Source organism: Apostichopus japonicus, chromosome 19 (genome assembly GCF_037975245.1).
Source record: "Apostichopus japonicus isolate 1M-3 chromosome 19, ASM3797524v1, whole genome shotgun sequence".
Lineage (NCBI taxonomy): Eukaryota > Metazoa > Echinodermata > Holothuroidea > Aspidochirotida > Stichopodidae > Apostichopus > Apostichopus japonicus.
In genome coordinates, this window is record NC_092579.1 from 7,809,104 (window position 1) to 7,934,235 (window position 125,132).

General features: G+C 37.6%; 9 protein-coding genes and 2 non-coding genes across 17 annotated transcripts in view; 6 read left to right on the forward strand and 5 right to left on the reverse strand.

The window, feature by feature from the left end:
* The window catches only part of LOC139960134 (sushi domain-containing protein 2-like), a 14,621-nt gene extending 7,854 nt beyond the window's left edge, over positions 1–6,767 (forward strand). For all 3 annotated transcript variants that reach the window (XM_071958257.1, XM_071958258.1, XM_071958256.1), the window contains one exon: positions 1,088–6,767. In XM_071958257.1, coding sequence (XP_071814358.1) covers positions 1,090–4,695 — 3,606 coding nt within the window. In that variant the 5' untranslated portion in view covers positions 1,088–1,089 and the 3' untranslated portion in view covers positions 4,696–6,767. The remainder of the gene's footprint in view (positions 1–1,087) is intronic.
* A 12,290-nt stretch (positions 6,768–19,057) lies between these two features.
* Positions 19,058–19,129, forward strand: Trnag-ucc (transfer RNA glycine (anticodon UCC)). Its single transcript has one exon. It is a non-coding gene; the product is annotated as a tRNA-Gly (tRNA).
* A 12,121-nt stretch (positions 19,130–31,250) lies between these two features.
* On the forward strand, positions 31,251–33,340 carry LOC139959760 (beta-1,3-galactosyltransferase 1-like). The gene has a single exon (XM_071957602.1). It carries the CDS (start codon positions 31,251–31,253, stop codon positions 32,760–32,762), a length of 1,512 nt encoding a protein of 503 aa, XP_071813703.1. The 3' UTR covers positions 32,763–33,340.
* Positions 33,341–37,531: 4,191 nt separating this feature from the next.
* Positions 37,532–46,876, reverse strand: LOC139959698 (sushi domain-containing protein 2-like). The gene is made up of 2 exons (XM_071957504.1): positions 45,227–46,876; positions 37,532–43,598 (listed from the first exon to the last, which is right to left on the reverse strand). The coding sequence occupies exon 2, from the start codon at positions 43,591–43,593 to the stop codon at positions 39,916–39,918; it is 3,678 nt and encodes a 1,225-aa protein (XP_071813605.1). The 5' UTR covers positions 43,594–43,598; positions 45,227–46,876; the 3' UTR covers positions 37,532–39,915.
* A 2-nt stretch (positions 46,877–46,878) lies between these two features.
* LOC139959761 (sushi domain-containing protein 2-like) lies at positions 46,879–48,009 on the reverse strand. The gene is made up of 2 exons (XM_071957603.1): positions 47,913–48,009; positions 46,879–47,786 (listed from the first exon to the last, which is right to left on the reverse strand). The coding sequence occupies exons 1-2, from the start codon at positions 48,007–48,009 to the stop codon at positions 46,879–46,881; spliced, it is 1,005 nt and encodes a 334-aa protein (XP_071813704.1).
* LOC139959762 (IgGFc-binding protein-like) lies at positions 47,366–49,382 on the reverse strand (the record flags this gene model as incomplete). Its single annotated transcript, XM_071957604.1, has 1 exon — positions 47,366–49,382. A coding segment is annotated over one exon (1,143 nt), but the record flags the coding sequence as incomplete, so codon positions are not given.
* Positions 49,383–55,022: 5,640 nt separating this feature from the next.
* LOC139959763 (uncharacterized) lies at positions 55,023–55,478 on the forward strand. The gene has a single exon (XM_071957605.1). It carries the CDS (start codon positions 55,023–55,025, stop codon positions 55,476–55,478), a length of 456 nt encoding a protein of 151 aa, XP_071813706.1.
* A 5,364-nt stretch (positions 55,479–60,842) lies between these two features.
* Trnag-ucc (transfer RNA glycine (anticodon UCC)) lies at positions 60,843–60,914 on the forward strand. Its single transcript has one exon. It is a non-coding gene; the product is annotated as a tRNA-Gly (tRNA).
* Positions 60,915–65,502: 4,588 nt separating this feature from the next.
* LOC139959700 (beta-1,3-galactosyltransferase 1-like) lies at positions 65,503–98,321 on the forward strand. 2 transcript variants are annotated; one of them, XR_011790210.1, is made up of 4 exons: positions 65,503–65,648; positions 73,136–74,705; positions 91,859–96,560; positions 96,649–98,321. XR_011790210.1 is itself a non-coding variant. In XM_071957507.1 (3 exons), the coding sequence occupies exons 2-3, from the start codon at positions 73,268–73,270 to the stop codon at positions 91,909–91,911; spliced, it is 1,491 nt and encodes a 496-aa protein (XP_071813608.1). In that variant the 5' UTR covers positions 65,503–65,648; positions 73,136–73,267; the 3' UTR covers positions 91,912–98,321. The 2 variants fall into 2 exon arrangements, 1 of the variants encoding a protein (XP_071813608.1); XM_071957507.1 differs by having other exon boundaries at positions 91,859–98,321.
* Positions 94,530–110,921, reverse strand: LOC139959705 (Golgi to ER traffic protein 4 homolog). Of its 2 annotated transcripts, XM_071957516.1 has the most exons (9): positions 110,680–110,921; positions 108,308–108,386; positions 107,655–107,736; positions 106,512–106,664; positions 105,303–105,441; positions 104,309–104,449; positions 99,180–99,331; positions 98,542–98,626; positions 94,530–94,972 (listed from the first exon to the last, which is right to left on the reverse strand). In XM_071957516.1, exons 1-8 carry the CDS (start codon positions 110,823–110,825, stop codon positions 98,544–98,546), a joined length of 975 nt encoding a protein of 324 aa, XP_071813617.1. In that variant the 5' UTR covers positions 110,826–110,921; the 3' UTR covers positions 94,530–94,972; positions 98,542–98,543. The 2 variants fall into 2 exon arrangements, with proteins under 2 accessions (XP_071813617.1, XP_071813616.1); XM_071957515.1 differs by having other exon boundaries at positions 94,530–98,626; positions 110,680–110,920.
* Positions 110,922–111,914: 993 nt separating this feature from the next.
* LOC139960237 (uncharacterized protein C16orf52 homolog A-like) lies at positions 111,915–121,064 on the reverse strand. 3 transcript variants are annotated; one of them, XM_071958433.1, is made up of 4 exons: positions 120,883–121,064; positions 119,132–119,293; positions 118,100–118,312; positions 111,915–117,504 (listed from the first exon to the last, which is right to left on the reverse strand). In XM_071958433.1, exons 2-4 carry the CDS (start codon positions 119,241–119,243, stop codon positions 117,317–117,319), a joined length of 513 nt encoding a protein of 170 aa, XP_071814534.1. In that variant the 5' UTR covers positions 119,244–119,293; positions 120,883–121,064; the 3' UTR covers positions 111,915–117,316. The 3 variants fall into 3 exon arrangements, with proteins under 3 accessions (XP_071814534.1, XP_071814536.1, XP_071814537.1); XM_071958435.1 differs by having other exon boundaries at positions 120,857–121,064; XM_071958436.1 differs by lacking the exon at positions 120,883–121,064 and adding an exon at positions 120,570–120,800.
* Between the last annotated feature and the right edge of the window lie 4,068 nt (positions 121,065–125,132).

The following is a 125,132-nucleotide window of genomic DNA, read 5'->3' on the forward strand; positions in this document are numbered from 1 at the left end:
CGACAAGTAGGTTCATAATATGAGATTTTTTTTTCAATAAAGTACAAAGCACACCAATTCTCGGTTCAAATTGTAGCAATCTTTGCAACAGCCGAACATTAGATAACCAGATAAAAATAGAGATTAAAGAAAGTATTTTGCTATATTATAATATTTGATAAATTTGAGGTAAAGTATAAATATATGTTCTTTCTATCTTCCGAAATGAGAACAGTACACTATGAATTAGATTTTGACTCAACTTTAATAATCATACTAAGACATTAGAATGCCTACGCAATGATAAAAATTCTAAACAGTGTCATTTGATGTATTTCTATTATAAAAATGTTGCAGAATGTGCTATTCATTTAAGAGACAGCCGAACATTATGTTGTTATTTTGGTGGGGCTATCCGAAACATTAAACTAGTGGACAATCAAAGGAGTAGCAGATTTTATCGCAAAATGTGGGCATGTGACCGCTGTGAAGTCATCACTATGGTAGCATAAAACATTGAACTCACGTACCTCATGACAAAACCAAAAAAGAAACGTTTCGTCACCTGACCAAAAATATAAATAAACTTCTACCACTTATTGACCATGATTGACCTCCTGTTACCCGTAAATATTACACACCATGTTTTCATATAACACACCATGTATTTCATTTTAAACACCATGTATTTCTGTAACAACTGTTGCAATGACAACCAAAATAGCTCTAAAAGGCTGCAACAGTCAACTGACCTGTATATTACAAGTATAGGGAGGAACTGCTGTTCCTCATATCAACTTTTCCTCTGAAGTAGAATGAAACATATCATACCGTACTCTTCATTCATCTTTAACATGGAAAACTGCCACTCTATTGAAAAAGGTTAACCATCCACTAAATTGTGACATGATTATAACAGATATTTGCAACATTAAAGGAACTGGGCAGTGAACATTGCAATAAAGCTACATTTGTTATTCAAGTGGCTTAGATTATATCCCTCTATATACTTTGGAAGCAATTGATAAAAAGAGTTAACAAAAAATACCATAATGTCAATACACGTATACACAGAACTAGATTTTGTGTTTCCTTTATATCCCAATAGGAATGGCGAGCAGGCAGGTCTTCATCGTCGTCATCCTAGTCATCCTGGTGTTTCAAGTTGACGGGAGTGCAGACACTTGTGCTGGTATCACCAGAGGACGCCATTTTGTGGTAGCATTTACAGGCAACTATGATAATAACCCCACGACGACTGAACTCTCTCTGATCGTTGTTGCATTCAGCGATCAACCAACATCAGTCACGATAAGCAGCAAGTATTCTGGCATTGATGGGCCGTACCTAACAACTTTTGTGCTCGATGCGAGAAACTCGAAGCGAGTCACTATTCCGACCGAATTAATACTTGATACGACCTCAGAACATAGTGACAAAGTCATTGAAGTGATTGCAAACAGCGATGTATCTGTTTACGGTCTTAATTACGCACCTTATACGACCGATGCTTTCTTGGCTATTCCAGTGAACAATCTTGGAGTATCCAATGTAGCAATGAGCTATGATAGTAACGATTTCCGGCCCAGTCTCTTTGCCATTGTAGGCGTGGAGGATGAAACTGCCGTAAGGATCGTCCTAACCGCAGGAGTCACTATCGATGGCACCTCTTACTCGAGTGGCGATACGATGCAACTGACGATCCACGAACATGAAGTAATACAACTAGTGAGCGATTCCGACGCCGAATATATTGGGGGCAGTGTAGTTGAAAGCGATAAGCCAGTTGCACTCTTTACGGGTCACTTATGTGCATCTACGCCAGGATCAGCTTGCGATACGCTTTCGGAACAAGCGGTACCGGTGGAAAGCTGGAGTAGTACCTATATTTATACGGCCACCGGAACATTTCTTGACCGATCAGTGTATGTAATTCACACCTATTACGAGAATTCAGAGATAACCATTCCAGGTATCGAACCGGTGACATTGCAAGTCGGAGAATTTTGGCAAGGCGAGCTTCAAGGAAGTGGGGTCATCACCTCAAATCAACCAATTTCCGTCTTGCAGCTTTTAAGAACAATAAATCAATATACCGTTGACCCATCTATCATTCAAGTTCCCTCTGAAGAACAATTCAGCTACATCTTTGGATTTTCTACTCCTCCAAAATCTGGTAGAGACAGTGAAGGATTCTTTAATTATCTCAATATTATAGTCAAATCAAATGAGTCGGATACCATTCTTGTGAACGGTGAACCTATTTTACAAGATAGCAGTCACAGCCATCATAGCATAGCCGGTACACCATATGATGTATATACGGTAAAAGTTCCAAAAGGAGAAGGGGTCTTCTACGTAGAACAGAGCTCATTCGTCGATGCTTCCCCATTTTCTGTTATTGTTTATGGATTTGAAAGTTCCGAGAGTTATGGTTATTCAGCTGGACTCTTACTTCAAAGTGACGAACGTCTTCTTAACATTGAACCCTTCTTTGTGCGGGAAATTGGCGGAGAACAACTCACTGTCACCCTCCCGTGTCTTGAAAACATTGAAGGGCATACTGAAAATGTGTTTTGTCGATTTAATGAAGATAACAGAGTAATTGACGTCCCCGGACATGTTCTTGATGTCTACACCATTATTTGCACTACTCCGAGGTTTCAACAACTATCGTATGTAACTGTGGACGTAACCGTTAACGACAAAGAATCTTTTCCTTTCAGAGGGAATGTTTACATTCTTCCCCAAGATGTTCTTCCTGCTACACTCAATGTGTTGCAATCAGATGAAATTGAAGGTAACATTGATTTTACAGTAGAAAAAGAAATTATCCTTAAGTGGGATCCAACCAAACTGTTTGCAGTGGAATACATCGATATTTCAATTCAAGTCGCCATTGAAGGAATCGGTCAAGACCAAGGACTTATTTGGTCAAATGATATCAAAATTGCAAGCAGTGTTGAGAACTTAGGTACATTTAGTTTCATACCATCGGATGTACCAACGGAAAGTTTGAATGCACTTAGTTCGTTTGGTTTATCGTCGGCAGTGATTACCTTGCAAGCAAATGACAAGCGCCTATTTCACGTTCTATCTAGCGTACATTTGAAATTGATTGACAGCACAATCTGTTCCTCCTGGCTGCAATCTGCTAACGTTGGCGATCTACCGCCATGTCCGTGCACCGATCAGCAGGCAGAAGCTGATGGAAGCTTTGAACCTGACGAAAATCCATCTCTTGAATATTATCACCCGGGAGCTTCGTCATGTTATCGATCAGGATTAGGAGGAAGTGGACAACAGTGCTGTTATGGATCCGATGGTAATATACTCGTTGGACCTCCCGGAGGCGGGACGGCTGATGCCTATGCTCCTGGGGGTATTGGGGGCACCTTAAAACATTTTTGGTTCGATGTCCTTCCATTTATAGCCTGCTGCAAGTTGACAAGTCAATGTGAAACTTACTATGAATTTCGTCCATCAGATGACTGTTCAGATTATCAGCCACCACGACCAACTATTGGCACAGGAGATCCTCATTTCATCAGTCTGGACGGGAGAGAGTTCACCTTTAATGGTGCCGGTGAATTTGTTTTGGTCAAATCTTCTCTGCATAACTTCACATTCCAAACCAGAATGGAGGTTTTAGCTGGTACTGATGCAAGCGTCTACACATCCTTTGTACTTTCTTCCGACATATCTGATACAATTCAAGTTCAAAGGTCACCTTTAAATGGAACACTCATTCTCTTGAACGGTGAACCAATTGATCTCTATTTCGATGGATATCTGATCCGAAAGCAAGACTTCCGTGGACTGAGGTTAACAGTTAACCCTGATGTGTCTGAAATCACGGTACGCCTACATATTGGAGCAACAGCATTAATAAGGATCACAACAGAAATGATGTCTTTCAGCTTACAATTACCGGATGCGTTAAAGGGAAAGACGGAGGGACTATTGGGCAATTTTAATGACAACGCCGATGATGATTTTATTTTACGAAATGGGTCTTCTTTGCTACATAATTCAACATTGGAAGCAATCCATTTTGACTTTGGACTTGGATGGATCCTTGAAACAAATACTTCCAAATTCACTTATTTACCACCATCTGACTTTTCGACATTTTTCCACCCAGACTTTATTCCTAATTTAGTGTACCCGGATGTTAATTCCGTCAGCGAGGAAGTCAAGCTCATTTGTGGCGACTCTATAACGTGCTTATATGATGCCGTCACAACAAACAGCACGACTTTTGCTAATGACTCTCTTCAAGACATTAAAACGTACGAAACAGTTAATGAGAATTTAGTCAAAATTGTCAGCTGTGGTCAACCAGGTAAAATTGAAAATGGGACAATTAATGGTAGTGTTTTTCTAGTGGGCTACACTGTAGTTGCCTCCTGCAATGAAGGTTTCTATCTGGACGGTAATAGTGAGTTACTTTGTTATTCAAATGGCACATGGTCGGGAAACTTACCAATTTGTATAGAAATTCCGATTGCAAACAACACACCGCCGTCGGTTTTGGGTAGCCTTATTATAATTGTAATTACATCAGTCATTGGTAGTTTAGTGTTAATTGCCATTATTGTGGTTATTATAAAGAAGTTCTGCTTATATTCAAGTAAGATAAGAAAAGGTCATGGCCCAACTAATGAGAACATTCCGTCTGAAAACAAGGCATTCGAACATGACGAGTATCAATGATAGCTACACAAGATTGAAGAGAAATTGTATTTTATTTAACAACCAAAGAAGAGTGATATATAACCAGAAAAATATTGTAACATCCCCATCACCTGTTCTTTCCCCTTGCGTTTACAATCCCACTTTAGTTTCATTTAAGGACAATAATTACAGCTAGTTTCATCTCCTGATTGTGTTCACGAATATCAACTAGAAAATATGTTGGAGAGTGCATAGGATAAGGGATAAACGGCAAGTCAATAATTTGGAACAAAATGAATTTGAAGGTGAAGGAGATATATTCCATACCTTCCAAATTTTCATAAATCCAAAGTAACTCGTTTTTTTTACGTTTGCCTCAAATTAGCTACTAGAAAAAGGGAACTATCCGTAAACCTGTAATGGACCCAATTATGGAGTTCCAGGGCGTATCACACTTCGTTTTATTTCCTCGTTGTTTACTTTTAGCATTATATTTTATGATAATATCGATCACGCTATCGCAGTTTGAAACTTGTTAGTTATGTTGTTTTCTTATATTTTCGGTAAATTATGTTGTTAAATTTTCCAGTGGGGTCTATTTCTTATCGTATCTTCTGCAATCCTTCTGTGGAACGAAATTACTAAATTGATCGAATCGACTAAAGTTCAAACGGCTTGCGGTAGGTGGTCAATTTCTGGTTATTTTAGCAAACCTTGCCCATCCGATTTTCTCGAGAATGAGATGAAAGTCGACCAAACTAACATAGCCTTTTAGATGTATTGCCCTACTAAACGAGGTTAAACAAACCAGTACTGAAAGTTATGATATTCAATTCTAAAAAATATATATATTCAAGTATTAAATCTCATAAAAATGAAAAAAAAACGGAAAGTTAAAAACTGTATCGAATATTCTTCCATTGTTTTAAACACAAATGATTACTGAAGGAAATACAATTTTAGTATTAGATCCAGTCGCCTGTTTTTGGTACTGGAAAATAACATTTTTTCCATTGGTGTAATTAAAAGTGTCTTTTTGGTTTCTAGAAAGTGCCATGCATGTCGTTGAACAAAATTACATTAAAGATACTGGCATTTCTGTTACGAAATCAACAGAGGGTCCTTTTTGAGCAGAAATTGGGAAGAAATTTTGTAGGTTCCCGTCAAATCACAGATGTATATGTCCAACTGTCCCTCGAAGTGTATCTCCCTGCCCCAATATTGAACCATCTTCCACCGCCATTAGTAATAGTTTCAAAACGAGAGATGTTTACATTTACGTCTTGTTTGCTTGTTCGCAGTCATCTGGTCATTATGTATTCTAGTCCGTATAAGTAAAATACGATATAGGTATTTGAAACGAAGGCAGCGGCACTCTCTACCGCCTGTGTACACAATAGAATGTGGTATTACATCCAACCATCTAGCACACCCGGGTTTGTATTAGGCAAGCGAATAAGCCATAACATTTTATGTCAAGGCTACTAAACCCTGATGATTGTAAGTAGTTTGTCGTTAAATGTATTTCTTTGTGTGGTTTTGAATTCCTTCTTGTATGTTTCCAGAGAACTTACATATGGTTAGCTCCATGGCACTAAATGCATGAGAATACTGACAAATATCATCAAGCGATTACATTTTGAAGGTATAGTCCGTCTGTATTTTTATTATCAGAACACTTTCATAGAAGGTTGCAAAATATAACAACCGTCCGAAAATAGAGAAAGGATAAGGTATGCTGACTTCTTAGTCACGCTCAGTCACAGAAGACGAGAAGGGAATTATAGGAAGGGGAGGGGGAGGAGGGAGGGACGAAATGAGGGAGAGGGGCCGGGTGGGTTTTTGGTGGTGATTACTTCCCGTGCTAATCACAAGAATGATAGTACTGGAAATGGCTAAACAGCTGAACTGAACACATTTACATTTAAAATATGACAGAATATACGCAATTGTGTTACGAATAACCCTTCCCACAAAAGTCAGTTTGCTTGTCTTTGTATAAGCCTATTAATATATGGAAAAAATAAATTTCTTTATTCTTGTCTATGTAACGTTGCAACGTACTGGGTGGTACGACAAGAAATAAACTAATATTCTTGGACTTAATTGGACTTTGGTCTTGTAGTATTCTTTGAGTAGGCTTAGTGTGACGTGAACGATTATGGTTGACGGAACAGGTGTGGATATTTATCGATATCGTTTACTACACGTTCGTTCAATAAAGAATTACCAGGAAAGATTACAAGGCAAATGAAACTGTTTAACATTCACTGTTTACGTACACCTGAGGACCAAACTTGTCTACATCACTTTAATAAGTATTAGCTATCATGAAAATAGCTTCAACTCCCATCAAAATCCATCAAAAATTCACCATTTTACAAGTCATTTCTTACTTCTAGTTTTATATAAGAAGGAACATTGAGCTAATTATGTACATTGACGATGTACCTAATTTTCTGTTATGTTATTCCTTGTGTTTACAACCTTCGTTCCAAGGTCACTGAATACATGCAGGTTTGTGGCTTAAGGCGTTTTAAAATTTTTTTTTTTATTGTCTTCTTTGAAAAGAGGAGCGACACATGATTCAAATTATATATGTGGGCGTGTTATTAGGGCTTTAACTTATTGAGGGCTAAAATAAGACATTTTGATGAGCACTCTACGTCATAGTTTGGACATATTTAATGAGTTTCCCAGATTTATCAAAACTTCAAATGTGTATATCTTGGAAACGAAAAAGAGCTTTTCGAAACATTTCAACAGATTTTAAATGTGATTATGACACACACAACACATGTATCGAACATGGGGCAAATTGGCTAGGTGTCAGTAGTACATTAAATACCACCACCATTGTATAACTGCATGGGAAAAGTATTCTCCTTGATACACTGTACACTCTATAACTATCATAATCTTATCGATTGACGAACATCATTGTCTTTGTACCACTGGCGTTACAAGCGACCGAAAGCTTGTAGGGAAATCCTCCAGAAGAATCCCATTGTGCAGTTATTAGGTCCCTGTAATCTATATTCTGCGCTGAATACCTCAAACCCCTCAGTTGCAATCCATGGTACGTGCAGCTTGTTGAACCCAGTTGGACCGTTTTTTGAACCCAATTTTTTACATACTGAAGGTTGTTACAAGTTGGATGATCATTTTTTTATTGCAAATTCTGCCCCTCACCAGTGCCAACGAGTAGGAGGTCAGGCGGGGATACAGCTCCTGTGGACGGGCAAAGTTGGGTTACAGAATATATTATCAAACACCCAGGAACGTACAATGAATATATGATGAGTTTAAAAAATAAGGGGGACCAAGTGACATAATTGTCCGAGTATAATCATGTAAGTACCTACAAAGTGATGGCGCCTGTGAGCGCCGCGAGAGGCTCAGAATAAGTTGGCTACGCAGCTAGCCTCTGAAACTGCAAATGTACAGACTCTGAGACTATATGAAACTTTAACTTTCAACGTCCAGTCATATAGGTATCGTTCACTTGGCCAGCAATGCCAATGTTGTAACGCGCACGCGCATTACAATAAATATAACAATGTTACGTCAAGAGAAATATCACGAGTCGTTTCGATAGGAAACATAGGCCTATGTACTGCTAATGATCGATCTATATACAAACTCTGCACTGCAGTCTATATGTACAGTACACATATTCTACTCATGGCAGATTTAGCCAATGATGCCCAGAAGCAGAAGGTTGTAGCTAACTTTTTGTTAAAATTGGTGAATTCACTGTCAAGTTCCGCTATTAAAGGTAGTTGGCATGAATCTTAATTGGAACGTGCATTGACTATTCCGTGTATTTCTGATCAAACAACTTGATCCACCCTCAGCCCAGTCCCCTTACATCGAGACTATCAGCGTATTAATCATGGTAAGTTCAATGAGTATTACGAGTCCCTTAAAACGGAAAAAGATACTGTATATGATCAGGTTAAAGGTTGGTGAGCCATCTCCTTAATTACTACTATTTTATCAAGTGCTGTAGTAAACACGCAGGGCTGAGAAGATCTGCAAATATTTAAACGAATTATATGCTGAATACAACCAATAAACTTATCTAGTAGACAATCTTATTTCAGGGATACGGAATTCCCCCAAAAGTTTGCTCTATTTACTTGTCCAAATAATTGATCAGAAACTATTTAGAACAACTACGTAATAGGGGAGGAGTGTGCAAGTTTTTCCAATCCAATGGCCATAACTTATAAGTGCACATTCTCAAAATGGGCGCTTTTTGGGGTGGGGGGAGGGGGTAGGGACAATGAGAACTGTAAGTGTGTTCTGTTGCGTTTGGTTGATTATCTGTTGTGCCGTATGCATATGTAATTCAATATTTACCTATGTTTAATATACGTTATGCTCGACATTTAAAAAAATGTTGAACTGTGAAGTTGATAATGATTTTTGGTTTCGATGATAATCTTAACCTTTGTAGTCATGCAAGCGGATCAGTGTGTATGTGTGTATGTATGTGACGCCTTGCTTGTGAACACGATAACTCAAAAGGGGAAGCTTGGACCAATCTCATATTTGGTGTGGCATGCAGGAGTACCACATTGAGCAGAAGAAGCCTATTGTTTTTGGGAGGTTAAAAAACATTTGGGGTCACCAGGGGTCAAATTGTGGAAACCTTGTTTCATAATGTACTAATCACCCACAGACCACCCTATTAGATAACATGTGCGATTCGCCTCATATGAATAGGAGAGGATGTTGGCAATTGCGCATCCGTAGATAAGAATCAGAAGTCTCCACCAAATCTCCTTTGACTTAAGTATGTCGGTAACTTTTGGAGTTGCCATGTACGTCGCTGCATACAACCATGTGCACAAAGGTGTTTAACGAACGTTGTGTACTGTTGTCTGTGATAGAGATCAATATGTATGCTGAATACAAGAAAGTTTCCATGTTGGTCATCAGTTAGCAATGTCAATGTTGTTTGTCATATCTCAATTTATGGGCTATACTACTTAGTATGAAGTATGTAGTTCATCCTGGTTATACCCTACAGCCTATAGTGTGTCACATTCACATACGATTATTCACGTAGCATCATCGAAATCATCGAAACACTGCAGTTTGCTGTCTGGTTATTGTTGTACAGCTGACTTCCGGTTCAAAGTTGACTGATTCCCTTGAACCTTCTCAGACTCAGTGTTGACTCAATCAGTTACAAGTGATTTACTCTGCCGCTTGCGTGATGTCGAATTGGAGCCATGTACGTCAACAATTGAGCTGGTTATATCAAATTTACAATAGGCATTGTCGTGGCTATATGGTGTAATGAGTCGCTAAAACGAAACAAGGAAACAATGAATCGACAGCATGCACCGGAAGAGAAGGACTCCTCTCAATGTGTTGGATATTAAATGACATTGATATACAAACTAAACCATTATGTATTCAGGGACGTAGCCAGGGGAGGGGGGTCAGTGGGAGCAACTGCTCCCCCCTTTCAGTGACGAAGAAATTTTTAAAACTGTTAATTTTTTTTGCATGACATTTTGTCAGTGCTCTTTTGATCTTGAATACTGGTCAGCTCCGTTAACTCGATTATAATCGTAGTAACATTCAGGCCTACTAATTCAAGTACTTAATTTGGCAGATAAAATCAGCTAAATTTAGCCTACAGCCTATTACAAGCCTACAGTTGGCCACTGCGTAATATTTTTAAACTTTGATTCAAAGCTCAAAATACGATATTTTGATCATCGATTTAATAATTGTTATAAGCTAATTTGAAAGGTAGTGTATTACATCCACCGGGGCGGAATATTTGAACGAGAATCATTCATTTGGACCGGGGTGTCACACAAGCTCACATACTAAGCCTAACCATATACATTCTGGCTCTGCATTGTTTTAAACATAACCAAATATATTTGAAATTGCAACATTCTATGAGTGCCACTCACTTTTAATATATGCCCGGTAAACCTACATGAAGGGCACTAGGTCTATGTCAGCAATGCAGGACGCAAAATTATTCTTAATGAATTGATACATTTTTACTTCTCTCTAAACATTAGAAACCGTATAATCTGATAATAATGATGTGTAATTCTGCTACAAAATATGAAAGTTTATATTTTCCATCAGTTAAGTTCGTCAAATGTATTCAAGTCCAGACATTGGACAATAAACAAGAATCATCCTACTGGAAAAATTGTAAAAGAGCACAATGTTTGTCTTTCTGATATAATATGTTAAAACAACATGTAAAAGAATTCAAACAGGAAACAAAATCTGCTGATAATATGATATCATATAATGATGAAACTGGCAAAACATTGCACCAGATCGCATCTAAGGACCTTCAATTGTTAATAAACACCCCCTCCCCTTAAACCCATTCCCCCATATCAATCGCAAAATGTGCTGCCCCCCCCCCCCCTTTGCGAATTCCTGGCTACGTCGTTGAATGTAATTACTTACAATGACCATCAAACATATTGTGCTTTTATGTAAACTTAGATCAACTAAGTTCGAGTCACTCCCAGATTAATGTATGTCGTCCAGTTACAGAGTTGTTGACAATTAACAATTCATGGACGTTAAATATGAATGTGAGAGACTAAATTCTATTCGGTCAGCTTGCGGCTCTGATAAGCCAATTGGGCTTCTTCGCGAGTTCCTGCTTGCAGGAGGATCTAATATACATACAAACATACATACTAAACAGTACCTACGATTTTGCTGTCCGGGAATTCCCGATGATGCTATTTGAGTATCGAATTTCGTGGCAGCAAAGAACAAATATTAACCATTTTATCACTCCACCATTCAAACGCAATTGAGCTCTAGAATGAGCCTAGCGCCATCCGATACGTTAGTTACACACACTCACCGGAAGGCTGTCAAAGGAAGACTGCCATCAGTCAATAATGCCTTTCTATACCACTTATCTGTGTCTTGTTTTGTTTTTGAGAATCGACCACTATTTAATTAAAGATATAAGGCTCAAGTCAACTACATACCAGTTACGGACAACGAAGAAAAATTCCCAACAAACTGACCTAGCTTCCTCGATAATATCAGAGTTCTTAAATGGTGAGGAATTCAAATCAATTATTCAAACATGTATTGAGAAGGCAATAGAAGCAAAGTTTGACAAATTTATGAGACAAAATGATATGATTGAGGCATGATATGATTGAGGTCAGCTGCATGATGTACAGTGCAGGTTGGATGAAGTTGTATCGCAAAATAATCACTTGAATCCAAAAGTAACCGATCTAGAGGAGAAATGTAAAAAGATGGAGAATGCTTTGAATGAAATGGAACGATATTCCCGACGTAATTGTTTGAGATTCATGGGAGTAGCAGAGACAAAGGATGAGGACACCAACGCCGTAATTAAACCTCTTGCAGCTACAAAACTTGGAGTAACCATTCGGGACGAGGATCTTGACCGTTCCCACCGCATTGGAAAACTTAATCAAGATGGTAAACCAAGGATCATTATTGCCAAATTTACTCGCCACGATGAGAGGGGACCAAGTGGTACGCTCCCAGAGAAAATTAAAAGGGATGAAATGGCCATCCAGGAAGACCTAACGGCCGGTAATTTGGACTTACTTAAGAAAGATGAAAAACATCAGAAAGTGAAGGCAGTTTGGACGGTGGATGGAAGAATCATGGCTATTGTTAACAATGGACAATCTGAATCTAAAATGAGGATAAGATCACTTGGTGATCTTCGAAAAATTTGATCTTTTGGAACTTTCTCGTGAACCATCACTGTATAACTTTAAAATTTATGGACACTCATTTCAAGCGATCAAGTGTAAAGCTGTGCATTTTTGTTTATATGTATTGTTAAAGGATCCAAGCTGCCACTTCAGCTCTTGCGTTCCGATAATCCTGTGAGATTTTCGTTTTTCATTGTACGTTATCTTTAAGCCTCTTTACTTTACCTTTATTTTTTTCCTTCCCTTTTTCTTTTTTGTAAATTTCTATTCATGCCCGGTAAAGAAGAACTTAACTATCCCGCCTTTAGTGAACCTGATAGTAATTACCATACAAATGAGGTTAACCCTACTCATGAGAATATTGATCACGATGCCAACTTTTATGATTCTTTAACTGCCCAAAACACGTGTAGCTATTATGACGTCAATGAACTTAACTCAAAGTCCGGCAACAATTTCTTTTCGCTTCTCCACATTAGTTCAAGAAGCTTAGGAATTTTTTTGGACAATTTGTTTACCTTAGTTCAATCACTCCATAACACTTTCACTTGTATCGGTGTGTCTGAAACGTGGATAAAAGAAGATACCCCCATTCATCTCCTTCAACTCCCTGGTTATTCATTTTTATCAAGGTCACGTTCAAATATGAAAGGTGGGGGTGTGGGCTTTTATGTTAATGATTCATGCGTTTATAAAGTCAGGGATGACTTAACTGTTTTTAAAGAGGGTTGTTGCGAGTCACTTTTTATTGAAGTTGAAAACCCGTGTGATACCAGTAGAACCTTGATAGGAATTATTTATCGTCCTCCTCATGACAGTAATTTTATTGATTTTATGGATAATTTTGAAAATACTACTATTAATATATGCAATGAGGGTAAACCATGTTACATTCTTGTGGACTTTAATTTAAACTTACTTGAGTCACGTAATTATAATGTTGCGCAGTTTGTTAATACTGCTGCAGCTTCATTCTTCAGACCTTTAATTAACTGTCCGACAAGAACTTCAAAAAATTCAAACTCTTCATTGCTTGACAATATATTTACAAATGTTACTGATAAGATTTCTATTAGTGGTGTTATATTGCAGGGGCGTATCCAGGGGGCGCAACAGGTGCGCGCCCCCCCTATTGGCCGTCACCAAAAAAAAAAAAAAAGTTTAGCAAAAAAAAATAAAATTGATGACGACCTTTATGTGAGATGTCGGTGATCGCTCAACCCCACTCCCCCCTCCCGTATGCTTTATTTTTTGTTTGCCAAAAAAAAAGGTTCTGGCGAAGTTCGGCGGCATAATAGCTTTAGAAACATAGATGGTAATTGTGTTTGTATTATCACTATAAACACTAAGTGACATGCCAGCCATACTAAATTGTGCATTTTGTGTCCATATTTACTGGAAATGTTGCTTATTATTAAGGTCGAAAAATGGATCACATATGGCCATGGGCGGCGATCCTGGGGGGAAGGGAGGATATATCCCCCCATGAAAATGGGTGGACGGGATGTTATACACCATATCCCCTCCCCCCCCACCAAATGCCAGGTATAAGAATATTTTCATGCCTACATTAATGCATCATCGTGAATGTACGGCTCTTTTTTAGCTTCATTTCTCGCCTACCATAAACGCAGTGCGATCTTTTCAAATAAAGCGTCTTTATAAAGCAAGAATAGTTGACTGTAGGCTTCATTGGCCCTATAACAACAAAATGTATTATTGCGCCCACGGTATTGATATAGTACATATATGCACCCTCATAGTATTCATATAGGCCCTATAGTAGGCCTACACACGTACATGTTCCCTCGAACAGCTGAGAATCTCATGTTACCAGGGTAATGCTTAATACACGTTTCACCTGGATGCCCTAGCAATCGGTACCTAGGAATGTAACTATGTGTAATTGTGTATTGCATGTGTATAGGCCTATAATAGCCTGCATGAGGCCATTTTCTTCATCGAATAATATAAAAGAGCTCTCGAACATTCTAACGTTGCGCCTGAAACAAGATTGACAGGGGCAATTTTCCCAAAATAACACCCGAAATTAAAAAAAAAGTATTTTGGATCATGATTATGAGATATTTCGGACATGACATCCCTCTTTTAAAGTTGGGTATATGCCGCTTGGAAACCTCGGGAAGTGCCGTTTCCGGCCATCTAGAGGGTTTGTTAATCCCAAAATTTTCTTGTACGCTTCGCGCCAACTCATGGTGGCGCTACGCTTAGATAGTCAACAAGGTCATATCCCCCCCCTCCTTACTCGGAAGTACCGATCGCCGCCCATGCATATGGCACCATTTTGCATTTCAGCCCTTCTTCGAAAGCAAAAATTGTCCACCCCTCCCCTTAGACCCATCCCCCAGGACGGCGATCATTCATGCCTGACGCCCCCCCCCCTATTGGAAAATCTTGGATACGCCCCTGTATTGCATGATATTTCCGATCATTTTCCTGTGTTTTGCTTAACGTCATAAAAAATTACTCCACAAAATGATAGAACCAACAAATTTAAGCGTAATATGTCCCCGATTAATTTAGATAAGTTTGTACACAATCTTTCTATGGAACCTTGGAGAGGTGTTTTTGATAGTAACGATCCTGACACTGCATATCGTACTTTTATTTCTATTTATTCTAAGCATTATAACAATAGTTTTCCTTTAGTAAAAGTTAATAAACGCACTCCTAGAAAAGACTGGTGTACTTCTGGCATTGTAAATTCATGTCATACTAAAGACAAACTTTATAAAAAAGTATATCAAAAAGCCTAGTGAAGAAAATCGTGAGAATTACATTAGATTTAGGAATAAGCTAAGCAGTGTTATTAAAATTGCTAAGAAACATTTTTATTTCGATACATTTACATCATCTAATCACAAAAGAACGTGGGACTGCATTAATTCTCTCATCAAGAACAAAACCTCCACTTCTTCTGTCACTTCGTTGAAATTGGATGAAAATTGTGTTTCTAATCCTGTGATATTTCTAATGCATTTAACGATTACTTTACCGTATATTGGTCCAAATTTAGCCCGTGATATTCCGGTTGGTATACAGAACCCCCTAGACTATATGTGCCAAGCTAATCCCATGAATTCTTTCTTTTGAATCCTACAGACGAAGTGGGAGGTTTTAGATTGTATTTCAAATTTAAAAAATTCAAGCTGCGGTTATGACGACATTAGTCCTAAAGTTGTTAAATTATCTAGTTCTGCTATTTGCACACCTCTCGTGCATATCATTAATTGTTTTTTTTTCCAAGGTATTGTTCCGTCTGATTTGAAAATAGCTCGTGTAGTTCCGGTATTCAAAAGTGGCATGCGAGAGAGCGTCAATAATTCTAGGCCTATATCTGTCTTACCTTCGTTTTCAAAGATCTTTGAAGAACTTGTATTTAATCGTTTATATTCCTTTTTAATGAAACATGATCTATTATATGATTATCAGTTTGGCTTTATGCCTCACCGTAACACGTCCCAGGCTATTTTAAGTCTTGTTGATTATATTATTGAATCTTTTGAAAGTAAATGTCTAGTTGGGGGGATTTTTTTAGATCTCTCCAAGGCTTTTGATACGCTTGACCATTCAATTCTGTTAAAAAAGCTTGATTAATATGGCACAAGGGGGGCTGCATTATCTTGGTTTAATAGCTACATTCATAATAGATTCCAATATGTTTCTTTATCTGTCGCTAATTCTTCGAAGCAGGCAATTCATTGTGGTGTTCCCCAGGGCTCTATTCCTGGACCCTTATTGTTCCTCATCTATATAAACGACCTTCCTAATGTCACTCCAAAATTTCACTTTATTTTGTATACAGATGATACTAATTTACTATATAAAGGTCGTGATATAAATACTCTTGTTAACGATATCAATGCTGAAATCCCCAAAATTACTGCCTGGTTCAGATCCAATAAACTTCACTTAAATGCTATAAAAACTACCACCATTATTTTCATCCAAATTAGTGACAAATAGTTTCTTCCAACCTTGCGATTATAATTGATAGAACGCCAGTACCTTTCTCCCATTCCACAAATTTTCTTGGCATTACCCTAGATGAAAATCTCAGTTTGATCCAACATATTCAGAACTTAAAAAGAAAAGTGTCCAAAGCCATTGGCATTATCAATCGTTATAAACAATTGTCCACTTTAAAACTCTGTTAACTTTATACAATATTCTTATCTTGCCTTTTTTATCGTATTGTTGTATTGTGTGGGGTTACACTTATCCTAGTCATATTAATAAGCTCTATATTCTACAAAAGAAAGTGTTGCGTGCAATTTATGATGTTCCTTACAATAGTCACTCGTACAGCCTCTTCTGTGACAGTAAACTCTTAACCATATTTGAATTAGTCAAGTACTACACCTTAATCTTTGTATATAACTTTTTTTCACGACAATCTACCAAGAAGCTTCTCCTATTTTTTTTGTATCAAATAATTGTTTTCATACTTACAATACCCGCAATGCAAATTTACTTTCCGTTCACCATTATTCTCTTGCAAGTAGTCAACATTTTGTCAAATACTCTGCTATTTCTTATTGGAATTCCGTACCAACTGCATTGCATTCAATTAATAATGTATCCTCATTCAAACGTAATAGCGTTACCTTCTTTCGAATAGAATTTTATGTTTTAGTTTAAAATTCGGGCCACGTCTTTGTTAAAGTTTTTTTTCTTCTCCCCCCACACTTTTTCTTATTATTATTATTCATTTTCTTGTAACATTTTGTTGTTGTCATACTTTGTACCTTTGTTATACTTTGTCAGTTTGTATTTTGGGGATACCTCACTTACAAGTTCTTATGAACTTTTCGAGGATCCCCACAACCATATACTTTGCATACGTATATACTTGAATTATGTAAAATGTTGATAACGTTGATGGTTGAAATATAGTTGAACAAACAAACAAACAATAAAAGTGGCTGGACCATCAATTCTAATACAGACACCAGTAGGTCAGTTTCTCAGATTCATCACACAACTCATTGACACTAAACTTTCAAAACTTTCCGATAACATGTTTGAAAATGCATTGCACATTATTTTGTCTAGAACAAATTGTGTTACCTGGCATCCGTTAAGGACGCTCTGTTATTTATATCAAGTTAAAAGAAGTTAACAATAACATATAGACCTGCTTTGAGGAACCGACGTCATTATCAATTTAATCTTATAAGCGAGCATTCCAGCGAGTTTGCATACTTACGTTAATTTAAGTTGAAATATCTTAAAACCAGGAATAGCTATTTAGACACATTAATTTGTGCCTCTCAAAATGTTCTTTCTTATTGAACAATGACATATCAAGACTCTAGATCATCCTTTAATTGATCCTCATATGTTATCGCTGTAGTGATAAGAAGATTTACCGACATAGGAGTAAAATAGATGAAACAACAACAATATACGAAAAAGAGTAAGGATGCGTTGTGTACTTCAGTTGTGTTCAACAGTCTGTGACACTATCCCCCCCCCCCCACAAAAAAAAGAACGAAAAGAAAAAGACGTTAAAATGCATTTTTCACATCTTTGTGTAGTTTTGTTCAAGACCCGTTCCCGTTCAAGAGCTTGTTCTTGGTGAGAAACCTTGAGGAACTTGGAAACTCCTTTAAACTTTTCCCCCCTCCATTATTCCAACCCATGTACCTTAACCTTAAAGGGTGTGAAGACTCGCGCACAAAGAAACGTCTCATGCCGGTAATCTGACCTAGTTTCGAATGACGTGTAACAGAAGTGTTAGACACCACCATCGATCCCAGAAAATGCACACACTGCTTGCTACCATCGGTAATTAGACACTAGTTTACAGTCAGTACATACAGCTGCGGTCAATACCCACAACACAGTGTACAAACTATACAGCGATGGACATCTCAGGTCCAGCTTCATTACTGTACTGTCTGCATCTTGTAGCGACACGAACAAAACGTCACTTGCAAGCAACGGAAAGTTAACTTTTTTTCAGATGGCCGCACGCGGTTTGGGGCGAGTCTTCAATGCCTTTAAGGAGTAACGAGTTTAGTTTCATACGTAATATTGTTTGACAATAAAGTTATTGTATGATTTGATTACTATATTTTACATGAGAAAGTGAATGATACCGTCTAGTAAGTGCTCATTATTTTAATTTTTATTAATTTCCTTTGTTCTTGTTCTCTTAACCATTCATTCTACATATCTGTAAATACTGGTATATGGTGAAGCAGTGCCTTTACTATCAAATAAAAGAGAGAGAGATAGATAGATGGTTCAATTACAGGTCAATGTATTTTAAACTATAAAGAATTTGTTCTTAAAAGTGATTAAAACTACTATGTAAAGGTATTAATATTATTTACTTAGGTCTACTTAATTGCTCCTTTACCTTCACTGGGTAACCAAATCTATGAGCCTGGGGTGACGAATAGCACCCTTATTTTCTCAATTTGACTATGTTTTGGGGGAAAAAACTCCACTACAGCTGGTGAAAGTGTTAATTCATACGTTGTAATGGGAAGTCATACAACAGGGAAAGCGAACTGAATAACAACACCTGTTATAGCTAATATGGTGACCTCACTACATACGTGAAAGTGATAAGGACTTTGGATCTTGAGTTACACAGAAGTAAGCGTGATCCTTACGATTTAAATTGTATATTCATATCGTAAATGTATACTGCGTTGGTGGTGTAGTGGTTAGCATTGATGCCTTCCAAGCATTAGGCCTGGGTTCAATTCCCGGCCAACGCAGATTATTTTCTTGTTTTTCCGCGCCCGTTGTTTTTAAGATTAAGTTCGTTTGGTACACATTTTTTTATTTTATTTTGATAACAATTTTACGACCTCATGCAATGTTGCAAGTACAGAAGAAAGATTACCGAATTGATAGATTTTAAGTTTTACAGAGAACTTGGTTTAATTATATTCCGAGATGACCAATCACTAGATGATCAATCACATGATTTAACAATCGTGTATACAATCCCGTCTTGAAAAGAGTCCCGCCGCACAGAACCGTATATATATATTATAACCGCGTCACGCATCGACGGAACAGGTACCATTAGTTCGATCGATCAATGCAACTATATAGTAGGCTATAAAACATGAGGATTAAATTATAATAAACTGTCAGTTTTAAGTGATTTAATGTGATAGTCCAACAAACCTGATAAGTCATTGCCTATTGTGCTGGAGGGGTGGGGGGTATTTTTTTACTTTACCAATGCACAATGGCCGGCATTTCTGTTACTAACATTGACGATCAAATGTTCTGACAGGTCTCGCAGAAATGTTTTCCATGTTATTTGTATACATGACGAAATATCCTTTAACAATATAATTCTTCTGCAGACGGGGTGATTCTCTTCGACTGATGTCTGAGGACTTGGAATTCCTTTGCTCAAGCCTTCAGTCAGCATATATACAAAACAACGCACGCACACCCAAGCTTACCACATCTGCATTGGAAGCCCAACGCTACACATTGGCACCAGACTGGTTCCGGAGGCACCCAAAAAACTATCCCCTTTTCACCTATCTCCTTAAAACCATAATCAAAAATGTTTTAATCTCAGAATCCAGTAATTATCCAAACGATACTCTGCGCTTACCATGTGGGCGGTCAAAAAAGCAAAAAAAAAATATATATAAAAATAAATTCATTAAATTACACCAAATATAAATTTAATTGTTCAGTCGTCCAGGCTGTTCAGTCTTTAATATAAAAGAAATTAAAAACATTATAAAAAGAACTGTCGAGGAAGTTAATATCGTAGCTGAGAATTGAGGTTGGTAGGAACGAAAGTGGGCTAGTTTGGTGACATGGTAGTATGGGCGGCCATTACCGCAGAAACAAAACATAAAGATTTATTCAATAAATTACACCAAAAATAAATTTAACATGAGAAAAATTAAATTTTCTCCATCAAAAATTGAATTACTCCATCGGGTCTTTGGGCTGCGAATTTGCATATCTTTATCGGCAACATGGATGGATCACATTCACAACAGACTGTACAAGATTTTTACCAGCAGGCAGTGTCCCATTTACAGTCTGCTGTTGACATCGTGCAGAGGGCCCTTGGTACCAACCTGGATTTGCCTCGACCAGTAGTCGCGCATTGGCCAACCAGCAGTTCCATCGTTAGGCCTACGGTTTAGCATCTATACATCTAGAACCAGTGAATATGCCAAGTACTATATAGTACTGGGCCTGGATACCATAGTACCAGTGACAGACCTGTTACTTGACTACTGTACTGTACATGTTTTCGAGCGGTCTGCTCCTATTCCTGCTTCTCCTTTGACTTTTACTGCATAACGTTCGCTTATAGTACCAGGGGTGGGCAACCTTTTTTGCATAAATGGGCCAGATATAAGGAGTGAAAAATTGACTGGGCTGCACCTAACCAACGACCTGCTGTTGATTTCAAACCTTTGATTCCGAGGACTTTCAAGCAATAGCTGTGTGTACTTAATCTGTATTCACAAAAACATAATGTCAATACTTAACAGTTGATAATTAATGGGGATAATAGGCCTCCCTGACAGCATCATTAGTGCCCATTAATTCTGAGCAGCTAGCTGGGTTTTTTTTTGTGATGATGTAAAATATATTGATTTTTATCTTTCTCTTGAGACATCTCACGGGCCGCCAAAAAAAATATCACTGGCGGGCCGCATGGGCCCGCGGGCCGTAGGTTGCCCACCCCAGGCTTATATTAACCAACAAACTTTGCCGAAGACGAGAGACGAGATGCTGCCATTTTGTATGTACTCACAGGACGTGTGAGTACATACAAACATTACGTGTTGCTGACACTAGCCACAAAAAAAAAAAAAAATGGCGTGCTAGACATCGCTGGGAAATAACCAAGTTTGTGGTTTACTCCACTGGAGCATTTATTTTTGACGGGATTTGTTTCCGCGGGTATTTTGTTTGGTTAGAACCTGATGTGGGATGATATCGGAAGGGGCAGATTTAATATGTGCGGGTGAACTTACTTCGACCATGCTTTGACAGAGTAATCTTAATTTCGATGAATAAAATCAATATTTGATGTGATTTAGTAAATTATTTTTGATGGATTAAATTTATTTTTGATGAAGAAAATTTGTCTTTGATGGAGTAAAAATCTGTTGATATAAAGCATTCCTTGGATGATTCGCTCGCTTTGTGAAACCTTTCCTTTATGATTTTTTATTTTTTATTTATTATAATTATTATTGTTATTATTAACCTTTAAAAGGGTGACTCGGCTCGACCACAGCTAATCTTCCCCGAGGCCCTAACATACAATCAATATAAAAAGAATAATATTATAAAATAATAAACAAAGAGTAAGACTATAAACATACAAATATACAACAGTAAATCACAAAACTGTAAAAATGAGTATAGAACATAAAAGCGTAATGAGATGATTAAGACTTGAAAAATTCATTGACTAAACGTTTAAAAATAGGTAAAGATTTGGCATGCTTGCATTCAGCTGGCAAACTATTCCATTCTTTGGCAGCTATGAAGGAAAATCTACGCTTGTGATATTCCGTTTTACCATCTTTCAGGTATAAGTTACTTTGAGTCGTGGATCTCAAATTGTGATAATGAATTTCGTGTGTAAAGTTGAATAACTGGGTTAGATAATTTAATAATACCACAGGAACGGAGACACTCTAGTAAAACAACAAAGTGAAACCGCGCCATCTTATACGATTGCAGGGCAGCAACGATAGTTTTGATTTACACTGCCCAGTGACACGAAAGTCTTGACGTGTACTAGGGAGTTGTTCCATAACAACTCCCAGCGTGTACTAAAAGAGAGATTAGTAGCCTGAATAATACTACGGTAGCCTCAACGCAACTTTCCAGACCTACCTGTTCTGATCATATATCAATTATTCCTGCTTAAATGAACGACCTCAACAAATGTTGGTACAGAATTAATTTAAACAAAAGTTTAAATTACGTAACGTTTTGACCCTTTATACCATCCAAACTGTAAGAACAACTGTGGTATGGAGTGGGGAGAGGGGGGGGGGTAGAGTTCTTTAAGACATATATACACATTTTTTCCTTCCTGTTTCTGTTTTTTTTTTTAAGGTAATCCCTTTTATTTTTAGCTCAACATTATGGTATATCCACGGACGTATGCAGAGGGGAGCAGGCACAGCTCGATTTTTCATTAACCGGTTCAAAGAATTTACCAGCCTTTACAAAAAAAAAAAGAATTAATCAGTTAACCATTAAACTTGAACGGCTTTTGTTTTATATCTTGGACTGGAGGAGCTGGTGGCGTAGCAAGGAGCGGAGCAGCACTGTTAATGTCATCCTCTCGATACTTGCCACGCTGCTGCTTGGGGGTCTTTCTCCATATTTTAGATCAGTGCCGTAACCATATTTTGTCTTTTTATATATTTTTTTATTGATGCCCCGATTTCGCCAATTTTCCCTCAAATATGGAAGATGAAGCCATTTAATTGCAACCTAGCAACTTGGGCAGATCATCTCTCAGAGGGGGTGGGGGGGGGGGGCAGTAGATCTAGTTGTGAGACCAACAAGCTTTTAAGACCGATTGCGGTAACTTTAGCGCACGCCCGAAGATACATGTCAGAGTGGGCAGTTCTGTTTCTCCGGAATGTCTATTCTAAGCCCTGTTGGGAGTCCTGCATGTGAGCTTCTGGCTGTGAAATTTTCACTTTTCAGATTTTTCAACTGTAAGCACAAAGATACATTTGTGAGAAGACTTCAATCATTCATTAGAATGTATTCAAAAGCACCAGTGGTATATTATTACTAAATTATTTTTTTTGTAGGGGGGGTGGGCAAGTTCCCCATCATCGTAACTTCCACTAATATCCTCGTAATAACGTCTTTTTCATATCGATCTCTCCTCCCCCCCCCCCCCTCCCGAAATTACGACTTTGTATCACAGTTCAAATATTTATAATTACTCTCCAAACATCTTTTTGTGACATCATTAAGGATGAAAGTGACACTAAGTAAGATCGGATGGTACTACAAATTTCGAAGCCATTATCACTTCCATCAACCTTGGTGGTGAAATCAGGAATTTATCGAAATTTTTAGCAAAAGGACGGTACATTCGACGGATTAAAGCGCATATAGCAAAGATCAAGCTGCACGCCTGTAATTTTAAACAAGTTTTGGAAAATATAGTATTTAATATATGTCCACCGACATTGGTGGGGCAAATCATACTTTCTTTGGAAAATAAACCTAATAAACTTGTGACGTATCACGTGTAAGAGAGGTTTCCTTTTTCGAAGTGATTATTCGCAGGGCAGCCCGGCGAATAACGTACACAGACACCTTATTCGCAGGGCTGTGACGATTTTGAAAATAGGTTTATTATTAGGTTTTGCTATTGATACCAGTCAGTTTAGGGGCCTTGAAAAAGCCAACCTTTTGGGCCCAAATAGTCTTAGCCACTTCATAAGCTAATTTTTGGAACCCCAGCAATTCAATTTTAAAAGCTTATTTTAAGGGAGCTTATCTTGGGATTCCCCAAAAGCCGATATTGCCTGAAAGCCAATATGGTCAAGGGTGTGACACCCCCCCCCCTCCCACACCTTTACATGCAAATGAGCAGTCACTCTGCAAAACCAAAGGTGAAAATGAGGGATGACATTTTTTATGTTGGCGGTACTAATGCTAGACTGGTTCAATCTTAAGGCCCTAGGCTCCCAAAACCAATCCTAACAGCATTAAGATATATGAATCCCAAAGGCCAATAAATTCCTCAAAATATAGAGGCTCCCAATTAAGACTCTCAAAAAGATAGCTGGTGCCCAAAAGCAAACTCGAATAACCCCAAAAGTTATTGAGCCCGTTAACCCAATCTAAGTCTGCCCTGTGAATAAGGTGTATGTGTCTGGCTATTCGCAGGGCTGCCCTGCGAATAAGCCCCACCTTCCTTTTTTGATTGTTAGCATGCAATGATATATATGTTTAATTTGTAAATTTCATGTCGTGTATAGGGTACCGTATATTCTTGTCACTACTTTTGCTTTCTTATTCACTAAGTTAATTATGACTGAACGAGACGCAGCCTGGAGTACAGTCAATGAAGGTGAAATACCTTCGGTATAACAGTACAGGCTCGACGGAGAACATGGTGAACTAAGTTTTCTGCATTCCTTTGAACTTATCTGTTACTTCGTAAGGAGAAGTTGAACCATTCCTGATGTGAGTTGCATTTTTAATTTGTGTAGATTTAATATAAAAAGAAGAATAAGACAAATCGCTCTGAATTACTCGGAAGGATTAATTAAGAATATTGTGAGGACCTAACTTGGTTATCCATAGGCCTAGACTAAGTAAGGCCAAGGGATGGATTTCCGGGCCATATCTAACGAAACTAACGGTAGGCTCGATAACTTAGGCCAAATGTAGGCTTTACTTGGCCAAACTATGCATTTCTTAACAGTTTTTCTTAAACCAATGACATGTGTTGTAAATAATCTCTGCACGCACACAACAGGCCCATTGCCTTTCCCATATGATGCACCAATCGTTCTCATAATCCATTACTGTCAGTCTGTATGCAAGGTGACCACGATGCCAGTAATATTTTTAAAAGGTGTCTCCCAAGTTGCGGTGTATTCAGCAGTTAAAATAATTCTCAAATCGGTCACCAATGTATCGCAGAGTGTCATCAATTATTTTACTGAAATCTAACGCCACTTACCATGCATTGACTACTGAAGGGTGAAGTCGTTGCGCTTTATTGGTGTCCATAACTTCCATAAGCATCACAACTCTGTATGTCTTGCACTCTCTAGGCCCACTATCAACACACTTTCAACCCCCTCCCCTCTATAACCCCCCAAAAAATCAAGACCCCTTGACACTTGTGCTGGGTATCAGTGATGTCTTCACTTCTATTATTATAGCAATATTTGATTGATACTTCAGTTGTTATCGTTGAGTATGAATCAAGATCATAGGCGCTGGGGGCAGCAGCCCCCCAACCAAACCTTTTTGGTGAAAATTAGGGCAATATGCTGAGAATTTTTTGGGCACCTACTGAAAGAAGAATAATTTGTAGACATGTTTTTCCATTTTTTTGGTGAAAATTTGGGCAATATGTAGAGAATATTTCGGGCACCTACTGAAAGAAGAATAATTTGCAATGTGTTTTTCAATGGTTAAACTTATAATATTAGATCATTATTGTTGTAACGACTTCCCCAATAATTCTAACCAATATGGAAGGGTAATAACACGGAAAAAGATTGTATGTTATTGGCATGTGATGTAATAACCGATGAATGCCATATTATATGCACATTAACATGTTGAACGCGTGCGGAGAGCGAAAAAAGTTGGTTATATTTTTCGGGCAAGTCGTTACAACCTCCCCAAAACAAATTAGGCTCCTATGCCTATGATCAAGATTACGATGACTTTGCCAAAGTAATCAAATTGCATTACAATTAGTTTGCATTTTGATTAGGATTATTTCAAAAATGTGATCGTCTGATCATTTACAGTACGATTACTGAATACAATTACACCAAACCTGTTTGAAAATATCTCCCAAATTATCTAAACCTTGATGTAGCATTGGCCACCATGGCAGATGAGTTAATAAGATATTTAAATTTCAACCAAAGTCTTATAGTGTCTGCCTCATCAGTTTTGCAAGTCGACAATCAAAATACCTTTATAATGTGAGTTCTTTAATGTCGTTTTCACTGACTCTATGAGCTTTTTGATTTTCGGAGGTAAGAGGCTGCTGTCGTAAGTCAAACACTCCTGAAATTGAATGGCGAAGTTACCCTGGCAGACAGATTCTCCAATCGGTCACCAATGTATTGCAGAGTGTCATCAAACAAAGGTGACTCTGCCATGTCCTCTACAAGTTTGAGGTGACTACTCTACCATGTCCTCTACATCTTCGAGGTGACTCCTTACCATGTCCTCTACATCTTTGAGGTGACTATTCTACCATGTCCTCTACATCTTTGAGGTGACTACTCTACCATGTCCTGCACATCTTTAAGGTGACCACTCTACCATGTCCTATACATCTTTGAGGTGACTATTCTACCATGTCCTCTACATCTTTGAGTTAACTCCTCTACCATGTCCTATACATCTTTGAGGTGACTACTCTACCATATCCTCTACATCTTTGAGGTGACTATTCTACCATGTCCTCTACATCTTTGAGGTGACTACTCTACCATGTCCTCAACATCTTTGAGGTAACTTCTCTACCATGTTCGTATACGTCTTTAAGGTGACCACTCTACCATGGACTCTACATTTTTGAGGTGACTACTCTACCATGTCCTCTACATCTTTGAGGTGACTCCTCTACCATGTCCTCTATATCTTTGAGGTTACTACTCTACCATATCCTCTACATCTTTGAGGTGACTACTCTACCACGTCCTCTACATCTTTGAAGTGACTACTATACCATGTCCTCTACATCTTTGAGGTGACTATTCTACCGTGTCCTCTACATCTTTGCTTTGAGGTGACTACTCTACCATGTCCTCTACATCTTTGAGGTGACTTCTCTAACATGTCCTCTACATACATATTTGAGGTGACTCCTCTACCATGTCCTATACATCTTTGAGGTGATTACTCTAACATGTCCTCTACATCTTTGAGGTAACTCCTCTACCATGTCCTCTACGTCTTTGTGGTGACTACTCTACCATGTCCTCTACATCTTTGAGGTAACTCCTCTACCATGTCCTATAAATCTTTGAGGTGACTACTCTATAATATCTTTTACATTTTTGGGTTATCTCCTCTACCATGTCCTGTACATCTTTGAGGTGACTATTCTACCATGTCCTCGACATCTTGAGGTAACTCTCTACCATGTCCTTGACATCTTTGGGTAATTCCTCTACCATTTTGAGGTAACTTCTCTCTTTCACAACATCCAGTGCTGTTAGTTCCAACCTATCAGCTACACAGTGTATTTCTACAAGACATGAAACATTCTTTTTGCAAGGGCTGCTACACCGTTCTTTGCACCCATAATCACTGAAGAGCCATTGAAACAAACTGAAACTGCTCTAATATCTATAGTTTCCAGACGAACTACCGACAGACCAATGTGACCATCTCTCTGTATTCCAGTGGCAGATTTTTGTGTCATCTTTAGCTCAACCAAAGGCACCAACTTAGTATAACATCACTCAGCATCTTCATCATGTAACCTGATCTAAACAAGTACTTGTTCCTTGTGCGAGACATCGGTAGACCCATCTGAGAAAAGTGCTGAGTTGCTTGTTTCCTCTTTGAGCTCACCATTCATTTGATGTGCAGTTGCCATAATAAAAGAAGCAGCCCCCATTGTCATTGATATACATGCTCCCAAGTCAAGGTCATTACACACTCCTAAAGTACAAAGTTCTGTAAACTTAGAGAATGGAAACCTTTTGCCACAAAGTATGCAGTTTCTTGAGACAAATGATATGATATACTTATATACATATATGGTAACCTATAGCCTAGGTTCTCAACCTTTTTCTATCAAGGGACCCCTTGAGATAAACTGAAATATTTGGAGGACCCCCGGACAGTGACCGTCGGCCTGGGGGAGGGGTATAAGGGAAGGGGGTGTCCCCCTCCCCTGTTTGATTTTTTTCAATATTTGAGGGTTAGATGCGAAATGATGCATTATTTTGTGACTTTTGAAGTAAATTTATGTTCAAGAATTTATGTTTAGAAATGCATTTTTCTGGGCCTGTAATGCAGTTTTCCTAGACCTGCAATTATTGCTAGGCATAGGCCTACTTGGAAATTCTTACTTTCAAATTACATATTTCCCAATTAAATTTTAATTTGGAAGCGATGAGTTGTCAGATACAAACTGGTTGATTCTGCGTGAGGTCAGGAGAATTATGGGTTTTCTTTGTCAGAGATAGCTGCAAATGGCACCATTTTTTGTGTCAAATCCAAGTTAGTTATAACTTTTCCTCCACCAAAGCCTTATAACTACCGCGCTTCGCTGTGTCAACAGTGAGCAACGCATCATAGTTATTGCTCTGCATATTAGGATGTATAGTGTGCAGTTAAGTTGTACACAACACTCGGGTGGCATGTTATCCATACCTCACCGAATGTATACCAATGAGAAACTATATTACTTGTTTTCATTGGGGGAACGCACGATTCAACATTTATCGACTACTGACGATACGGTCTGATCATCAGGGTCCGACGTATTAACGGCTAGCCTAGATTTCTAGAGGCATACATACTTATTCCTTCGACTATATCTCTCATTCCATTTTTCACGAACCTCTTCGGCTTTCGCGGACCCTTATCTTTTTCACTGACCCCTATATTTTCACGGACCCCCTGCGGACCCCTTTGCCCTCACGGACCCCCAAATAAATTTCACGGACCCCCTAGGGGTCCGCGGACCCCAGGTTGAGTAACCTGGACCTATAGCATGTTGTGACTCAAGTTTCACCCCTGTGCGGTGATCATCAGCAGGAAGTATTGAATTGAATTGAATTTGAATTTATTGTCCACAATCGGAAATTCGGCTTACATAGGTCGTAAACGAAAGAAAACAAAATAGCAATAGTTTAAGTCAATAAACTGCGATACACATACAGCAAGTCCTACAAATAAGAAACTTATCTTCTCACAGTTTGTGAATTAATTATGAATAGAGTTAGGCACAAATGAGTATCTGAAGCGGCCCCTAAGTGTACGTGGTGGGCATAAACGGAGTCCAGAGCGGTTGTAAATATAGTGCTGAAACAAAGGGTGTGTCGAGTCTTGCATGATATGTTTCAAAACATATATATATATACATATGTATACATACATATGTATATATATATGTTTTGAAACATATATGTATACATCTGTATGTATATATGTATATATGTATATATGCATAAACATGCTATTCCATTGCGCTGCAACTCAGAGTTTCACACACACATTGAGTTCTTTGCACTGTGGCGATCATCAGGATTTATATGGCAGATACATGTTAAATTAATAAAGATGAACTTTTGCTTTTGAATCTGACAATTTTCATAGAATTACCACTTTATATATAGGCAAGCCAAGCCATAAATAAGATATAAATGTGGAGCAAGTGGTATGACAGGTATATAATAAATTATTAAAGATCAACACACCAGAAAAATTCACTTCATGACTGGTTTCGTCCTTTTTGAACTCATCAGGCGTATGGCGGGCCATCAGTCTCAAATCGTGGGGAATCTACATATATACCGATTTAAATCAACATGTACCACTTTCCTTCGACTTATACCAGTTTCTAGCAGCTTAAATTGACTCCTACCGATTTAAATTGACATATATACCAGTTTAATTCGACATATCGTCGATTTAAATCAACATATTTACCAATTTAAATTAATGATAAGTAAAATAAATCGGTATATGTCATTTTAAATTGACATATACCAGTTTAAATCGATGATATGTCAAATTAAATCGGTATATGTCATTTTAAATTGACGTATACCAATTTAATTCGACATATACCAGTTTAAATCGACATATACCGATTTAAATCGACATATATATATATACCAATTTAAATCGATAATATGTAAGCAGTGCTCACACTTTGTTGCCTTGGGCTTCGGGCAAAAAATCGAGCGTAGGGTTCATGCGGCCCCCTCCTTCATCATAATCATTCCATGTGGCCCTCCTCTGCAAAAGGTTGGACAACCCTGATTTAAATAGATATACCAGTTTAAATGGATGATATGTTGAAATATATCGGTAGTTCAAGTCAATTTCCTTGGACTTATACCAGTTGCTAGCAACTTAAATACATGTGATGTATCTCCACATGTCAATCATCACCGAAATCGGGATTTGGAATATATGTTAATGAGCTAAAGCTATGATATGTCGATTTAAATAGGTATATGTCAATTACAACTAGTGGAACACTAGACTTTCTTACTGAGTTGTCTGATGATCGCTCAATGCATGAAACTCTAAGACTTAACAACTACTAGTGTTCCACTAGTCTCAACTTATTCTCATCTATATACTTCGCTCCGTCCAACGGGCATCTAGAGCATTCTGCGCCAAGATAGAGGCCAATCAACCGAAAAATATATATTTATATGTTTATATATCTAGATACATTCAATTGAATTTAACACTGCATAAAGGAAGAGGGAATATATCTTTTATCAGTTGTGACAAAGAGGTTACTAGTATGCCTTAATTTACATCCTATTGAATTGTACACTTTATGATAGAGGAGCCAGGACAGAGGACAGCAATCCGTTAGGCGGTCAGGCTGCAGTAAGGATTGTACTCTGACATTTGAAATTCAAACCTATCACCCTGGCTGTGTATGAAGTCACCACACTGTATATAATACAGTAACTGCCAGCTTTAATTAGTTCCAGTCATATGCACTACCTAGTCATTTGGAGAAGTTAGAATATTACCACTGTCTTCAGGAGCTGATTAAATGTGCAAACTTTTTTGCTTGCCTCGTAATTCCCCCGACTCTTGTCGAATAGCACAGTGTGCTTCCACATTCATCGCATGGCTAGGGTTTCAACCGAGCATCAGCTCGTTTCCTAACTCCTTTAGACTCTGGGATGCAATAAAAATAACCTATTAAATGAATGGCTCACAGTCCAAAGAAACCAAAATCGTTGGTTGGCAAGACCCATTTCAGATGTCTTCTTTAGCTTGCATTTTTGCTTTTCGTATTTTTCAGATTCAGTCTGCTACAGAAGGAGAACGACACAAGCCTCAGATTGAGAGTTGCACAGTTCATCACCCATCCAGCAGAAGAACGACGACGACGTATGAAATTGGGACGTGACACCTTTATCGAGAAGGAACAAGATGAGGGTGGTAATCCGTCTGCCTTTAGTCGGTTTGTTTCTCTTCTGTACGGTTCAGCTGCTTGCTCTTTACGTATGGTTTATACCGCATACTTTCATAAAGAGTTCTATCCCTAGCAGATGTTGTACAGCTCAGAATGAAACGAACTTGGACAACTTAGGTAACCTGGAAAGCTGTATTATCCGGTTAGTGTATTTTGCTAGGAGGAGAGGACTCTCGGACAGGGATCTGATGGTTTTGCTGTTGCAAGCTCTGGGTTCTACGAGTCAAGAAGATGCCAAACCAAATGTCAGAGAGAAGTTACCTTCTTCTATAGTTCAAGTTTACAATATTAGCAATGAAAGTCGTCATAAAGATTCTGTGGCGGAGGAGACCTTTGCTGGGAAGCTCTCGATTGCAGTCGAACCTGGACAAATATTTCAAGTTTTGACAGATAACGATGATATACAAAAGAAAAATGAAAAGGTAGAAACAAAACAGATTGCTCATGCCGTTAAAGAAAAACAAGCCGGTCAAGCAGGATTAAAAAAAGAAGAAGCCAAAGTCGATGACACAAAGCTGGAAATTCATACAGAACCCAAGAATGTAGCCAATAAATCCAATGATATTAACAAAAAAGATCCTCACAGACAACTTTCAGATCAACAGACAGATTCTTCCACGAAACACCAGTGGAATAACGTTTCAAATCCAGTGAATCCCCACAACTATAATCTAGTGATCAACCAGCCTTATTTCTGCCAGCCCAGTGGATCTCAACTAGAAGTATTCCTTTTGATTGTGATGATTTCATCTCCTAAAGCGTTCAAACAACGTGACATCCAGAGGAATTCCTCGCTGAGTGTCTCACAGGTGTCTGGCAAAATAATCAGAAGCATATTCCTGCTCGGAGACTCGGGCGACCAAACAGTGACTTCCAAGGTCCGCAACGAAGCTGACAAGTACGGCGAAATTTTGATGGAAGATTTCCACGACTCTTACCGTAATCTGACGTTGAAAACTCTGATGGGGCTGAAGTGGGCCAGTCTCTATTGTCCTAAGGCTAAGTACGTCTTGAAGACAGACGACGATGTCTTTCTTGAATTGACAAATTTGATCCATCTGTTGGAAGGTGCCCCACGCCAGTCCTTCATGACTGGCTTCGTCTACAAGGGGACGAAGCCAATACGTGACAAACGTTCAAAGTGGTACATTTTAGAGGAGGCTTACCCCAGAGACATTTATCCGCCATATTGCTTCGGTATAGGTTATGTCATTTCCGGGGATCTGCCTGGAAAGATCCTAGAGATGTCTTTCAAGATTCCTTACATATTTTTAGAAGATGCCTATGTTGGCCTTTGTATAGAAAAGTTAAATGTCGTCCCAACAGTAAATCCCGGGTTCTTCACGTACAGAGAGGAGTACAGTTACTGTAAATTTAAAGGTGCCTATGTCGTCCATTTGAAGACACCTCCAAAAATCGGTGAGTATTGGATAAAACAACAAACAAAGCCAGCCAATGTAACTTGCTAAGTCTGTTCACATCTAGATATTTGAAAGTAAGAGGGCTTGATGTTTCATCCACCCAAGAGGCTTACTGCTACTGTACCGTCGGATACAAAAACGTCAGGCCATCTAACTTTTACTATGGACCTATGCATACGTTTCGCGATAGATAAGAAACTTTTGAACAGCTCCATATTTTTTCTTTCTTACTTTTTAACAGAAATGTTCACCAAAACCTGATATAATTTGATAAACTATTAGAAAGGCTGTATTCCATTAATTATCAAAATGTTGATTTTTTATGGTTACATCTGGTCAATGGAAACCATTTTGGCAAGCTCCCAAACTTCAGCTAAACTTTTGAGCTAAAGTATTAGCAATATTTAAGTAAAACATTTTATGATTACCACCGATGGTTTTGAACAATAGCAATGACGCTGTTCAGACATTTAGCAATGTGTGATTTACCTTGATTAATTTCCTGCTGTGATTTTTCCATTAGAAACCGACTTCCTTGAAGTATATAGTGTAACAATTTTAAATGTAAAAATGAGCGATCATGAAGTCTAGTGCGGTTTTGTAGTGGCAGGCTCGTAACAGCGCTCCTTATCTCTGGAAAATATGTGATAGTACTTATGAAGGACCCGTTATATGTCAGACCCTGCCCATCCCACCACCCCCTCCCTCAGACCCTGCCCATCCCACCACCCCCTCCCTCAAGCACGGTGTTGGACAGCACTTTGAGGATCTGATTTGTAGCATAAACACGGATCAGAATCCACGATTTGAGCCCCGCCATAGATCAGAATCACGGAGAATCAGAACTTCCCGGTCGCTGTTAAATCTGTAATTATGTTAACAAAGAGCTCCGTCCGGGTTGACACCTGATCAGTGTTGACCTTAAACTTTTGTCTGTTGTCCATTACGAGCGTAATTTGAAATGTAGGCATTGATAGCAGTGACTAGTACTGTACTGTACATCATATGACCTTAGTACGGTAATGGTTTAACCAACCTTTCCTCCTAGTACACAACACGTACTCGACCTCCTGTCCATTAATGGCGAGCATGAAGTGTAAACTGTGTTGATGTAAATGCAGAGGCTCACAATCAATATATCTTTATTTTAATGCTGAACACTGAGTGCAGGGCCTGAGTGTCAAAACGGAGAAGACTTACCGTAGTAAACTGAGAGTAGAAAGCCAGGGAAAGATAGTATCTCTGTCTCTATATATATGAGAGGGAAGTACTGTAAATAGAACAGATATATATATATATCAAGTGCCTTTTAGCATCGTTCTTTCAACTTGCATCCAGGCTGTGTTATTTTTCAATGAAGTGGAGAATTCATAATTTTATCTATACTTTGCTAATTACTTACTGTTTCACCGGTGTTGAATTCATTCAGCCGAACTTTGTGATATTATCAAGCAGCTCGCTGGAGTACACCTCTGCCTCAAACAGTAAAACTTTACAATGAAAGGTGTTTGTTGTAGGTTCTTTTGAAGCCTATTCATGTCCTTAAAATCTCTCTTCCTTAATAGGCACGTTATTAGTTGTAGGCAGATCAGAAGCAGGAATAGACCAGTTTGAATAGGTGTGTTGATTTGGTGTAGTGATAAGGTAGTATTGCCCTCAATGATTAATAAACCCAGTCAGCTCTTTGCTACATTTTCTAATTTCTATCACCAATTTGTTGTCATCCTTGTGAAATCCTTCAGTTACTTCAGCACATCTCTGTCCTCTTTCATCATAAATTTTATAGTTCTGCTGCATCTAACTTTCAAGGTTAATTTATTACAAAATTTTGAGACCCAAACTTTCATGCTTTAAATACTCAGAGGCCAGGTTTTTGTAACCATTTTACACCGAAACGTTAAATTATGATAACATTATAGCTTGTTACAACTTTAACAAAAAAGCAGTTTCAATTCTAATTTCTAAACTTATTTTCTATCATGCCAGAGAAAAATTTTCAGACCGTAACAGTTTATGCAGTTCAAATTGTTTTGAATAGAGAAAGATGAATTGCCTTTTTAAAAATGTCATCCTTGTGAAATCCTTCAGTTACTTCAGCACATCTCTGTCCTCTTTCATCATAAATTTTATAGTTCTGCTGCATCTAACTTTCAAGGTTAATTTATTACAAAATTTTGAGACCCAAACTTTCATGCTTTAAATACTCAGAGGCCAGGTTTTTGTAACCATTTTACACCGAAACGTTAAATTATGATAACATTATAGCTTGTTACAACTTTAACAAAAAAGCAGTTTCAATTCTAATTTCTAAACTTATTTTCTATCATGCCAGAGAAAAATTTTCAGACCGTAACAGTTTATGCAGTTCAAATTGTTTTGAATAGAGAAAGATGAATTGCCTTTTTAAAAATGTTTGGGCCCTGATACCATGTGACAACTTCAACGAAAAATACAGTTTCAATGTTTGATTTCTAATTTTTTCCCTCTCGTGCTAGAGTTAATTTCTGGCATATGGCGGTACCAGTTTATATACAGTAGCTATTTCACTACGAAAAGATGAATTGGTATTTTTATAACCAGTTTTGGCCACTGTTTCGGTGCAGTCTGCTCATATTTATTTCATGCTGTATTTAGCTTGCACCTAAATATAGAAGTTGTCAAGTGCAGCACGTTATGAAGGCTTTAGTAATGAACGGAAGAATCAAGTACAACAAAATGGTGTCTTAGATTGCACCTTTGTCACTCTTCCAGCTGGGACTATGATGAATTTCAGTTCTTAATCTCATCAGGGAAATCAGAAGAGAAACCTTCTATCTAATAGAAACGTATGTACATTATCACAAAGTCAGATACTGGTTGTAGTTTGTTCTTAAGGTTTTGTTCTCGGAGAGGGAAAGGAATCGGCAGACCGGAAAGTATATACATTTTTATATACATTTTTTATATAAAATGAAATGAAATGAACATTTGCTACAGAGATAACAATTTTTTGTCATCATTACTCTTTTGGCTTTTGTAATAGCAACTTATATACTTAAAGCTATAATTTAATATCATCAGCTAAATCCCTTCCTTTGCTAAAAATAATTTAAAGAATTGCTATTGCAATATCTTGCGAGAAGTTCAACCACAAAATTTCACATACGCGGTAATATAATCCTGAAGATTTATCAGTCAGAGGATGATGAATGTCAAACATCAGAAGAAGTTGATATAATGTATACTAAACTAATTTTTCGATTGCAATCTCACCTGAAATGTGAACTCTACGGAATTGGTAGACAGTTGTTCACCTTTGTTGTATCTTCGACAAACTGATGTGCGTGATAGCTTGAGTCAGTTCAAATATAAATTCAATGGACAGTTGGGCGCCATAAAGAAACGACTGAAATTTACACAGTACTCCTGAGGGTAGAACAATCAGTTCATTTTTTACAGTCGAACTATTTCAACACCACACTTTATATGTTTGTCTCGCTGTTGAGAAAGACTAGTAGGTTTTCCCCCTAGTTCTTCCCAATGATGTCAGTTGTTGGACGGGAACCAACAATTCAAGCAGGGCCACAATGCTCTTGTGCGGTAACGTGTATCCCAATTGAGATACACAAAACCCTGAGTATGTAAAAAGATATTCGCGCAGGGATCCACTCTCATTCTTAGCCTCTTATGAATTGGAACTGATTATATGATCATGACGATGGTGCATAGACATACATGGGACATAATATATGTAATATGCTTGCTGGCATAGGTGTATAAAGTTCAAAGTTCGAGGTGAATGCGCCGAACCGACTACATGTGACGAGAACTGCAAATAACAAGGACAACAAAGTGGCAGATAATTGAAAATTTCGCTGTGACGAAAGCAATTTTGCTGGACCTTATTACTCGCACTTAGATTCATGCTATTCTCAACTTCAATTTTGCGAACGTCGTCGTGTGCATGCTAAGTGTGCAAGATTACCTCTAAGACTTGGACAAGCCCAAACGAGCACTGATGATTGTAAGAGGCAAACACAACCAGTTGAGAAATTTGTTTATGAACGTACTGCGGAGTATATTATTTGAGTTGATTAATCGTCAGTAGAGTATTAAAGTTTAATCCTTTCATCCTTTTTCTTTGTATTAAAAACTGCCCCTTGTTAGATCAAATTTAATTTGATGTACCATAATCATGCAAAGAGAACGAAGAACGAATGAATTAAGTGGTAAATTAGTATTACTTGTGTTTATTTTTTTTTGCCTTTTCTAGCAGTGCAAATTTTGTTTCAATTATGATATCGTTCGAACCTTCTGCAGTGAGTTTATGCCATTCTTTCTCATTCGCGACCATGCAGTTGCCAGATCACATTGAAAGGTACTAGACTGCATGAACAGTGTGAAGGCTCGAAAATATTCTTTATTTATGTCCAGTACGATTGTTATGATTATCGACCTGAAAGATATTTGATAATAGCATTCCAAATTGGCTAGGATATTGATGTAAATAAACACATTTTCTTTTGCGTGTTACTGAACAACTCAAATAGTGATAGTGAAAAAGTTACCCCTACATTGAAACATGCTAATGGGAATTGAAGTCTGTTGTGGCGAAGTACGAGAATATGAAATATCACAGGCGCATGTTCTCTAACGTAGGGTGATTTCAAGTCTAGAACTGCTTGTTGACCGTTTTCAAGTGATCTCGATATTCTCACTTGAAGTCAAACATTAACTCGTTTTCGTCAGTGTTTACCGTGTGGCACATATATAAAAAGGAGACTTAGTGACAGGATTTAGTCTTGTTATGCCATAAGACAAAATGAAGACTCTGAGCGTCAGTGATGTGTCTATAATTATTTCGGTTCTTTAAGGTATAACTTAGCTTTAAAATATGCTTGATGTATGGAAATCTCTCTTTTTCTTAAGAACGACAGTCCTAAATGTTGATGTTAATCCATTGTTTTAAAAACCTCTTATAAAGGACCTCTTTTGTTTTCATAGAGTACCCTTGTAGGAAAATTGAATTTGTCTATGAAAGTGTTATATATTATACACATGGTCTTTGAGAACATAAAAGTCGTACGTTTTCTTGAGAGTTTAGGAATGAAATTCAAACGAAATAGATCGTCGCTGTTGTTATAAGAAATGTACTGGATCTTGAGTAAGTTTAATGCCGCACTCATTAATGAGCACTGGAATACGATGAATAAACGGACCCAACGGAAACAGGTAAGACTTGCTAAAGTTCACCGCAAGACCAGCTAGACGAGATCTTGACGTTTTTAAAAACACGAACAGTTTCCTCAAGATGCTCTGTTATGACCACTAAAAAAGACAGTATCATACGCGTATTGAGGCAACCTTGTTTCATTTCCGGCAATATTAATACCCCTTAGAATGTTATTCCTATTAATTGTCAAAGCTTAAATTTCTGCATAGAATGAAAATGTAAGGGCTTAAATGGCAGCCCTGCCTAACACCTCTATTAATTGAAAAGAAAATTGTAGTACAACTATTGTTGCAAATTAAAACATTACTGTTGTTATAGAGAACATGAATCAACTTTTCGAAGCTATTTCCTAAGCAGACCCTCACAGTCTGGCTCTTTGTCATTAACCATCCAGAAAAAAGGCTTCTTTGCGATCATTTAGAACAATTTTGTGAAGCAAGGTAGCAGTAATAATGTATCCACCGCCCTGATGGCTTTCTTTCTTGATAACAGTAAAAAGTCTGGCTTGAATAAAATAGTCACCCCAACCCCCGAATACAAGTAAAAAGATGAAAGATATGATTCCGCCCCATCCATTGCACCAATACCTTTCATCACCCAAACAGCTGTGGGTCTCTTGAATGAAAGATGTATCACACTTACGTCTATGTATTCATTAAAGAAAACAAAGCTGCCTTCGTTTCCTTACTTGTCCCATACCTCTGGAATTTTTTATAAAAAACAATTGTTAAATCAGCCGCCATTTGTAGACCTTTAAAGGTACTAAAGGGTTTGAAAAAAGACAGCATACATTAACAGTAAATAGAATTGTGAGAAATTTTTAAAGTGGCATGGAGGAGTAAGTAATAAAAAACACAGAAAAAGACGATCAAATCTAACGGATGCAAAAATAGTGTCCGTCAGACAAAACGTCTTCATATTGGGTAACAAAGCAGAAAGAGAAACTTCCATATTATAACTACGAAGCCGAAGAGAAGAAGTTAATGTTAGAAGTATCCAGGATCTGCCTTGTAATGGTATGGCTTTTTCTTAAAGTCTCCAATCCTTCCATCACTGCCCCTCCATGCCCCGCTAACGAAACAAAGTGTGATACCTCCCTTAAACAACTCTTGAACTATCCACGAAATTATAATCTTTGTCGTTTTTTCCCAAATCTGTTGTAACTTTTATGGAAGATTTGGATATTTAAAAGGATGTTAAAAACGATAAATAATTTTCAAAACATGTTTTCAAAGTATGAGAACGCTAATGCTGCGTTTGACAGTTAGATATGTTTTCAAAGACCCCTTAAGCCTCCATATATGCAGTAGATCAGTGGTTTCGTGGTCTTTGTGTAACACAAGATAAGCTTTAACAGCAGAGTCTTCGTTGTTTATACATCGCGCTGTCCAGCTCCAACGCGAAGAATGTTCGCATGTAGGCTACTTCAGCGATTTCGAAGACAGTTAATGAACTGTGGTTTGAGTGTGTATGAGGTGCAACGCTATGTACGTATACAACTGGGCATGGTAGGCTGCATAAGTTCGCGATATGTACGTTATATATAATAGGCAATCACCTCTGCGTCTACACACGAGAGTGTATTTGCTGCGGAAAAAAAGTGTTCCAACTTCCAAGTTGCTCGGTTTGCCTATGCGCCTGCACTTTATTAATGAACAAACGGTGCTACTACTACTACTACTACTACTACTACTACTACTACTTCTACTACTACTACTGCTACTTCTACTACTACAACTACTATTACTACTTCTACTACTTCTACTTATACTACTACCACTACTACAACAATATTACTACTAGACTACTACTACTTCTACTACTACTACTGCTTATAATAAAACTGATGATGATGATGATGATGATGATGATGATGATGATGATGATGATGATGATGATGATGATGATGATGATGATGATGATGATGATGATGATGATGATGATGATGATGATGATGATGATGATGATGATGATATACGCATCTGTCTGTTAAACAACTTGTTGTTTCTTCTTGAAAAAACCAACAACGGCAATGACAACTAAGCCACAGATAACTAAGACCGTGGCTATTAATGCAACAATCATACCACTGCCAGAGTTTTCGACACATGTTGGTAGGGTTTCCGACCAAGATGTACTAGCAAGGCATGTAAGACTAGCTTGCCCCATCAGAGTAAACCCCTTATTACAAGTTATGCTGATACTAAAACCAACGTCATACACATTTCCTTCGATAACACCGTTCTCAACTGAACCAGGGGAACCACAACCTATGGCTACACACTCTGGTAGTTGTTGAGACCAAGAGCCATTAGAGTGACAAGTTACCTCACTATTTCCCTCTATATAGAAGCCCCCACTGCAAGAGGCAACTAAAGTGTAGCCCACAAGAAAAACACTACCATTAATTCCCCCATTCTCAATCTTCCCTGGATGACCACAACTGACAATTTTGACCAACTTCTCTTTAGCTTCTTTGAATGTTTTGATATCTCGAAGCGATGCATTCGCAAACGCGATGCTGTTTGTTGTGACTGCATCATATAAACACGTTACCGAGTCACCACAAATGAGTCTGACCTCCTCGCTGACGGAGTCTACATCCGGAAATACCAGACTAGGAAGAAATTCTGGATTAAAGAAGGTCGAGAAGCCAGATGGAGGTAAATAAGTGAATTTAGAAGTGTTTGTGTCAAGGATCCATTCAAGTCCAAAATCAAAATGAATTGCTTTCAATGATGAGTTAGGTAACAGTGAAGACCCGTTTGGTAAAATAAAGTCATCATCGGCGATATCATTAAAGTTTCCCAGTAGTCCCTCTGTCTGTCCCTTAAAACCATCCGGTAATTGTAAAACAAAAGACATCATTTCTGATGTGATCCTAATTAATGCTGTTGCTCCAATATGTAGGCGTAGCGTGATTTCAGACACGTCAGGGTTAACGGTTAACCTCAGTCCACGGAAGTCTTGCTTTCGGATCAGATATCCATCGAAGTATATATCAATTGGTTCACCGTTCAAGAGAATGAGCGTTCCATTTAAAGATGACCTTTGAACTTGAATTGTATCAGACATGTCGGAAGAAAGTACAAAGGCTGTGTAGACGCTTGCATCAGTATCAGCTAAAACCTCCATTCTGGTTTGGAATGTGAAGTTATGCAGAGAAGATTTGACCAAAACAAATTCACCGGCACCGTTAAAAGTGAACTCTTTCCCGTCCAGACTGATGAAATGAGGATCTCCTGTGCCAATAGTTGGTCGTGGTGGCTGATAATCCGAACAATCATCCGATGGACGGAATTTATAGTAAGTTTCACATTGACTTGTCAACTTGCAGCAGGCTATAAATGGAAGGACATCGATCCAAAAATGTTTTAAGGTGCCACCAAAGCCCCCAGGAGCATAGGCATCAACCGTCCCGCCTCCGGGAGGTCCAACGAGTATATTACCATCGGATCCATAACAACACTGTTGTCCACTACCTCCTGATCCTGATCGATAACACGACGAAGCTCCCGGGTGATAATATTCAAGAGATGGGTTTTTGTCACTTTCAAAGCTTTCATCAGCTGCTGCCTGCTGATCGGTGCACGGACATGGCGGTAGATCGCCAACGCTAGTAGATTGCAACCAGGACGAGCAGATTGATCTACCAGATTGATCTGTCATTTTCAAAATGCCGCTGGATAGCACTTGAAACAAAGACTTTCCATTTGCTTTCAAGGTGATCACTGACAACGATAAACCAAACGAACTTAGTCCAATCAAACTTTCCGTTGGTATTTCCGATGGCATGAAACGAAATGTACCTACGTTTTCAACACTGCTTGCAATTATAATATCATTTGACCAAACAAATCCCTCATCTTGATCAAGTTCTCTACTGGCGACTTGAATTGAAATATCGATGTATTCCACTGCAAACAGTTTGGCTGGGTCCCACTCAAGGATAATTTCTTTTTCTTTTGTAAAATCAATGTTACCTTCAATTTCATCTGATTGCATCACATTGAGTGTAGCAGGAAGGACATCTTGGGGAAGAATGTAAACATTTCCCCTGAAAGGAAAAGTTTCTTTGCCGTCAACGGTTACGTCCACGGTAACGTATGATAGCTGTTGAAACCTCGGAGTAGTGCAAATAATAGTGTAAACATCAAAAACATAACCACGTACTTCAACCTCTCTGTTATCTTCATTGAATCGACAAAATACATTTTTAGTATGTACTTCATTACTTTCAAGACATGGAAGTGTGATAGTGAGTTGTTCTCCGCCAACCTCTCGCAAAAAGAAGGGTTCAATGTTTAGGAGGCGTTCGTCATTTGGAAGGAAGAGTCCAGCTGAATAGCCATACGTCTCGTCGCGTTCATATCCATAAACAATTACAGAAAACGGGGACGCATCGACGTACGAACTTTGTTCTACGAAGAAGACCCCTTCTCCCTTTGGAACCTCTACCGTATATACATCATATGGTGTACCGGCTATGCTATGATGGCTGTGACTGCTATTTTGTAAAATAGGTTCACCGTTCACTAGAATGGTCTCCGACTCATTTGATTTGACTATAATGTTGAGAAAATTAAAGAATCCTTCACTGTCTCCGCCAGATTTTGGAGGAGTAGAAAATCCAAAAATGAAGCTGAATTGTTCTTCAGAGGGAACCTGAATTATAGATGGGTCAACGATATTTTGATTTATTGTTCTTAAAAGCTGCAGGACAGAAATTGGTTGATTTGAGGTTATGACCCCACTTCCTTGAAGCTCGCCTTGCCAAAATTCTCCGACTTGCAATGTCACCGGTTCGATACCTGGAATGGTTACCTCTGAATTCTCGTAATAGGTGTGAATTACATACACTGATCGGTCCAAAACGGATCCTGTGGCCGTATAAATATAGGTGCTACTCCAGCTTTCTACAGGTACCAACTGCTCCGAAAGCGTATCGCAAAAAGAACTCGGCGTAGATGCACATACGTGACCCGTAAAGAGGGCAACTGGCTTATCGGTTTCAATTACACTGCCTCCAATGTATTCTGAATCGCTTACTAGTTGTATTACTTCATTTTCGTGGATCGTCAGTTGCATCGTATCGCCACTCGAGTAAGAGGTGTCACCGATAGTGACTCCTGCGGTTAGGACGATCCTTATGTCAGTTTCATCCTCCACGCCTACAATAGCAAAGAGACTCGGCCGGCCATCGCTACTTTCATAGCTCATTGCTACGTAAGATAGTCCAAGATTATTCACAGGAATAGCCAAGAAAGCATCAGTTGTAAAAGGTGCGTAATTAAGGCCGTAAACAGATACATCACTGGTTGCGGTCACTTGAATGACTTTGTCACTATGTTCTGAGGTAGTACCAAGTAATAAGTTGGTTGGAATTTTAATTCGCTTCGAGTTTCTCGCATCCAGATCAAATGTTATTACATACGGCCCATCATTACTAGAACTCTTGCTGCTTATCCTGACTGTTGTTGATTGATCGCTGAATGCAACAACGATCAGAGAGAGTTCAGCCGTGGTGGGGTCACTATCGTGGTTGCCTGTAAATGCTATCACAAAATGGCGTCCTCGGGTAATACCAGCACAAATGTCTGCATTCCCATCAACTTGGAAGACTAGATTAACAAGAAGGAAGATGATAATAGCAAGTCTGTTCGCCATTGTTTCTGGAAACGAGAAAGGATAAACATTGTTTAGTATGGCGTGTCCTGATACATTAAAACAATTCCCATAATAAACAGTACGATGTGCTTTGCAAAAATATCCGAACGATGTGTGGCCCTTTCAATGTTAAGGTGATGTATTGCGGGCCTAAAATTTCTACAATTTAGTGGCAGAATTATTCTTGCAATAGCAGTTCTTTACTTTACACGAACAATGTTATTTTTCTTTTAATTTTATAAGGTAGAATACCGGCAGCAAGGACGCCTGCGTTATAACGTAATTTTACGATGTACCTTGAAGCCATTTATTCACGTCGTTATATTCTATTAATTGACAGCAGTTCTAATGCAAAATGTGCATCTTTGATTGGGATGTTTTTCTACCTTTGTACTTATATGTTATTGATTGTAAGCCCACCATTGCCCGTAAAGGCTAAGGGATACCGCAAGTGGTAATTCTGAAACCTTAATTGAATCCTAAATCACAACTTTTCCTCGTTTGAAGTTCGATAGAAGATAGATAGCAAAACCCCAAAGCAGCACAGCAAATATAGTGTCTGGCATCATCGTTTTTAGCAATATATATATATATACATGTCTATATATATATATATAAAAGTCGATGAATGCACAATGCTAAATAACATTTCTTATTTTGTAGCCTTAATACACTATTACATTGTACAAGCGGCGTACCACAGTAATATTCGGTCAACATTTCACCTCTAATTTACGGTTTTATAACAGCCTTAAGGGGTCACCACAAACCTGCACGCCGTTGCTGTTAAGAGAGAGAGAGTGCATGAACCTGCTTAGCGTTTCCTTTATGAATCATTTAAAGTTCACGAGAAAGCAAAATCGATAGAAATTAGCTACTGTCATGTTGTAATAGACTGAGCCTACTTGGTTTTCCTTCCGCAGTGGACGGGGGTGTAAGTGAGTCTACACGACAGTCAATGCTTAGCAAAGAACAACTGAAATCGCTTGGTTACAGTGTACTGATACTGTGTCACAACTTAATTGCTAACGATATGCACATACTAGTCATAAACATAACCCTTGTCACATGTGTATGTGAAAATATAACATTTTGAAGCCCTATCATACATTTCATTACAGACACGACGTAGTCGATCTCTCGATGGCTCGTTTTTGTTACTATTGTATAGGGATTGATCACACAACCATTACGATTTAGTTTTCATCCAAACTTAAATTCGCATTCGCTGAGGTCGAGCGAATGAAAAACTACAAAAAATAACACAAAACAAACATCCAAACAAGCAAACCATAAAACAAATGATAAACTCATAAAGAAATCTAGGAAAGAAACAAGTAAGAATCCGATTAATGTTTGAAATCAATACAATAACAAAGATGGGGACAATTTTGTTTACTGGAAAAGATTGTTAAGTCCATCGAGATTGAACGCATAGGCTTAATGGGTTTTTACTTCATTTGTTTACTGTAGCATATAACCTTCTCCTTCGTTACAATCTGTAACAACATTAATTTAATATAAATAGTTTTGCCTCTCATTTGTTTACGTTTATGACTGCATTCAGATACTGATGAATGTGAAACATCAGAAGTTTATATAATGGATACTATACACTAATTTTCGAGCTTACCTGAGATGTGAACACGATAGGATTGGTAGACAGTTTCCTTTTCACCGATGTTGTATCTTAGACAAACTGATGTGCGTGATAGTTTTCGTCAACTCAATATAAAGTAAAAAGACAGTTGAGCGTAATAAAGAAAGGACTGGTATTTGCACAGTACTCCTAGATGCATCAGCTTATGTTTCACAGTCGAACTATTCTAATGTCACACTTGGTTTGCTTGTCTCGCTGTTGCGAAAGACTCGAAGAGTATGCCCCTGGTCCTTTGACAATGATGGCACCAGGCCAAGATAACCAACAATTTAAGCATACCCAGGGTATAAAAAAATATATTCAGGAAGTGATTTACTCTCAGTATTAGCCTCTTGCGAATTGGAACTGATCATATGATCATGACGAGGGAACATAGACAAGCATGGGACAGATGTATCTATCTTATAGTTGCTGATATAGGTGTTTCAATGTTTGTATTTACAGTGTGCATATTTGAGACGTATGTTGTTTCATGTGAGAAACATTAACATGATCAATTTTTGGAATTGATTGAGCTGAGACATTTAACATCATATATCTAAAAATTCACTCATCCCCTTTTAAATCCACGAGATCTATTATATCAAAGTCCGAGTTGAATGCACCGAGCCTTCTACATGTGACGAGAACTGCAAATAACAAGGATAAAAAAGTGGCAGTTATTTGAAAATTTCGCTGTGACGGAATCAGTTTTGCTGGACATTATTACGCACTTAGATGCATGCTATATTCACTTCAATTTTGCGAACTTCGTCATGTGCATTACTTTGTGTGCTAAGTGAGCAAGATGAATGATAAGACTTGGATAAGCCCAAACGAGCACTGATGATAATAAGAGGCAAACGCAACCTCTCAAACGTAATTGGTTTATGGACGTACTGCGGAGAATATCATTGGAGTTTATTACTCGTCAGCATTAAAGTTCACCCCGTTCATTCACTTATCTTGCATTGGAATATGCCCCTTGTTAGATAAACTTCCCGATTTAATTTTATGTACCATAATTATGTAAAGAGAATGAAGAACGAATGATATCTTCGCTTACGTCATCTGTATTGGGAATTCCAAAGTCGGAACAAAGTTAACATCGCTGAACGAAAAAAAATCAGTAGGTGGCAGATAAGTAAAAATCGAAGTATTTACATCTAACATCCATGAAAGTCCAAAGTCGTAATGGATGATATCAATCGTCGAGTGTGGTGATAAGGTTGATCCATCTGGTAGCATCAAGTCATCTTCGGGATGGTCGTTGAAGTTACCTAACAAACCCTCTGTCTTTTCTTTAAACTCGTCTGGTAATTGTAAAATGACAGACATCATATCTGGTGTTATACGAATCAATAATGTCGCCCCTGTGCTAAGAGAAATCCTGACCTTTGACAAGTCTTGGTTGATCGCTATCCTCACTCCAGGAAACGTTTGTTCTCGGATAAGATGCCCTTCGAAGGACATATCAATCTGAACCATATCCATCAAAATCATTAAGGAATCATCCAATGGTGACCTCTGAACTTGAATAAATGGAGATAGATTAGACGAAAAGACAAATGCCGTGTAGACACTTGCATCAGTACCAGAAAGTGCTTCCATTCTTGCTTGAAAAGTCAGATTATGTAAAGTAGATTTTAGAAGAAGAATTCTCCTGCACCGTTAAATGTAAATTCTTTTCCGTCGAGACTCAAAAAGTGAGGATCTCCAGTGCTGCGAGTTGGGCGTGGTGGTTGATACTGTGAACAATCATCTGAGGGGCGAAATTCGTAGTAAAAGCTACACAAGTGACTTTCTTGCTTACAGCAAGACAACCAAGGTAAGATGTCATACCAAAAATGCCAGATGGTACCAATGTGTAAAGCATAAGCATCAGCAGTTCCGCCCGCCGGAGGTCCAACTAGGATATTTCCGTCACTCCCGTAACAACACTGCTGTCCAGAGCTACCTGATGTAACACTAGAGCGAAAGCAGGAAACGGCACCCTCGTGGACGAAATTAAGATCCGACGAGTCATCTTCCTGGAAATTACCGTCAACGAAAGCTTGATCATCGGTACAGGGACAAGATGGAACGTTGCTAAGACCATCAGGCATAAAGTTAGCTAGCCGATTGTCAGACCATTCGTTACAAGATGTCGAACCAAGCACCTTCAAAAATCCACTAGAGAGATGATACAATATTGACTCTGATCGTGGTTTAACAATAAATACCGCTACAGACGTACCAAACGGGGCTATGTTTAAAGGGAAATTTTCAAGCATTAAATTGAAACTGCCAGTATTTTCAACCTGTTTGATGTCGATGTCCAATGACCAGCCAAATCCTGGACTCCCAAAGTTCGGAAAACTTATCCTAACAGAAATATCTACCCATTCTACAGCGATGAAGTCATCGGATATCCAATTAATAAAAATTGTTCCATTTTCGTTGAAATTGATGTAGCCAAATGTTTGCCCTGACTGTTCTACAACAACTTTTGGAGGGAGAACGTGCTGAGGGAGAACATGGATATTTCCTCTGAACAGGAATGTCCTTCCATCATCTACAGAAACATCAACTGTGACATAAGATGTCAAATGAAATACCGGCGTGATGCAGACAATATTCTAGAGGTCAATAGGCGTCCCTGTTACTTCTTCTGTAGCTTCTGTGCTAGTGATACACCTACATTTTATGCTGTGAGTTTCAGCAACATTTTCTTCAGGACAAGGTAACGTCAGAGCCAGTTGTTCTCCTCCAACCTCTCTCACAAAATAAGGTTCCATGTTAAGGAGACGTTCATCAGTAGGAAGAAATAGTCCAGCCGAGGATCCATACGTCTCATCATCTTCGTAGCCATACACAATGACCGTAAACGCTGACGTGTTGTTTAAAGAACTCTGTTCTACGTAATACGTTCCTTCTCCTTTCGGGATCTCTAATGTATATACGACATAGTCTGTTTGTGGAATGTTGTGGTGGGTGACAGTGTCATCTATTCGAATGATCTCTCCGTTCATTTTTTTTTCATTAGTATTGTCGAAGATTCGCTGGCTTTGACAACAATATTCAGGAAATTGAAGAAGCCGTCATCATCTCCACCGGATGAATAAGGTGTAGAAAATCCGAAAATGAAACTATATTGGTCTTCGGCAGGAACCTGAATAATAGATGGATCCACTATTACCTGGTTTATTGTTCTCAGCAGTTGAAGAACAGAGACAGGTTTATTTGATTTAATTATTCCACTTCCAACTAGTTCGCCCTGCCAGAATTGCCCAGTTTGTAAAGTAATTTCTCCCACAGTCGGGACGCTTACCACTCTATCGCTATAATGGACGTAAATGGTGTAAACTGACCTATCGCTGGGCGTCCCTGTTGCTGTGTAAATGTATTGTGTACCCCAACTCTCTACTGGAACAAGTTGCTCCGAAAGGGCGTCACAGTAAGATCCTGGTGTTGATGCACACAAATGACCTGTGAATACGGCTATTGGGTTGTCACTTTCAATCGTACTACCTCCAATATATTCAGCGTTTGAATTTGCAACGAGCTGCACTACTTCATACTTGTTGATATTAATCTCTAAAGAATCTCCTCCTTGATAAGAAACACCATCAAGGGTTACTCCAGCAGTGAGAACGATACTTACCGAAGTATCATCCTCTACACCAACAATAGCAAAAAGGGAAGAATCATCGTTGTCACCGTCATTTTGATAACTCATTGCCACGTGCGAAACGCCAAGGTTATCCACTGGAATGCCCAAAAATGCATCAGTTGTAAATGGAGCATAATTAAGGCCATAGGTAGATACATCTCTGTCAGCATCAACAGCGATAACTCTGTTGGTGCGTTCTGATGACGTACCAAGCAATAATTCGGAGGGAAGAGTTGCTCGAAGAGATCCCCTTGCTTCAATCTCAAACGTTTTCTCATACGGAAGTTGTTTGATAAGGTATCGGCTGCTTATAGTAACAGTCGTTAATTGGTCACTAAATGCTACCACGATCAGCGACAGTTTTGTTACATCATAATTTGATACATGGTTAAATGCCAATACAAAATGGCGTCCCCGTGTAATACCTGAACACGATCCATCTCCTGTTGCAACTTGCAATTGAGCCACTATGAAAGCAGCTGCTAAATGCGACCCACGTCACTGTTTCCTGGCAGAGAAAGAAACGGAAATTGTGTATTTTATGTGTGTTGTCAATGAAATCGTGCTTTTAGTGCTAATGTGGTACATGTCGGCAAAATGTGGTGCAACCCAACATTAATCAAAACCAATCCAAAACTTGCAATATCGACCGCTCAGACTTCGTATACCAACAAGCCTAGTATATATTTGACATGCTTTCTAATAATTGGAATTTCTTTGAAAATCTTCAGTCATTTTGGTTCAATAGTACTAGATTAAATCAAATAGTAATATCTTTATCAAAATAACCTGGAGAATCTGCTACAAATTTCAAAAAACGATCTTTCTCCACACAATATATAGCAAATACACATGAAAATGATTACTTAACGACTACTGCTATATGATGTTTGGTAAAATGCCCTAAAGTAGTAGAATTAGCTCAGCTACTAATCGCAGAAGCTTTCAGAATATTCTGAAATTCATTTTGTAAATATTTATAGGCTCTGAGATTTAACCAGAATTGTTGCACGTCTCTTTATGTTTTCTTCTTGCTATTCTCTTCCGGTTTGCTTGTCTAGTTTGGACTGTATAACTTCGTAAACAACCTAAATGTATGCTGTTTGTATCCATAATATACTGCACTGAGTATAGTAGAAATATATTACATAACCGGTTTGTAGTTACAAAAGTCATTGTAAAGAACTGCTGTAATATCACCAATCTTTGTCATCGAGAACTCATCATGAAAAACGCCAAAACTAAAATAATATTTAGACAAACAGCATCGATGACGTCATCTAATATTAATAACGAAAGTGCCCCTGAGCAGAAGTGGTATCAATGGAAAGGTTGACTTTTTACTTTACCGATGTTCTACAATGCTAAAATACGGTCTTTCCTATGCTCAAGAGCTGGACGTTGTTTGATTATAGATCGAATCTCATTTGAACGAGAATGTAAAATTAGCGACGAGACGCAGAGAGTCAATTTATTGCCGTAAGCAACATCTACTTACATCTAAGAAGCCCAGTGTTGACTTTATTTTGGGAAAACTAACCAGCAGATTTACTTTCTCGAGGACATCTGTCCTGTTGAAATCAACTTTGTTTTGTACGAAACATCATATACTTGGGTACATCTCATATATGTCTCTGTCAGAAGATGCTTACAGTCGCAAGAAAGTCGGTTGTTTTCAAAACAGAAACCAACCAAGAATTTGCCTACATAAAATGTGTATCGTAGTTTATGACCGTTCTTCCAATTACGAATCTGCTGATACTAACTCTTTATGTTTGGAAGAAAGTGAAGCCTCCTACACTTTGCTTGGAGATTTTGTATGAATCTGGCCGGTCGTGGAATATTGTTTATAAAAGCACCTTGACCATGACCACCCATTCTACTGTCTGTCGGGGCAAAAAATATTTTAGATTCATTCGGGAAATTTTAGACCACTCCTTGCGTTTACATCTAATAATAAACCTACTTATAGTCCAATAATTTGACTTATAAACAGTTTTTAGCTGTTCTTTCCCCTGGGGGATGACTGTTGCACCCCCTTTCATTGAATTCGACCGCAAATACGACAGGGCTACATCGCCTCCTTTATCAAAGTCTGCATTTGCATCAGTCTCTGTCTCTTCCATATAAAGGTTCCTGCACACACCGTACTCAACCAGTCGAGGCATTTAAGAACCCCCCTCCCACCTTTGAAATCCTGTGCACGGCACTTGAGTACATAGTAGTATCATTCTAATATTTCCATTTCGGAAAACGATCCTTCACTCTAATCATGTCTTTGCAACAAAATTGCATATATATTGAAGCTGTACCCCGCTTTCTACTAGAGTCTAGTAAATAAAATATAGAATTGCAAAGGATGGGAAAAGAAAAAAAAAAGATTTGAAAGCTTGGTATAAGTTACTTACGTGCTTTCTATGTGCATGAAACTTAATCTTACTTCCTCGTCGTTTCCAAAGATCATGCAAACATATGTCCAGTAGAGATGAATAATGATGACCTTCAGCTACTGCAGTCTATATTCATACGATATCTTATCTCAGAGTAAAAGATATAAATATTTATCTCACTATAAAATCATTAAACAAGTAACCTTTACACATGTATCAGTTCTAAAGTCCAGTTTGTCGAGTTCGTTTTTTTTTACATTACCCCTAATGGGTTCGAGTTACATTATGTGGATGGAGATTTTTTAGTAGCACTTTGCACCTTTACTGAAGTAAGTTTCAACTCTCCCCTAACAATCACATAAAGTAATACATATCAAGAACAACTGGATGGTTGAAAATTTTCAATTAAATGACATTAATATATCATATTCACTCGGGCCCATGGCTAATCACTAACACGCTTTTTTTTTGGCACATCAATCTGCCAATCACAAAATATGATCGTTTCCAATTGGTTGTCTATTGTTTACTTGAACAATTTATAACTGGATAGACAAACTTGGAAGATTGCCAAAGTTACGAAATCTAACCGCTTGTCAAGTGCAATTTGAACAGCTAGACTAAATATTAACTGCGGTAAAATAGATATGGGACTAGGGGGTAGGTTGCCACTTGTACATACGCATCTTCAGGACGGTGTTCAATATAAAAAGTCGATATCTTTAGTAAAAGTGTTACCCACTTCATACGTACAGGGCCTGATCATAATACCCCTAGTGAAGTCGGTATATGTTTGTTGAAAACTATAGAATTTATTGATATCTATGTCAACACGACCTTAGATCTATGTATAGTACTTCAACTTATAGATGGCCATGATATTGAAAAAAGTAAATTAGAAAGGTCACCCAAGAGTCTGCTAATGATCGATGTATATACAAAACTCTGCACTGCAGTCTATATGTAAAGTACATATTCTACTCATGGCAGTTCTAGCCAAAGAGGCCCAGAAGCAGAAGGTTGTAGCTAACTTTTTGTTTAAATTGGTGAATTCGCTGTCAAGTTCCGCTATCAAAGGTAATTGATGAACCTTGGAACGTGCATTGACCATTCTGTGTATTTCTGATCAAACTTTTTTTTTTTTGGGGGGGGGGGGTAGGGGCAATGAGAACTGTGGGTGTGTACTGTTGCGTTTGGTTGATTATCTGTTGTGCCGAAAGCATATGTAATTCAATATTTACCTATGTTTAATATACGTTATGCTTGACATGTTACAAAAAATGTTGAACAGTGAAGTTGATAATGATTTTTGGTTCCGATGATAATCTTAACCTTTGTAGTCATGCAAGCGGATCAGTGTGTGTATGTGTATATGTATGTGACGCCTTGCTTGTGAAAACAATATCTCAAAAAGGGAAGCTTGGACCATTTTCATATTTGGTGTGGCATGCAGGAGTACCACATTGAGCAGAAGAAGCCTATTGTTTTTGGGAGGTCAAAAATCATTTGTGGTCACCAGGGGTCAAATTGTGGACACCTTGTTTCATAATGTACTAATCACCTACAGACCACCCTATTAGATAACATGTGCGTTTCGCCTCATATGAATAGGAGAGGATGTTGGCAATTGCGCATCCGTAGATAAGAATCAGAAGTCTCGACCAAATCTCCATTGACTTAAGTGTGTCGGTAACTTTTGGAGTTGCCATGTACGTCGCTGCATACAACCATTTGCACAAAGGTGTGTAATGAACGTTGTTTACTGTTGTCTGTTGTAGAGATCAATATGTATGCTGAATACAAGAAAAGTTTCCATCTTGGTCATCAGCAATGTCAATGTTATTTGTCATATCTCAATTTATGGGCTATACTACTTAGTATGAAGTATGTTGTTCATCCTGGTTATACCCTACAGCCTATAGTGTGTCACATTCACATACGATTATTCACGTAGCATCATCGAAATCATCGAAGCACTGCAGTTTGCTGTCTGGTTATTGTTGTACAGCTGACTTCCGGTTCAAAGTTGACAGATTCCCTTGCACCATCTCAGACTCAGTGTTGACTCAATCAGTTACAAGTGATTTACCCTGCCGCTTGCGTGATGTGTAAATGGAGCCATGTACGTCAACAATTGAGCTGGTTATTTTAAATTTATAATAGGCATTGTCGTGGCTATATGGTGTAATGAGTCGCTAAAACGAAACAAGGAAACAATGAATCGACAGCATGCACCGGAAGAGAAGGACTTCTCATAATGTGTTGGATATTAAATGACATTGATATACAAACTAAATCATAATGTATTCAGGGACGTATCCAGGGGTGGGGGGGTGCAGTGGGAGCAACTCCTCCCCCTTTCAGTGACGAAAAAATGTTTAAAACTGCTATTTTGTAGGCATGATATTTTGACATTGCTCTGTTGATCTTAAATACGCGTCAGCTCCGTTAACTCGATTATAATCGTAGTAATATTCAGGCCTACTGATTCACCTACTTAATTTGGCAGTTGCAATTAGATAAATTTAGCCTATATCCTATTACAAGCTACAGTTGGCCACTGCGTAATATTTGTGAACTTTGATTCAAAGCTCAAAATACAATATTTTGATCATCGATTTAATAATTATTATAAACTCATTTGAAAGGTAGTGTATTACATCCAGTGGGGCGGAATATTTGAACGAGAATCATTCATTTGGAACGGGATGTCACACACAAGCTCACATACTAAGCCTAACCATATACATTCTGGCTCTGCATTGTTTTAAACATAACCAAATATATTTGAAATTGCAACATTCTATGAGTGCCACTCACTTTTAATATATGCCCGGTAAACCTACATGAAGGGCACTAGGTCTATGTCAGCAATGCAGGACGCAAAATTATTCTTAATGAATTGATACATTTTTACTTCTCTCTAAACATTAGAAATGGTATAATTCCTAATTATGTAAACTTAGATCAACTAAGTTCGAGTCACTCCCAGATTAATGTATGTCGTCCAGTTACAGAGTTGTTGACAATTAACAATTCATGGACGTTAAATATGAATGTGAGAGACTAAATTCTATTCGGTCAGCTTGCGGCTCTGATAAGCCAATTAGGCTTCTTCGCGAGTTCCTGTTTGCAGGAGGATCTAATATACATACAAACATACATACTAAACAGTACCTACGATTTTGCTGTCCGGGAATTCCCGATGATGCTATTTGAGTATCGAATTTCGTGGCAGCAAAGAACAAATATTAACCATTTTATCACTCCACCATTCAAACGCAATTGAGCTCTAGAATGAGCCTAGCGCCATCCGATACGTTAGTTACACACACTCACCGGAAGGCTGTCAAAGGAAGACTGCCATCAGTCAATAATGCCTTTCTATACCACTTATCTGTGTCTTGTTTTGTTTTTGAGAATCGACCACTATTTAATTAAAGATATAAGGCTCAAGTCAACTACATACCAGTTACGGACAACGAAGAAAAATTCCCAACAAACTGACCTAGCTTCCTCGATAATATCAGAGTTCTTAAATGGTGAGGAATTCAAATCAATTATTCAAACATGTATTGAGAAGGCAATAGAAGCAAAGTTTGACAAATTTATGAGACAGAATGATATGATTGAGGCATGATATGATTGAGGTCAGCTGCATGATGTACAGTGCAGGTTGGATGAAGTTGTATCGCAAAATAATCACTTGAATCCAAAAGTAACCGATCTAGAGGAGAAATGTAAAAAGATGGAGAATGCTTTGAATGAAATGGAACAATATTCCCGACGTAATTGTTTGAGATTCATGGGAGTAGCAGAGACAAAGGATGAGGACACCAACGCCGTAATTAAACCTCTTGCAGCTACAAAACTTGGAGTAACCATTCGGGACGAGGATCTTGACCGTTCCCACCGCATTGGAAAACTTAATCAAGATGGTAAACCAAGGATCATTATTGCCAAATTTACTCGCCACGATGTGAGGGACCAAGTGATACGCTCCCGGAGAAAATTAAAAGGGATGAAAATGGCCATCCAGGAAGACCTAACGGCCGGTAATTTGGACTTACTTAAGAAAGTTGAAAAACATCAGAGAGTGGAGGCAGTTTGGACGGTGGATGGAAGAATCATGGCTATTGTTAACAATGGACAATCTGAATCTAAAATGAGGATAAGATCACTTGGTGATCTTCGAAAAATTTGATCTTTTGGAACTTTCTCGTGAACCATCACTGTATAACTTGAAATTTATGGACACTCATTTCAAGCGATCAAGTGTAAAGCTGTGCATTTTTGTCTATATGTATTGTTAAAGGATCCGAGCTGCCACTTCAGCTCTTGCGTTCCGATAATCCTGTGAGATTTTCGTTTTTCATTGTAAGTTATCTTTAAGCCTCTTTACTTTACCTTTATTTTTTTCCTTCCCTTTTTCTTTTCTTGTAAATTTCTATTCATGCCCGGTAAAGAAGAACTTAACTATCCCGCCTTTAGTGAACCTGATAGTAATTACCATACTAAGGTTAACCCTACTCATGAGAATATTGATCACGATGCCAACTTTTATGATTCTTTAACTGCCCAAAACACGTGTAGCTATTGTAACGTCAATGAACTTAACAAAGTCCGGCAACAATTTCTTTTCGCTTCTCCACATTAATTCAAGAAGCTTAGGAATTTTTTTGGACAATTTGTTTACCTTAGTTCAATCACTCCATAACACTTTCACTTGTATCGGTGTGTCTGAAACGTGGATAAAAGAAGATACCCCCATTCATCTCCTTCAACTCTCTGGTTATTCATTTTTATCAAGGTCACGTTCAAATATGAGAGGTGGGGGTGTGGGCTTTTACAGTATGTTCATGATTCATGCGTTTATAAAGTCATGGATGACTTAACTGTTTTTAAATAGGGTTGTTGCGAGTCTCTTTTTATTGAAGTTGAAAACCCATGTGATACCAGTAGAACCTTGATAGGAATTATTTATCGTCCTCCTCATGACAGTAATTTTATTGATTTTATGGATAATTTTGAAAATACTACTATTAATTTATGCAATGAGGGTAAACCATGTTACATTCTTGGGGACTTGAATTTAAACTTACTTGAGTCACGTAATTATAATGTTGCGCAGTTTGTTAATACTGCTGCAGCTTCATTCTTCAGACCTTTAATTAACTGTCCGACAAGAACTTCAAAAAATTCAAACTCTTCATTGCTTGACAATATATTTACAAATGTTACTGATAAGATTTCTATTAGTGGTGTTATATTGCATGATATTTCCGATCATTTTCCTGTGTTTTGCTTAACGTCACAAAAAATTACTCCAAAATGATAGAACCAACAAATTTAAGCTTAATATGTCCCCGATTAATTTAGATAAGTTTGTACACAATCTTTCTTTGGAACCTTGGAGTGGTGTTTTTGATAGTAACGATCCTGACACTGCATATCGTACTTTTATTTCTATTTATTCTAAGCATTATAACAATAGTTTTCCTTTAGTAAAAGTTAATAAACGCACTCCTAGAAAAGACTGGTGTACTTCTGGCATTGTAAATTCATGTCATACTAAAGACAAACTTTATGAAAAGTATATCAAAAAGCCTAGTGAAGAAAATCGTGAGAATTACATTAGATTTAGGAATAAGCTAACCAGTGTTATTAAAATTGTTAAGAAACATTTTATTTCGATACAGTTATATCATCTAATCACAAAAGAACGCGGGACTGCATTAATTCTCTCATCAAGAACAAAACCTCCACTTCTTCTGTCACTTCGTTGAAATTGGATGAAAATTGTGTTTCTAATCCCTGTGATATTTCTAATGCATTTAACGATTACTTTACTAATATTGGTCCAAATTTAGCCCGTGATATTCCGGTTGGTATACAGAACCCCCTAGACTATATGTGCCAAGGTAATCCCATGAATTCTTTCTATTGAAATTCTACAGACGAAGTGGAGGTTTTAGATTGTATTTCATATTTAAAAAATTCAAGCTGCGGTTATGACGACATTAGTCCTAAAGTTGTTAAATTATCTAGTTCTGCACACCTCTCGTGCATATCATTAATTGTTCTTTTTTTCAAGGTATTGTTCCGTCTGACTTGAAAATAGCTCTTGTAGTTCCGGTATTCAAAAGTGTCATGCGAGAGAGCGTCAGTAATTATAGGCCTATATCTGTCTTACCTTCGTTTTCAAAGATTTTTGAAAAACTTGTATTTAATCGTTTCTATTCCTCTTTAATGAAACATGATCTATTATATGATTATTAGTTTGGCTTTATGCCTCAACGTAACACGTCCCAGGCTATTTTAAGTCTTGTAGATTATATTATTGAATCTTTTGAAAGTAAATGTCTAGTTGGGGGGATTTTTTTAGATCTCTCCAAGGCTTTTGATATACGCTTGACCATTCAATTCCGTTAAAAAAGCTTGATAAATATGGCACAAGGGGGGCTGCATTATCTTGGTTTAATAGCTACATTCATAATAGATTCCAATATGTTTCTTTATCTGTCGCTAATTCTTCGAAGCAGGCAATTCATTGTGGTGTTCCCCAGGGCTCTATTCTTGGACCCTTATTGTTCCTCATCTATATAAACGACCTTCCTAATGTCACTCCAAAATTTCACTTTATTTTGTATACAGATGATACTAATTTACTATATAAAGGTCGTGATATAAATACTCATGTTAACGATATCAATACTGAAATCCCCAAAATTACTGCCTGGTTCAGATCCAATAAACTTCACTTAAATACTAAAAAAAATACCACCATTATTTTTCATCCCAATCAACGACAAATAGTTTCTTCCAACCTTGCGATTATAATCGATAGAACGCCAGTATTCCTTTTCTCCCATTCCACAAATTTTCTTGGCATTACCCTAGATGAAAATCTCAGTTTGATCCAACATATTCAGAACTTAAAAAGAAAAGTGTCCAAAGCCATTGGCATTATCAATCGTTTAAAAAAATTGTCCCCATTAAAACTCTGTTAACTTTATACAATATTCTTATCTTGCCTTTTTTATCGTATTATTGTATTGTGTGGGGTTACACTTATCCTACTCATATTAATAAGCTCTATATTCTACAAAAGAAAGTGTTGCGTGCAATTTATGATGTTCCTTACAATAGTCACTCGTACAGCCTCTTCTGTGACAGTAAACTCTTAACCATATTTGAATTAGTCAAGTACTACACCTTAATCTTTGTATATAATTTTTTTTCACGACAATCTACCAAGTAGCTTCTCCTATTTTTTTTTGTATCAAATAATTGTTTTCATGCTTACAATACCCGCAATGCAAATTTTCTTTCCGTTCACCATTATTCTCTTGCAAGTAGTCAACATTTTGTCAAATACTCTGCTATTTCTTATTGGAATTCCGTACCAACTGCATTGCATTCAATTAATAATGTATCCTCATTCAAACGTAATTTAAAGCGTTACCTTCTTTCGAATAGAATTTTATGTTTTAGTTTAAAATTCGGGCCACGTCTTTGTTAAAGTTTTTTTTCTTCTCCCCCCACACTTTTTCTTATTATTATTATTCATTTTTCTTGTAACATTTTGTTGTTGTCATACTTTGTACCTTTGTTATACTTTGTCAGTTTGTATTTTGGGGATACCTCACTTACAAGTTCTATATGAACTTTTCGAGGATCCCCACAACCATATACAGTACTATGTATGTATATACTTGAATTATGTAAAATGTTGATAACGTTGATGGTTGAAATATAGTTGAACAAACAAACAAACAAACAATAAAAGTGGCTGGACCATCAATTCTAATACAGACACCAGTAGGTCAGTTTCTCAGATTCATCACACAACTCATTGACACTAAACTTTCAAAACTTTCCGATAACATGTTTGAAAATGCATTGCACATTATTTTGTCTAGAACAAATTGTGTTACCTGGCATCCGTCAAGTTATCGAGTTAACAGAAGTTAACAATAACATTTAGACCTGCTTTGAGGAACCGACGTCATCATCAATTTAATCTTATAAGCGAGCATTCCAGCGAGTTTGCATACTTACGTTAATTAAAGTTGAAATATCTTAAAACCAGGAATAGCTATTTAGACACATTAATTTGTGCCTTTCAAAATGTTATTTCTTATCGAACAATGACATATCAAGACTCTAGATCATCCTTTAATTGATCCTCAAATGTTATCGCTGTAGTGATAAGAAGATTTACCGACATTGGAGAAAAATATATGAAACAACAACAATATACGAAAAAGAGTAAGGATGCGTTGTGTACTTCAGTTGTGTTCAACAGTCTGTGACACTATCCCCCCCCCCCCCACAAAAAAAAAAGAACGAAAAGAAAAAGACGTTAAGATGCATTTTTCACATCTTTGTATAGTTTTGTTCAAGACCCGTTCCCGTTCAAGAGCTTGTTCTTGGCGAGAAACCTTGAGGAACTTGGAAACTCCTTTAAACTTTTCCCCCCTCCATTATTCCAACCCATGTACCTTAACCTTAAAGGGTGTGAAGACTCGCGCACAAAGAAACGTCTCATGCCGGTAATCTGACCTAGTTTCGAATGACGTGTAACAGAAGTGTTAGACACCACCATCGATCCCAGAAAATGAACACACTGCTTGCTACCATCGGTAATTAGACACTAGTTACAGTCAGTACATACAGCTGCGGTCAATACCCACAACACAGTGTACAAACTATACAGCGATGGACATCTCAGGTCCAGCTTCATTACTGTACTGTCTGCATTTTGTAGCGACACGAACAAAACGTCACTTGCAAGCAACGGAAAGTTAACTTTTTCTTCAGATGGCCGCACGCGGTTTGGGGCGAGTCTTCAATGCCTTTAAGGAGTAACGAGTTTAGTTTCATACGTAATGTTGTTTGACAATAAAGTTATTGTATGATTTGATTACTATATTTTACATGAGAAAGTGAATGATACCGTCTAGTAAGTGCTCATTATTTTAATTTTTATTAATTTCCTTTGTTCTTGTCCTCTTAACCATTCATTCTACATATCTGTAAATACTGATATATGGTGAAGCAGTGCTTTTACTATCAAATAAAAGAGAGAGAGATAGATAGATAGATGGTTCAATTACAGGTCAATGTATTTTAAACTATAAAGAATTTGTTCTTAAAAGGGATTAAAACTACTATGTAAAGGTATTAATATTATTTACTTAGGTCTACTTAATTGCTCCTTTACCTTCACTGGGTAACCAAATCTATGAGCCTGGGGTGACGAATAGCACCCTTATTTTCTTACTTTGAGCATGGAAGTGTTTTACCTCCATGCTTTGAGTTATACTCAGTGTGTTTGGGGCAAACAATTCCACTACAGCTGTAAAAATGTTAATTCATACGTTGTAATGGGAAGTCATATAGCCTATACAACAGTTAAAGCGAACTGAATAACAACACCTGTTATAGCTTATATGGTGACCTCTCTACATACGTGAAAGTGATAAGGACTTTGGATCTTGAGTTACATAGAAGTAAGCGTGGTCCTTGCAATTAAATTTGTATAATCATAATGTACATACAGCATGCGTTGGTGGTGTAGTGGTTAGCATTGATGCCTTCCAAGCATTAGGCCTGGGTTCAATTCCCGGCCAACGCAGATTATTTTTGTTTTCCTTCGCCCGTTGTTTTTAATATTCAGTTTGTTTGATACAAAATGTGGATTAAGTTATAATAAACTGTTAGTTTTAAGTGATTTAATGTGATAGTCCAACAAACCTGATAAGTCATTGCCTATTGTGCTGGAGGTGGTGGGGGGGGGGGGTATTTTATAAATTTACCGATGCATTTCTGTTACTAAAACTGACGATCAAATGTTCTGACCGGTCTCGCAGAAATGTTTTCAATGTTATTTGTATACATGACGTAATATCCATTAACAATAGAATTCTTCTGCGGGCGTAGTGATTCTCTTCGACAGATGTCTGAGGTCTTGGAATTCCTTTGCTCAAGCCCTCAGTCAGCATATATACAAAACAACGCACGCACACCCAAGCTTTCCACATCTGCATTGGAAGCCCAACGCTACACATTGGCACCAGACTGGTTCCAGAGGACCCCCCCCCCCAAAAAAAAAAAAAAAAAAACACCATCCCCTTTTCACCTATCTCCTCAAAAACCATAATCAACAATGTTTTAATCAAAGAATCCTGTTATTAAACGATACTCTGCGCTACCATGTGAGCGGCCATTACTGCAACAACAAACTATAAAAATAAATTCATTAAATTACAAGCAAATATAAATTTAACTGTTCAGTCGTCCAGGCTGTTCATTCTTAAATAAAGGAAACTGAACATTTAAATGAAAAGAACTATTGAGGAGGTTAATACCGTAGCTGAGAATTTAGGTTGGTTGGAACGAAAGTGGGCTACTTTGGTGACATGGTAGTATGGGCGGCCATTACCGAAACAAAACATAAAGATTTATTCAATAAATTACACCAAAAATAATTTTAACTTGAGAAAAAATACATTTTCTCCATCAAAAATTGAATAACTCCATCGGGTCTTTAAGCTGCGACTTTGCCTTTCTTTATCGGCAACATGGATGGATCACATTCACAACAGACTGTGCAAGATTTTTACCAGCAGGCAGTGTCCCATTTACAGTCTGCTGTTGACATCGTGCAGAGGGTCCTTGTTAGCAATTAACCTGGATTTGCCTCGACCAGTAGCCGCGCATAGGCCAATTAGTATATAGTTACATCGTTAGGCCTTCTTACATCTAGAAGCAGTGAACATGCCAAGTGCTATAGTACTGGGCTTGGATACCATAGTACCAGCGACAGACCTGTTACTTGACTACTGTTACTGTACATGTTTTCGAGCGGTCTGCTCCTTTTCCTGCTTCTCCTTTGACTTTTACTGCATAACGTTCGCTTATAGTACCAGGGGTGGGCAACCTTTTTGAATAAATGGGCCAGATATAAGGAGTGAACTTAAATTGACTAGGCCGAACCTAACCAACGACCTGCTGTTGATTTCAAACCTTTGATTCCGAGGACTTTCAAGCAATAGTTGTGTGTACTTAATCTGTATTCACAAAAACATAATGTCAATACTTAACAGTTGATAATTAATGGGGATAATAGGCCTCCCTGACAGCATCATTAGTGCCGATTAATTCTGAGCAGCTAGATCGTTTTATTTTTGTGATGATTTAAAATATATTGATTTTTATATTTCTCTTGAGACATCTCACAGGCCGCAAAAAAATATCACTGGCGGGCCGCATGGGCCCGCGGGCCGTAGGTTGCCCACCCCAGGCTTATACTAACCAACAAATTTTGCTGAAGACTGAGAGATGAGATGCTGCCATTTAGTATGTACTCACAGTACGCGTGAGTACATACAAACATTACGTGTTGCTGACACTAGCCACAAAAATACAAAATGGCGTGCTAGACATCGCTGGGAAATAACCAAGTTTGTGGTCTACTCCACTGGAGCATTTATTTTTGACGGGATTTGTTTCCGGGGGTATTTTGTTTGGTTAGAACCTGATGTGGGATGATATCGGAAGGGGCAGATTTAATATGTGCGGGTGAACTTACTTCGACCATGCTTTGACATAGTAATCTTAATTTCGGTGAATAAAATCAATTTTTGATGGAGTAAATTAATATTTGATGTGATTTAGTAAATTATTTTTGATGGATTAAATTTATTTTTGATGAAGAAAATTTGTCTTTGATGGAGTAAAAATCTGTTGATATAAAGCATTCCTTGGATGATTCGCTCGCTTTGTGAAAACTGCATTTGGAGCGCGCCCCTTTCCTTTATGATTTTTTATTTTGTATTTATTATAATACCACAGGAACGGAGACTCTCTAGTAAAACAACAAAGTGAAACTGCGCCATCTTATACGATTGCAGGGCAGCAACGATAATTTTGATTTACACTGCCCAGTGACACGAAAGTCTTGACGTGTACTAGGGAGTTGCTCCATAACAACTCCCAGCGTGTACTAAAAGAGAGATTAGTAGCCTGAATAATACTACGGTAGCCTCAACGCAACTTTCCAGACCTGAGACTGAAATCTTAAAACTACCTGTTCTGATCAAATATCAATTATTCCTGCTTAAATGAATAACCTCAAAAAATGTTGGTATAGGATTAATTTAAACAAAAGTTTAAATAACGTAACGTTTTGACCCTTTATACCATCCAAACTGTAAGAACAACCGTGGTACGTATGGGGTGGGGAGAGAGGGGGGCGGTAGGGTTCTTTAAAATGATCTCCGTAATATACACATTTTTCCCTTACTGTTTCTGTTTTTTTAAAGGTAATCCCTTTTATTTTAAGCTCAACGTTATAGTATATCCACGGGCGTCCGAAGAGGGGAGCAAGCATAGCTCGATTTTCATCAACCGGTTAACTGTTCAAAGAATTAACCGGTTTACAATAAAAGAGTTAACCGGTTAACCATCAAAGTTGAACGGCTTTTGTTTTATATCTTGGACTGGAGGAGCTAGTGGCGTAGCAAGGAGCGGAGCAGCAATGTAAATATCTTCCTCTCGATACTTGCCACGCTGCTGTCTGGGGGTCTTTCTCCATAATTTAGATCAGTGCCGTAACCATATTTTGTCTTCTTTTTTTATTGATGTCCCGATTTCGCCAATTTCCCCTCAAATATGGAAGATGAAGCCATTTAATTGCAACCTAGCAACTTGGGCAGATCATCTTTCAGATGGGGGGGGGGGGATAGATCTAGTTGTGAGACCGTACAATCTTTTAAGACCGATTGCGGTAACTTTAGAGCACGCCCGAAAATACATGTCAGAGTGGGCAGTCATGTTTCTCCGGAATGTCTATTCTAAGCCCTGTTGGGAGTCCTGCATGTGAACTTCTGGCTGTGAAATTTTCACTTTCAGATTTTTCAACTGTTAGCACAAAGATACATTTGTGAGAAGACTTCATTAGAATGTATTCAAAAGCACCAGTGGTATATTATTACTAAATTATTTTTTTTGTAGGGGGGGGGCTGGGCAAGTTCCCCATCATCGTAACTTCCACTAATATCCTCGTAATAACGTCTTTTTCATATCGATCTCTCCTCTCCCCCCCCCCCTCCCGAAATTACGACTTTGTATCACAGTTCAAATATTTATAATTACTCTCCAAACATCTTTTTGTGACATCATTAAGGATGAAAGTGGCACTAAGTAAGATCGGATGGTACTACAAATTTCGAAGCCATTATCACTTCCATCAACCTTGGTGGTGAAGTCAGGAATTTATCGAAATTTTTAGCAAAAGGACGGTACATTCGACGGATTAAAGCGCATATAGCAAAGATCAAGCTGCACGCCTGTAATTTTAAACAAGTTTTGGAAAATATAGTATTTAATATATGTCCACCGACATTGGTGGGGCAAATCATACTTTCTTTGGAAAATAAACCTAATAAACTTGTGACGTATCACGTGTAAGAGAGGTTTCCTTTTTCGAAGTGATTATTCGCAGGGCAGCCCGGCGAATAACGTACACAGACACCTTATTCGCATGGCTGTGACGATTTTGAAAATAGGTTTATTATTAGGTTTTGCTATTGATACCAGTTAGTTTAGGGGCCTTGAAAAAGCCAACCTTTTGGGCCCAAATAGTCTTAGCCACTTCATAAGCTAATTTTTGGAACCCCAGCAATTCAATTTTAAAAGCTTATTTTAAGGGAGCTTATCTTGGGATTCCCCAAAAGCCGATATTGCCTGAAAGCCAATATGGTCAAGGGTGTGACACCCCCCCCCCTCCCACACCTTTACATGCAAATGAGCAGTCACTCTGCAAAACCAAAGGTGAAAATGAGGGATGACATTTTTTATGTTGGCGGTACTAATGCTAGACTGGTTCAATCTTAAGGCCCTAGGCTCCCAAAACCAATCCTAACAGCATTAAGATATATGAATCCCAAAGGCCAATAAATTCCTCAAAATATAGAGGCTCCTTATTAAGACTCTCAAAAAGATAGCTGGTGCCCAAAAGCAAACTCGAATAGCCCCTAAAGTTATTGAGCCCGTTAACCCAGTCTAAGGCTGCCCTGCGAATAAGCCCCACCTTCCTGTTTTGATTGTTAGCATGCAATGATATATATGTTTAATTTGTAAATGTCATGTCGTATATAGGGTACCGTATATTCTTGTCACTATTTTTGCTTTCTTATTCACTAAGTTAATTATGACTGAACGAGACGCAGCCTGGAGTACAGTCAATGAAAGTGAAATACCTTCGGTATAACAGTACAGGCTCGACGGAGAACATGGTGAACTAAGTTTTCTGCATTCCTTTGAACTTATCTGTTACTTCGTAAGGAGAAGTTGAACCATTCCTGATGTGAGTTGCATTTTTAATATGTGTAGATTTAAATATGAAAAGAAGAATAAGACAAATCGCTCTGAATTACTCGGAAGGCTTAATAAAGAATATTGTGAGGACCTAACTTAGTTATCCATAGGCCTAGACTCTAGATTACTAAGTAAGGGATGGATTTCCGAGTCATGTCTAACGAAAGTAACGGTAGGCTTGATAACTTAGGCCAAATGTAGGCTTACTATACATTTCTAAACAGATTTTCTTAAACCAATGACATGTGTTGTAAATAATCTCTGCACGCACACCACAGGCCCATTGCCTTTCCCATATGATGCATGCATCGTTCTCATAATCCATTACTGGCAGTCTGTATGCAAGGTGACCACAATGCCAGTAATATTTTTAAAAGGTGTCTCCCAAGTTGCGGTGTATTCAGCAGTTAAAATAATTCTCAAATCGGTCACCAATGTATCGCAGAGTGTCATAAATTATTTTACTGAAATCTAACGCCACTTACCATGCATTGACTACTGAAGGGTGAAGTCGTTGCGCTTTATTGGTGTCCATAACTTCCATATAAGCATCACAACTCTGTATGTCTTGCACTCTCTAGGCCCACTATCAACACACTTTCAACCCCCTCCCCTCTATAACCCCCCAAAAATCAAGACCCCTTGTGCTGGGTATCACTATCAGTGATGTCTTCACTTCTATTATTGTAGCAATATTTGATTGATACTTCAGTTGTTATCGTTGAGTATGAATCAAGATCATAGGCACTGGGGGCAGCAGCCCCCCAACCAAACCTTTTTGGTGAAAATTAGGGCAATATGCTGAGAATATTTTGGACACCTACTGAAAGAAGAATAATTTGTAGACATGTTTTTCCATTTTTTTTGGTGAAAATTTGGGCAATATGTAGAGAATTTTTCGGGCACCTACTGAAAGAAGAATAATTTGCAATGTGTTTTTCAATGGTTAAACTTATAATATTAGATCATTATTGTTGTAACGACTTCCCCAATAATTCTAACCAATATGGAAGGGTAATAACACGGAAAAAGATTGTATGTTATTGGCATGTGATGTAATAACCGATGAATGCCATATTATATATATGCACATTAACATGTTGAACGCGCGCGGAGAGCGAAAAAAGTTGGTTATATTTTTCGGGCAAGTCGTTACAGCCTCCCCAAAACAAATTAGGCTCCTACGCCTATGATCAAGATTACGATGACTTTGCCAAAGTAATCAAATTGCATTACAATTAGTTTGCATTTTGATTAGGATTATTTCAAAAATGTGATCGCCTGATCATTTACAGTACAATTACTGAATACAATTACACAAAACCTGTTTGAAAATATCTCCCAAATTATCTAAACCTTGATGTAGCATTGGCCCCCAGCGCGGATGAGTTAATAAGATATTTAAATTTCAACCAAAGTCTTATAGTGTCTGCCTCATCAGTTTTGCAAGTCGACAATCAAAATACCTTTATAATGTGAGTTCTTTAATGTCGTTTTCACCGACTCTATGAGCTTTTTCATTTTCGGAGGTAAGAGGCTGCTGTCGTAAGTCAAACACTCCTGAAATTGAATGGCGAAGTTACCCTGGCAGACAGATTCTCCAATCGGTCACCAATGTATCGCAGAGTGTCATCAAACAAAGGTGACTCTACCATGTCCTCTACAAGTTTGAGGTGACTACTCTACCATGTCCTCTACATCTTTGAGGTGACTATTCTACCATGTCCTCTACATCTTTGAGGTGACTATTCTACCATGTCCTATACATCTTTGAGGTGACTCCTTACCATGTCCTCTACATCTTTGAGGTGACTACTCTACCATGTCCTCTACATCTTTGAGGTGACTACTCTACCATGTCCTCTACATCTTTGAGTTAACTCCTCTACCATGTCCTATACATCTTTGAGGTGACTACTCTACCATATCCTATACATCTTTGAGGTGACTATTCTACCATGTCCTCTAAATCTTTGAGGTGACTACTCTACCATGTCCTCTAACTCTTTGAGGTGACTACTCTACCATGTCCTCTACATCTTTGAGGTGACTACTCTACCATGTCCTCTACATCTTTGAGTTAACTCCTCTACCATGTCCTATACATCTTTGAGGTGACTACTCTACCATATCCTATACATCTTTGAGGTGACTATTCTACCATGTCCTCTAAATCTTTGAGGTGACTACTCTACCATGTCCTCTAACTCTTTGAGGTAACTACTCTACCATGTCCTCTAACTCTTTGAGGTGACTCCCATACCATGTCCTCTACATCTTAAGGTAACCCTCTACCATGTCCTCTACATCTTTGGGTAACTCCTCTACCATCTTTTCACAACATCCAGTGCTGTTAGTTCCAACCTATCAGCTACACAGTGTATTTCTACAAGACGTGAAACATTCTTTTTGCAGTGGCTGCTACACCATTCTTTGCACCCATAATCACTGAAGCGCCATTAATACAAACTGAAACCGCTCTAATATCTGTAGTTTCCGGATGAACTTCCAACAGACCGATGTGACTCTCTCTCTGTATTCCAGCAGCAGGACTTTGCGTCATCTCTAGCTCAACCAAAGACACCAACTTTGTTTTAACATTACTCAGCATCTTCATCAAGGTACCTGATCTAAATAATTTCTTGTTCCTTGTGCGAGACATCGGTAGACCCATCTGAGAAAAGTGCCGAGTTGCTTGTTTCCTCTTTGAGCTCACTATTCACTTGATGTGCAGTTGCCATAATAAAAGAAGCAGCCCCCATTGTCATTGATATACATGCTCCCAAGTCAAGGCCATTACAAACAATCCTAAGGTACAAAGTTCTGGAAACTTAGAGAACGGAAACCTTTTGCCACAAAGTATCCAGTTTCTTTAGACATATGATATGATATACTGTACTTACTGTATATACATAACCTATAGCATGTTGTCACTCAAATTTCATGCCTGTGAGGTTATCATCAGCACGAGTTAACTACTGAATCTTGTATATTGAATTGAATTGAATTTGAATTTATTGTCCACAATCGGAAATTTGGCTTACACAGGTCGTAAACGAAAGAAAAAAAATAGCAATAGTTTAAGTCAATAAACTGTGATACACATGCAATAATACAACAAATATACAGCAAGTCATACAAATAAGAAACTTATCTTCTCACTTGTGAATTAAATATATGAATAGAGTTAGGCACAAATGAGTATCTGAAGCGGCCCCTAGGTGTACGAGGTGGGCATAAACGCAGTCCAGAGCGGTTGTAAATATAGTGCTGAAACAAAGGGTGTGTCGAGTCTTGCATGAAATGTTTCAAAACATATCTATATATCTATATATATTTACCACTTTATAGGCAAGACAAGCCATAAATAAGATATAAATGTGGAGCAAGTGGTATGACAGGTATATGGGCAATTCCACGGTTACTCACGTTACATTTTTGAAGACTTTCGCTCACAAATGGTTTGATAGCTCCACCAATCTTTAATTTGAATGACTGCTCTCTATGCATTGATAGGGTAACTAATTTACCTCAACATTGGCGAAAACACAATTTGATTATCTTGTTTCTTGTAGGAGATAGGTACATGAAAGTGTCGGTTACTCACGTTACATTTGAAAATCACCCCGACGCCAAAATTTAACTTCACTCAAAAAGTGTCCTCATACTGGATATATTTAAAGAAAATGGATACATGTTTTTTGGACCTTAGGTGATGATAAAAATACTGAACACAATCAAAATCACATCTGGTTTCCTGTCTTGGTGAAAATGAGGCATTCACCGGTTACTCACGTTACAGTTACTCACGTTACAGTTTGTCCACCTATACAATACATAGGGAATCAGAGTCCGTGAGGAACTTGCTGCTGGATAATGACTAGGAAACACCCATATATCAGTGGAATTGACATTTTGAACATCTTCTCCAGTGTAATTCAATAATATCACAATCTAAATGAGATATACCATGTCTTTTTCAGATAATGCATGAATCATATCTTCACAAATCGGCAACAAATTCTAAACATTGTAACTAAGTTTTATTTGAGGACTAGCAGTGTGTCAAACTTGAATTTACCCAGAATATGATACTAAGGGAACTAAATCTCTCTGGGAAGTAACAGGCCAACTGAACAAAAACCATGAACCAATAGGAAATTGTTAACATATCAATTGAACATTGGGTAAAGTTTGGAAGCGGCTTTGGAAGAGAGCTGATTCGTTCAGTCTTCAAAAGGCGACAGAAAATTTGAAGTGCCCACGGTTATTGGCCAAGGTTGGTGCATCAAGTTTGGTGATGAGTTTCTCCCTGAGATACTGCAGACTTGGGTTTAGCCATTTTTAATTGGGCCCAGCTGGCTGCATCACTGACACTTGTACGTCGTTCTGGTTCCCCCTTTGCTTCTATTACAAGGGGGGTACAATACCGCTTTGTATTCAGCGGCATACCAGTCTATATCGAGTTCTATACCAGCATTGCCACTCCCTGAGCAGGTTTCATTTTTCTGTGGCCTCCCCATCTCCATGGGGAGTATTCCTTTCAGCAGAGCTGTTGCCATCATCTGTAATGGTGAAGGAGATGACATCCTTGTTCTGTACCTGCAAGTGATGTTTACTGACCATTCCAACGATTTGCTTGGCATTCTCAAATACAGATTTCAGACCGAGTTCGCTATTTCTCGCCTCAATTTCAGTTTGCGGCATCAGTATGGGTGTCCACCTTGGGCATCCCAGTGGTTGCTGCTCATTGCTTTTTTGCATTGGTAATGCCTTCCAAGATATGACTTAGCTCCATGCACGACGCTTCACTGCTCCACCAATCCCATCCACAGAATCTTGAGATTGTGCTCATCTTGAAGGCGGATAATAGCAGCAGCGAGGAATCTGTTCTTAAGTTGTGAAGCCGGACCATCCGACCAGACAGATACAGACTAAAAATCTTGGGTTAGGCCATCAACGACTTTGTCCACATATGCCATAACTGTATCCTTGGAGTGTACCAGGCTGTCTGATGCCACAACACTGGAATGGAGGGAACCGGAGTGCCACGCTGCTACTGTGAACAGGTTCACCTGTCATTGGTTCCAGTGGGCAGTCTGGGTTTCATCTTGAGATACACATGTGTAGTTCTCAGAGTAGTCTATTTGTATCAGGGCCTTCGTAGAATTGAAGGAAGTGGATCCAGCCCTTTCCCGCTCTAGGTTGAAATATGCAGGAGGAGGCAACTTGTCATCTAGTGGCCACCCTCCGAGCTTCTTGCTGAATCTTCTTCATGGGTGATGGGAGAGTACTCTCCAGGTGTTGTACTAACCCTAGCCCAAACCCCCACTGCCCTCTCTTATTGAGCAATTATTTACAAGACAATAATAGGCATTTCCTGCATTGTCTCAGTGTGTTAGCTTGGTTACTCACGTTACACATTGGTTACTCACGTTATACGGTTACTCACGTTACAGATTTCAGTGATCTATCACTCACACATGATGGGTCTCTCCTCATTAGTGATCTTGTTTCCACACTTGGGACTATGAGTACTAACAAAATTATGGTTATCAGATTTCCACTTGTTACAGAAATGTCACATACAGAAAAAGTTGTTTTTTCGGTTACTCACGTTACATCAGTGATTGAAGCCTGAAAAATGTCTGTTCTGAAGTTGTCATGAAGAAATTTTGAAATGTTTTTCTGTCATAACACAGTCAACAGGAGTATCTATAGTAACACATAATAAAACTATTAAATAATATCTGATGAGTATCATATAGGATGGAATGAAATGTATGATGCATTTTCAGGATTATTTTGAGCTCTCATCCTCCTTGATTAATTGAGCCATGTATTCAAAATTTGAGTGTTGGAGAAAAATTGCTAAGTACTTACTGTATTCCACAAACTTAGATATGTATACTACAACATTAGACTGATAGCAGGTTGAAAACTGACACTTCTTATTTTTAGGCCATGTCCCCTCCATCATGGAATTGCCCATATAATAAATTATTAAAGATCAACACACCAGAAAAATTCACTTCATGACTGTTTTCGTCCTTTTGGAACTCATCAGACGTATGGCGGGCCATCAGTCTCAAATCGTGGGGAATCTACATATATATACCGATTTAAATCGACATATATACCAATTTCCTTCGACTTACAGTTTACCAGTTTCTAGCAGCTTAACTTGGCTTAACTACCGATTTAAATTGACATACCAGTTTAATTGGTCATAACATTGATTTAAAGCAACATATACCAATTTAAATTGATGATTTAAGTAAAATAAATCGGTATATATGTGAATTTAAATTGACATATATACCAGTTTAAATCGATGATATGTCAAATTAAATCGGCATATGTCATTTTAAATCGACATACAATCAATTTAATTTGACATACCAGTTTAAATAGACATACAGTATACTGATTTAACTCGACATACCAATTTAAATCGATAATATGTAAAACAAATCGGTATGTGTCAATTTAAATCAATATATACCAGTTTAAATGGATGATATGTCAAATTAAATCGGTAGAAGTCAATTTCCTTGGACTTATACCAGTTGCTAGCAACTTAAAAACATGTGATGTATCTCCACATGTCAATCATCATCGAAATCGGGATTTGGAATATATGTTAATGAGCTAAAGCTATGATATGTTGATTTAAATAGGTATATGTCAATTAGAACTAGTGGAACACTAACTTTGTTACTGAATTGTCTGATGATCGCTCAATGCATGAAACTCTGAGACTTAACAACTATATACTAGTGTTCCACTAGTCTCAATTTATTCTCACCCATATACTTCACTCCGTCCAACGGGCATCTAGAGCATTCTGCACCAAGATAGACGCCAATCAACCGAAAAATATATATTTATATGTTTATATATCTAGATACATTCAATTGAATTTAACACTGCATAATGGAAGAGGGAATGTATATCTTTTAACTGTTGTGACAAAGAAGCCACTAGTATGTCTTAATTTACATCCTATTGAATTGTACACTTTATGATGGAGGAGCCAGGACAGAGGACAGCGATCCGTTAGGCGGTCAGGCTGCAGTAAGGATTGTACTCTGACATTTGAAATTCAAACCTATCACCCTTGCTGTGTATGAAGTCACCAGCTGCCAGCTTTAATTAGTTCCAGTCATATGCACTACCTAGTCATTTGGAGAAGTTAGAATATTACCACTGTCTTCAGGAACTGATTAAATGTGCAAACTTTTGGCTTAACATGCTTTGCCTCGTAATTCCCCCGACTCTTGTCGAATAGCACAGTGTGCTTCCACATTCATCGCACGGCTAGGGTTTCAACAGAGCATCAGCTGGTTTTTCTAACTCTTGGGACGCAATAAAAATAAACTATTTAAATGAATGGCTCGCAGTCCAAACAAACCCAAGGCCCATTTCAGATGTCTTCTTTAGCTTGCGTTTTTGCTTTTCTTTCGTATTTTTCAGATTCAGTCTGCTACAGAAGGAGAACGACACAAGCCTCAGATTGAGAGTTGCACAGTTCATCACCCATCCAGCAGAAGGACGACGACGACGTATGAAATTGGGACGTAACACCTTCATCATCGAAGGAACAAGATGAGGGCGGTAATCCGTCTGCCTTTAATCGGTTTGTTTCTCTTCTGTACGGTTCAGCTGCTTGCTCTTTACGTATGGTTACCGCATACTTTCATAAAGAGTTCTATCCCTAGCAGATGTTGTCCAGCTCAGAATGAAACGAACTTAGACAACTTAGGTAACCTGGAAAGCTGTATTATCCGGTTAGTGTATCTTGCCAGGAGGAGAGGACTCTCGGACAGGGATCTGATGGTTTTGCTGTTGCAAGCTCTGGGTTCTACGAGTCAAGAAGAAGCCAAACCAAATGTCAGAGAGAAGTTACCTTCTTCTATAGTTCAAGTTTACAATATTAGCAATGAAAGTCGTCATAAAGATACTGTGGCGGAGGAGACCTTTGCTGGGAAGCTCTCGATTGCAGTCGAACCTGGGCAAATATTTCAAGTTTTGACAGATAACGATGATATACAAAAGAAAAATGAAAAAGTAGATACAAAACAGATTGCTCATGCCGTTAAAGAAAAACAAGCCGGTAAAGTAGGATTAAAAAAAGAAGAAGCCAAAGTCGATGACACAAAGCTGGAAATTCATACAGAACCCAAGAATGTAGCCAATAAATCCAATGATATTAACAAAAAAGATCCTCACAGACAACTTTCAGATCAACACCAGTGGAATAACATTTCAAATCCAGTGAATCCCCACAACTACAATCTAGTGATCAACCAGCCTTATTTCTGCCAGCCCAGTGGATCTCAACTAGAAGTATTCCTTTTGATTGTGATGATTTCATCTCCTAAAGCGTTCAAACAACGTGACATCCAGAGGAATTCCTCGCTGAGTGTCTCACAGGTGTCTGGCAAAATAATCAGAAGCATATTCCTGCTCGGAGACTCGGGCGACCAAACAGTGACTTCCAAGGTCCGCAACGAAGCTGACAAGTACGGCGATATTTTGATGGAAGATTTCCACGACTCTTACCGTAATCTGACGTTGAAAACTCTGATGGGGCTGAAGTGGGCCAGTCTCTATTGTCCTAAGGCTAAGTACGTCTTGAAGACAGACGACGATGTCTTTCTTGAATTGACAAATTTGATCCATCTGTTGGAAGGTGCCCCACGCCAGTCCTTCATGACTGGCTTCGTCTACAAGGGGACGAAGCCAATACGTGACAAACGTTCAAAGTGGTACATTTCAGAGGAGGCTTACCCCAGAGACATTTATCCGCCATATTGCTGCGGTATAGGTTATGTCATTTCCGGGGATCTGCCTGGAAAGATCCTAGAGATGTCTTTCAAGATTCCTTACATATTTTTAGAAGATGCCTATGTTGGCCTTTGTATAGAAAAGTTAAATGTCGTCCCAACAGTAAATCCCGGTTTCTTCACGTACAGAGAGGAGTACAGTTACTGTAAATTTAAAGGTGCCTATGTCGTCCATTTGAAGAGACCTCCACAAATCGGTGAGTATTGGATAAAGCAACAAACAAAGCCAGCCAATGTAACTTGCTAAGTCTGTTCATATCTAGATATTTGAAAGTAAGAGGGCTTCATGTTTCATCCACCAAAGAGGCTTACTGCTATGGTACCGTAGGATAAAAAAACGTCAGGCCATTTAACTTTTACTATGGACCTATGCATACGTTTCGCGATAGATAAGAAACTTTTGAACAGTTCCATATTTTTTCTGTTTTTAACAGAAATGTTCACCAAAACCTGATATAATTTGATAAACTATTGGAAAGGCTGTATTCCATGAATTATCAATAGGTTGATTTTTTATGGTTACATCTGGTCAATGGAAACCATTTTGGCAAGCTCCCAAACTCCAGCTGCACTTTCGAGCTAAAGTATTAGCAAAATTTAAGTAAAACATTTTATGATTACCACCGATGATGTAAACAATAGCAATGACGCTGAAGACATTTAGCAATGTGAGATTACCTTGATTAATTTCCTGATATGTTTTTTCCATGTGAAACCGACTTCCTTGAAGTATATAGTGTAACAATTTCAAACTTAAAAATGAGCGATCATGAACTCTAGTTCGGTTTTGTAGTGGCAGGCTCGTAACAGCGCTCCTTATCCTGCAAAAATATGTGACAGTACTTTTGAAGCACCCGTTATATGTCAGACCCTGCCCACCCCACCACCCCCTCCCTCAAGCACGGTGTTTGGACAGCACACTCAGGAATCTGATTTGTAGCATAAACACGGATCAGAATCCAAGATTTGATCCCCGCCATAGATCAGAATCACGTAGAATCAGACCTTCCCAGTCCCTGTTAAATCTGTAATTATGTACAAAGCTCCGGCCGGGTTGACACCTGATCAGTGTTGACCTTAAACTTTTGTCTGTTGTCCGTTACGAGCTTAATTTCAAACGTAGGCATTGATAGCAGTGCTGCAGTGACTAGTACATGATCACATGATCTACGGTAATGGTTTAACCAACCTTTCCTCCTAGTACACGACAGGTACTCGACCTGTCCATTAACGGCGCACATATAGTGTTGATGTAAATGCAGAGGTTCCCAATCAATAAATCTTTATTTTTAATGCTGAACACTGAGTGCAGGGTATGAATGTCACAATGGAGATGACTTAGTGAAAAATACTTAGTAAGCCAGGGAAAGATAGTATCTCTGTCTTTATACAAGAGGGAAGTACTGTAAATAGAACAGATATATATCAAGTGCCTTTTAGCATCGTTCTTTCAACTTGTATCCAGGCTGTGTTATTTTTCAATGAGGTGGAGAATTCATAATTTTATCTATACTTTGCTAAGTACTTACTGTTTCACTGGTATTGAATTCATTCAGCCGAACTTTTGTGATATTATCAAGCAGCTCACTGCAGTACCCTTTCTGCCTCAAACAGTAAAACTTGACAATCAAATGTGTTTGTTGTAGGTTCTTTTGAAGCCTTGATATATATATCCTTAAAATCTCTCTTCCTTAATTAGGCACGTAATTAGTTGTAGGCAGATCAGAAGCAGAAATTGACAAGTTCGAATAGGTTGTGTTGTTTTGGTGCAGTAATAAGGTAGTATTGCCCTCAATTATTAAAAAACCCAGTCAGCTCTTTGCTACATTTTCTAATTTCTATCAAAAATTTGTTGTCATCCTTGTGAAATCCTGCAGTTACTACAGCACGTCTCTGTCCTATTCATAATAAATTTTATAGTTCTGCTGCATCTAAGTTTCAAGGTTAATGTATTACAAAATTTTGAGACCCAAGCTGCTTTGCTTTCATGCGTTAAATGCTCAGAGGCCAGGTTTTTGTAACCATTTTACACAGAAACGTTAAATTATGATAACATTATAGCTTGTTACAACTTTAACAAAAAAGCAGTTTCAATTCTAATTTCTAAACTTATTTTCCATCATGCCAGAGAATATTTTTCAGACCGTTATAGTTTATGCAGTTCAAGTTTTTTTGAATAGAGAAAGTTGAATTGCCTTTTTAAAAAAATGTATGGGCCCTGATACCGTGTGACAACTTCAATGAAAAATACACTTTCAATGTTTGATTTCCAATTTTTTTCCTCTCGTGCTAAAGTTAATTTCTGGCATATGGGGGTACCACTTTATATACAGTAGCTATTTCACTATGAAAAGATGAATTGGTATTTTTATAACCAGTTTTGGCCACTGTTTCGGTGCAGTCTGCTCATATTTATTTCATGCTGTATCTAGCTTGCACCTAAATATAGAAGTTGTCAAGTGCAGCACGTTATGAAGGCTTTAGTAAATTCAACGGAAGAATCAAGTACAACAAATTGGTGTCTTAGATTGCACCTTTGTCACTCTTCCAGCTGGGACTATGATGAATTTCAGTTTTTAATCTCATCAGGGAAATCAGAAGAGAAACCTTCTATCGAATTGAAACATACGTTCATTGTCACAAAGTCGGATACTGGTTGAAGTTTGTTCTTAAGGTTCTGTTCTCGGAGAGGGAAAGGAATCGGCAGACAAGAAAGTAGACGAAAGGGCAGTTATATGTACAATGAAATGTAATAGAACTGTCCTTGTAATTATTTCAAAATATACAAAAAACAACGTACCGGTACTTACAAACTCAGGGCTTAAGCTAACGCCCCAGAGGTACCTCCTTTTGGTAAGGTCTGGTCGGTGGTGTTGGAGTCGGTCCGGTCGCTAGTTACGAGATGGGATGGTGGCTGGTGCTGTTAAGCAGTTTTCCACAGGTAATGAGTTATGCAAGTTCAGGTAGAGCGGATTAAAGACCTCCTGAATTACGATAGAGACGTCGGTGCTGGACAGAGTTACATGAAACATAATAGCATTGTGACAAGATATAAATGCAGGCAGGTTCTAATGTTAAGGCAAGCAGAAATGTTTGAGACATCAGCAACCGAGGATCAGAGAGGCTGCGCCACGGGAACGGGAACCAGAGCCACATGGAACTGTCCGTTATATAGGGATGAATTGAGTTCAGCCAACTGTAGCATCTAGGTAATCAGCATGGCGTAGCTTGACAATAAAGGAACCCAGACCAGCCACATACTTAGCATGGTAAACACGGTAAACGCAGACAAAAGGAAACTGACTCTGTTCATTAAACAACATATACAGTACTGTATACTGACCACTGGAAGACTGCTTTGGCGGTAGGGGTGGGGGATGGGGATGGGAGCAGTAGAGGAGAAGAAGATGGTTATGTTAATAGAAATCCCCCATTCTCCCTTTCAAACATATTATATTTGAAACATTTCGCTCCGTAAAAGGGTGACGTGAGGCACAGAATTAATTTTAAATCTATTATAGAAGTTAAACAAAACCCTTCTACCAGTCCAGGTAGTATTTTGAGTTTTTTAAGGTTACGATTTTTGAGAAATAACTCTCTCTAGAGCTGAAGTTTTTGAATTTAAGTGACTGGACCGAGCTAGCCTTTATATACCGCTGCCCGTATTGTGAAAAGGAAGGGAAGAAAATGCCGAACCACTCCACTTCTGAAGGAACTTCATTGGCTCCCTATCAGCTACAGAATTCAGTATAAACTACTTCTTCTCACCTTTTGTGCTCATCATCTGGAACAGCCTGTGTACCTGTTGCAAATTCTCTTGCCATATATTCCAACTCGCACACTTTGTTCCTCCAACAAACTGTATTTAACTGTTCCTAAACCAAACTTGAAGACCTATGGTTATAGAAGCTTCGAATACTCTGGCTCTTATCTCTGGAACAAGTTACCAGATCACATTCGAACTTGCTCTAAACTTTCTACATTCAAAAGTTTACTTAAGACCCATCTTTTCACTTGTTTTTTTGTAAATTAATCTACTTTCTCTGTAAAGCGCCTTGAGCAGTGACTTTTTTTTTTACTGATTTGGTGCTATATAAGTCTCATTTATTATGATTATTATTATATGATGCTAGTTCCATAGATGCTGCAACAACTAAAACTGACCTGACGTTTTATGGCCTGAACTACTGTTAACATGTTTTTACAATGTAGTAAAATTCCTGAAGGACAATTGATGCTGAATTCAAGTTGCTCTGTTGTTAACTATGAAGTTAATAAACCTTGTTTCGGTCTATTTATTAGAATATATAAAACAATAGATTGTCATTTAACATTTAGGTCTGCACTCTGGAGCAGATGTCATCGTCAATTTAGCATTGAAAGTGCATACATTCCAGAACTTTGAAATTTTTCTCTTAAGCTGAGTATCTTAAAAATTTAGAATATCTAAGTTATTAGAGACATCTCACTAGCAACATTATGGTACATACTAGCATTAAAATGTGGCTTTTTGATGTATCAAGACTGAAATCATGCTGTAAAAATCATCTTTTAAAATCAGTTTATGTTGGGCTAGAAATGTGATTAATATTTATTTTTGAGGTGAAGCTAATTCTCTCTTTACTATGAAGTATATATATTGTATTAAAATATTAAATTAAATTTGGTAAATTTCCTTCTATTTTGTATGATAGCTTAATTTTTTTTTTTTACAAGTGTTGACTCTAGATATACAGTTAATATGTAATGTACCACATGTACGGTACCTCTGTACAATAGTTTGTGCCAATCCAAAGTAATTAAGTTCAGTATTAAAAGTTCATGGTTCCCATGTGTACTGTATGATAAGGACCTTCCCATATGGCAATACAGACATCATTTCCTGTATATGTCAGACTTTAATCAGAGACCATCCTTATTAGGAGTTTTGTCCCAGTTGAGCTGTTTATGTAGTACAGGTAGTTATCTGACCCTTTAACAGATTTCAATGCTATCAAAATCTTTATGTGTTCTGTGAATATAGAAAACTCACCTTGCACAGTATGTACAGTATGAATATAGTACCACATGGGTTGTGTGTGCTTCCAACTTTTCAAGGGTACAAATTTTATTCATGTTTAACTGACTGTCCATCGGCTAGACTAATAATGACAGTGTCAGCACTAAGATCCTGGGATGGAATTTTGAAGGTGGGGGTGGGGGGGGGGGTGCAACTTGGGTAAATTCCAAGAATATATGAAGAGGGGGAAAAAGTTGGGTTTTGCAGCAGTAATTTTTAAATAGATACTTTTGTACTTCAGTTTGTTTCCTTCTGGCTATTTCTCTATCCACTATCAGTACACCGCCATGCATAGGCCTATATACTGTACCTCCTACACTTTTCTTCGTTGACTTTCTCCTGTTCTTCTATAGACTTACTCATGACTGTATGCAGGATGGCTTTTCATATTCATTCCGTTTCAGACATAGGCGTAGGAGCCCATTTTTTTTTGGGGGGGGGGGCTGTAACGACTTGCCTGAAAATATAACCAAACTTTTTCGTGCGCTCGATGTGCGTCCAACATATTAATGTGCATATCATATAGGCATTCACCTGTTATTACATCACATGCCAATAACATACAATTATTTTCCGTGTTATTACCCTTCCATGTTGGTTATAATTATTGGGGAAGTCGTTACAACAATAATGATAATAATAATATCAGTTTAACCCTTGAAAAACACATTGCAAATTATTCTTCTATCAGTAGGTGCCCGAAAAATTCTCAGCATATTGCCCAAATTTTCACCAACAAATTTGACACACACACTGCAAATTATTCTTCTTTCAGTAGGTGCCCGAAAAATTCTCAGCATATTGCCCGAATTTTCACCAAAAAAATTGCCTCCTACGCCTATGGTTTCAGACCATGTCTGTTAACAAAAAATGTTTGGGTGTGTTAAACGTTTACACTTGATCCTCAAGAAAGTTAATGGTGCGGTAGGTGTGCTAAAAGTTCCCACTTGTCGAGATATTTTAAGTGTTCTTTTTGCTTATGCATGGTGTGAGTTTTGACTTGTTCTCTGGGTGGTAGGGTACTTAGTACAGCTACAGTATGCATTGGTAATGCTGAAGGGCAAGCACCATCAGTAGCTGGGTTGATAATTGAATCCTTGTGATATGTATGAACAGTCCACAAATTTGTCAATTCGGAAAATTAACAGCAGCTATTATGTTTCAAGATTTTCTGCGAGATAATAATCACATGTAGACAATTGAACAAAGAAAAGACCTATTGAAGCATGGTGGGAGCCATAGGCGTAGGAGCCTCATTTGATTTGGGGGGGCTGTAACGACTTGCCCGAAAAATATATCCAAAATTTTTCGCGCGCTCCGCGCGCATTCCACATGTTCATGTTCATGTGCATATCATATAGGTATTCTTCCGTTATTACATCACATGCCAATGACGTACAATCATTTTCCGTGTTATTACCCTTCCATATTGGTCAGAATTATTGGGGAAGTTGTTACAACAATAATGATAATAATAATAATATATGTTTAACCATTGAAAAATACATTGCAAATTCTTCTTCTTTCAGTAGGTGCCAGTGGCGGAGCTAGGGGTATTGGTCAGGGGGTAGAGAATGGTCTGTAGGGGCGCTTTCGACACTATCTAAGCGGAGCGCCACCACAGGTTGGTTTTTTTTGAGTAAAGATACTCCCTAGATCGCCGGAAAGGACCCTTTCCAGGCCTTGCTAATTTACAGATAAACGAAGAATAAGTAGGTGTCATCGCCAATTTTGTCAGAAAATTGCACCAACAAAATGTGACAAATGTCAATAGGTATTTGAGAGCGCAATAAAAAAGTCAATAATCGCGAATAAGTAAAATAAGTAAAAAAGTGGTAAAAAAGCTGAAAAGGGCGTCAGCAGTCCATTTTAGTCCGTCAGGGGGTCATCCGCCCTCTCTGACTGTATGGACGCTCCGCCACTGGTAGGTGCCCCAAAAATTCTCAGCATATTGCCCAGATTTTCACCAAAAAACTTGAAAAACACACTGCAAATTATTATTCTTTCAGTAGGTGCCCGAAAAAATTCTCAGCATATTGCCCGAATTTTCACCAAAAAATTTGAAAACTATTGCAAATTATTATTCTTTCAATGGATGCCCGAAAATTTCTCAGCATATTGCCGAAGTTTCACCAAAAAAAAAATGAAAAACACACTGCAAATTATTATTCTTCCAGTAGGTGCCCGAAAAATTCTCAGAATATTGCCCGAATTTTCACCAAAAAATATGGTTGGGGGCTGCAACCCCCCAGCCCCCCCGCCTTCTACGCCTATGGTGGGAGCTGATTTTTTTTTTTTTACAGCATGAAAGAATATTGCACCCTAGATTTTCATTCAATGAATGCAATAGCACGTGATCACACTAGCAAGCCTCATGAAACAAGCGCCTGTAGTTTGCACTCGATAAATAACCCCAGCTCTATGATGTGCAGTACTTTAGTACTTTGGTATTATAGTCTTGGTATTATAGTCTTGTCATGCCAACTCATTCTGTCATCAACGACTGTAAAAGTCCTTCCAATATCAGTGGAATTTATTTATTATTCAATCAGCTAGTTTACTAAGAGGTGCTGACAACTTCCTGATTGTCATGAGACTTACAGTGATATAGCAGTGTTTAAAGTAGGCTTGCCCAATTGTACAGTTGAAGTGAAAAACAGCAACTTTAATTTAAGGTGTTTAAGTGTGCTGTATGCCCAATGTATCATTTGGCAGCCCCCCCCCCCTTTCCCACTTAACATGAATATATGTGTATGGGTGTACTGTATGTGTGTGCATGTATGTGTGTATCTATCAGAGTTGTCAACAAGTCCCTAGCTGCAAGTCTCAAGTCAAGTCTCAAGTCTTTACCAGCAAGTCTCAAGTCAAGTCTCAAGTCACCTTGAAAATTTTGAGCGAGTCTCAAGTCAAGTCTCAAGTCTTTGGAGGTCGAGTCTCGAGTCAAGTCTCAAGTCCCTATGAGTAAGTCCCAAGTCAAGTCTCAAGTCTTTGAAGTTTGAATACAATGATGCAGGCTACGAATAATGTAACAGTGTTCCAGGAATTATGTGGTATAAATTAAACAGCCGAATAGCAAAACCGGGGCACACGCCACGGAACAAATTACCTCAAAATTTGCTAGCCACTGTTTTATTGAAAAAGGCCAACTTTCAGCCAAACAGCAGCCCTGGATGGAATATTCAACCAAGCCAATGGTAGTTATGGTAACGCCTGTAGTCGTCGTTGGGCGCTCGTAATTCGAGCGTACACGCAGGGCCGTCTTAACGCATGGGCCCACTGGGCCCTGGCCCAGGGCCCCGCGATGTCAGGGGCCCCTCAATCACAGTAACCCCGTGTCTTAATCTGGGAGGAAAACTTATTGAATAGGCCATTATGTCTGATTGAATTCGATACTTGACAACTTGTGACGAGAGTTGGTGAAACACTTGAGAGTTTGACATTAAATATTCAAATCTGAGTTGGCAACCCTGGAATATACAATGCCCCGAAGGCTTACACAGAGAAACTGTTACTCCGTAACTATAAGAAAGAGGAAATTGCCTCAGCCACGAAAGGCATAAAATTTGAAAACCGTGGGCAATACCTCACTACCAAACCTAAACAAAAGTAACCACCATTTGTGTTCAAGCTCACCTTTACACCCCATATCAAAACCACGCATTTGAAAAAACACTTTAGAAGCATTGGCACTTAATCTCGCAACACGCAACAATTATCCAAACTGTTTCCAAAAGAACCAATTCTAGCCTACAATAGGGCCCAAAATCTCAAAGATTTACTTGTTAACTCAAGGTTTCGTACTAACGAAGAATCAGCTGACTCTCAAGGTTCACACAAAGCTCTTTTAGATGCTCTTATAGCTGCACCATGAGTCCATAAAAACTTGTGCACAGAAAATAGATGCATTTTGAGAATGAGACGCCCAGGCCGAATATAAAATATTCAAAGGCTACTACTGATGAAGCTCCTCCTATGAAGTTTGAAAGCAGAAACCGGTCTAGTTGGTCATAAGAACCTACGCTATAGTCTCTCCTACTATTAACAGTACACTCAATTCACCTAATAGGTGCAATTATGTTTCACCATGAGGAGCATGCTATAAGTTCATGTTCCTTGGGCCCTCCCTTAAAAATACTTCATGTTCTTGGCGACTACGTTGCGTTAGATAGTGTAAAACCGCCTACACCTCCCTCTCAGTTGAAAGACTCAACACAAGGGTGTTACAAATGGTAATTAAGTCCAGTATTGTTAGGGATGGGATGGAGGGCAACTGGAAGATTCCTCTTCTATAATGTATTTCATATTTTAGATATATCACGTATGTTATTCAGCTAAAGTTTTATGCTTTATGCGCGACATAGGGAGGGGTGGTAAATGCAGGCTTGTCTATGCTTGAGCGATTGTCAAGGATGTCAATTTTTCACGCAACTTTTTTCGAACTCACTTGATTGATGGGCCCCGCTCCATTGCCGGGCCCAGGGCCCGGTGATCACTTAAGACGGCCCTGCGTACACGAAACCATAATTATTTATTATCGATATCAACTTATGAAGTTATTTAATGATTAGAAAATTGTGAAATACAAACAAGTCTCTAGTAGAAAAACCGAGTCTTTTGAAGGCAAGTCTCAAGTCAAGTCCAAAGTCTTTGCTAACTTTTTGGGCAAGTCTCAAGTCAAGTCCCAAGTCTCTGACAGCCGAGTCTCGAGTCGAGTCTCAAGTCCTAAAATTTGCGACTCGAGTAGGACTCGAGTCTGAGTCCCTGACTCGAGTCCCCAACTCTGGTATCTATACATGTATGTGTTATTGTTATTTATACATGTGTGCATGTATGTATTTAATGTACACTCACATTTTTGCATGTACATACAACATCATGACACGAATTAGCCCATGAACCATAGGTTGCATCTTTCAGCTCTCTTGACCTCAACTTACTGAAACTTTATCTCTCCTGCAAACAGACTGGGATTGTTGAGTTTAGAAGAATTGATTTGTTCACACATTGCCATGTCTGCCTTGAACTGCCCATCAGTTTGCCAGAAATATTGGTTGATACTACAGTATAATTACACATGTTTACAACATGTACAGTTCATAGAGCCATCTCCATTATAGCTATTAATCTGCTGCAGGTTTTAGTTACACATATTTTGCAGAGATGAGATTGTGGAGGTTCTAGGTAAAGATAATTGATATGAATTCTCTTCTTCTTCCCAAACGTATTTTTTAACTAATGCGTAAGTTTGACAGATTTGCACTGTACAAATCTCTAAACCATTCGCATTATCAAGTTTATTGTTATTATTATTGTGACCATATAGTATGCAGATCGAAGAATATGTGCACTGCACCAAACCTGATAGTGATTTGGCTAATAGCTGCATGTGTGATGAGTTGCATAATAGAGGGATAGGCAGCTCAACTAAGGTGCAAAAAGATGGGACTGATCACTCAGTTAACAAACTAGAAAAAACCTGTCGTTCATCACAAACAGCAGGTTTACGTATGCAACCTATAACAGCTAAGGGACACTTTCGCGGCATGTGTACAGACACATGAGTATGTATGAACGTCAGTACGTATGTTTATGTAAACTTTTATGCATGTAGTACTATAGTTTTACTGTATCGTACCATATATGGATGCAGATTTCCTTGTTAATTAAGTTTGGTTAACAAGTGCAGCATTTAAATCCCTTTGTTCTTTGCAAGGGTTTATCTTCACGATGTGAAGAAAGCAATTTATTTTTCAAAAACATTATTTATTAACAAAAGTTGGGGGAGTAAAGGAAGATCTGCAGAATATTTCCAGAGATTTCAAGGATCTAAATCAGAACAACCACAAAATATCTCCAATAATATAACATCTCATTATAAAATGCAATATGGATACCAGCTGTAGTTAAACAGTGTATTAGGGACGGAAAAAGGGGCCTGCCTGGGACACAGTTCAATACATTGACCTCCCATCCCCTCCTATCTTGAGGAATCTTGAGTGAAGTCATATAAATGCATGGAAACATAGTGTATTTAGAATTTTATTTTTATTTATTATAAGACTGGCCTGATGTACAGTACTACTGTTAGGGGTTGTATATTTGCCCATCATTAATTGTTTCCTTCCTTTTTATGTATGGTACCCATAAGCTGTACCTACTGTGCATTAGCTCCCATAACATGTGTCGATCATCATTTAAAGGCATTGAAGACTCGCCCCAAACCACTTGCCGCCCTCTGAAAAAGTTAACTTTCCGTTGTTTGCAAGTGAAGTTTTGTTTGTGTCGCTACAAAATGCAGACAGAAATGAAACGTGATGCCTTAATTGTTATCTGGACCTTAGATGTCCATCGCTGCTAATGTATGTACACTGTGCTATGGGTATTGACCGCAGCTGCTTGTAGTGACTGTACACTAGTGACTAATAACCGACGGTAGCAAGCTGTGTGTGTATTTTCTGGGATCGATGGTGGTATCTAACACTTCTGTTACACCTCATTCGAAACTAGGTCAGATTACCGGCATCAGGGGTTTTTTTCTGGGCGAGTCTTCACTCCCTTTAAACTGACTAGTTTAAGATGCATGCCAACAAATTTCTTTAAAAAAAATATATATTTCTGGTGGCAATGTTCCTGTCCTTTTATGATATTGTTGAAGAGTGCTTTTTGTATACATAATATATTTTGTATTCAAATGATACATTATTATGTTCATTTATTATGTATATTGTCATTTTCTACTACAAAGATTTTGTGTTTATTTAAAAGGGAAAATAGAATTGCTGATGCGAAATACAATGTGTGTCTACAGATTTTCCTTGTCCTGTTTCCTCTGTCATTTTTTAACCTGGGGTATGTGGGAAAGGGGAGGGGGTAGGTTTTTACATGAAGGTGCTTCTTGAGGTACAGTATTTGACCTGTGTATTGAACATACTGTACCTTCATTTTGGGAACTTCTCTTGGTATTGAATGCTAATACCTACCAGGGTTTGCTGTAGAAGTGAACTAATAAGCTCTCTTTATTGTCTATCATCTACTCAGTAATGTTAAGTTTGAGAAAAGAGATTAAGACACTGTATGCTCTGCAGTTATTAATCTTTTGATGGTCCAACTCTGTGGGGTGCGGGTGGGAGGGAGGGACAAATCTCTTTACTGCCAATTGCCACATCAATATATGTATATATATAGACATCTATATATGTATCTCTGTATACATATATATATAGACATATATAGACATCTATATATGTATCTCTGTATACATAAATATATATATATATATATATATATCCTTCTTTCTTTCTTTTTATTTCTTATATATATATATATATATATATATATATATATATATATATACATACATATATATATATATATATATATATATATATATATATATATATATGTATATATATATATATATATGTATATATATACATGTATATATGTATATATATATATATATATAAGAAATAAAAAAAAAGAAAGAAGGATATTTTGAAGAATGAAAGGTGTATTCTTTTTGAGCAATTGTTGTTCTGAAAAGTGTAAAGTGATGTGCAAGACTTTAGGAAGGAAAAATAACACAAACGAGGTGAAATCTAAATCGAATAATTGCTGGAGGGTTTTCGAATTGATGCTGTGTAGTCAGTTTAATATATAGACAAAAACTGGCCTGTCATAGTTATGTTGACTCTGCAAATATTTCTCAGAGAATTGATGCTCTTATGTACATATGAACATAAAGTGACTATGTGCTGTGTTAGTTTTATGTTTCCTTTCTTCCTGTATCATTTCATATGTGGGTCATGGGTAGTATTAAATAAGCAATTTCACTTTCTTTATCTTTCTTCATTTCCTTTAATTAAGCAAAGTGATTGTAAGTTGGAACCTGGAAGCAAGAAAACCTTATTTTGTAAAAGTAGTTCATGTGGTAATATTGCATATAGACAATATGTATGCAGCTTCAGGGAATAATTGATCTGTTACTCATTTTTACACACTATTTGTACACAGTCAGGAATTATACTATATATAAAAGAAACATTCAAAGCCTTCAGAATTTGCTACACAATATTCCAGCTGATCTCATAGATAACGAAACAAAAAAACCCTTGTTCAAATTCCATCAAGCATTTTACTTTCCACTCTAACAGTAGATATACTACAATTTCAATTACATATATATATATATATATGATATATATATATATAATATATATATATATATTGTATAATCGAAAATGTAATGAGAAGGAAAATCCAGAACAGTGAAAAAACTTCCTCCGCCGGGATTCGAACCTGGGTCTCCCGCTTTATATGCGGACACCCTAACCACTAAGCTATGGACACTGATTGTATGTCCAGAGATTCCAAACTGGCATGCACGCTACAATATTGGGATTATTAGCCCGCTCCGTCATCTACATGGCTGGCTGGTGAATGGTGAATTCTCAATTTCACAGGTTGGCTAGGCAGGAAAAATCCAGTCTCAGATTTGCAAAGAATTGTTACAGCCAACAGTTACTGTAATTCTCTTGCGTAAATTAAATAGATCTCCTTGAGTAGCATACTTCTTCAAAGCAATACCTCAAGTCCTCTACTTTGGTTCTTTATTCTCGAATTGAACAAGACAGGTAACATTTGAACGCATTTGAATTAACAACATCCTGCAAAAAAGTTGCAAGCAACAAATGTCAATCGTATTTATCCGCAACGACTCGGCGTTATCAATACTACTTTCACCCTTACTCAGCCCTGTTTAATGGGATTTAAGAGAAAAATAACCATGGTTTTATTTTCAACCTAATTCAGCTGCTGGTAAATGTGGTTTAAGCAAGAGATAGATGACCATTGCTCAATTATTCAGTTTTTAATAGACCGGAGGGTGTTACATTTGCAATAATAGAATATAGGCCTACATGTATTCGTTAGATTAATCGTCCACTTTGCAGTAAGGGTTGCAGTAGCAAAGACGTACCCCTCCAATGAATATGAACATCTGATTATATTTGACCTCCACGCACTACAATGATAAGTGTTTTTATACAAATACAGTTATTAAGTTCCACTGTAAGCGTTTGTCACCTGTATGGAACAATACTAGTTAGAACTGTTTTGGTTACATATTTGCCTTAGTCTAGAGATCAAACATAATGCTATAGAACCAACTCGAAATTGTTTGTGATTACTAGCCAGATCTTGAAAGAGATACTATGAACACATAGGCGTACAAGGCGGGGGGGCAGGGGGGGCAGACTGCCCCCCCAAATTTCCAGAGGACAAGAAATTCGGGCAAAAGTCCTGAAAAATTCGGGCAGCCTAAGAGGAGAAAAAAAAAATATATATTTTTTTCTCCTCGTAGGCTGCCCGAATATTTCAGGACTTTTGCCCGAATTTCTTGTCCTCTGGAAATATATATATATATATATATATATATATAAATATGCAGTAGCTTGCCCGAATCTTTTTCAAATTTTTGCCCGACAATTCCATGATTTTCTTGATTTAGCATCTTGATGCCTGAATATTTCCGTGTAACACCACCGAAAGCGCAGTTCATCTGGGCTACCACGCCTTTTTGCACGATCAATTTTTTCTAACTAGTCAATTGTATACCTGGACCAAGGGTGGCGGAACCGGGGGAGACACATGCCCCCCCCCACTTTTCCTCAGGTTAAAAATGTGCCTTTTTTCTACATAGAAATTGAGGTACCTCAAGTTAGCAAGAGGCCAGGGAACCAGAATGAACACTCAGGATGGGCCGTTTCCGGCCATCTGAGGGGTTTGTAAAACCAAAAATTTTCTAGTACGCTCCGCGCCAACCGATGGTGGCGCTCCGCTCAGATAGTCGTGCATACAACTTTGCAAATCCTGGCTAAGCCTGTGACTTTTAATTAATTTCTGTGGGTCAAACTCAAAGCTATTTCGAATGGAAAAAAATTTGTTAAGATATTAACAAGAAAAAAACTTTTAATTCGGAAGATTCCTACATTAACAACTAGCATGATTTCACCTCATTTTGTCTCAAAAGAAAACTTGTTCTTTGTTTCCCAATTTGCGCATTGGATATTGCAGTGCTAGTAAGCATATTTTCTTTGAGGGGGGGGGGGGCATTGATGGAGTGATTTGATATAATACAATAAGAGTTATAAAGGGTACTAAATATAAGTGCCCTTTGATGTCGGTACCCCCCCCAGATTAAAAGTGCTTCCGCCGCCCTTGACCTGGACATCCCAGACATGAGTGTATATAAGAAAGATTATCTTTTTCATGGATGGTGGGGGGGGGGGTGCCTACAAGCCTAAAAGTACAGGTTTATCATATTCTTTGTTATATTTTATACTTTTTTGTGAGACAAATTGCAGTCTCACCCGACACAGCGACATTATCCCGCCTACGTGTCGTTGAAAAAATGTATGTTTTCTGGAGGTAGCTGAGTACTGTGTTAAAATAATAAATAAGGTAACTAAATAGGAGCTTAAAAAATATACTGTCCCATTTTTCCCCTTCAAAGTGATGTTACCTTTTTTTCTTCTTCTAATTTACCAAATTTTTGGGGAAGTGTAAATTTCTAAAACGTGAGATTATAAAATAAAGAATTCTTAGATGCAACTTGCAAGGCCTCAGAAGTGCCGTTTCCGGCAATCTGAGAGGCACTGTTTGCCAAAAATTTTCTTGTACGCTACGCGCCAACCGATGGTGGCGCTCCGCTTAGAAAGTGTCACGGGAACTTTCGGGCACAAAAAGTTCTGCCCGCCCAAACTGAAATGGTCCCGTAAGCCTATGTATGAACAGACTTTTGTTAATGAAATGGAGATAAATGACAAAGCCAAACTAGAACAACTATTTGTATAGAAACACTTGTCATTGTAGTGCGTGGTTCAAAGTTGGTTAGTTTTTCATATTCAATGGAGGGGTCTTTGTTACTGTGGGGTCTGCCCGATATGCATAAGGTCCGCTATTCATAAGGTTCGTTATTCATAACGTGCATTTTTTCGATAAAAAGGTTCGCTATTCATAATGGAAATAAAGGTTCGTTATTCATAATAAAAAGGGATCATAATTCATAAGGTCCGGTATTCATAATTGAAATAAAGGTTCGATATTCATAATGGATAAAAAGGTTCGTTATTCATAATGGGACAAAGGGTTCGATATTCATAATAGACCAAGGGTTCATAATCCATAATTAGACAAAAAGGTTCATTATTCATAATAGGAAGAAAGGTTCGATATTCATAATGGAGCTAAGGGTCCGTTATTCTTAATGGGAAAAAAGGTTCGTTATTCATAATAGGAGAAAGGGTCCGATATTCATAATCGATCAAAAGGTTCGTAATCCATAACGTGAAAAAAAGGTTTGTTATTCATAGTAGGAGAGAAGGATGTTACGACTCCTTGTTAAGAGTCGCTTACCCCACACCGACACTCCCCAACCCAAGGGGAATATTAAATGTGGTAAACCCCGGTGTAAGGTCTGTCATCACATGATGACGGACCCTGATATTCATCTCTCTCCTTCAGGGGTATGCTTACATCCAGGTCCTTACAATTGTGACACTCCCTTTGTGATATATCTTATCACTTAGGTTCTCTGTCCCGATATACAATACATTGGCCAAACCTCCACTCCCTTTCGTTTACGACTTAATAATCACAAAAGCACAATCAGACTCAACCAGTTTTCCAGTGGCTGAACATTTCAATCTTCCACAACACAATATTGACTGTCTTAAGTTTGCCATAATCCTGGGTAAGTTGTCTGACCATAATAAAAGAAACTTGAAGGAAGTAGAATTGATCCTTAAAGTACGTTCACACTGTCATGGTCTCAATAGGGATATGGCTTATCTTTCCGGGTTTAAGCACTTTGAGCAGTCTGGGGCTTACGGTAGACCATCGTGATTTCAATCACTCCTTCTACGCCTGACGAAGGACCAGGGTGTCCGAAAATTTGTGTAGCGTTTAGTTATTCTATTCTATTCTAAATATTATGTTGGATTTAAAGGCATTACATGTTGTCCTCATCTTTTCTACTATTACTCCTATCCAGCACATGGAACATTTCATCATGCGTATATATATATATATATATATATATATATATATATATATATATATACATATATACATAATATATATAATATATACAATATATATAATTTATACAATAAATATATATATATATATATATATTGTATATTGTATATTTATTGTATTTTGCCTAGATCACAACCTATTAGTTTCAGGTGAGTTGCTAGTCTGCTTCTCTCTCTCTCTTGAACTTTACAGCTTTCATCTTCTTTCCCGGTTCAGTGGACCGAGGTGTCTGCATTTGGAGATAAGGTCTGATCGTTTGTTAAGTTTATCTTTTGTGTTTGTGCAGCTATTATTGACACTTTCTCCTCGAGGCACAAACTTCATTGTGTGTCACTTCTGGAGCGGGTTATTATACTTTTTACTGTTAAGATTTTCTGCTGTCTTTGAGTTCCAAGATGAATTAAGACAGTTATGTTTCGTTCGAGTATGTTTTATTCCGGAAGGATTTTGTGTGGTTGTTGAACCTTGTCTTAAATTGTCCTCTGCACATGCCAATGTATGCATGTTTGATGTTATTGTGCTGAAATGTGGCCTTCTATATAATTAGTTCAGTGAAGCATTTTTGTGCCGGGGGGTATGCCAGGAGGTATGCCAGAGGGCATGCGTTGGGTGTCCCTGCAATTGCATGTCTTTGTTATGGGGGTGGTTGCTTTTTTCAGGATCTTGGTGTTGTGGGCTCTGATAACTGATTTTCTGTTTCCCATACAGCTGTAGCTGATTTTCATATTGTTTTGGTTGAAGATCTTGCTTGCCTTTTAGATAAGTGCTCGGATATCAGCGCTGAGTAGGTTCTGCCAACGTTGGTCTTTAAGTTTATGCTGTACGGTGGGTTAAACCATATTATTTTTCTTTGGTGTTTCTGCTGGTATGATTAGTCATAACTGTGGTCACTGGCCTTCAGTGTAGCTGGGTGCCGCATTTAGATCAAATATTTGTTGGTCAGAGGATAGCTGTGAGATTCTTCCGTTGATCGACTCTGGGATTCGTTCGATGATGTTCGGTGGGTGGTTAGATTTTGTAGGCGTAGAGTGCTTGGTTCCCTGGCTTTTTGTATGGGCAGTGTTTTGCTGTGTTTAAAGGCATTGAAGACTTGCCCCAAACTGCATGCGGCCATCTGAAAAAGTTAACTTTACGTTGCTTGCAAGTGAAGTTTTTCTCTTGTCGCTACAAAATGCAGACAGTAATGAAACGTGATTCCTTTTTATCTTTAGCTGTACCTGAGATGTCCATCGCTATGTCGTTTGTACACTGTGTTGTGGGTATTGACCGCAGCTGCATGTACTGACTGTACACTAGTGTCTCATTACCGACGGTAGCAAGCTTTGTGTTTATTTTCTGGGATCGATGGTGGTGTCTAACACTTCTGTTACACCTCATTCGAAACTAGGTCAGATTACCGGCATTAGATGTTTCTTTTTGCGCGAGTCTTCACACACTTTAAGCCTATGGTTATGTCTAGGTAATCTACTACTTTGAGGTTAGCTGCTATTGTGATTTTAAGGCTGAGAGACTGGAATGTTGCTGTGAAGGCTTTTCTTAATTTGTCGGCATCCCTCACTGACTTGGCGTCGAAGATGGCTATAGTCCATCGTCTCGATATAATCCGTGCTTCCATTTCAAAATTTCTGATTTAGCTTGACATGTTTATCTTTCTTCAGTGAATGCATGGCCACATGGATTTACAACACAACTGAATGTGTGTGCTTTTAGGTACTGACAGTGTTGTAATAACTACAGTGGAAACCTTTGCCAACACTAATTTTGCCATCTTAGAGTTACTCCCAATTCTAGCGCAGGATGGAACATTATCAAGTATATACATTCACAACCTCAACTGTTGTGATCATACAATGAGTTTCTGACACCGTTTTGATGTAGGTTCCCTTGAAAATCAAGTTACTTTTCCTGATGTAACTGCTGGTCATATGTGATCTGCAAAATGGGGAACGGTAAGGGGTCTAAACCCCTTTACCTTTTGAAAGACAAATGGGATTTTGAGACCCCCTAAATGCAGAATGGTGGCATACACATGTAATAAATTGCGGTTACAATGTATCATTCATACGTATATTTTGTAAAGTAACGTACAAGCATTGTGTGTTCTTTTCAATTGCCTTTTTAATTCTGAGACGCTCATCTCAGCCAGATACAGGAGTTTGACTAGTGTGTGCGGGTGAGACCATCAAATGCGGGTCTAACCCGCTAGTTACAGGTCACTCGGGAGGTCTGCTTTGTTGTCTGAAGATAGGCACCTCTAGTTTTGAACTGTTAATACTAGGGGAACAAAATTCAAACTTTGTGTATCAATGTTAAAGACTTTGTCTATTGTAAAAATACTATAATTGTAATTTTTTTCAAGATTTCCAATGATGTGATATTCTCCCAACAACCCCACAGACCTGGCAAGTTTGTAACCTAATAAAACAATCACAGCTTGGCCTAGGTTCAAGCTGTCTCTACAAACAGGATCAGGCCATACAGGTAAAATCCTGGGCACTCTAAATTCAGGGACAGCACATGTAATATGGTACGTCTGTTAACTTTAACTGCAATGGCTCGTTTGTACAAAACTAGCTATTACAACTGAAGGAAACCACCAACACAGGCAAACTATATCCCTCTGCAAAGTACAAAACAGGAACAAAAGTCACACATTCCACAGCTGAATTATGGATCGCTTTCAAAAGCACAAATATCCTGCCAGAGGGAATTCAATTTGACCCCCCCCTCCCTTCCCTCATACTGCTGCTGGATCATTGTATCCTTACTAAATCCATAGATATTTCATAAACTGTGTTCCATACATTTACATTTTTCTTAAAAGAATGAAATGAAACAATAAAGAGGCAATTAACCATATTACTCCAATGTTGCCGATAATAAGGCCTGTATTACAATATACAATGTAAACACATACAATACCTCCAGACAACAAAAGATGAAAAAAGACAAACACGTACCATTTGCTTGGGTATTGTAAAATTCCATGTAGGTACATCTGATAACTGCAGTAAGTAACAATCATTCCATAGAAAAGAAATGCATTAAAAACAAAAAATAGAGTAAGTTAAATGTACTTTTGACCACTGACAAGAACATATAATCTTAGCAACCTAAGTTGAAGAAAAATCGGGATTAGATATCATAGATGTCACACTGACCATATTGGTCTTCTTTCTCTTCAAAATGTGAAATGAATTTGCTGCATGGAACTTGAAATGCACATTACTCTCTAAAACCAGTTCCCCCGAAGTTCATAAACCAGGGGCAGATTTCAGACCCTCTTGCATGGGCGAAGATCAAAACCTAAAATTGAAACAAAAGAAATAGGCTATGACAACAATTTACTGTTCCTTTGTTAGTAATGTTCACCTACAGGCAACTCCTGTGTTTAACTTGCTTTGTAGAAACATTGAAGACCATGAAATTAGTCAGCTTTATGAATATTCATAATATAATGTAACAACATCTCCATCCATGCATGTAATATACAGTTATACTTTTAATAAAGCGAATGACCGCTTTTTGGCACAAACCAAAATAACGAGTAATACTAGTATGAACCTGCAAGGTTTAATGCACATAAAATATATCAGTAAAGAACTACAGAAGACAAGTTTGTCATTTCTGCAAAATATTAAATATTTCTGATGTGAAAGGGAAGAAAAAATGGAAAATGTCTGATTAATAGCTTCTCCTGGCTACTTATATTCTTTATGAAGTGTAAACATACATTAAATATGTTGTCTTAATTTTCTTCAGCTTCGTTGTGAACGTCTCACATCATTCTGTCGCAGCCACTAATTAAAAAGGAAGTTTTAAGGTCGGGTCCTGTAATCTGAGACCAATAGACTCCATGTTGAACAATGGAAGCTAGGCTTGACTTGATGCGCATGAACAATACAATATTTGTGTCAGTTTTCATAGTATATATATATATGAATATATATATATATATACATGCACTCTAGGTTGAAAAGCCTTTAAAGAAAATCTGTTGTGCAAAGTACCACCAGCAAAAAAAGGAAAAAAGAGCCATCAAGAGCCAGATCAATATCATTAACCCATTAAATGACTGGATCCCCAGGGATTGCTTAAAAAAAAGGAGAATAAATAAAGAGAAACAGGATCTGTTTATGCTGTAATACTGCATATCTCTTACAGAGAAGACGATCGTTTTCTTTCTATTTAGCTTACTATCATTTGAGTTGGTAGCTTCACTTGATGATGATTATGAATCAAATACAATGTGAATTTGAGCCAGGATTGCAAAAGAAGATTAAATTTTATGTGATTAATATATGCAGATAATTGGTGGGTTTGTAAGGCATTTATTCCTACAAAAAGAAAAGAAAAAATGGAGAAGTGGAGGGGAAGGGAGAATCGAAAGGCACACATACTTCGCTCTCTTCACAATTTGAGATGGTACAAAATTTCATTTATGAAATTTATTACATTAAATGGAAGAATGGAAAAGTCAAAAATTACATTAATATGACATGTTTGAATATGCATAGAGATTAGCAATAAACCTTTGGTAAAAAATGACAACTAACAGATGGTACTCAATCATTTGGATTGCAAGGACCAAGAACCATGGCAACAGTTAATAACAAACTAGCAGTTAAGATGGTACAGTAGTTCCCATGGCAACAAAACACTACCAGAAGTAGCTGGCAGAGGTACCCATGGCAACAGTACACTACCAGAGGTAGCTGACAGAGGTACCCATGGCAACAGTACAATACCAGTAGCAGCTGACAGAGGTACCCTTGGCAACAGTACACTACCAGTAGCAGCTAACAAAGAGGTACCTATGGCAACAAAACACTACCAGTAGCAGCTAACAGCGGTACCCATGGCAACAGTACAATACCAGTAGCAACTGACAGAGGTACCCATGGCAACAGTACACTACCAGTAGCAGCTAACAAAGAGGTACCTATGGCAACAGTACACTACCAGTAGCAGCTAACAAAGAGGTACCCATGGCAACAGTACACTACCAGTAGCAGCTGAGAAAGGTACCCATATCAACAGTATACTGCAAGTAGCAGCTATCATGAGGTAAACATAGGAACTGTTGAGGCAAAATGCAGCTCAGCTTGGACCTGGGGGGAGTGTAATGAGTTCTGAATTTGTTATTCTAGACCAATAGCAATCTGCTTAAAAATGTATGGTGCGCCACCCCGGATTTTCCACAAGGACCAAGCCTTGACCCACCACATTCCCACCTCTCAGAATAGATGAAGAGAATGCAATCAGGTTAGCTTATACCATGGACTAGATGTTAAGAAAAAAGAAAAGGAGTAACTAAACCATCTCCATAGCAAGCTCCAAAACAAGATAAGCTATCCGATGATTTGAAAATTCTTGTGACCCATCCACAACTTTTACGTGACCTGTTTTGGTCTTGCCCATGTCTTATGGACTATTGTTTGAGTACCTTGGCAAGCTGGGACCTTCTTCATCAGCGGTAAGTTTACATCCCCAGAATCATCCCACTATCATCTTCAAGTAATCACTGGTACAGAAATTGCAAATTCAAATATGTTACTCAATCATCCCTACTTGCCAATTTGTCTTCACTTCTCGCAAATTACGTACTTCAGATCAAAGAAGCAATTATTCTTTGTTAGACAATGTCGATGCAGCATGATTCCTAAAGCTAAAATGAAATTCTGTTTATGTATCAGCTTTATTTGCATGTTTTCTATCGTTTTCATCTGGTCAGCTGATACAGTACACCCCATGTTTTGGACTGTACACAACTGGGCGATGCCTCGGTTGTGGACTTCCTCCTGTGGTTTAAGTTTCCCTTGCTAATGACTTGAATGATTTAAGTTGTATGTGATAATATAGGCTGTACGATATCTCTGATGGATGTAACTGATAAATTGCACACATGCTGTTTTCACAATAGAGCAAAGGTCCAACTATTGTATGAAAAAATGAGCAATCTCAATTTGGACTGTTCCATATTTCTTTTACACAAAATGAACTTTCCTGTTAGTACAGCTACTGTAATATACACAACCTGAATAAAAGAAAAAACATAACAAAAAAACTATAATGAAACCATCTTTACAACATCGATGTATGTTCTCAAACTCTTTGTGAAAGACGAGGCAAACCAAGAAGTCAAGTTTCTTGAACAAAACTCAATAGTAATTAATAAAAGCACAACAAGTACAAAATGCAGTCCAGCTCTATTAAACACTATTTTACACTAGTTAGTTAACTTGGATTCGTACAGTCATGAATAACATTCAAGTCATGAAAAACATTCAAATTCGGTATATATGTGGAGTAAGCATCGGGAATAAAATATTGGCAATAATTATAACGCGGAAAATAAGTTATCAGGAATTGGTAACCAAAAATACCACTCTTATTCTCTCCTTAGACATGCATGACAGATACGCCTTCAGAGAAGGCAGATGATGATTTAACATTAAAAAGATAATGTTAAATGATTAACATAAAAGTCCAATGAACCATGTATTGTCCCTCCCTAAGTTACTAACCACCTAAAGAAATCTTTCATATTTTGCACACGTAGCAGGAAATAGCAATTTGATTTCTGAAATGTCTTTCCAAGTTGTGCAAACTTTTCCAGATTCTCTCTCCACCTCCACCTCTCTCTCTCTCTCTCTCAAATACAATACAAGTTTGAAAAGAAAAACAATAATTTACCCTTTAACATATAAATGGTTTACATTATAATTAAGTCAATGGCTTTAGTGACAGATCAATGAAATTTTTACATCAAGCCAATCTTCACCAGAAGGGAAAAGAAAAATTGTTCACTTTATATAACATTTTTGTCAATATTCATATTTATAATAACTCTCTGGTAATGGTAGAATCCGTACATTTAATCCACCTCCTCGGTGGTCAGCGGAGAAGGCTCTTCTGGGCTCTCTTCCTCCACCCCCATGAAACTCCTCATCAGGGAACCTGCAAAAATCAAATGCGTTTTCAAGTTCTGTGAAATAATCCTAATGTTATTGTAGCATTTTCAGGTTTATGAATTGAATTTCTCATACAAATACTGAAAAATAATATTCTTGTGTGTACAGAAAAAATTGCTATACATTACATTTTTGCCCATTTTGTGATATAGAAAAAAATGATTCTCCTAAATTGTTGTTTTTTCCCCCTGCAATATCATTTCAAATGGTTAAAAAACATAGTGTCTATTTCATGCGGGCTGTAACAGAATCACTCTGGCCGAGCCATTTTAATATATACTGTCATTTTAACCAAGATATCTGACCGCTTCATAGTGTATTTAGTCCCATTAAATTCAATACAGAATAGTACAAAAATTCCAGATAATGTCTGTTTTCAATTGCCTAATTATGTCATTCCCTGATGTGATTTTATGCAGCCTAAAATAAAGAAAAGAGAAAGGCGTTTGCGGGCAATCACTCGTTGTTTTAACGATGTATGACACCAGTATGACACCAGATTGTCATAATTTCAAAGGTGTAAATATACAGTTACTCACCAAGCATACCCGGTGGTCCATTGGGCTCTGGTGGCGGTGTCACGCCAAAGAACACTTGGCCGATTTTATCAAGGTACACATTGTACGAGGGATCCCTCTGAAGTGATGGATGGTAAACTTCACATAGAACAGTAAACACTGTCAACTTACCCCTACCATGGACGATAAAAGGTGGAAAGAATTACAGTTCTCCGTCGAATCTCATCTCAAAAGTCATAAATTCATAATAATATTTGCTTTTTATATAGCGCTTTATACCAGCGATAGGTCACAAAGCGCTTTACAGAAGTTATATTACCCCTGGTCAATGATAACCTGTCCCAGGGGCAATCCCTCCAGTCGGCAGCAGTTATATACTGCGCCCAATGACAAGTTACCTCACAGGTACCTATTTAACCCCTGGGTGGAGAGAGGCAAGTGAGATAAAGCATCTTGCCCAAGGACACAATGTAATGAACTAGGCAGGAATTGAACCAGCAATCCTTGGATCACAAGTCCGACACCTTAGCCAATTGGCCACCACACTCTACATTCATGAACTCCTATAAAGAGCCTCGAATTATCCGGTTTCAAAGGTTATGTAGAAAAGAAGTCTCTACTAAGCTGACCTAGCACTAATGCTAAATAAGAGGAGCAGTTTGATGTTAATGAAAGCTGGTTCCAATCATCCATTTGTCATATATATATACCGGTTACAAATGTGAAGAGAATATTTTTGTCACAGATATAAGTGACTTCTATTATTCATTCCCATATTTATATAACTTTAAACTAGCTTGTTAGCAAACTCCTCACACTTTAGGCATGGTATAACGATACACTTGGTTTATGCAACCTAAATGCAGCATCAAAAAGTACAGTACTGATTTCGCTTAACTCCCGTTAAAATTCGTTGAAAGAAAAATAACCGAAATTCTTCGTTTTTCACCGAAATTCCCCGATTTTTATCGATTTTTATCGTTTTTTATCGAATTTTATCGATTGGTTATCTCAGTCATTTCCTTCGTGGAATTTTCAACGGTACGTTGAAATTCTTTTTTAAACGAAATAGAAGGTCAATTTGTGGTTACGCGAAACGTCGGAAAACGCGTAACTTCGTTTATTAATATCAGTTAGACTTTGGTTCAGTCGTTTGAAAGAGGGAATATTTTCAAAAGCATTCTCATGCTTATATGAGTAGTAACACTCAAAGAAACGTGTAATTTAACTGACGGAGGACGTTTTCTGACTGTGAACCCCAAACACAGTAACATAAGTCTTAACTTCGCCAGGCCGTTAGAGAGGTTGCAGTCAAAGCTATGTACCACGAGGCACCCTTCCAAATAAGTTGAAGTTCTGTTTAACCATTTAAATAACAGTGAATGGACATATAAACTTGGTTTACTTGCAGATTACGAAAAATAGTTATTTCTAAGAGATGTAAATTTGGTTTTTTATGAGAGTTGAAGTATGAAACTTTGTTTCCGAGCGAAAACATGTTACTTGAAGCAAAATAAAGATGCCCCGCCCATTCTGCGAGGACGCTTCCATTTTTCAAAAAGGCGTTTTCTCTTTTTATTTTTTCTATTTTGTTTACATTTTAAACATGAAAATTATTTAAAAATATGTGAAGAACTTAGTAATGTACTGCAAACTATCTATAAAAAAACAGAAAAACGATGTTTTAGGCATGAATAATGTGTTCAATATAACTAAAGTAGTAGGCCAATAGTCATAAGCTCATGAAAGTGTCGTCAATTCGTTTTCCCAGTTAATATGTGTGACATATATCACCCGTGTACATCGATCAATGGCATGTTGAAATCCCGTGTGAAAATATGTTGACCCCAAAAGACGCAAATGGTCGTTCTAGAAAGTACCGTCATAACATTAACAACACAAGGCCAGTTTGCTCTCTCAGGTCTGCACGTGTACAGCCATTTTTTCACACATGGTATTATGCTGTGCATGCATTGCGGGCGGGATTGCGGCAAACATAAAAGAAAATGAATGAAAATGAAAAACTTACGATATTTTTCACAAATATTGATGCTTAGATAAGTGCTTCCTCACAATCAACGAGCCGCCTTAAAATTTGCTCCGCTTACGTAAAACTTCTATATATATAGCACATGGAAAAACCCGAGATTTTACACACATAATTCCCACTGACATTGGTCACAGAACATAAGTAGGTCATTGAACTCTGCCCAAGTTCATCGCACCATGGGAACAACACAACACATTGAACATGATGTTACATCTCCCGCCATCTGGACGCCGAGTGTAAATTTTGATGTTATATGCAAATTATGAATGGTACTGCGCAGCGCGATTAAAACTTAACCTATTGCGACACAAATTTTGGCTGTTGTTGAATTAACTTTTGTATCAAATGTAAGGTACTGTATCATGTATGTGACACAAGAGAAAGAAAATGAAATCTGAGGCTGCTCAAACCAGTTTCAACTTGATTTTTACAACCCATCGCACAACACGTGCGTGCGTAATTTGTTTTCTTAACATGACTTTTAATAAGTAAGCAGGAAAGGTGGGTAAGTTTACTAATTTAGGCGAGTTTTTGTTAAAAATCTTGTGATAGATAGACAAATATATTGTTTTTTTCTTCAAAAGTTACGATGTTGCCGAAGGCCGAGTGATATAAATTCAGTGATCTGAACTTCTGAACACCACGAATACTGATCATGTGTGTTATTCTTTTCAGCAATTATTACACGAAAGGTTCGCAATATTATTGGGCCTAATTAGTAATTAACATACATTGATCGAGTGTCTTGTTGCCTGAATTGCTACCTGCTGGGAAAAAAAACCTTAATTATTGTACTCATTATGTCCTATTTTCATTAAAAGTCGAGTGACCGTGCGTCGAAAAAAACCGCGATCGGGAAACGGCGTTTAAACGTTAAACCGACCGGCAGGCGATACGGTGAAACGGTTAGCGAAATATCTGTTGGGTCACACCCTTACTTAAACACACACAAAAACGACCTTATTGAATGAAAATATACTAAAAACCATATCGCAAAAACACAAAATCGCTTATAACTCGAAAACGGAAGGAGATATCGACTTTTGTCGGCTGTAGAGGGATTTCCTAAACCGAATTTTGATGCGCTCTATCCACCTGTGTCATTTATGAGCTTCTCTGACGTAAGCTGCAGTACGTAATTTCTCTATACCAGTTCCGCGAAATTTATTTACTGTACGCAATAAGCATCGTTCGCTATGTTTTTTTTCACAACGAATATTCAAAGTTGTGCTCCACACGCTTCACAGATGTTGTTTTATGTCGTTCATTTTCAATTCTACTTTAAAATTACCTTTTTCGAACGATGCATTGCATGCTTTATTAAACATTCCTGATTAGTAAAACCGTAAGGAAGGATATTCAAATATGTATTATTTTCATTTGATATGATTTTATGAGCTGTTCCACTTGAAAAACGATGATAAAACCGAAAAACAAAAACATTTACTTCTCATGTGACGCATACCGGGAGACTCATAAAAACTCCCCCTTCTCATTAAATTAAATGTACATGCCGTCAGGCCAGTTGAAAGCCGTCAGGCTAGTTGAAAGCCCTCCCTACTAATGTTTGATCAGCTCTTCCCAATATACAATACTCAAATAAGCAATGAAAATATATTCATTTTCCACAGATTTCTACCCAACGTGGGCCCCAAGTCACTGCTTTATTTTCTTAGTAGTCATGGATACAATTGTTTGCAACTCTCTTGCTGGCCAGGTGTTTCAAGTTTTATTAATAGCACGACTTCTGATTGGTTCATTCAAGATAAACTTTCTATCCCTGCTGGATTGTTCTACTTATAATATGAATGAATATTTGGTTTTCAGGTAACATCCATTCCATTACGAACAGTAGGGGTAAAATAATGTTTGCTTCTAGAGGCAGCCAGCCAAAGGTTCAGATAAATACTATGCTAATTAACAGATGGTAGGCGTGAATTTGACGAAGCCAGGTTTATGATTGGACTAAGCCTCTCAAAAAAAGTTTGGTGGTGGGGATATCCAGGGTAGGGAATACACATGTTAGCAGCAAACTGCAGGTGGCCCAGACCCAGGCTGCGACCTAAATACCAGGGCAGTCCATCTGCATTCGCGGGCAACTTACAGTAACGGGTTAGGGGGAAAATAACAGGATGTTTTTTATTTTTGCGTGCATTGAAGCTGGGGGAGATTTTTTGTACGGAATGCGCTCTCAGAAAAGTTTGTTTAGTGAGTGATGTTCTGTAGTAAACGGTACTGTAGTACGTCAAGTAACACAGGAATTTATTGGAAATAAAGATCTCTTTGATATCCAGCTACGACTGTTTCATTGTGGATATTTTTTTTTTATTTCTAGTTTTTCTGACGCTGCGTTCCTTGGTGAGCTAACCTAAACTTATCTTAGTTTAATACTAGCCTATAACTTAAGAGTCGTAGAATGTGCTTATTACGATCGATCAAGACTAGTTTTTATTATCCTAGCCAAATCATTTTTCAAACACCTAGTAAAGAACTTACTCTATCTACAATCAAACTTTTGTAACATTTGTAATATTCCTCTACAACTTCTGGTAGAGTCTGAAAACGGCTGTAGTTAAACTAAGGATTCAACGCAAGTCACAACCTTGATATGTCTAGAATTGCCTTTGCGGTTTTTGATCGCGATAACTTTCGTGGAATTTTCGTTGAAACTTCGTTGACAACCCGTGCCCGCAGTAGTCTAAATCTTGTCAACGAAATTATTCGTTTTTAACCGATTTTCAACTTTTTTTATCGATTTTTAACGTTTTTTATCAATCGTTGATTTTTTTCAACGGGAGTTAAGCGAAATCAGTACTGTATGTTTGTAACCATCACAAGAAACAAAAAGCAAATAAGAAATACATCATAATTCTTTTCAGAAGCCCCTGAGGTACTTCACTGCAACGACAGGAGAGGGGACATTTTGATCAATTTCTTCTTCCATCATCTGTCGACATTCATGTGGGGTCAGTCACTCAGTCCACAGAAAATGATGTGGGTTTCTTTACTCCGCTTATTTACAAACATTTAGGAAAAAAGTTTGGGTTTCGCTATCGAACTTAAAGTGAATAGCAAAGACAAAGCCACAAGCTGGACTTACGAGTCAACAGCAATGAGAAGGAGCCACAAGAAGTTGAGAAGAGGCAACACAAAGGGAGGACCGCTCATGATGGCAGGATGGTTAGCTGTGTAAGCATAGAACGTCACTGAAGCTGTGCTTTTGTTGTTGAAACAAAGAAACCTGCAGGCAAAATAAGAGGTATTCGAGGAGATGGTCTAGGATGTACCCTTTTGCATATTTAACAGAATTGCCATCCTAAAATGGTTATACAATACAAATGTCTTTAAGGCTGACTTTTTCTTAGTCCTGAAACATATAAAAAGGGTCGTGACTTTTCTGCAAGTGTAGTAAGTGAATTGACATTCCTGATAGCATGTTTAACCGAGGAGACATAAATTATCACGGTTAAGGGAATATTTAGAAATGTATTCGGCCCACGGTAGGCATTTCCAAAAGTATCAAACTTCAAGCGCAAATCGAACAAGTGGATTACAAAAGGAGAGTTAAGCCCTGTGAAGATATGTGAGATGAGGACATGTTCACGGATCAGCTAAAGTGATCCACTTCCTAGAAAAATTAAGGACATCTGGAAAATATATAATCTTCCCTTTGAACCACATCTAGAGTTAGGAACAAGGTATTTAATAATAATAGTAACAATAATAAGACATAGTCATATATAGCCCAGAATCCAACCTCAATGGGTTTTACAAAGCAGTTTGCAGTTGCCAAGGGTATGACCAGAGTAGCTGGAATATTCTCTCCTTCTCTGCCACATTGATGCCTGTCACCAATACCTTATATTCCAAACAAGGGGGGAATGGGAGGGCGAGGGCGAGGTGGGAAGGGGAGGGGGGGAATTTTGATAAAATCTCCAGGCTGTTACTCAGTATTCCTACGTGGAGGGAGAGCTTCAATTGAGTGCTATCGACAGGAGCTCTGCAAAACATGTACCAACTTTAACTCAAGCATTTTTGCCAACTTTAGTATAACTTTTCGGTGCTGTTACCATCGCTGTAACCGACTAACTTACTGCAGTACTGTTTGTGCAACAAACAGGTCCACTTCGCTGGGAAGGCCCCTCTGTGTGTGACTCTCTACTAACATAGCACCACAACTATCTCCATCATTAGACCTTAAAAGATGATGAGTGGCTCCACTAAAATTCTTCTCTGTAGATAAAAAAAAAAAAAAAGTTTTCCAACACTTAATTTTCATGGCAGCCAAATTTTCAATATCTTGCAAACAAATATGTAATCTTGTAATACAATGTAAATTAATAAATGAATTAATAAGTGATACATTCTACTACAGTAATCACTCAGCCCATAGTTCTGTCATGCCAGCCATGCCTGGCTTATATGTGACCAAAATTATAAAAATTATATGTGACCAAAATTAACTCTGATTTAAGAAAACCCGATTATAACCAAACTTTGCACTTTTCTTGAATGATTGTGAAGGAAACCTGATCAGAATCGAGTTATAAAGTGCTTTCCAATTGTTTAATGAAGTATCAATGATCTCATGATAATACCCCTGCCTTATGACTTGTTCATCCTTGGGGGATGCCACTTCTAAAGAATACTGAAATCCAAAAGATTTACAGTTTTACAGGGTATTACACCTCTCAATTTGAAACTATTCTACTTTCAGGAATGTGCTTTATGTTAACATAGCTCACTACAAAAGTTTCAACTTGCAAAATAGAATGTATTCTTCTGGGATGTGACCACTTTAGTGTACTTTCCTCTGAGCTATGTTATGTTAACATTGACATCAAACATTTGTGATTAGAATTGATCAATCCCATGGCATTTATCGTGCAATTCATACTAGGAGTAATTCGTGTTAACAATTATTTAGCATCCAAAGTCAGTGGGAACTACAATACAGAACTCCACACGCAAATGGACAATGATGATTTCGCCCTAAGTTTCTCGAAGTGGTTTTTTATTCTGAATCATATCTCCTAAAGCACATTATTATAAGTAATGTAGGCCCTTCAATTCTGTGATCAGTTATTTTTGTAGGGATGATGAAAAGTCCTTAAAAATTACTGTGAGTCCAAAACAAAAAGTTACATCCATCATACGAAAAGAAAAGGAAAAAGCTTGAATACTTTCTATCGTGCAAGTTTTAACCAGAAAATGCCCAGTGATGCTCAATCAAAATGATGTAGTACTGTACACATGAAGAACCCAATTCCCTGATAAAATCAGCTGAAAACTGTTCTCCTTACCTTTCCAGAGCACGATTCCTACGTGTCGATGAATTTCTGAGATGTAAGTTTGGGGTGGTTTCATCTGTTGGGCCCATCTGAGTGAATTTGCTATGAATGTTTGCCTTTCAGGAATTTGTTGAGGGATAAGCTGAAAGAGTTTGGCGACCTTTTCTGCAGCAATAGAAGAAGGAGATAATCATGACGATGACGATCGATGGTGATGGTAAGTGAGCACATGATGCAGGCGAGATAAAGTGTAACAAGAACAACAAAGAATCAAAGATCATCAGTTGCTGTGTAAGAGGTAATAATAATAATATTTGCTTTTCACATAGCGCTTTAACCAGCGATAGGTCTCAAAGCGCTTTACAGACGTTATATTAACCCTGGTCAATGACAACCTGTCCCAGAGACAATCCTCCGGTCATCAGCAGCTATATACTGCACCCAATGACAAGTTACCTCACATGTACCCATTTTACCCCTGGGTGGAGAGAAGCAAGTTGCCCAAGGACACAACTTAATGAACTAGGCAGGAATCGAACCAGCAATCCTTGGATCACGAGTCCGACGCCTTAGCCAATTGGCCACCACACTCTCCCAATACCCTAATGTTACCACGTCAACAGTAGGACGTAACACTAGGCTACAGCTAGGCTGCTTCCCACATAATCTATTTTGTTCTGCAGTCTAACACGAGTGGCATTGCAAGTCTGCTGAAATAATCCCTATCATTTGGCATTGATCGATCATAGCTGAGCTGGATTTTACAGCTGTCCTAGCTTCATTTTTTGTTACACAGTGCCTAACTAGTAAATACCCTAACCAGTATGCAACAAGTGAGCATGCTTACATATTGTGGCACAGCCATAGTCTACACCAATTGATATCAAGCAAAATGGAATTAGGCATGACTGTTGAAGTTAAAAGTTATTTTGGACTGAAGTTGAGATGAAAATGTGGCTCAGCTAAAGTAATCTTATACTGTCTGAATAAAAACAATTCCCCTACCAACCTCCACCCCTCAACTCCCCTACAAGCACCACCACATTCCCTACTTTGTGTATGAAGATTGATATTGTGCCAGTCTGGTTTCACACTAAAGAGCTCAATTTTTTGCTTTGAAACAATCTAATGACTGCCAAACATGATCAAACCCACCTATGTTTTCATCTTCCACGGCTGCTTTCGATGTCTGGAATACTTCTGCTAAGAGAATGGAGAGGTCAGCGCCACTACCATACTGTGGAAGACAATATTAAAAGAGGTTTAACACTTCATCTATGAACAATCTAGTTTAAGTTGATTTTACCATATATATTTATACCACATTATTTAATACTACCTTGAAAGTTACACACTAATTAAGAAAATACACTGTTTCCTGACTCGGACAAAATATTTCACATTCAAATGTACGAGGATGACATTTGTACCACTCCAAGATGCCTATTAAAATAGTAAGTACTGTACAAGTCACTAGATATATTTAAAGCTAAGATTGGCCATTATTCTCTCTATCTCTCTCTTTAATGGCGATGTTGTCCTTCAAAAGGGCGATCATAATATGAAAAGGCCCATTTAGCAATTCATTGTTTACATTTTGTCAAGTAGTTTTGCAGTGTACTAAGTAGACTTATATATATGACAAACTACAAATAGAAAGATTCTGCAAACAAAAACTATATAACAACTTTGCATTTACTTGGCAAAATTTTGATTTATATATCGTTGCAATCTGCTAAAGAAAGAAAAACAACTTAAAAATTTCCTTCTTGATACCACATACATACAAGCAAAAGAATTCAGCTTACTTGCTCATGTTCCAATAAAAGTGTAGCACCTGAGTAAAGAAGTTCTATAGCTTCAGCATGTTTTTTCTGTGACATATACCTGCAAAAATAGAAAAGTTGCAAAGAAAGAAGCATGAGGGACCCACAGGAAAATAGTTTAAGAACCATCAATGCAATAGAAGGCTTTAAAGTGAACCTGATGTAATTACACATGCATATCAGTCATGTTTTAAAAGAAAAATTCAGGACATGCTACAGTATATTCACTAATTTATTTTTAATTTGTTCAATCTGTTCTAGAGGATCCAATGGGGGAAATAAGCACCTCACCATCATGTGATTAACGCCGGTGCCTTCAAATCATAAGGTCCCCAGTTCGAGTCACTCCAAGATTAATGTATGTTGTCCAGTTACAGAGTTGTCGACAATTGACAATTCATTATCATGGACGTTAAATATGAACCTAAGAGACTGACTTCGGTCAGCTTGCGGCTTTGATCCAATGATGGTTTCTTTGCGAGTTCCTGCTTGCAGGAGGATCTCAAATACATACATGTTATTGTTAACTAAAATTGTATAAGAACAGAGAAAGACAATTTAGACTGTCAAAGTAGAAGGGTGTACAGTAAATTTGCAATGCTTGTTCTTTTAAAGGACAAGGGTTTTAAAAGTTTCATCCTACAACTATGTGATTTTACCCTTACTTTGATCAAATTCTGTCAGAAAGAGAAAAATAAATTTAGATTGTACAGGTCTTGAGTCAAAACGGTCAAAGAAAGGAAAAATGTCCAGGCTATAAATGCATTTATGCGTTAAGTTTAATGGTAGCACTCCAGTCAATGTGTGACATAATTCATCAAAGTGCCTCGGAATACAACATCGATTCCTCTATCTTCCATTGTGCAAATTTAGCTGTTTTTCATTGATATCATAAAAATTGAAACTGTGTTCAAAGGCAGAAAAAAATGGTTGCCAAACACAGTAACTACAGTGTATTTCAAAGCAGCTGTACATAACAGTGTCAGCGAGTTAGGGGAAAAAGTTTCTGTAAATGAATCATGGACGCTAAAACTCCATGAGTATTGGTTTGTGTTTATGTTTGTAAGCAGAAAAGATTGGCATCAAGTTTAACAATGGTAATAGGTCGGCATTGTTTAGGTATTAATAATAATACTAACAATTCACTATTTAAACTAGGATAGGGATGTGATGTGTCCATCTCAAAACAGTTTGAGAACAACAAAACAACAACTGTTTTAGATTGTGCACAAATACAAACCCCCTAGGCTTAGACTACTTAAAATTGGAATATTCCAATGATGAATAGGACATGATCCGGCTATGGCCTAGTAGGAATAGTAATAAGTGGGGGCCGTGTCATTCCGCCATCGGTACTTGACGCAATAGAAAATGTGCTCTTTCCGTCATAGAAAAAGGGCTTCTGCCATACTTTTTTTTGTATGGCGGAAAGAGTACATTATTGTTGGTGCATTGTATATATGCAATGTATATTGCTTCGCTTTATTCTAGCTAGGGCTGCAGAATCCACAAAATCGGTTATTTAATTTGACAATCAGAATCGGTCTTTTTAATTAACAATCAGCCTAATTAAATTTGATTTATTCAACCAACTATTATATATTTCAAGACAGTGTATGGACTCTTACGAACTTACAATTAAAACTATTCAATCAACATGTACATTAAGACTGTGTATCAATTCCCCAATCTTGTCTGAACTAGTACAATTCAGTCTAACCAGCAAACTGTCACATTTGAAGAGGGTGTACCTATCCTTCCATGTGATTCAAAGAAAGTTTACCAATACATTCCTGTACACCACGGTAAAATCCATTCCTAAAATGTACCTTTTTCGCCATATGTTTCGAGCCTTTACGCCATGGCCAAACCTATGGCGAACAGGTATGGCCGTATGTACCTATCGCGGAATGGCACTAGATCAGTAACAAGTAGGTCTAACTAGGTGTCTTTCTTCGAAGTACATTCAAGTGATATTATCTGATATCTAATTTAAATTAGAGTTTAAACTAGGCCTTAATAACTTAGTGTACTGTAATGTAGAGGCTGTAATGTAGGGTAGTCCTAGCCTAAAGTTACTCGGTAGCTTTCATAGTCGCTCCCAATTTATTCCAAACAGGCTATATATGAAAGAAAAGTAAACGATCATGTCCTATGGTGACTTCTGGTTCGAAATGTTCGTATTTGGGTTAACCTAACTTTGACTTAGGCTATGCGAGCTTATGTGTGTTATAGCCTACGTCAATACCACTGGTACTAGCTATACCTATCAAGGCCTAACCTTAACACTAGGCCTGTATTATGCAAAGGGTTATCACTACCAGTCTTTGTCAAACCTTGTTAGGATGCAATACCTGAAGTAGAGAGTTCTGTACATCTGGTGAGCTTCATAGTATTTGCCTTCTTCTACACTTTTCTTGAGTTTAACAAGGACCCTACTCGTTCCTCCTCTCTTGCTAGACATTTCTGCAGGTTTACGAGAACTCAGACTGATGAACATATGACCTATCACTCACTCGACAGGCTTTCAAACCGTTTTGCTCGGAAAAGATCGAAAGGAAGTTACATAGGGCCTAAGCCGAGATAGGCTAGGAAAAGAAATTTTCGACATCTTATGGCGAGCCATAAGGGTAAAAATCAGCAATGGGTCGGATTGGAGCAGTGGAGTTTCTTTTTGCCAAGTTTGAGCTGTTTCTTCAGTGTAAAAGACTTATGAAATGCAGTTTATGCCTTTGTACTAAATAATTTGTTACTATTTTTCATACTTTTGGTTTGAAATCAAGAGGGGCATCTTTGACCCAGTTGAATAATGGGGATATAAATGTTCAATTGCTACAGTTTCTTACTCCAAGATATTTTGTAAGAAATTTAGCACTGTAAAGCACAAACTTTCTGTTATTATTTTTCAAAGAGAGCGAGTGATTAGGACTTTGCTTCAACCTCAAAAGGAAATGTCTCATCCACAACTGATCATGAGACATAATTCAATGGAAACAACAACCTCCTCCCTCCCCTCCCCTCCCCCCCCCCCCCACCAAAACTTAAACTTCAATTCCTGCTCAAACCATGCATATGCCTATATCATGAGTCTGAGTTGAAAACCTTGTCAACAATGAAAATAAAAGAATTACAGGTGAGTTGAGATGGGACATAGTGTATCAATAAGTAAAGTGCATTAGTTTGAATTAAGCAAAATGTCAGATGAGTCTAGCATATTGAAAAGTTTTGTAGGTACTGTATCTTAGTTGGCAAGTGATCTGTAGATAGAAACCCATTTCCTCAGTTGTGTAACAATCAGGATTGATGAGAGTGGGATATGGAAGGGGAGGGGTTGAAAGCCCAGGGAAATTACTGGGTCTGGGAAAGTGTGGGATAAGGATGCTTACTTTGTTCATTATATTCCTTTTAGAGTAGTCACACATTGTTCCTGGACTGTTCGTCTAACTGAAGTATGTAATGTAGAAGGGCATTGGTCAGCACCTTTACAGTAACTACTGAAAAGTTGCAATCAGTGTTTCTTTCACAAGCTTATTGTAATTCAATACATTAACTTCACAAACAGAAGAAATGAGACAAAAGTGAATAGACATAGCTTTGTTACGTAGGTGTATTATTAACTAATACTTAAATTGAATAAAATAACTCAGTACAGCTCATGAAAATGTCCACCGTGTCTACCTTGAAAGACATATTTATAAGGTCTTGAAACAATTACTGAAGAACTGATAGTTTTAAAATATAAAATGTTTAAAAAAGGATATACATCAGTAATTTGATTTTTTTTCTTAACATTTTAAGACTTCCATTTAAGACAAATATATATTTAAAAAAAAATGTTTTACAGAAAAATAAATAAATAAAACCATGAGTTTGATGTCAGATGAAAAGACTTACACATAAAACTAGACACAAGGTGAAATCAAATACTGTATGGTAATGAATATACATTAGATGTGGTCTTTATGAATATTCTGTTTATATGGTATCACTTATGCAGCCACATAATTATAATTATTTTCAAGGTACCTATGGGTAGTGCAGGAGAGGTGGGGTAGGGGAAGGAAGTCAATGTAATTAATCAAGCTAAGACACCCTTCTAATTTTCACCAAATAAAAGTTCCTATGTGATTTAATTGTCTTTAAAATTAGTTCTGAAACGGCTAGACACTGTTTCACGTCAACTCAGAAAAATATATTTAACAAATTTGATATCTAATTCAAAACTTGTACTGAAACTTGACTAGTCAAGCAAATCAACTGCATTACTACATGCTTTGATTATCGGATAACATTGCAAAAGTTAATTCAACGCAAAAAGCTGCTTTAAACCAATCTAGGAAGAAAGAAAAAAATTCAAACACAGGGAAAGGTGGGAAAATTGGAATGTGGTGGTGAAGCCACATTTGGTAATGTGACTGCCTGACACAAATATCACATTGTGTACACATCAGAAAGTGAAAATGAGTTGTGCTACGGATCATGGATACAAATTTCAAACCAATTAGAGTTGTGGTTCTGATGCAATTAACTGTAAATATAACTTATACTTTGCGTATATGTACAGGTCTGTTAAATTTGAATCCCCTTATATTTTTACTCACTACATTTGCCAACCCACTCTGAAGTTATACAAATTAATATTTAAGCACATGATTGAAGGAAACTTTACATTAGCGAGGAACAATTTCTAATCTGTTACAATTCCATGCCTAGCAAACCTTGCTTTTAGTTTCACACAGTCAGTTTCATCTAGACCCTCAGTCCTCTTTTCAAAAGAAATCTTGACATTTTTACAGAGATGAATAACTTACTTATGAGATTATGGTAAAATACTGATGCTAAGCAATGTATACATGTTGACATGTATTCAGGAAGGGAAAATGTTTCACAACATTTCAAATTTAAAAACCAATAAAATAAAAATATAAAAAATAAAAATACTAAACATTTGCAAGGTTTTCTTCAAATTTTAAGATGAAATGAAAAACTTTTCCTGGTCTTCATTTTCAACAGAATTTGCTCAAAAACAATTTCAGAGTTTACAATACCATCCAAAACAGAGAAAGAATTAAAATATCTTAGAATAACAACCTCAGTTGAAGAAGCTGCATGGATTAAGATGGGTTTGCAGATGGAATTATGTCCACCTGGGAGACTCGTTGAATAATTCTTTGTATGAATGAATGAATATAACTTCAGGTTTGCATATATTATTTTCACATAGAATCTAACATGCGCACTTCGATTATACTAATCCCATTTGGAGTATGCTTTCTCAAATGGAAGTATTCTATATCCAATGAAAGCAAAACAATTTCCACTTGGATTATACTAATCCCATTTGGAGTGTGCTTTCTCAAATGGAAGTATACAACATCCAACATTTGCGAGTATCCTATTACCAATGGAAGCAAACAATTTCCACTTGGATTATACTAATCCCATTTGGAGTGTGCTTTCTCAAATGGAAGTATACTACATTCAATGCGAGTATCCTATTACCAATGCAAGTAAACAATTTCCATTTGAAATATACTATCCCCACAGCCAGCTTACAATTCCCACTAGTAGTATACCATTTGCAGTGTTAGTAAACTATGTGCAGTGGGAGTATACAATTATCAACAGAGGTATACACTTTCCAGTGGCATTATATCCTACATTCTAATTTACCAAGTAGGAGTACTTTTCTACACTGGGAGTAAATGATTCCCACTGTGAGGGTACAATTTCCACTTCAAACTGTACAGTCACTATGCCCACATTCAATTTAAATTTTTTCCATCTTTTGCGATGTTAGTGCACTATTCCTGCACTAGAAGTACATTACCAATTTATGGTAATTTGAACAACCTACAGTACACCCACTTTAAACACTCAACAAATAATTGTTGATAAGACTTATACTATCAAAACACGTTTCATTTATCCCTCTAAACCAAACTTTTGATAATTCAAACTGTCTGTAATAAGATGGTAATTAAGCCAGTCATCCCTTAAAATGAAAAATATGTGATGTACAGAAAAGTTATATTTTAAGTATACTCAATGCTCAAAGTGGCAAAAGAAAAAAAAGAAGAAAAAACAGAGTTTTTTAACTTAAAAGTACTTACTCTAAAATTTGAATAAAGATGTTGAATAAACTCATCTCCATAGAACATTAACTTATTTTTAACTTATTTTTTACTGGAAAAGTTACAAAGAGCTGCAAAGTGACCTTAATGTAGAAAAGGAGTTGTTCCTTTCTTTTAAATATATGAAGTTACATCCATATGCCCTTTTTATCAATAATAATAGCAATAATATTTGACAAAATTAATAGGGATGCACCGGATCCAAATTTTTGGATCCGGCCGGAACCGGATTTTGCCGGATAGTACATGAAATCCGGCCGGACCGGATTTTTTCATTACACAAAAGAAAATCATTAATAAGAAGTAGAAGTATGAAACAAGGGGCAGATCTTAGGTGAGGTATACGCATATTATAAAGAAGTGAAATTAAGACCCCATTTATGAGATTAAATATAAATTAAACATGTTAAACCTAATTTTTCCTTCCTTTGAATGTTTTTATTAATTTTTGGAAATAGTTTATATTGATTTAAGTTAACACCAACACCTTTTTAAGGAATAATTCAGGCCAGATTTTGAAAAAGATCCAGCCAGATTTTGAAAAAGATCCGGCCGGATTTTGAAAAATATCCGGCCGGAACCGGAACTGGATAATTGCTCACTATCCGGCCGGATTGTCCGGACAGACCGGATATCCGGTGCATCCCTAAAAATTAATTCATCTTGCTAATAAACACAATACGATAGCCTGAATATATTCAATTTGTATACCATATTTCAATTGAACAGCACACCCACATACAAACTAAAAGAGAACAGTTCAATTATGGTTTTAATGTGTTACTGTTTTCCAAGGTAAACATATAAGTTGTGAATCAACAATGGGCAGTCGTATTCATGTTGTTAAGCTGCCTTAGAATGTGGTAATTTTTTTATGACACATCCAACAGTTTGCAAGTTGAAGGAACTTTCTGGTGACTGAAGTTCTTTGTATAATGTTTATAAGGCATAAATGGAATTCAAAAGTTAAACACTTTAATACAGCACACATACAGAATACAACTGATAGCTTCCGCAAATTAGTAAGGATCATCTTGCTTCCTTTCATCCCGAACTTTACGATGGACGGAGTTGTTTGCTTAAATTATGCAAGGTACTTAAAGATGGAATGAATATAAAGAAGGCCATTACATGTCGTGAAAGAACACTGGATTTTCATTTTTGAATATCTCCATTATGTTCATATGAAGAAAACACACACACATATGTGCTTAATCATGTGAACCAATTGAACAACTTTCTTCAATGTTTTGCTATTTTTCTCTAACATGAACTACTAACTACACATTCATCTTGTATGTTAAAATTTCAAAACGTTAACTTTCCCAGTGGCAAATGTTTCTACTTGACCAGTTAGCACAGAATATTAACCTCACTGACAAAAGTGAGTATTTTTCACAAGTTTGGAGATGCAGAGAATATCTTTCATCCTCTCTTCTTCTGTGACTACACTACCATAATTTTCTGCCCTATGTCTGATCTTCTACCTCGCCCGTGCTAACTGCACTTGCAAGCTATCAATTCCCATACAGTGACTCTACACTTGCTCTATTACTATAGTACTATACTGCCTTCAACTTTGATAAATGACTGGGTGTTTAAGGTTAGGGTGTAATGAAGTCTATATCAGTTCTCTCTTTCCTAAACCATAGTTAGTATTTTTCTTGTACCTTCTAACAAGCTGCCACAGCAGTGTGAAGACTTCTTTAATCAATAAAATGAAGGTGTATGCAATATTTTATTTTTTTCTCTATTGTTTTTGAGTTTGTTTTTGTCTTGTTTTTAAGCCAATGATCAGGTCCATCCAAAAGACAACTTGATAGGACATTGGCTGATGTGTTGCTTCAAAGTCACTTACTCTCATATATTGAGAGTTAAGAGATACTTTAATAGCCAATCTCATAGCATGTTAGGTATAGGACAAGTTTTCCGAAAGGCTCACGAAGAGAGTTGCTTGCTCGTGTGAAATTGGAATCATAAACCAACTCACCTTACTACTCAGAGTTGCACCAAGATGAAACTTATAATGTTACAGTAATGTTACATGAGTTACTAGTATTTACCCCATGGAGAAGAACCAGCCAATAAAGTTCAACAAACTTCAAGACTGTAAAGCGGAATGTACATTCTGATACCGACTTACCGGTAAATTGAAACTTGGTTTGAGGACACGTATATAAAACTTCCACAAAAATCTAAAAAAGTGCTTCTAAAGTATGTTTCAGCATATGAGAATGTAAAAAATGCTCAAGGAAAATTCTCAGTATCTAACACAACAAGCTGTACAACTAAATGAAATGTGTAAAACAACTGAATGATGAACACAAAGTATTAAATTTACCAGGAACAACTAACAACTGTGATGGAGTGAAGACAAATGTGATGTTTTCCAAAACTAACATCACAGTATCAAAAGTGCCTAGTAAATGGAGTTAAGACCCTGACTGTGCTACAATATCAGTGTACTGTTTAACTTACCAATGAGAAATCTTATTTTCAACTGCTTTAAAATAAATGACCGCAAAGCTAACAATTCTTACATTCAAGAGTTTATCTCAACATGACAGCCAACTCTTACAGTAGTATGGCAACAATTGTGGCACAATTGTGGCAACTTGCAAGCTGCAGTGGCAGCTCTCAACTATCAGGGTTCCCTCTCTTATGATCTATAAAGCCTCTTCAAAGAGTTGTGTACATAATATTGCATTTCTTCGATACATTTAATTTACAGGTATAAAAACTTTTCTTCCTTCTTTGGCTTCTTACTAGATATAAAACAAACAAAAAAGGCACACATTTTGAAACTTGGATTAAAAAAGAAAAAAATAGTAAAGTAAGTAAAGCTGGTTTAATTTACTCAAAACAAAGGTTGGCAAACCTTTTCTGCAAAGAGCTCTGACACAACTGTTATCACGATTGCTAGGAAGAAAATAACGTACGATGGTCCGATACCAACAGACTTGGGCAACCTGTATGGTTTACCACCGATCTCATCTATGTAGAATCCGATGGGAAAGATGATAGCGGCTAGGCAAAGGCAGATCACTGGATGAGTAGAAGAAAAGAAATTCTCATAAAAGACTGTCAAATCTGTTTAGCTAAAAATTTGATGATTCAATACTCTGTTAAAATATATACAAGTTTTGCAAGATTATTCGTTTCCTCAGCAAGTACAGTATATGACTTTCACTACACAACTTTCATCAAAATTCTAAAACGTATAGGCACTTTATCACAGCTTCGCATTGTAAATGTGTTGGTACTGTAGGATGCAGGTTGTCTTATGCAGACACTTGAAAAGCAACATTTTGAAATATAGTAGTACACTTTGACCACAGGAATTTCGATTTATACTTATGAAAATGAACAACAATCTTTCCATTGATGTCTATGGTTAAGTATGGTGGCTTAATAGGGCCATAGGAAAAAAATTGAGAAAAAAAAGTCAAAATTTTGAGAATTTGGGGAACCTCCCCCCCCCAATTTCCCTATAAAGCCACTGTAGTTAATACTATCAGTTTACTTACAACTCACGAATTTGATCCAACTAGCATAAAGAAGTGACATGTACCTCCTCTGTAATGATCATGGCAGCAATAATGAGAGTATCAACCTACTCAAGACTACTGCTTGTACTTACAACTGATAAATCCGATCCACCTGGCATATAGAAGCGCCTTGTACCTCCTCTGTGATACTATGATGAGGATACAGGTGGTCGTGAGGCAGATGATGGCAGCAATAATGAGCAGCAATGTTAGAAACCATTCTGGTGAGAGAGAGGGCTTGAAGCAAACTGTTTCTTTACCCAAAACCTTCATGCATTGAGTTAGCAGGCCAAGCATTATATTATCTGTTGGAAGACAAGAAATCCATCCAAAGTTCAAAGAAAAAGAAGTTTAACTTCAGGTACAAATGTACTTGCACACTGCAGTAGGATAACTTGTAACAATCCGGAATCCAACCTCACAGAATGATATTGATAAAAAAAGCATCATAACAGATGTCGTAGTTGGACTGGAATTTTAAACTTATTCGGTAAAACCATAGCCATTGTGACCATTATCATTTACAGTATGTAAATAACCATATAACATATTAGTAGTTATTAAGTTATCACTCAATAATTTTTTTTTACCTTAGCACTGTATTTACAGTAACTTGCATCCTGAAAGTTTAAATATTATTTCATGTTTCAGCAATAAAACTAAGTACTTCTTATGTTCTGTTTATCTCCTGCATTTAAATCAAACTTTCATATTCATCAACTGTTCAAGCAAACTAAAATTGAATGTCATTTGCAGGTCTAAACAGTGAATATCTTAGTGCTGCATTGATCAGAAATTATATTAGTTGGTTTTGCATGCAGTAAAAATTAAAGTTGTATATACACTGTTTGCACTGAGATTCTCAGTATCTTTTTTGTTATCATAATTTGTGCTACAGAAATAAGAACATGAACCTCAAAAAGCACTGAACACTAAATTATTTCTTTGTGGTCCGGTGATAATTTAGTGTTCAAATTTTGCATAGCAGCTTTGAGAGCTCTAAATTTTGTCTGAAATAAAATACTGTGGGTTTTTGTGTACAAAACTGCAATGCATATTTTGCACTTGCATAGCAATTTGAATGTATTGTGATGCGATACTGATTAATTATTCCCTGGTGGTACCTGGAAAATCAGCATTCCTGGAGATAATCCACGCTGGATTAAACAGGCTTGTCACAACAAAAATATCTGCCACGAAGAAGAGGGTACATGAAACAAGAAGGAGCTTATCCATCAGAACTGGATTCAGCTACTGATGGATAACTTGGAGTGTTGGTGATGCATCTGAAAATAACAAAGAAGAGCAACTGTACTTAACTTGTTCTGCATCCTAATGAGCACTTTCACTCAACCATCTCAACTTGAATTGTATTCTCAATTACTTAACAAAGTTACTTCTTTAAACGTTTCTTCTATCAAACATTCTTAAGAAACAAATGTTAGGTCACTAATTAGTGAAGAAACTAAGTATTCTGACAATTATGTACAGTATGTATGTTTTTTCAATTTTTATTTATTAAAGGGTGTGAAGGCTCGTGCAGAAAAGAACGTCTAATGCCGGTAATCTGACCTAGTTTCGAAAGAGGTGTAACAGAAGTGTTAGACACCACCATCGATCCCAGAAAATACACACACAGCTTGCTATACCGTCGGTAATTAGACACTAGTGTACAGTCAATACATACAGCTACCGTCAATACCCACAAAACAGTGTACATAGCAGCGTGGACATCTCAGGTCTAGATAAAAGATAACAAAGTATCACGTTTCATTACTGTCTGCATTTTGTAAAGACAAGCAGAAAGCTTCACTAGCAAGCAACGGTAAGTTTACTTTTTTCAGAGCGCGGCATGCGGTTTGGGGCGAGTCTTCAATGCCTTTAATGATAAATCTATTTGTTGCTCTCATACAAAAACAAACTTCATCTGATGACAGAAAGCAGATACGACTGGAACTAGATAAAAACAGAGAACCACAGTAAATTAAATATTAAGCCAGGCACAGTTCAGGATCTTTTTGAAATTGAAGTACTTACTAGTTATCTATGATCAGAAGATCAGTAGAATAGGCTATACTGTTGGCAAGTCTTCAATACAATAAAAGTGCATTATGAAAATCAAAGCATACCTATATTTCCACCCACACACAGGAATATTTATTGGTATCTAGTTCTGATACTGCTTATTTTCTGCTTGCAATGTACTGTGTAACCATCACCTTTTGATTCATACAAGTCCCAATCTCCACATGCTATGTTTTGTGATGTGTTTGTTAGTGCTGATAGTCGTAATCGAATAATTGCCAGTAGACGCGATGACACTTTGGAAGTTCAATTATGATCGCCCTCAAAACCTAAGAGTCCACTATCAGCACTAGTGTTTGTGGAATGAAACACCTGTTTCTAACCCTCTACATTAAATGTAAATGGTAGTTACTCGACGCCAACCATCACTCCACGTCACAGGCCTAAGTTAGGCTAGGCTTATTCTAACAATTACATTAATACAAGCTATTGCAGTTACATTAATGTTACATATTGACCATGCACTTGCATACACACCTTTTTTGTTAGTCTTGTTTGGATTCATTCAACAGTCACATGTGGTCTCTTCAGACATTACCTAAGTTAACACAACCCCTGTAACGTTTGCCAGTTTAAGGGCCTTAGGCTACATAGCCTAACTCAGTCCAACTTCTCCTTTTTAGATCTACCTGCTACATTGCTAGTAGTACATTAGTAGTACTACCACATGTTACTTAGGTTAGTCCTGTCCTAACTTCTTACTGTTACTTAGATTTTAGGGCTACAGTAGCCTAACAATACATGTTACTAAGGACTAATTTTACCCGAGAGGCAAAAATTGGCCACGCACATTTACAATTTTCATTACAGTCCGTCTTCATCGGCATTGTGTAGAAGACAGGGATTGATCCGAATACAGGTACAGTTTGAAAATATTCTCCTGTTGTTGATATTTAGTCCCAGGGGCCTACTTCAATCAAATATAAATATAATGACAGACGAACAGGTTGTTCGTTATGTAACCAGCTGAGACGTCAGCTGCAGTAGTGTGGCAATACATATGATGTCAGCAACTATGAGACGCCATTTGTAAAGAAATTACCAATATGTGTATGTCATTTATGATACACACTCGCAATACATATGCAGTCGCGATGTTGGACAAACGCAATTCAAGTTTAACCCAAATCTCAAAGGATTGTTTTTCATTGGAGGAAGAGCATAAATCTTACAATAAAATAGAGCGAAGTACAAAATACGAAAACCTACATGTGGCAACAGAAATATAGAACAAATAAAGAGTATCAAAAGTTCAGAAAGATATAAAAACTTCCAAAGAATGAAAAAAAAGACCACTGAAAATTGCATAAAAAAGACAAATGAGGCACATTTTGAAGAATAAAATCTGCACAGTTAGTTTTGAGACATGTAAGAGAATGGGAGTTTTGGATTTCGTGTGGGAGACTGTTACTGGCTCTAATTATTTTACTGGAGGAATCCTTGTGGACCCTTTCTATCATAGATATTTAATTTGGTGGAAGAGCGGGCCCAAATACCATTGTGGGGATATTTCTCTGGTTGCGTGGTAAATATATTAACCAGATATTTTGGAGCAAGTCTATGAACAATCTCCCACTTCTTGGACATTGATATTAAACCGCTAGTTAATACTCATCAATTTGAGCTCACCAAGCAGGTCTTTGGCATGGCTCCGCGATGGACTATCTAGTATAATACTCTAACAACGATTTTGAAGGTGCTGAATGTAGGTTTTGGGGAGGATACACCAAACTGGCGAGCAATAGTCAATATGAGGTAAAATAAGAGTATTTTACAAATATTTTCCGAGCATCATGCATAAGGGACGGCTAAAGGGAGAGACTCTTTTGATAACAACAATTTTAATTTTCAATATTTGCCCTGAATTTAAATTTGTCATGCAACTACCACACCATAATATATAAGCAGGCAGTTGTTATTCCATAACAACTCCCTGGTAGAAGTAGACGTTCGGACCTGTTCAATAGGATCATTGGTAACTGACAGGGACATATTACCCCTTGAAGGGTATGTTTTTTTTTTCTTTTACCACAAAATATAGTAAGTTTATATATACCTATGTTAACTTTACTAAGTTTATTCGCTATAAGCCAGAATTACTTTAAAGGGTGGGTTTCACAACACTGAAGTCGTTATAGATCCAAGATAAAATACAGTGTCAGTAGCATACTCATTTTAACTTCAGAATTCCAAGACAGGATTGCAGACCATTTACATAAATCATACATAGGAGGAGCCCCAAGGATAGAGCTCCCTCGGGAACACCGGCTCTAATGGGACGGAAGTCAGACTTAACACCATTTACTTCAAAGGTTTGTAGTCTGCAAGAGAACCATTCGTTTTCAACGCCACATTTCCCAAAACTAATGAGGTCTAGGGCAACCATACTGGTTTAAGTCATTATAGACATACTCTGCCAAGAAAAGAAGTCTATAGTTTGAGTTGAATAACTCTTTCCTAAGCCAGATTGGGAGTTATTCAACAGATGATTAACTTAGACGACGCCTTTGGTCAGTTGGGAATGAACAATTCGCTCCATGATTTTGAACAGAACTGGCAAAATGGAAATTGTACCCATGCAGGTTCCCAGGCTCAGCTCTATACTACCTGTTTTATAGATGGCAGTCACTTTACCAATTGTCCATTCAAAATTGGAAATGTAGCAGTTCTGAGGGGAAAGGTTCACAAGATGTCATTTAGGCTGTCAGCAATTTCAGGGGCACACAATTTAACAAGTGCGGATGCAGTGGCGGAGCTAGGGGTATTGGTCAGAGGGGGCGAGAATGGTCTGTAGGGGCGCTTTCGACACTATCCAAGCGGAGCGCCACCACGAGTTGGCGCGGAGCGTACAGAATTGTTTTGAGTAAGATACTCCCTAGATCGCCAGAAATGACCCTTTCCGGGCCTTGCTAATTTGCAGATAATGTGACAAATGTCAATAGGTAGATGAGAGCACAATAAAAAATGCAATAATCGCGAATAAGTAAAAATTGGAAAAAGCTGAAAAGGGCGCCAGCAGTCCATTTGAGTCCGTCAGGGGGGGGGGGGCATCCGCCCCTGACTGTATGGACGCTCCGCCACTGTGTGGATGGAATATTATCAAGGCCAGTTGCTTTGTTGCCTGGTAATGCATTCAAAAGCTGTGCCACATTACTTACACAGATGGAATGCCTTGGTCTTGATTTTTTTAATAGATCGTAACACTTAATGCAGTCGCAACGGAGGTATAGCGCATAATACTTCAAATGATGTAATTTGCATGTCACTATTATCGTTAAGTGTTAGTCTTAATAGCAGGACGGGCATACCGGTTGGGTAAGCAGGTAGTGCCTAAGAGCCCAGCGCATTATCGAGGGCCCACTCAACTCGGCATATATCCTCTTTAATTCCAAGAAGGCTTTTGTACGAGCATTGATCCACTATTCTAACTATACGTGAGCCTCGTGCATGAGTAAACTGCAATAAACAAATATGCGAATATGCAAGGTATTACAGTCTCAGTTTTTCGTTCAAGCATGCCCATTACCATTCAATAATGTTTTTTTTTCTGTTCAGTTCATGGTATTTACGTGTTCAATCCGCCCGACTGACTTTTCATTAGAGTTAGAAACTTATAATTATAGCATTGGGCCTCATACACGAAAGATATGGGCTAAGTCCTGACTAAACTGATTATTTGTATAAGGACGGATTTGAGGCCACCCCTCTTGTTATTGTTGGCTATATGCGGCTGACGGTGATTCGTAATCATCCGATGAACAGATTATCGTCGTTAATCCTCACCTGCCTAAAGGGGGGTTGGATATTATAAGGTAGATGGACACTATGGATTTAATCGATCCCTCATCTGTCAACTCGAATACGTCTTAATTTTTTTTTTTTTTTTTTTGTAAAGACTACAAAATCCAAAATTTTGGAACTTTGCGAAATGTATTCATAAAGATCATCAATTGAAGAAGAGTTGATATCTACAATTAAAAGAAAGTATATTGTTAAAGATATAGCAATATTTAATACTGCAGCATTCTGCCCCCAAAATTGAATGGTATTCGTCTGTGCTTGACCAGTTAATTGCAATTAAAAGAATATTATACCCGATCATGATTTTCTTATTATTATTTTAGGTATAGAACTGTTACAATGTTGTATATCGAGTTATTACGGTGGCTTAATAGCGACATAGAACAGACAAAATGAGATAAAAAGCCACACGTTTGAAATATAAAGTTACAATTTTGAGATGAAAAGTCACAATTTTGAGATAAGAAGTCAAAAGTTTGAGATAAAAAGTCAACATTTTGAGATAAAAAGTCAAACTTTTTAGATTTGGGGACACTTATTATTATTTTGTTCCCTATGTCCTTATTAAGCCACCGTAAGTTATGACTCAAGTCACAAAATGTCAAATGTTAAAAGTGAAAAGACCCATCCGAAGATGTTCATCAACTATTTCCACATAGAGACAATACAGTGACTAATTGAATCAGGAAATCACCTATACAATTCGAAATCTATACTCGGCCTTAATACATGATAACTCTAACAAATTTGAAAACAAGATTTATTTCAACCTAAACAAAGTTATGTTGGGAACAGATTGTTTAACATTCCAATATATGTTACAAAGTGATTGGCGATCCCTATTGCAAGGTCCGTATTGCGCATGATCGGTCCTGACATGATTGTTGTTGCCTGTTACTCTTTGGAACCTAACATTTTGGTACACGGTAAGTAGTTTCAAGTTTATTTGTACCATCATCATTAATCTATATTATATAACATGATTATTATTAAATTAATATACTTATATATAATAAATTATATGCAATAATCAGTATATATATATATACATATGATGGGTATAGAGGAGTCAGAATAAGCAAAGCTTTTCGAGTATGACTCCTTACAATAAAGAAAGGAAAAGAAATAAAGAAAGTAATTAGCAATGTGCTAATACAAAAGAAAAACAGCAACATTTAAGATTGGTCTAAATATGCATATAATTATATGTAATATGTAGTCGACATCCATTTTTTTCTT

What these genes read in the sequence shown, in the direction of transcription:
- LOC139959705 (XM_071957516.1), bottom strand. Translation starts at nt 110,825, where the DNA reads ATGTTCATCAGTCTGAGTTCTCGTAAACCTGCAGAAATGTCTAGCAAG. An exon ending in CGTGGAAGATGAAAACATAG is followed by an intron (nt 106,665 to 107,654) that starts GTGGGTTTGATC and finishes CTATTGCTGCAG; the next exon opens with AAAAGGTCGCCAAACTCTTT. An exon ending in CTTCTCATTGCTGTTGACTC is followed by an intron (nt 99,332 to 104,308) that starts GTAAGTCCAGCT and finishes CGTCCATGGTAG; the next exon opens with GGGTAAGTTGACAGTGTTTA.
- LOC139960237 (XM_071958433.1), bottom strand. Translation starts at nt 119,243, where the DNA reads ATGGATAAGCTCCTTCTTGTTTCATGTACCCTCTTCTTCGTGGCAGAT. An exon ending in CAGGAATGCTGATTTTCCAG is followed by an intron (nt 118,313 to 119,131) that starts GTACCACCAGGG and finishes GTCTTCCAACAG; the next exon opens with ATAATATAATGCTTGGCCTG. An exon ending in GTGGATCGGATTTATCAGTT is followed by an intron (nt 117,505 to 118,099) that starts GTAAGTACAAGC and finishes CTACTCATCCAG; the next exon opens with TGATCTGCCTTTGCCTAGCC.
- LOC139959760 (XM_071957602.1), top strand. Translation starts at nt 31,251, where the DNA reads ATGAGGGTGGTAATCCGTCTGCCTTTAGTCGGTTTGTTTCTCTTCTGT.
- LOC139959763 (XM_071957605.1), top strand. Translation starts at nt 55,023, where the DNA reads ATGGAGAATGCTTTGAATGAAATGGAACAATATTCCCGACGTAATTGT.
- LOC139959761 (XM_071957603.1), bottom strand. Translation starts at nt 48,009, where the DNA reads ATGGAACCTTATTTTGTGAGAGAGGTTGGAGGAGAACAACTGGCTCTG. An exon ending in TGAAACTCACAGCATAAAAT is followed by an intron (nt 47,787 to 47,912) that starts GTAGGTGTATCA and finishes ATGTTTCTGTAG; the next exon opens with ATGATGGAAGGACATTCCTG.
- LOC139959698 (XM_071957504.1), bottom strand. Translation starts at nt 43,593, where the DNA reads ATGGCGAACAGACTTGCTATTATCATCTTCCTTCTTGTTAATCTAGTC.
- LOC139959700 (XM_071957507.1), top strand. Translation starts at nt 73,268, where the DNA reads ATGAGGGCGGTAATCCGTCTGCCTTTAATCGGTTTGTTTCTCTTCTGT. An exon ending in GAAGAGACCTCCACAAATCG is followed by an intron (nt 74,706 to 91,858) that starts GTGAGTATTGGA and finishes TGAACTTTACAG; the next exon opens with CTTTCATCTTCTTTCCCGGT.